Raw genomic sequence first — 121,741 nt, 5'->3', positions numbered from 1 at the left:
ATAAATAATTAAAGAAGCCATTACATGAAAAAAAGTTATATTTCTGAAAATTTATTATCAGTAGGTCATAATTCTTCAAAAAAGGAGTAAATAGTGTAAGAGATTATTGAATGGTTGCCAAGGAAACAGGGATACCCACATTTTCTCCTTTTGCACCCTGGTCCAAAATTTCATTAATTTTGGTTTAAAGCCTTTAACCAGCAATAAAACCAAAATAAATTCTGAAAGGTAAAGGGTTTAGGAAGATATTCAGCATCTTACACATTACTACTTCTAATATATTAGTGAAAAAAAAATATGTTTAAGATGATGGACATGTGACATATGGAAAATGGGACAAAAAGTTTATGTTTTTCAAAGTAAATGACATCTAATACACAGTAAAAAGAATTGAATCAGTATAAAGTTGCATGTGTTGCCAATATTTACTTTTTACTAGTTTAATTTGTGCCAGATTCTTGAAAGAAAACATGTTTTGAATTAAGGCTGTTGCTAATGTGACGGAGACAAAAAAGAGTAATGTTAGCGACATTTGGACATGTAACATTGGCAACAACATCTTTAAAAGTTGAAATGTATGCACACAGTGGTGCTTTATAAATGCTTTGAGTAATTAAATTGTACAGTCTGGTTTAGAATTTCTAAATATACAGAATGTCATTGGCAGGTGTTCTTTGTATCAAATGAATACACAAGAAACCAATTTGTAATAGTAACATTAGCAACATCTTCTTCAGTAATACATTAAGAAAATTTGCTATCTAGATCGGTCACACTAAATGTGGCCAAAATTGTTACAGGAGGTGAAAAATAAGATTCATGATATCTTTATCGAAAATTTTTTAAGATGTAACTGAATGATTCTTCTAGATCTGTTCATATCTTTAGAGTCGTGAACTGAGATGTTGATATGATATGAGTACCAAATGCAATAAGAACTGTTCTTTGTACCAGACTGACACACCAGATTTTATGGATGAATGGATTAATTATTGTTTAACGTCCAGTGTCAACCTAGTACGTGCACATCAGGGCGAGAACAAGTTGATGTAATATGATCTCTGCTTTGTACTAGACTGACACGCTCAACAGGATTTTCCACAAAGACACATTATAAAGACTCTGTTGCCTCTGTAAGCTGACCTTTGCTTTTACTCCTAAATGCTGTCGGCTTGGATGAGAAGCAGCAAAGACCAATTTTAATGTCTTATTTTATCTGGCTGGGGATTGAACCTGCAACCTTTGGCACTCAAAACAGAAAGGGGGATATGGATTATTTATGAAGCACAAGCCAAAATGCCCGTGTAATGTCTGGCAAGAAACATCAAACAACAGAAGAATGAACAATTTCAAATCAATTCGCAGTGAAGATGGAAATACCATAGTGACCAATGCCTCAATGACTTTCATCATGGATTGTAGTATAGAAAGTCTTATGTAGTCTTCAGAGCACCTTAATTGCTTTGCCCATTTAATTCATGATGCATTTGCATTCAAAAGTCTAAAATACTGCCTAGAAGCTTAAAAATATTTTAATGTTTGAAAAATGTATCGTCTCTGTTAGTTCTGGAGGTGTTAGTTCTGAAGGACTTCATCTGAAAGAAAATAAATTAAAAATATTACTAATATATTTAAAATGTATTGTACTGCCTTCAAACTTACTTCAATCAAGACATAGTTTTTTGCCGAATGCTTTCAGTATATATGGTAATTAAAGATATGTTGTCATCATTAATTGTAGCTAGAACAGTTCAAGTTACCATCTTCTTTTAATGATTACCCGAGATTATGCTAAGATACCCCTGAAAATCAAATGTATGTTTACCATTTGGTAATTTTGTCTCTGAGCAATGACTTTTATGCCAATTTGAGAACTGGATTAATTTTGGCAATTAATGAACTAAGTTGTTATTATAAAAATAGAAGATGTGGTATGAAGCTCTTCGAAAAGGAAAAAGAATATTACCTTCAAATATATATAGTAATGAGTGCCCCTTCATTACTATATTAGGCGGTTTTAATTTTCTTATAACATCACTGACTGCTATGGTATACTTCAATGTGCCCTCCTTCCATCCTCTGTTGTAACTTCTATAGTAAATAATCCATGGCCATTTAGACACCTGAAACAAAATTTTGCAAATTATGACAAGTGACTTCTCAATAGATAAAATCAAAACTGAACGCTGTTAAAAAAGTTTTGTTTTAAATCATTTTTAATTGTACCATGATAAATTAGATCACAGAATAAATTGTGTCATGAGGTATAATTAACTAGGTTTCAGTGCATGAAACAATTACATAACTATCTTAATTTAAAAATGCCTGACCACAAAGAAGTATTGATAAAAACTGTTGATACAAATGTATGTATATCTTGACCTAGCAGTAAAGTTAAAAAAACCTTTAAGGAATAAAGATGGTCAAGCACCTAAAAGACCAAACATTGTCCTAACCACAAAACTTAACAACTGTCAATGCTGACTCCGGCAATAACACAAAACCAAACATAACCTGACCTAGACTTCAAAATAATAGTCTGTTTTTTAGATAAAAATGATGACTGGAAAATCTTAAAAGAGTTTTGAAATACTAAGTCTTTCCAAATTAGAACCACGTTAAGACACTGAAACTTTGAAAATTGAAAAGCATTTAAAGATTTTCCAAGTATCTTATTTTTTTAATGAGAGTAAGAACTAAATTTCTTAAGTTAATACCATACCGGTAACCCAATTTCTAGATTCTAACAGGAAAACAATCGAAAAAGTTAAATAACTTAATATTTGTTTGCCAAAAGTTACTAAAAAAACTGTAACAATGGTTTTCACATTTTTTCAGAGAAATCTAAGTCTGGTTAAATAAAGTTTGAAAAATCTGGAAAGAAAAAAATAACATCAATATAAACAATTTGATGAACTTGGTAACTTACAACTGCTGGATATACATCATTTCCAAAACTGACAGCCAGGTAATTACCAGTTTTAAAAGGTCTGTTTTAAATAGCATTAATAAATCATAAATCATAAAACTCTATAGTCTTTCCCTTTTTAGATAAGAAATAAATTACTGAAATAATGTAATATATATAAATTAGCTGTTATAAATTTTTCCCTTATCCAAAGCTCTGGATTTGGCTATATTTTTTTAGATTTGAAGTTAAAACTTTGAACTACAAGTAATTAATGTAAATCTTTACACATTTTATTTTAAAACAAGACTCTTGTAGATCATAATCTTTAAGGTTACAAAAGTATCCCTTAATTTTATCATTGTTATTTCGCCTAGTAGTTATAACAAAAACACTTTGACTAGAACATTTACAATTCAAGTACCTTGATTTCTCTGTTACACTGGACTCGAATGGTGGCTGCTCCATACAATAAGACTTGACTTCTGACCCTTCTGTAACATCAGACTTGACTTCTGACTGGCCAATACCATCGGACTTTACTTCTAACTGCCTCATACCATCTGACTTGACTTCTGACTGCTCCATACCACCAGACTGAACTTCTGACTTTTCTATAACATCAGAATTGACTTCTGACTGCCCCATACCATCAGACTTGACTTCTGACTGCTCAATACCATTAGACTTTACTTCTGACTGCTCCATACCCTCCTTAGACTGGACTTCTGACTGCTCAATACCATTAGACTTTACTTCTGACTGCTCCTTACCATAAGACTTGACTTCTGACTGCTCCATACCATTAGACTGGACTTCTGACTGCTCAATACCATTAGACTTTACTTCTGACTGCTCCATACCATTAGACTGGACTTCTGACTGCTCAATACCATTAGACTTTACTTCTGACTGCTCCATACCATCAGACTTAACTTCTGACTGCTCAATACCATTAGACTTGACTTCCGACTGCTCCATCCCATCAGTCTTGACTTCTGACCGTTCTATAACACCAGACTGGACTTCTGACTGCTCCATACCATAAGACTTGACTTCTGACTGCTCCATACCAACAGACTTGACTTCTGACTGCTGCATAATATTTGACTTGATTGCTGACTGCTCCAACTCATGAGACTTGATATCTGACTGTTCTATAGCACCAGACTTGACTTCTGACTGCTCCATAACATGTGACCTGACTTGTGATTGTTCCATAACCCCTGTGTTTACCACTTCAAACTCCAATACAGAGTGCTCTTCATAATAAGGGACTTCTGATAGTTCTGCAACAGACTGCATTTCTGACTGCTCTGGGTCATAATGGATCTCTACATTAATCTCATCAGAGATGACTTCTGTTACACCAGGGTTTACATCATACTTTCCATCAGCTATGTCTGCTTGGTCACATAAAACTTCAGACATGACATCAATATCACTCTTATTAATGTTCATAAATATTTCATTTTCAAGAAAAGTTTTTATAAAGCTGTCATCTTCATTAAAACTTGTATCAGAATCCTCAAAGCTCATTAAGAGTTCTGGACTGAGTGATTCGGGTTCTCGTCTATGTAGAGGTAAAAGTGGCACAAAATGGTTGATGAATCCATCATGTCTTGTTGATGACCACATAACAGCAGCTGAGGCAGAACATATACCATGCTGTTCTTTCAGTGGAAGAATCCGCCTGTGGAGTACAGTTTGAGGAACAACATCAGTTTGTACGTCTGGATAAACTGACAGTAACTCACAATTTAAAACCGATGACACTGCAAGGAGTTCCCAAATTCCCATCCATGAACCATTTTTACAGGAGTTCATCACTTCTTCTTCATAAAGTCTTCTGATTACATTTCGAGTGAGTCTATCTCCAGGTGTATATTGCTCTAAAAACATTATATATGTATTCAGTAGACAAGAGGCATCCTTGTTGGGGAAACTATTTCCCTGAAGCAGAGTTTCATTTTTCAAATATAATTCTGCATTAATGCACATCTCAACAGTTATTCTAGTTCTCACTTCCATATAATGGTCTTCATTTCCGAAGATTAGTGTGCTTATACTACGAGGGAGACAATTGCCATCCCCATATACCACCACTGGCAAATAATTCACGAACTTTGTTTGCTGTAGTCTTTTTTTTGGGAACAAATTCGATGCATCCTTGTCAACTACTAAGTTATTTGACACTATGTTGATATCTTCATTTATTAATATTTTTATTTGTTTGAATTCTTCATTCAAATGTGTGCAAAATGCTTGTAAGCTTTCATAGTCTTTACATCTTTGCAGCTCATGAAGCTTTAAACTAAAGTATTGTTTTCTGTCTAATACTGTGTGCTCAGTTGTTGGTTTTTCATTTAATTGTTGTTCTGCTGCCATCGGCTTCGTTTTCTCCTTTTTGCACTGTTCTACTACAGGTACCTTGGGCTTTGAGGATACTGTTTTCTTATTTTTTCTAATTGCAGTTTTCTTTTCTTGTGCATGTTGTGGACCAACTTTCTTATGAAGATTCTCAATCTTATCTTTTGCATTTTCTTTTTTTTCATTGTTCTTAGTTCCCTGCATAATTGTCTTCCTCTTTGATTCTCTGACTTCATTTCGGATCTTTATTGATTGAATATCAGTATAATCAGAATTTAGACATCTTGTATAGTCTCTGTCTATACAGTATTCACAGAAACAGGACACTGTTTTTTTATATAGTTCACCTAGTTTCTGAGGAACATTATTAACCTGATGAATTTGTCTTATTCCTTTAACTGGATCAACAGTTTCTGCTTTTTTAGAATGGTCAATAATGTTTTTTCAATAAGAAAAAAATCTCTCTTTGATCCTGGTTCATCCAAAACAATATGCTCACAGCACCAACGATACATGTCTGTAGCATTTGTTATTATTGCTTGTCTTCCTATTACAGCTGAGTCCACAGATTTATTTACAGAGGCAACCTCTCCATCGCATTCACTTTTTCCATGTTCACTTCCAAAGAAATGACGCTGTATTACAACATTTGATTGTGCTAATTCTGCAAAGGTGTGTCTACTTTTATATTGTCCGGCACAACCATCAGAAAAAATGATAAATTCTTTGTAGGGAACAGACTTTTTTTCTAAAAATTCTAGAGATTTGGTTTTAAAATACTCCACTGCATTTGAATCGTGTGTAATATCATCACTAAGAAACACTAATGAATGTCTTACAATCAATTCTGGTACATATCTTGAATGATAAAATAAAACTATGGGATGTAGTGTTATCTGAGCGGCAGCAAAATATGCTGATTTGATTTCATCTTGATATCTCACCAGCCTATTTTTTCCGAAGTCCATTACCATTAACACGTTATCTTTAGGAAGATTTTCTTTTATTTTGTTAAACTGGAACTGTTGCCAATCAGCAATAAAAACATGTTTAACAAGGGATGTACCTTGTGTTGGTTTGTCGACATCTTCCTGCAATTCCTCTAGACATTGTTGTACATTTCCTTCTTTTTTTACCAAACACTTTCTTATCTTACCATCAAATCCCATTTTTCTCTCCCAGTGGTTCCAGGACAGATTTCTTAACTGACCTTGACTTAAGACATGATAATGTTGCACAATTGTTTTCCCGTGTGAACTACACTTTTCACAAATACCATATACACAGTTACTGTGGTGGAATCTCATCGCATCTGGTTTTCTACACATTAAAAATTTGACAAGCTCTTTTTCATTTCTTGGACTTTTGTTATTAGGAAAAGCTCTGTTTAGACATGACAGCTTGTATTTGATATTAAAGCATGTTGGACAAACACAAACATTCCATTGAGTTTTGTTTAATAGTCTCACACATTTTGGCTTTAATGAAACAAATTTTGAAAATCCCAAATTAATAGTAGGGTTTTCTTCTTTAAAAAGTTTAAAAGCAGCTGTCATTTGAAGAGAATATCCTGGCCCATATTTTGTTGCATATCGCTTTTGTGGGAGAACTCTGGCTGTTCTAAGGTAGAATGACGATACTAAGTTTTCTACTGTCTTGGGTACTTTATCTCTTCTTATTTTCCTGGGTTTTATTTTCAGGTTCTTCAATGCTTTTCTGGCAATGTTTTTTCTATCATAACTTTTCAAAGATTTGAGTGTATTTCTATCTAAGATGTCTTTAGCAAATGCTTTATTTCGACGAATAAATATGCTTGCATATTTTTTTTCTTTAAGAATCCTCAGTTCTTCGTAAATGGCATCTTTCTTTCTTGGTGTTGTGTTTTTAATGATATGTGTTATAACATCCGCAAACTTTCTTGGTGTAGTTGGCAGTTTTTGTCGCACTGAGGATGCCTTATTCCACAAGGACTGCTTTGTTTTATATGTTTTCCCACTGCTTTTGGTTATTTGTATGTTTTCAGGCGATTGCTTATTTTTCTTTTGATAGTTTTTCTCTTCATCATTCGTTTGTTTTTTACGACTTTTATCTTTTTCCTTAATCCATCTTCTTTTATAGTTAGATATGTTTGCCCTATATTTAGCCTTTGCCATTCTCCATTTCTCTCTCTTCGTCTTAACATTTTTTCTGGTTGCTGGTTTTTTTTGTGTAGGATGAGCATTTTTGTTTTGTCCAATCTTCACTTTTATTGGTGATGTTGGGTTAGCTTCCTTCTTTCTTTGTCTGTGTTTAGCTTGCCTTAATCTTTGGTTTTCCAAGTAATTTTTGTTCATTTGCTCTTCTTCTGGTGTTCTGTTCCTATTCATTCTAATTGATTTCAGTTTTTGTCTATTAATTTTTGAATATTCTTTTTGCCTTTCTAAATATTCTTTGTATTTCTGTGGGTTATTTTGTTTGAGTTCTTGCCTTCATATAGTGCAGCGATGCTTCTGGAAGGAATTGAAAAAAAAATATATAAAAAAGAGGGAAGCCAGTTAAAACATCAAAAATAAAAATAATAAAATGTTCCGCTGGGCGCAGCTTGATACGACCACATAGGTCGAACCCTGAACAGTTGGGGCAAGTATGGACACAACATTAAAGCTTGATACAGCTCTGAATTTGGATTGTGATTAAATATTTGACACAGCATAGGTTTCTGACACAAAATGAATGTGGTCTAAGAACTTAATTTTTTTTTATTTACCTATTATGGTCCAATATTCAAAATCTAAATACATGGTTAGATTCAGCATATCAAAGAATCCAAAGAATTCAATTTTTGATGAAATCAAACAAAGTTTAATTTTGGACCCTTTTGACCTCAATATGAACCAATTTGATAGCGTGGCCAACAAATAAAAAATCTAAATACATGGTTAGATTCAGCATATCAAAGAACCCCATATATTCAATTTTTGTTGAAATCAAACAAAGTTTAAGTTTGGACCCCAATTTGGACCAACTTGAAACCTGGGCCCATAATCAAAAATCTAAACACATGTTTAGATTCAGCATATCAAAGAACCTCAAATACTCAATTTTTGTTAAAATCAAACAAAGTTAAATTTTGGACCCTTTGGACCATAATGTAGACCAATTTAAAAAACAGGACCCAATATTAAAAATCTAAGTACACAGTAAGATTTGGCATATCAAAGAACCCTAATAATTCAATTTTTGATGAAATCAAACAAACTTTAATTTTGGACCCTTTTGACCTCAATATGAACCAATTTGATAGCGTGGCAAACAAATAAAAAATCTAAATACATGGTTAGATTCAGCATATCAAAGAACCCCATATATTCAATTTTTGTTGAAATCAAACAAAGTTTAAGTTTGGACCCCAATTTGGACCAACTTGAAAGCTGGGCCCAAAATCAGAAATCTAAATACATGTTTAGATTCAGCATATCAAAGAACCCCAAGAATTTAACTAAGTTTAATTTTGGACAGAAAAAAAATCCCCCCCCCTCAAATTTTCTGAACCCCCTTATGATTCATCACCCCCAAACTCAATCCCAGCCTTCCCTTTGTGGTAGGGTACCTTGCAGTACAATTTCAGAGAGATCCATACCATTGAACACAAGTTATTGTCTGGAAACTAGAAAAATGCTTGTTTTTTGTCCCTTTTTGGCCCCTAATTCCTAAAATTTTGAGATAATTACCCCCGAAATCAATCCCAGCCTTCCCTTTGTGGTATGGTACCCTGAGGTATAATGTCAGAGAGATCCATACACTAACACACAAGTTATTGTCTGGAAGTTACAAAAATGCTTATTTTTGGCCCCTAATTCCTTAACTGTTGGTACCATAACCCCCAAAATCAATCCCAACCTTCCTTTTGTGGTATTGAACCTTATGGTAAAATTTCATAGAGATCCATTCACTTAAAGTTATTGTGCGAAAACCAATGTGTCTTCGGACGACAACGACAACGTGATACCAATATAAGATCTCAAAAATTGTTTGCGGTCGTATAAAAATTATCAGTATGTTGATTTGTTTTTTCGATGTTGTAAATTGACTTAATTGTGTCTGTGTCTTCAAGGATAATTGCATGCTAATTAGATATAAGAAGATGTGGTATGAGTGCCAATGAGACAATTCTCCATCCAAGTCAATTATTATAAAAGTAACCCTTGTTCCTCAATATTTATTATATAATTTTAATTACATGTCTATGAGGGTGGTAAAGGTTTATTTTTGTGCAACTTATTCGCTGTCTGTACTTTATTATTTGATGTTCAGTTGTGCAAGACAGGTACATGTTCAAGGTGTTCTGCTTATAAATTTAATTTTACTTACATTGTAATTTTTAAGTGCTTATTTTACGTGCTTGGTATTTTTCAAACAAATTGAAGACTAGCTTGACAGATATTCCCAAGGCCATCCTTAAAAAAATGTTTGTTTCCCCACTCCCCTACCCACATTTTTCAAAGTGGGTAGGTAGGTAGGTTTTTTTTTTTGGGGGGGGGGGGGGGATGTCGCCTTTCAGCAGTTTTTGTTAGACTTGAAAGTGTACTGTTCTGACAACAGCCCTGCAAGACTGTTCTTTTTGGTTCTCTTGTTATCATTTCTTATTAATTTGTGTATACATATGTATAAACATATTCATCCTCGTTCAGAAGGTACATTTTGTAAGTCAAATATATAAATAAAGATGAAAACAATATATTTAGGTGTGTTAGATGGTAACCCCCTTCATTGAGTGTACATTCCAACGTGAGGTTTATATAAACTAAAATTCAAAAGAGGTGAGGGACAGAATCGTACAGATAAAATGATACCAGAATTTTAAGTTCTGACAAAGAATTTGGCCAGTTCCCCTTATCCTAAAGGAACATATTCTTTGCAGAAAAAAATATATGTCTCAAATTTTATTCAACATGTTCAATGTGACAAATGTTTTTTTAAAGATTATACCATTAAATCTGCAACGACTGTTTTGCCAGACAAGCTGTGGCCATGGAATGTCAGACTCAGAGCTCACCCATATTAAAATATGGATCCAATGCCGTCAGTCAACTCAAGAAGCAACGAAGCAGTGCATCCATTTTGGCCGGGCAAATGTCCACTTTTTGATATGGGACAAGCTCTGCAAGCTAGGTCATGTCAGAAATTACGTCTTATTTCACATTTTTTTCTGTGTATGTATCCCCCTACCCCCTTTTCATCCTCATAAATGCATGGCTTAATACAATGGTAGGGATTAATCCAAGCCATGGACCATTTGATTATTTTTCAGGTAGGGAATCCCTGATTATCAAACTGTCAGTGCCAAACACTAAATTTTAGTCTCATTTGTAGCATTAGCAACTCCAAAACATGTCTTGTCATAACGTTAGCAACACAGCATGTTTTTTCAATCTCTTGTCAAAATTAATGCAAAATCATGGGTTTAAATAAAAAAGAATACTAAATAAACAAACATTAGTAGTTTGTTTAACTGTTCCTCACAAACATGTTTGTAAAATTAATTTGGAAATTTATTAAATTGTTGGCGTATTTTTTGTCCAACTGATGACGTTAGCAACATTATTTATTTTCTTAACTGTCTTCAAGTGACGTTCGCAACAACTGTGCACGTCTCCAATGAACGTTCGCGACGATCAGGCATGTCTCAGTAGACACAGATCGACAATCGCAACGCTCAATTACTGTCCCAAAGTAACGATAGCTACATAACAATCTGTCCATATTATACCGTTCGCATCAAATTATTAAAAGAAATGTATTTTGATGAACTAGAAGATTTAACTGTACGTAAAATATGGTCAAATCTCGTTGGGAGATGAAAAACCGCAACAAAAGTTTCTTAATGTGACATTTAAATGACATTACTTGATTCAACGTTTTGTTGCGAATGTCTTTTTGATGGACGGAATACAATAAAGGACCTCGTGTAACGATATAACAGACAACTTACCTTCTTTGCTTTCCCATTATGTGAGGGAACCGGCTCCGCATCCATTTCTGCAAAGGGCGATATCGTAACTCCTATACAGGAGAGTTACAGATGTAAATATACATTGCTCACGTGACATTGATTTGGACGGAAACGTAGAGCAGTAACGTTCGCAAAAAATAAAACAGCCTATGATATTGATCCCGAAAGTCCTTTGACCCCCTTTCGTCATCAAAATTTAATGTGATTGCTATTTATATCAATTATTTATAAAACCCGAGTTAAAAATAACAATGGGCCGTCTGAGAACCAACACGAAAATTGCGACCGTAACATACCACAATGGACAAAAAAGATGTAACGTTCGCAATAATATTATTAAATTACCTTTTTTAGCCTTTACCAATAAAAATATGCCTTAAAATAATAATTAAAACACAAAAGAAGACTTTTCATTAAAATATAAGTCCATGTTATTAGGCTCCACTTATAAATAATACTTTAAAATTCCACTCCAAAAAAGCTAGATGTCAGTCAAGTAGGTCACAATGTAGAAAATGGTGGATTAAACCTGGTTTTATAGCTAACTAAACCTCTCACTTGTATGACAGTCGCATAAAATTATATTATATTGACAATGATGTGTGTCGATACCTGTATCTTGGCATTGCATAAGGTCATGTTTTTCTCTGTTTATGACGTCTTTACACTAAATCCATTGGATGTTGGATGTGTACTGATTGATAATTTAGTCTTAGATGCATGATTTTTTTTATTATAGTTGTTATTGGCTTTGAACTAGCTGTCAGTAACTGCGAGTACTCTCAGATCTGTACTTAGTGTCTATTGTTCTTGGGATGTAAAAGTACCCGGCCACGTCAACTCAGTGTTTTTGTTGGATGTATTTCTATTTGTATCCATCTGATGAACAAAGCCTTTTTCAACTGATTTTTATAGTTCGTTCTTATGTTGACTGTTACACCACTGTCCCAGGTTAGGGGGAGGGTTGGGATCCTGCTAACATTTTTAATCCCGCCATATTCTGTATGTGTGTGCCTGTCCCAAGTCAGGAGCCTGTAATTCAGTGGTTGTCGTTTGTTGCTGTGTTACATATTTGTTTTTACTTCATTTTTTTGTACATTAATTAGGCCGTTTGTTTTCTCGTTTGAATTATTTAACATTTGTCATTTGGTCCGAGTACACAGTTATTTTCCCCTATCTGTCTATTATAACATAATGATAAATAAAAAAAATCCCACCTGCGCTTTTCTAACAAGATTTGGTGTACATAAAGTTTGGCATTAACCACAAAACATATCAAAAAATTAGAAAACTTCATCGGCTCATTTTCTCTTGGCAACACAAAACACAAGGACACCAGTATGGGTTAAGCCAGAGAGCTTCCGAAAAGAGGAAATTACACCTATGTTTACCCAACCAAATCACTCATTTCTGCTCAAAATATCAAAAAGAAATTTTACAGAAATTATCTTAGATGACTTTACATTCACATAAAAGCAAAAAAAGGGGAAAAAATTCAAAGGAAAGGCAAAAAAAAAAATGAAGAAAAAATATACTGAAATTAAAGGACTATATTTGTGGACAACGAAAATTGAGGGAAGATAACTGTGTACCCGGACCTAATAGACCCTTTTTAGTTATCCAAATGAAATAAAATTTTATATTTATTAACTTTAATATATATCAAGACTGCATACCAAATTTCAGACCAATCGGACAATACTTGCACCAGCAATGACATTTCTTAAACACCTACCCTCATACCCAAATTTCAACAGTTTTCCTAGCATGAATTTGTCATTTTCCTAAAGACACCCACTTTATCAAAAGATTCATAACTTTTTTATTAGTGCAAGTTTTTAAAAAAATTAAAGTGATTCTGAAAGGTAAATCATTACACAAATTTAATCTAAGATAAAAATTCCCAAAATCAGAATGGTTCATGGTGCAATTAAAGTTAATTTTTCATTTTTTGTTGTAAATCAGTGAAATCCCAACTTAGAATACTTTTAAAATTCAATTAAAATTTCAAAACTCATCCCTAAATTGTGAGAATTGCATTAAAAAATTCCAAATTCATTCTAGAATAAACAAAATGAAACTTTATGGGGGTCTTGAATAACCTTTAGGCTAAATTACCTGTATATTCAACACCCCCTTTACATCATCTGCCCAAGGCTAAATATGAATGAAATAAAAAAAATTAAAATGATATAAAATCCTTATTTCTTTGAATATTGAGATGAAATAAAGTGTTTTGGAAAGGTTAAGAAGTGAGGAAATAATTGCAATTGAAAAATTTAATAAATAGTACAGTTTTTTTTTCATTTGTTTTTTTTCTTAATTTGAAAAAAAAATCAACAAAAAAATTCAACAAAAATTCTCAAAATCACATTTTCTGAACAAAACAACTTTTAAAATTTGCCTAAATTAATGTTTTTTGAAATCTAAACAAGGAAAACAAAATATTTCCCATTAAAAAGGCCAAACAAAGGCATTTTCTTTGAAGCAGACCAAACCCTTTGAAGTTAAAAATCACTTTCTTTAATCCCACAGCTAAAAATAGATCAAAACAATAAACAAAAATGATTGACAGCATCATTAAGCCAATTAAAAATCAGCATCAAAGTTACACAATGCAAAAAAGTATAAAAACTAACAATTTTGAGGTCTGTCATCAAAGTTTCATTCGACGCTTTACACTGCACCAGAATATTCTATTTATCATCAAAATGTTTCCAAAGGGTTCCCCTCCATTCAACAAGGGCCTTATTGGACTGCAGAGAGGGAGAGTTGCACCTGGTTACAAGTTCAAGCATAACAGTACGCCATGGAATAAAGTCCCTGTCTTACAGCTGTCCACATCACCAGATCCAGAAGAAAACCATGCTCCTGCTGTTGAAATGAATGTTGAACAGAATGCTATCCTTGACGAATCCCCATGCACTTCTTCTACTTCACCTGCAGACAATGACAGCAAAAGGACTCGTTCCCACCTACTGGTTCCATCAGCTGACCTGAAAACAGAAAAAGAGTGGTGTTCAATATCTGGTATGAGGTTCGTCGACCATGAAGAGATGATGAAGATGCTCAACACAGTTATAAATGTCCATACAAAGAAGTTTAGGCACTGTAAAAATCCTGAAATACTAGCACACAGACAGGAAAAATGGGGAGTCTGCTGGAAATATACACTTAGATGCAAGAACTGTACCTAGATGAGTCCAGTTATGAAGCTGTATAAGGAGATTGTTACAAATAAACCTGGTACCAACCCTGGAGCACCCAATGTAGCAGTAGCAGCAGCAATACAAGACTGTCCAATGGGGAGTACTAAACTCCATGAGTTACTTGCCAGAATGGACTGTCCTCCTCCTTCAAGAACCAGCATGCACAGAATGACCCACAATGTTGGAAAAGAACTGGTACAACTTAATAATAGAGATATGGCAGAAAAACTAGAGATTGTAAAGGCAAAAAATCAAGAAAGGGGACTTGCAGAGAATGAAATCAATGTCACAGTCGACGGAAGGTACAACAGTCAGACAATAAACAGTCAAAAGAAACCTGGACTAAATGCTACCCAAGGTTTTGCACTTGCCATGGAGACAACAACAGAAAAGAAATATATTGTGGCATCATTTGCCCAGAATCAGATGTGCTGGAAAGGGGCCTGGTTGAGAGGAAAAGGATTTAAAGTGGAATGTCCCAATGGTCATGAAGACTGCACCGCAAACCTACACAGAGCAGCTCCATTGTCTGAGTATGAGATGGGAAAGGAAATTGGTATACAGCTTGCTCTTCAAGACATCCTGGTGAAGAACGCCACAACTGATGGAGACGGACGGGCAGCTAAAGGAATAGACAATGCAACTAGAGCCCTACATCCTATGTGGAAAGTGGAACGACTAGCCGACTATGTACACCTTGGACAGTCACAGGTTCGGGCATCACTGAGAGCTAAGTTCAGTGAATCCATGTTCTATGGGCGTACGAAAGAGATAAGGATGGAAATGAAGAAAGCGTTCAGCCAAGATGTGAAGTGCAGGAGCTCAATGATCATTGGACAGCTAATGGAGAAGCACAACAAAGTAACAGAAGATGTGTGTAAAGATTTACCCAAAGTCCTGGAGGCTACACTCAGATGTTATGATGGTGACTGCTCCATGTGTAAACAGTACTCTGTAGTTTGTACCGGCGATGAGGGTTATAACTGGTGGACTCGGTCCAAGTATCTAGGATGCTACAATATCACTGTCCTGCAAATGGATGAAAAAGACAAATTATTACTACAAGAAATATTGAAGATGAAGCTAAGTGAGCAGGCATTAAACAGCATGAAGTTATATGACACCACCAATAAGAATGAAGGTGTTCATAGAGCCCTCAGTGTCAACTTACCGAAGAATGTTATTCATTCAAGAGGCATGCAAGCAAGATTGGCATCAGGAATACACCATAACAACAACAAGCCAGGAACATCAGCCAAAATGAAGTGTGAACACCTTGGGATTAATTTGTCGGAGAGCAGTATACAGTTTTTGAGCAAAATGGACAGCGACTACACTTACAAACAAGAATATGAAAAAAAACCTGAAGTTAAACATAGACGGCTAACTCGGAGTGGTGAAAAAATATTGGAACACAGAGAAGCTAAGCAAAGCCGAAAGAAGTGTGATGTTTACAGAAAAGGACAGTTAGACCCGGTTCCTGCATTGCTAAGCCATAGTAAAAACTGTAAAAGGCCACTTCCACCTGCACCTTAGATGACAGCCAGCCAGCCAGCCATCCAGCAGCACATAATATTAACCAAAGGTCCTTTTAAGGACCAACCATATCTTTCAAAAAGAAGTTTGAAATTGTTGTCTAAATCAATAAAATAATTAAAAGATAGAAAAATAAATAAATAAATAAATAGACCTTAAAAGATAAATAATATAAATAATACCAATATTATTGTTTGCCATCTTCAAGTGTACCATGCAAGGTGGCAAAGGGTCTGGGTGCCCAAGACAATGACCACACGAAATGCAGGTTTTTCTACTGTTGTTGAAGCCGTGTGGCTCTAACACAAGATGATCAGCATTTATACATTTTGTGTTGTGGCACAGGTGTGAGACATCAAAATTAGGTAGTTGGAAATTAAGATGCCTTATCATGAACGCAAGTCTGTGTACATGCATTTGTTTCCACCCGCCGGCATTGGGAAGCTTGCAATTTATCACCCCATATTTTCCATTTGGTGTACAAGCCCCAGTCCAAATCAGACAATGTCCATTTTGGCCAGGGGCTGAATTTTCTGACAATTTTCTTGAATATTTTTGTATTATTCCCTCCATTAAACTTTAAAGAACTTTTTTTACATTTGTATGTGTAGTAATTTGCCCCAAAAAGAGAAAAATTATGAACCCCTGTTAGCAAAATTGAATCAAAAGTGTCAACAAGTAAAAACATTTTAACCAGAAGGTCAAAAATTGTTTTTTTTTGCAATTTAAAATTTTTTGTTCATATTTTCTATAAATAAACAATAAATTATCTGTTAATTTCAATTTTGAGGCAAATTGAGCAAATCAGGGGGCCACAAAGTCGATTTTTAGATAAAGTGGGTTCTGCCTCTTAGGTCCGAGTACACAGTTATTTTCCCCTATCTGTCTATTATAACATAATGATAAATAAAAAAAATCCCACCTGCGCTTTTCTAACAAGATTTGGTGTACATAAAGTTTGGCATTAACCACAAAACATATCAAAAAATTAGAAAACTTCATCGGCTCATTTTCTCTTGGCAACACAAAACACAAGGACACCAGTATGGGTTAAGCCAGAGAGCTTCCGAAAAGAGGAAATTACACCTATGTTTACCCAACCAAATCACTCATTTCTGCTCAAAATATCAAAAAGAAATTTTACAGAAATTATCTTAGATGACTTTACATTCACATAAAAGCAAAAATAGGGGAAAAAATTCAAAGGAAAGGCAAAAAAAAAAATTAAGAAAAAATATACTGAAATTAAAGGGAACTATATTTGTGGACAACGAAAATTGAGGGAAGATAACTGTGTACCCGGACCATTTCGGGGCCTTTTATATAGACCTTCTAAAATTCAAACTGACCACACACACGATACACGCACGCACGATACACGCACGCACGGTGAATGCACGATACACGCACGATGAGTGATGAGCTTTACACGTAGGATTAATGAAAAATGAATGATGAATGATGAACGCACGATACACACACGATGCACGATGAATGATGAACACACGATACAGGCACGGTGAATGAACGATAAGCGCTTAATACACGGTTTTCAAAGCCATTTTATTTGGAATTGCATTTAAAATTGATGTATGATAATGAAAATCTATAATGGTATACAAATTTTAGATATCTCGCTTTCTGTGTTGATTGGTCGACAGTTTTACTAAACACTCCATGTATTAAATAAATTAATTGTAGTATAGTATTTCCAATATCAATAAGTGTTGTCAAATTATAAAACTCATCGATTTTATAATTCTACTTAATATAAATAATTTATAAATTGCTACGTTTTAAAGAGTGGTGATTCCAGCCATTTTTAAAAAGAGGGTTCTCAACCCAGGATAAAAGGGGTGGTTTTAACCATATGTTCCTATTCAAATGCATTGACCCTCCCCCCAGAAAATCTGATTCGTACAAATTAATTAGAAATAGCTAAGAAAATGAAATTTACCAAATAATGAGAAAATTTAAACATTTGTAATACCAAATACTTCATAATATACTTCTGAAACGACTTTTCGTCCTGAATATGCATGAAATTTTTGCCACTGGACGTTTAAACAACCACTGAATAATCAATCAATCAAATTTTGCTCTCAGTAAAAATGAATTAAACAATATAAGCCACAATTGTATCCATCACTTTGTGTCTGATGTTTGTTTGTACAGTAAACATACTGAATCTTTTTATGTTCCTTATACAATTTCAAGTATGTAATAAAATTCATACATATTTTTAAAAACATCCTGGCACTTCAAATTTCTAGGATGTGAGATTCTCAGGGTTTTACCTGAAACTCTTTGGGAAATGCAATTTTTAATTCCAATTCCAATTCCAAACTGTAAAAGATATCCCAAGGTTTTTTAAAATGCATTTCTAATTTGATAAGGAGATTTGAAAAAAAACGATCTCAATGGTAGTTGAAATTATTCAGTGCAATCATTTTGTGTCCGCCGTTGTCTTTCATACATATCAATTGGTGTATCCACTGTTTGCTGTTCGTTATCTGTTGTTTATGGCAGTCAGACCTCGCGATCGGTCTCCAAATTTAAGCCCCCACTTAGGTAAATTAATGATCATTTATAGGGGGGGGCTTTTTTCTCGGGACAAACATTATTTTCCTTCCTTAAAAACAACAACAATTTTCTATATTTTTCATTTAATCATAAACCGATGAATATTAAATGACTTTTAAAAAATTTAAAAAATATTTTTATTCTAATATATCTAAATATCTGGGTTATTTTCTTATCCAAATAATTATTTTTTCATTTTTTTAAGGAAAAAGTGTTATCAGTTATGGCCCCCTCATTTTAGACATGACATTTTGCTTGATACTGTGTGAAGATTATTCGTTGCAACTTTTATGAAGAAATTACCGACTTTTTTCTAACTAGATAAATATACAACAAAAATACCGTTTTTTCTTCTTGTATCAATTTCTTTTCACAAAAATTAAATATTAACAAAGAATTGTTACACAAATGTAGAGCCCAATTTTATAACGAAGATATTCCTAATCTCTTTACTGAAATCCGCATACCTTTATCTTTTGAAACAAAAAAGTTAAGGATGTCTGTTCAAAGGACAAAAATGTCCAAGAAACCGAAATGTTATAAGTAAATGTCGAATAATTCAAACCCATTTGTCTTTTAAATTTAGCACATAGTATAATTTTTATTACATATACAAATTGATTTTGTAAAAATTAGCTTATATATGTGAACTTTTGTAAAAAAAAAATCACTGTGGTTCTAAAACTTTATCACATGCCCATAATTGTCCTAAAGGTAAATGTCATCGTCAGATTATGAGGGTCTGAATAGGGATTCATTATTTCTGTATTCTATCATTTTAGGCAATTTTTTCTAATCGTTATACCTTTTGTCGATCATTCTTTATTCCATATATTCTAGTACCTCATTATTTTCTTTTCTATATATTTGTCTGGTTATTTTTTGTATTCTTTATTTTTTGGTCAATAATTTTCTATTCTATAAACCCCCATCCACACCCTCATGTATAATGGAAGACGATAAACATTTTAGTATACATACCACCCGTTGTCACTTTCACCTGACATACAAACCATTTTGTTATTTTTACCTGGACACGGGACTTATATAATTACGTAATAATAACGGATATAGTAAATTCAGTAGAATATAACCTGTATCAATGCACTGGCTTGTTAAATGAATATTGATCTGACAACTGTTTACTAGTATCATATTTTTAGTTATTTTAAAATTGAGAATGGAAATGATGAATATGTCAAAGAAACAACAACCCGAAAAGAGCAGATGACAGCCGAAGGCCACCATATTTGATAAGGTTTTAGTTTCTAATGAGACAGTAACCATCGTATTTTCAGAAAATCTCTAAACGGATAATGAGAGTTTAGCGACCTTGACTGGCTATACAGCCCAAGCACGGTCGGTCTCTAAAAGTTGCCGAATAGAGCCTATATCAAGAGATAGGCTTTACCTAGCTTTAAGTGTTTAAAAAATATCCATTTAAGAACCAAATGTGGCTTCTTTATATTTATACCAAAATTGAGTTCAAGGCAGTATTTTGTCGAAGAGAACAATTACACAAAGTGCAACATGCGAGAAGAGGTTTCATTTCCCTTATTTATTATACCCCACGCAATGAGTTGCGGAGGGTATAATGTTTTTGACCCAACCGTCTGTCCATCCGTCTGTCTGTCCGTCCGTCAGTCCGTCAGTCCTGTTTCTTGTCATCGCAACTCCTCTCAAACCACACAACAGAATTTCACCAAACCTTTTTAGATAATAAGGACATACTATGTAGTTGTGCATATCGACAGGAAATTACGATTTAATTTTTTTTCTAGGAGTTACGCCCTTTGACCTTTGAACTTATTTACTTTAATGTACTACTGCAACAGTTTGTCATCTCAACTCCTCTGAAACCACACAACAAAATTTCATGAAACTTTGTAGATAATAAGGACATACTACGTAGATGTGCATATCGACAGGAAATTACGATTCAATTTTTTTTCTAGGAGTTACGCCCCTTTGAACTTATTTGCCCAATATACTACTGCAACCTTTTGTCATCGCAACTCCTCTCAAACCACACAATAGAATTTCATGAAACCTTTTCAGATAATAAGGACATACTACGTAGATGTGCATATCTACAGGAAATTACGATTCAATTTTTTTTCTAGGAGTTACGCCCCTTTGAACTTATTTGCTTCAATAAACCTCTGCAACAGTTTGTCATCGCAACTCCTCTGAAACCACACAACAGAATTTCATGAAACTTTGTAGATAATAAGGACATACTACGTAGATGTGCATATCGACAGGAAATTATGATTCAATTTTTTTTCTAGGAGTTACGCCCCTTTGAACTTATTTACTTTAATGTACTACTGCAACAGTTTGTCATCTCAACTCCTCTGAAACCACACAACAAAATTTCATGAAACTTTGTAGATAATAAGGACATACTACGTAGATGTGCATATCGACAGGAAATTACTATTCAATTTTTTTCCCAGGAGTTACGCCCCATTGAACTTATTTGCCCAATATACTACTGCAACCTTTTGTCATCGCAACTCCTCTCAAACCACACAATAGAATTTCATGAAACCTTTTCAGATAATAAGGACATACTACGTAGATGTGCATATCGACAGGAAATTACGATTCAATTTTTTTTCTAGGAGTTACGCCCCTTTGAATTTATTTGCTTCAATATACCTCTGCAACAGTTTGTCATCGCAACTCGTCTGAAACCACACAACAGAATTTCATGAAACTTTGTAGATAATAAGGACATACTATGTAGATGTGCATATCGACAGGAAATTATGATTCAATTTTTTTTTTCTTATACAATTTTTTTTTCTTAGTTATTTTATTTCTCCAGTGACAATGTGGGGACGTGGGGTATGTGAGCGTGCTCACTAAGGTTCTTTAATTTTTTATTGAAGTGAGTATTCTTTTGAGATTACTTCACGGAAATATATTTTAAATGAAAAGGTGCAACTGGATGCATCCCTAAAAAACAAATTTAAATATATATATATTACCTGAAGATCTGTGAAAGCAGTGAAAGCGCTAGTAAAAGTGATGAATTGAAACCGTTATTATCTTTTATTATACCCCACGCAACGAGTTGCGGAGGGAATAATGTTTTTGACCCGTCTGTCCGTCCGTCTGTCTGTCCGTCCGTCAGTCCTGTTTCTTGTCATCGCAACTCCTCTCAAACCACACAACAGAATTTAACGAAACCTTTTTAGATAATAAGGACATACTATGTAGTTGTGCATATCGATAGGAAATTACGATTCAATTTTTTTTCTAGGAGTTACGCCCCTTTGAACTTATTTACTTTAATGTACTACTGCAAGAGTTTGTCATCTCAACTCCTCTGAAACCACACAACAAAATTTCATAAAACTTTGTAGATAATAAGGACATACTACGTAGATGTGCATATCGACAGGAAATTACGATTCAATTTTTTTTCCAGGAGTTACGCCCCTTTGAACTTATTTGCCCAATATACTACTGCAACCTTTTGTCATCGCAACTCCTCTCAAACCACACAATAGAACTTCATGAAACCTTTTCAGATAATAAGGACATACTACGTAGATGTGCATATCGACAGGAAATTACGATTCAATTTTTTTTCTAGGAGTTACGCCCCTTTGAACTTATTTGCTTCAATATACCTCTGCAACAGTTTGTCATCCCAACTCCTCTGAACCCACACAACAGAATTTCATGAAACTTTGTAGATAATAAGGACATACTATGTAGATGTGCATATCGACAGGAAATTATGATTCAATTTTTTTTTCTTATACAATTTTTTTTTCTTACAGTTATTTTATTTCTCCAGTGACAATGTGGGGACGTGGGGTATGTGAGCGCGCTCACTAAGGTTCTTTAATTAATTTTCTTATATGTTACCAGCATACAGATTCTACTTAACTTTTCTTTATATATATATATATATATATATATATATATAATTTAAATTTGTTTGTTATATATATATATATAAAATGACGGATATTCGTCAATCAGACAGCAATCCAACATAAACACGAGTAAGTTACCTGACATCTAGAATTAGAGGTTTAAGCATACCCCACGCTGGTCAACTTTCTGAGTTGTGGGTAAAATTCAATATACATGTAGGACTGTGAAACGGGAAATATACGAAAGATTTGTTTTTACGTACGATGAAGTGTCATTCCCTCAATACATACAGGTCCACCGTGAAACTATTCTTATGATTATATAACGGTAAATGATGATCTCATTAGAGGAACAAATTAAGTAAAGATACATGTTGAAGCAAAAATAATTTCCACATGCAAAACATCAAATAGGAGGATCTCTAAATTAGTACGCAGCAACTTTAACTATTACATTCATAGACAATAACACTAGTAAATGCTTTATATACTGACATTGAAACAAATGTACTGCTCATAATAATTGCACATCTGTAGACTTTAATCTAGGTATCCCACGTTATATAAACCATCGCAAACCATCGAACAGCTCATCGCACTTCGGCGCAGACTAGCGCACTTCACGTGTGGCCATCAAACTTTATTATCTCCATTGCACCTCCGAGTCATACACACATATATATTCCGATTTTCTAATAATGGTTTTTATACGACCGCAAAAAAATTTTTGTGGTCGTATATTGGTATGACGTTGGCGTCGTCGTCGTAGTCGTCCGAAGACACATTGGTTTTTCGCACTCTAACTTTAGTTTAAGTGAATGGATCTCTATGAAATTTTACCACAAGGTTCAATACCACAAAAGGAAGGTTGGGATTGATTTTGGGGGTTATGGTACCAACAGTAAAGGAATTAGGGGCCAAAAATAAGCATTTTTGTAACTTCCAGACATAACTTGTGTGTTAGTGTATGGATCTCTCTGACATTGTACCACAAGGTTCCAGATCACAAAGGGAATGCTGGGATTGATTTTGGGGGTAATTCCCTTAAAATTTTAGGAATTAGGGGCCAAAAAAGGGGCAAAAAACAAGCATTTTTCTAGTTTCATGACAATAACTTGTGTGTAAGTGTATGGATCTTTCTGAAATTATACTACAAGGTTCCATATCACAAAGGGAAAGCTGGAATTGAGTTTGGGGGTAATTGTCGAAACGTTTAGGAATTGGGGGCCAAAAAGGGGCCAAAAATAAGCATTTTTCTAGTTTCCAGACAATAACTTGTGTTCAAGTGTATGGATCTCTTTGAAATTGTACTGCAAGGTACCATACCACAAAGGGAAGGCTGGGATTGATGATGGGGGTAATTGCCTCAATATTTTAGGAATTAGGGGCCAAAAAGGGGCAAAAAACAAGCATTTTTCTAGTTTCAGGACAATAACTTGTGTGTAAGTGTATGGATCTTTCTGAAATTGTACTACAAGGTTCCATATCACAAAGGGAAAGCTGGGTTTGAGTTTGGGGGGGATGAATCATAAGGGGGTTCAAAAAATTTGGGGGGGGATTTTTTTTTTTTCCTTTTTTTTCTTTTTTTCCTTTTTTTTTTTCTTTTAAAATTTTCCATTTTAAGTTGGTTATTTCTGATTTATATTTAAAAGCAAATAATAATGATATGGTAGGAGATACACACCAAACAGGATGTGTAAATTATTATATTATAAGTATTGTGCAATAGCAAGAAATTTTCAATTGCACAGTATTGCACAATAGCAAGAAATCTTCAATTGCACAGTATTGCGCAATAGCAAGAAATCTTCAATTGCACAGTATTGCGCAATAGCAAGAAATATCCAATAGCACAATATTGCGCAATAGCAAGAAATTGTCAATTATACAGTATTGCGCAATAGCAAGAAATATTTAATTGCACAGTATTGTGCAAAAGAAGATACTTCGTATAAATTGCTTATTTCTTGACCAATTTCAATGGGGTTTTATTCTTGAATTCTTGGGGTTTTTTAATATGCTGAATCATACCGTGTATTAAGTTTTTGGATTTTGGGCCCTGTTTTTAAATTGGTCCACATTGAGGTCCAAAGGTCCAAAATTAAACTTTGTTTGATTTCATCAAAAATTGAATTATTGGGGTTCTTTGATATGCCGAATCAAACCGTGTATTTAGATTCTTAATTTTTGGTTCCGTTTTCAAATTGGTCTACATTAAGGTCCAAAGGGTCCAAAATTAAACTTAGTTTGATTTTAACAAAAATTTAATTCTTAGGGTTCTTTGATATGCTGGATCTAAACATGTATTTAGATTTTTGATTATGGGCCCAGTTTTCAAGTTGGTCCAAATCGGGGTCCAAAATTAAACTTTGTTTGATTTCAACAAAAATTGAATATATGGGGTTCTTTGATATGCTGAATCTAACCATGTATTTAGATTTTTGATTTTTGGGCCCCGTTATCAACTTTGTCCACATTGAGGTCAAAAGGGTCCAAAATTAAACTTTGTTTGATTTCAACAAAAATTGAATTCTTGGGGTTCTTTGATATGCTGAATCTAACCATGTATTTAGATTTTGGATATTGGACCATAATAGGTGAATGTCCAATTTAAAATTTTTAAGTTCTTAGACCACATTCATTCTGTGTAGAAACCTATGCTGTGTCAAATATTTAATCACAATCCAAATGCAAAGCTGTATCAAGCTTGAATAATGTGTCCATACTTGCCCCGACTGTTCAGGGTTCAACCTCTGCGGTTGTATCAAGCTGCGCCCTGCAGAGCATTTTATTATAATTTTAATTCCCGTAGGTATTGCCCAAAGAAATAGGGTTTATTTAAGGGTTTACACATCTTCATAGCTAAAATATTTTGATACTTATATCACGAGCAGATATCTATGACAAACATTTTTTAAATTGTCAGTATATAAATTTAGATTTTTTTTTTTAAGAAACGTAGGTTTCAGCTACAGCAGACTAAATTGGCTTTTGATGGATTGAAGGCTTATGTAAAAATAAGAAAATGTGGTATAATTGCTAGTGAGTCAACTATTCAAGAAAGTTCAAATCAAGAGGAATGCTAGCAGTTATATCTATATGACCTTCAGTAATGAAAAAATACGGGAACTGTAAAGTCGGTTATTAAAGGCCCCGCCCTGACATGAAAAAAATATGAAACAATTCAATTGAGCAAACTAACGGCCTTCTTTATTTCAAAGCTACATGTATCTCTCCACAAAAAAAAGCCCAAATGCATGTATATTACAGAATTGATGTTACGAAAACCACTGAACTACGTGCTTTTGACTTTGGACAGACACATAAATACACAGAATGTTGTGAATGTGTATAGGCCCTTTATTGGTCATATAGCTCTACACTCCTATCTATTTTATACATTCTTTGGCTTTCAAATATTTAGCATTGAGCGTTCCTAGTGAAAGTAAATCCAGAAAAGCGTTATAGATGCATGAAATTTATAAAGTGTTGTTTTGTGAGGGGATCAAAACGTAGGGATCGATGTTAATGTCTGTTTTATATGTGCAATTATATCGGCCTTCTAACTTTAGTGAAACTCTGCAGTTGTTCAGTGACGGATCCAGGGGGAGGTTTCAGGGGGTTGGAACCCCCTTTTTTTGGACGATCAATGCATTTGAATGGGGACATATAGTTGGAACCCCCCCCCCCTTTTGCCCTGGGTTGGGAACCCCCCTTTTTAAAATGGCTGGATCCGCCCCTGTTGTTTCATGTATTTGATATGCAAATTATCACAAAACTAAAAGGATAAGATGGATGAATTAATAGTTGATCGTTTAACGTCCAGTGGCATATATTATAGATTCATTATTAGGGGGAGTACAATAATTATGATATAATAATGAACATTGGCAATCATACCACAACTTCTTTTTTATAAGAACGTACATGTGTAGATTTTCGTCTTTTACTGTAAACGACAGTGTCCCCGGGAATCAAAGCCGAAATAAAACTTGTGTAAATTTCTGAAACATACATTTCATTATTTAACCCAATGTAAAGCAAAACAAATAATACCGTTTTGAGCTATAAAACCAAGGCAACCCTTTATACTAGTCAAAAGTTGCTGGATCGTGATAGATGCATACAAAACTTCAATTAATTGTTTGTATTTTTCAATCTTTTATATCTGATAAAGATGAACACAAAATCTATCAAATAAAAACTACCGATTTTTCTATAAGATAAAATTTATCCTTATTGGAGTCAAATTTGTCATATGGATTCATAAAGGACAAAAAAATGTCCTCAGTAACAGAAAACAAAAAATACCCCCATGGTAAAATAATCTGTCATTCTTTAATACAAAGTACTATTGTGAATTATTTTTTCGGATATTAATCTTTTAGACATACATTAAAAACGGTGTCCTTGATATGCAACCATGAACACAATGAAAAGTGAATCTGTGAAAGTGTTCCATGTTTATTCCATTTAAATAAAGACTTGTTATGATAATACAATATATATTTAACTATTTTATCAAAAAGTTTAAATAAAAAGAATATCTTAAACTCGTAAACACAATTTCAAGTTTAAAAAGTTCCTCAATTTAAAATCCTTCTTAAGTAATACGGGATATATTTGCGTGATCTTATACTTGTTTAATTAAAAAAATGCCTTCAAATGCATATATATGTTTATTTGTATTCAATTTTCCACAAAACATATTTAGCTTATTTTAAATGAAAATAAAGAACAGAGAATAAAAACACTGTTGAAGAGAAAATACATATTCGTGTTAAATTCGCCTCAGTTTAATTTGTTAATTCAAGTTTGACATCTAAAATCTTAATCCGCAATCCACATTTACCCGACAATCTTGTATATTGTATTTTCTCAATGGAATAAACTTACGTGCACGTGACCATCAGAAACGAAAACAAAAATTATATTTGTAATGGTATTTATCAAAATTTAAATGTTTGAATATTTAGTAGAATATGAATTTGCCAAATAAGCGAAGAATTATAATCTTGCATTGTTCAACATTGGAGAAATGACTCAAGTTGAACATTAATCATGTTAATACTGATTCAATATTTTATTATAGTCTCACCACATACAAACATAAAATGAGAATCACAGAAATAAACATAAAACATTAAAACATTTGCATTGTATGTACCAATCTTAAAAAGAATAATGAGAGACTTTTAAGACACAATATATTTACTCATTTACATTTCAAATTTACAGTGTCCACCTGTACTATATGAAAATAAAACATTTTTTCTTTGAGAACTAGGAAATAAAATGCCGTTTCTTTTCAATGAAATATTGTTGATGTTTTTGGCAACTATAGCAGCAACATTGCCGTTATTAAATAAAAATATTTCGCTATCTGATAATTAAAGGTTAAAATGTTCATTAAAATGTTTAGCTTAATGTATCATAATTTGTCTTAAATCTACATATAATGGGCATTTTAAAATGACATGAAGTTCATCTTCAATAGAAGAGCTACAACACATGTCATCTCGTGGACTTCTTTTCTTTCATACTTTCCAGTTTCTATTTTTAGTGGAGCTATCCCACATCTAAATTTTGCAAAAGCACTGTTGTTTTTAATTGGCGGAATATTTTTTAACAAATAACAGTTAGCCAACAGTATATTTTTAAGCCCATTTCGCTCAGTTGAATAGAAATTCCAATTTTAACTGTTCTGTCGTAGAAATGTCATCATGTTATTGTTTGTATGTAGAACATGTATCATTATATTAAAATGTGTCATTCCCAGCCAAGATTCACTGAATAACCACGAAATGTTTACAGATGATAAATAAATTTTACACAAAAATTCATGAATCTGTATGAACGTTATGTACGATGAAGTTAATTAAGTGTTCACAAGAAAGTAAGTATGATTGTAAATTTTATTTAAAGTCGGAACATATATATATACACTTTAACCGTGAGATAAAATATAAGCTTTGATGAGCTCTATAACCGTCTATCATATAAAAACCGCAATGAATGAATGTTACCCGATTAGAGATGAACGTTTGACAAATGCACGTTATCTGATGTACACAGTTATACACGATTGACGAACGCACGATACACGGTTAAGAATGAATGATTGATGAACACACGATACACACACGATACAGGCACCATACACGATTAAGAATACATGATGCACGCATGTTACACGGAAAATACACGGAACGATGAATGATGAGAGCACGATTGGTACACGCATGATACACGCACGCACGATACACGATGAACGCACGGAATAATGGTCAGTTTGAATTTTGGAAGGTCTGTAGCTGACTATGCAGTATTGGCTTTGCTCATTGTTGAAGGCTGTACAGTGACCTATAGTTGTTTATTTCTGTGTCATTTGGTCTTTTGTGACGAGTTGTCTCATTGGCAATCATACTACATCTTCTATTTTATATAAACAGACATAATAGGTAAAAATGTCAAAAATAGGGGTACAGCAATCAACATGGTATTATAATATTAATCACTGAAATAGTCTCATTAGGTACAATAGTAACATTCAAATTAGAACTAGAGCAAAATACTTATGTACAGTAAAAAAACACACAACTATCAGATAACTTCAGAACATAGTAGATCTTACTTATGCAATATAAATCACATAACTACATATTTCTTCAAAATATAGCGAATTGTTACAGTATAAAACACAACTAGATGTTACTTCAAAATACAGCAAGTTGTTATAGAATGAAATACAATTGCATATTACTTCAAAACCTGACAGTTGAACATTAACAATATATAACACACACTTTAAATAACTTAAACATGGCTGTTTAACAATAAAGTAGATTGTTGCAGTATAAAATCACAACTACAAGTTACTTCAAAACAAGGCAGGTTGTACATATAAAGTATAAAACACACAACTAATATCCCTAAATGTGAAACATACCTGTAATCAAAGTACAACACAGAATGTGAAACATACCTGTAATCAGAGCACATCACTGAATGTAAAACATTCCTGTAATCAAAGCACATCACTTAATGTGAAACCTACCTGTAATCAAAGCACATTACTGAATGTGAAACACTGTAATCAGAGCACATCACTGAATGTAAAACATTCCTGTAATCAAAGCGCAACACTGAATGTGAAACCTACCTGTAATCAAAGTACAACATAGAATGTGAAACATACCTGTAATCAAAGCACAACACTGATTGTGAAACATACCTGTAATCAAAGCACAACGCAGAATGTGAAACATACCTGTAATCTGAAAAACACTGAATGTGAAACCTACCTGTAATCTAAGTACAACACAATGTGAAACATACCTGTAATCTAAAAAACACTGAATGTGAAACATGCCTGTAATCAAAGTACAACACTGAATGTGAAACCTACATGTTATCACAGTACATCACTGAATGTGAAACACTGATATCAAAGTACAACACTGCATGTGAAACCTACCTGTTATCACAGTACAACACTAAATGTGAAACCTACCTGTTATCACAGTACAACACTGAATGTGAAACCTACCTGTTATCACAGTACAACACTGAATGTGAAACCTACCTGTTATCACAGTACAACACTGAATGAGAAACCTACCTGTTATCACAGTACAACACTGAATGTGAAACCTACCTGTGATCAAAGTACAACGGCGTAATCTACTTCCTATAATCCAACATTATTAAAAATAACACTCAAAATGAGTTTGATTTTCTTGAAAACGTTATAATTTTGATAATTCATAAATATGTATTAACAGGAATTGCCTAAAATATAGGATACAACAGATCACAACAAACACAAACACCTTACTACTACTCAGAGTAAATAGACAAACAAATAACTAACAATTCATGGCCTGGGTTGTCTTATCTGGTACCATCACTAAATGGGGAGGGGTTAAACCATATTTGCTATGCACAATCCACCTATCTAGACCATTGGTAATAAGAGTAAAAATCTAAACAAAAGCCTGCAAAGTTCAACTACCATAGGTCTGTATAGAAACTGATAATTATATCATTATACTGAATCAACAATAAATCAAAATTCTGTTATTAATCAGACAGTTTTATTGGGAAAATATGCATGAAGTGATTCTCTTTAAAATATTTATCTTTTTGTTCTGAATCATAGATGGTAAAGTTCTTATTTTGCTGCTTAACAAGAAACATTTTTTTACACTAAGGTTTTACTTGGATTTGTTAACTACTTTAGTTAGATAGTTATATTTATAAAGATCTAATGTAGAAACATCTTATAAAAATTATAATTAGTCAGTAAATTCATATTAAATGTAATTCCATTGTTCTCATAATATTGTTCTGAATCAGAAAATATAACTTTTTTTCATTTTTCTTTAAAAAACATATTTTATATATCAATAAAATTAATGATTATCATGATTATACTGAATCTGCACTAAATCATGTTGTTAATCAGACAGTTTTAATGAACAAATATTCGTAATAACTATATCAAGTGGGGTCTCATTTTACTTGTATTATTGTTCTGAATCAGAAAATATAACTTTTTTTCATGTTTCTTTAAAAAAATTATTTTATTAAAATGAATGATTATACTGAATCTACACTAAATCCTGTTGTTAATTAGACAGTTTTAATGAACAAATATTTGTAAGAATCATATAAAGTGGGGTCTCATTTTACTTGTTTTGTTCTACTGAATCCATTGATATAATTATTTTACACATTTCTTGAAAAAATTTTTTTTTTTTAAGATATCAGGTTTAATGGAAGTTTTGACATTTCACAACAAAACATGTTTATTTGTTGTTTATATAGAACATAAATACAAGTGTGACTGGTCATTTTATTCAGTTTTGACCACTGATTCATGTGATATATATTTTGTTTATATTTATTACACAACATTGTCCAGTTTATCAGATGTCAGTTGTATTATTCCAGGGTAGAGGATGGACAGCATTAATGTGGGCTGCCAGGGAAGGACAGCTGGAGGTCTGTAGACTTCTCATTGATACAGGATGTAAGATCGACACCACAGATGTATGTTATCTACTTAGTCTGATCACATTACTATTAATCAACACAAAATCATGTTGTTAATCAGACAGGTTTAATGAATAAATATTTGTAATAATTATATCAAGTGGGGTCTCATTTTACTTGTATTATTGTTCTGAATCAAAAAATATAACCTTCTTTTATATTTCTTTAAAAAAATTATTTTATTAAAATGAATGATGATACTGAATCTACACTAAATCCTGTTGTTAATTAGACAGGTTTAATGAACAAATATTTGTAAGAATCATATAAAGTGGGGTCTCATTTTGTTTGTTTTGTTCTACTGAATCCATTGATATAATTATTTTACACATTTCTTGAAAAATTTTTTTTTTGAAGATATCAGGTTTGATGGAAGTTTTGACATTTCACAACAAAACATGTTTATTTGTTGTTTATATAGAATCTAAATACAAGTGTGACTGGTCATTTTATTCAGTTTTGACCACTGATTCATGTGATATATATTTTGTTTATATTTATTACACAACATTGTCCAGTTTATCAGACAAGTTTTGATGTCAGTTGTATTATTCCAGGAGTATGGATGGACAGCATTAATGTGGGCTGCCAGTAGAGGACACCTGGAGGTCTGTAGACTTCTCATTGATACAGGATGTAAGATCGACACCACAACAGTATGTTATCTACTTAGTCTGATCACATTACTATTAATCAACACAAAATCATGTTGTTAATTAGACAGGTTTAATGAACAAATATTTGTAATAATTATATCAAGTGGGGTCTCATTTTACTTGTATTATTGTTCTGAATCAGAAAATATTACTTTTTTTATGTTTCTTTAAAAAAAATATTTTATTAAAATGAATAATTATACTGAATCTACACTAAATCCTGTGGTTAATTAGACAGTTTTAATGAACAAATATGTGTAAGAATCATATAAAGTGGGGTCTCATTTTACTTGTTTTGTTTTACTGAATCCATTGATATAATTATTTTACACATTTCTTAAAAAAAATTTTTTTTTAAGATATCAGGTTTAATGGAAGTTTTGACATTTCACAACAAAACATGTTTATTTATTGTTTATATAGAATATAAATACAAGTGTGACTGGTCATTTTATTCAGTTTTGACCACTGATTCATGTGATATATATTTTGTTTATATTTATAACACAACATTGTCCAGTTTATCAGACAAGTTTTGATGTCAGTTGTATTATTCCAGGAGTATGGATGGACAGCATTAATGTTTGCTGCCTGGAGAGGACACCTGGAGGTCTGTAGACTTCTCATTGATACAGGATGTAAGATCGACACCACAGATGTATGTTATCTACTTAGTCTGATCACATTACTATTAATCAACACAAAATCATGTTGTTAATTAGACAGGTTTAATGAACAAATATTTGTAATAATTATATCAAGTGGGGTCTCATTTTACTCGTATTATTGTTCTGAATCAGAAATATAAATTTTTTTTTATGTTTCTTTAAAAAAATTATTTTATTAAAATGAATGATTATACTGAATCTACACTAAATCCTGTTGTTAATTAGACAGTTTTAATGAACAAATATTTGTAAGAATCATATAAAGTGGGGTCTCATTTTACTTGTTTTGTTCTACTGAATCCATTGATATAATTATTTTACACATTTCTTGAATTTTTTTTTTTTTTAAGATATCAGGTTTAATGGAAGTTTTGACATTTCACAACAAAACATGTTTATTTATTGTTTATATAGAATATAAATACAAGTGTGAGTGGTCATTTTATTCAGTTTTGACCACTGATTCATGTGATATATATTTTGTTTTTATTTCTTACACAACATTGTCCAGTTTATCAGTTTTAATGTCAGTTGTAGGATATGTTGTATATTATTGATATTGATAACAAAGTATTGTCCATAATATTTACATGTTATTTGGTTATATTATAGATCAATGGATACACAGCTTTACATCTGGCTGCTGAGGAGGGACATCTACAGGTCACAAGATATCTTGTAGAACAAAGAGGTATCAGTCCCTTGGTTACAACACATGAGGTAATATTTTATAGTATATGCCCAGTGTTCAATTAATTTATGGATCACTTAGATGATGTGTAAAATCTGTTTGGTACAAAGTTTTTATTGTTATAAATGTTAACCAAGATACAACACTTAAGTGATATTTCTGGCAAATTTAAGTTAAGATATTATGGACCTGTCTAGATACATTACTTTAAATTCAGAAATTATTGCATGTATTATTGCGATTTTTCAGGAATGGACAAAAATGCGAGTTGAATTATTGCGATTGCCAAAAAATCTGCATACAGGTCTTTGTTTCAGTTATCAGAATACGAGTTCATATTATTGCGATACTCACCCATTCGCATTATTTGCATTAATAAAAACTCGCAATAATTTCTGAATTTACAGTATAACATTGCTGTTTGTATAGAATTAAGTCACTGGTGAGCACAGGTGTGTAAATAACAATAAACTACATGGTTGATCTGATGATAGCCAGCTGTTTCCTAACAGTGTTTATGAGTTTATTCCCAACCAGGTTTCACACGACAAATTCATGTTCTGTGTTCATCATTTAGGGAAGAAAGCTTAGACTCGGGCTCAGAGTCAGAATTATATATCCGAGCATGATGACATTGATTCTTGTAAACTGGGGCTATTTGAGCTAGCTCGCTTGAGTTAACATGTCAGTCGAATACAAAGTCGAGAATAATGGTGGTACTGTAACATTTACAATCCTTAATATGCATTTAATATTTGCCGCTGGACGATACGCAGCAATCAACACAGAGACACTAATTTACATGAATATAAAATGTTTGTCACTTTTTTTTTCTCAGCAACTGCAATTTTTAGCTTGTTGAAATATGTAACTAAGTTCAAGAAGTAATGATCAGAGCTGAGGGTCACAAAATAAAATAAAATTTCACTCAGCTGTTACTGGTATGAAGTGATGATTAGAGTTGAGGGGGTCACGAAATGAAATAAAATACAACCCAGCTTTTACTGGTATGCAGCGATGACCAGACCTGAGGGGTCACGAAATGAAATAAAATACTACCCAGCTTTTACTGGTATGAAGTGATGATTAGAGTTGAGGGGGTCACGAAATGAAATAAAATACTACCCAGCTTTTACTGGTATGAAGTGATGATCGGAGCTGAGGGGTCACAACATGAAATAAAATAGCACTCAGCTGTTTTATTGGCAAATAGATGTTGCAAAATAGATCGGTTTGATAAATATAAATATATATTAATATTTTTCACTGATTTCAGGGTAAAACTCCATATGATCTTGCAGCAGCAAATCTGAAGTTTAATAAAAGTAACAAAGAAGTAATGAAATACTTGCAGGTATGTATATTACAAGTTCTTACTTTTAAACAGAATAACCTGAAATCAATATTTATTGATGCACCATACATAAAATAAGAAGATGTTGTATGATTGCCAATGAGACAACTCTCCACAAGAGACCAAATGACACAGAAATTAACAACTATAGATCACTGTACAACCTTCAACAATGAGCAAACCCATGCCACATAGTCAGGATATGGACATTTAAAACAACAATATCACTTAGTGCATTCACAATAAAATTTTCAAAATATCAAAGTGTAAAGAGTTATAACACTAAATAAAGCCAAAAGGAGGACACTGAAAGCAATTGTTTTTCATTATTTAGTCCTGTTTATTTCTCAAATTAAAAGTAAACTCAGACAGTTGAGAAGGATTTGCTGCAATGTTCAAGGTATTCATGGGGACTAGTACCCAACTGAAAGTGTCCAGTCAAACTGAAGAAGTAAACAAAATAACGGCATACTGATATCAAACCTGTCTTTAATATTTTCTTCTTGGCTTTCCTGAAAAACACTAAACATTGTCTACTGGATAAATGGGTTTTCTTACGAGTCGTGGTACTAAACACTGTCTACTGGATAAATGGGTTTTTTTACGGGCAGTGGTACTAAACACTGTCTTCTTGATAAATGGGTTTTCTTACGGGCAGTGGTACTAAACACTGTCTACTGGATAAATGGGTTTCTTACGGGCAGTGGTACTTAACACTGTCTACTGGATAAATAGGTTTGCCTACGGGCAGTGGTACTAACCACTGTCTACTGGATACATGGGTTTGCCTACGGGCAGTGGTACTAAACACTGTCTACTGGATAAATGGGTTCGCTTACGGGCAGTGGTACTAAACACTTGTCTACTGGATAAATGGGTTTTCTTAAGGGCAGTGGTACTAAACACTGTCTACTGGATAAATGGGTTTTCTTTAGGGCAGTTGTTCTAAACACTGTTCTTACGGGCAGTGGTATTTAACACTGCCTACTGGATAAATGGGTTTGCCTAAGGGCAGTGGTACTAAACACTGTCTACTGGATACATGGGTTTTCTTACAGGCAGTGGTACTAAACACTGTCTACTAGATACACAGGTCTTCTTACAGGCAGTGGTTCTAAACACTGTCTACTGGATACATTGGTTTTCTTATGGGCAGTGGTACTAAACACTGTCTACTGGATACATGGGTTTGCCTACAGGCAGTGGTACTAAACACTGTCTACTGGATAAATGGGTTTTCTTAAGGGCAGTGGTACTAAACACTGTCTACTGGATAAATGGGTTTTCTTTAGGGCAGTTGTTCTAAACACTGTTCTTACGGTCAGTGGTATTTAACACTGTCTACTGGATAAATGGGTTTGCCTAAGGGCAGTGGTACTAAACACTGTCTACTGGATAAATGGGTTTGCCTAAGGGCAGTGGTACTAAACACTGTCTACAGAATCAATGGGTTTGCTTACAGGCAGTGGTACTAAACACTGTCTACTGGATAATTGGGTTTGCCTACGGACAGTGGTACTAAACACTGTCTACTGGATAAATGGGTTTGCCTAAGGGCAGTGGTACTAAACACTGTCTACTGGATAAATGGGTTTTCTTATGGGCAGGGGTTCTAAACACTGTTCTTACGGGCAGTGGTACTAAACACTGTCTACTGGGTAAATGGGTTTGCCTAAGGGCAGTGCTACTAAACACTGTCTACTGGGTAGATGATACACTTTTGGTACTAAACAGTGCCTACATTTGGTTAACCTTACCGGCAGTGGTTCTAAACAATTATCTTCTGAATGGGAATAACCAGTGTGTACTGGGTAGAGTGTAAACATGGATACCCATACTTGCAGTGGTACCTAACAGCATCTACTGGGTAGACAGGTTCCCTTTCTTGCAGTGGTACTGAACACTGTCTACTTGGAAGATGGTACATTTGGTAACCCTTACAGCAATTGTGCTTCTACTGGGAAGAAGTGTACCCTTACCAGCATAGTACCACTGCTAGTATGGGTATCAAAGTTTACACTCTACCTAGTACACGCTTGTTATTGCCACTGAGAAGACAATTGTTTATACCACTGCTTGTTATAGTAACCAAATGTAGCCATTGTTAAGTACCACTGCTGTTTTAAAGTGTATCATCTACCCAGTAAATAGCATTAAGCACCACTGATGGTAAGGATACCCTTACCACAGCTGTAATGACCTCTTGAACATGGTTTTTCTTACGGGCAGTGGTACTAAACACTGTCTACTGGATAAATGGGTTTTCTTACAGGCAGTGGTTCTAAACACTGTTTTTACGGGCAGTGGTACTAAACACTGTCTACTGGATAAATGGGTTTTCTTACAGGCAGTGGTTCTAAACACTGTTCATACAGGCAGTGGTATTAAACACTGTCTACTGGATAAATGGGTTTTCTTACAGGCAGTGGTTCTAAACACTGTTCATACAGGCAGTGGTACTAAACACTGTCTACTGGATAAATGGGTTTGCTTACAGGCAGTGGTACTATACACTAGCTAATGAGTAGATGGTATACACTAGCTAATGAGTAGATGGTACTCTTGAGTACCTTAACCACAGTGGGAATAAACACTGTCTCTTTGGTAGATTATACTTTAAAGTACCCTAACAAGTAGTAGTACTGAACCTTGTCCACTGGGCAGAGTTGTACCCTTTGCAGCAGTGGTACTAAACACTGTCTACTGGATAAATGGGTTCACTTATGGGCAGTGGTACTAAACACTGTCTACTGGATAAATGGGTTTCTTACGGGCAGTGGTACTAAACACTGTCTACTGGATAAATGGGTCTTCTTTAGGGCAGTTGTTCTAAACACTGTTCTTACGGGCAGTGGTACTTAAAAATGTCTACTGGATAAATGGGTTTGCCTAAGGGCAGTGGTACTAAACACTTGTCTACTGGATAAATGGGCTTGCCTATGGACAGTGGTACTAAACACTGTCTACTGGATAATTGGGTTTGCCTACGGACAGTGGTACTAAACACTGTCTACTGGATAAATGGGTTTGCCTAAGGGCAGTGGTACTAAACACTGTCTACAGAATCAATGGGTTTGCTTACAGGCAGTGGTACTAAACACTGTCTACTGGATAAATGGGTTTGCCTATGGACAGTGGTACTAAACACTGTCTACTGGATAAATGGGTTTGCCTAAGGGCAGTGGTACTAAACACTGTCTACTGGATAAATGGGTTTTCTTACGGGCAGTGGTTCTAAACACTGTTCTTACAGGCAGTGGTACTAAACACTGTCTACTGGATAAATGGGTTTGGCTAAGGGCAGTGCTACTTAACACTCTACTGGGTAGATGATACACTTTTGGTATTAAACAGTGCCTACATTTGGTTAACCTAACCGGCAGTGGTTCCAAACAATTATCTTCTGAATGGGAATAACCAGTGTGTACTGGGTAGAGTGTAAACATGGATACCCATACTGGCAGTGGTACCTAACAGCGTCTACTGAGTAGACAGGTTCCCTTTCTTGCAGTGGTACTGAACACTGTCTACTTGGTAGATGGTACATTTGGTTACCCTTACAGCAATTGTGCTTCTACTGGGAAGAAGAGTACCCTTACCAGCATAGTACCACTGCCAGTATGGGTATCCAAGTTTACACTCTACCTAGTACACGCTGGTTATTGCCACTGAGAAGACAATTGTTTATACCACTGCTGGTTATAGTAACAAAATGTAGCCATTGTTAAGTACCACTGCTGTTTTAAAGTGTATCATCTACCCAGTAAATAGCATTAAGCACCACTGATGGTAAGGATACCCTTACCACAGCTGTAATGACCTCTTGAACATGGGTTTTCTTACGGGCAGTGGTACTAAACGCTGTCTACTGGATAAATGGGTTTTCTTACAGGCAGTGGTTCTAAACACTGTTTTTACAGGCAGTGGTACTAAACACTGTCTACTGGATAAATGGGTTTTCTTACAGGCAGTGGTTCTAAAACTGTTCTTACGGGCAGTGGTACTAAACACTGTCTACTGGATAAATGGGTTTGCCTACGGGCAGTGGTACTAAACACTGTCTACTGGATAAATGGGTTTTCTTACGGTCAGTGGTTCTAAACACTGTCTACTGTCTACTTGGGTTTTCTTAAGGGCAGTGGTACTAAACACTGTCTACTGGATAAATGGTTTTGCTTATGAACAGATGTTCTAAACACTGTCTACTGTATAAATGGGTTTTCTTAAGGGCAGTGGTACTAAACAATGTCTACTGGATAAATTGGTTTGCCTACGGGCGTTGGTTCTAAACACTGTCTACTGGATAAATGGGTTTGCCTACGGGCAGTGGTACTAACCACTTTCTACTGGTTACATGGGTTTTCTTACGGGCAATGGTACTAAACACTGTCTACTGGATAAATGGGTTTGCCTACGAGCAGTGGTACTAAACACTGTCGATTAGATAAATGGGTTTTCTTACAGGCAGTGGTAATAAACTCTGTCTACTGGATAAATGGGTTTTCTTACGGGCAGTGTTACTCAACACTGTCTACTGGATAAATGGTTTTGCTTATGAACAGTGGTTCTAAACACTGTCTACTGGATAAATGGGTTTTCTTACGGGCAGTGGTACTAAACACTGTCTACTGGATAAATGGGTTTTCTTACGGGCAGTGGTTCTAAACTCTGTCTACTGGATAAATGGGTTTTCTTACGGGCAGTGGTACTAAACTATGTCTACTGGATAAATGGGTTTCTTACGGGCAGTGGTACTTAACACTGTCTACTGGATAAATAGGTTTGCCTACGGGCAGTGGTACTAACCACTGTCTACTGGATACATGGGTTTTCTTATAGCCAGTGATACTAAACACTGTCTACTGGATACATGGGTTTTCTTTCGGGCAGTGGTACTAAACACTGTCTACTGGATACATGGGTTTTCTTATGGGCAGTGGTACTAAACACTGTCTACTGGATACATGGGTTTTCTAACGGGCAGTGGTACTAAACACTGTCTACTGGATACATGGGTTTTCTTACGGGCAGTGGTACTAAACACTGTCTACTGGATACATGGGTTTTCTTACGGGCAGTGGTAATAAACACTGTCTGCTGGATACATGGGTTTTCTTACGAGCCTTGGTATTAACACTGTCTACTGGATACATGGGTTTTCTTACGGGCAGTGGTACTAAACACTGTCTACTGGATACATGGGTTTTCTTATGGGCAGTGGTACTAAACACTGTCTACTGGATACATGGGTTTGCTTACGGGAAGTGGTACTAAACACTGTCTACTGGATAAATGGGTTTGCTTACGGGCAGTGGTACTAAACGCTGTCTACTGGATATATGTGTTTTCTTACGGGCAGTGGTACTAAACACTGTCTACTGGATAAATGGGTTTTCTTTAGGGCAGTTGTTCTAAACACTTTTCCTACGGGCAGTGGTACTTAACACTGTCTACTGGATAAATGGGTTTTTCCTAAGGGCAGTGGTACTAAACACTGTCTACTGGATAAATGGGTTTGCCTAAGGGCAGTGGTACTAAACACTGCCTACTGGATAAATGAGTTTTTTTACGGGCAGTGGTTCTAAACACTGTTCTTACGGGCAGTGGTACTAAACACTGTCTACTGGATAAATGAGTTTGCCTAAGGGCAGTGGTACTAAACACTGTCTACTGGATAATTGGGTTTTCTTAAGGGCAGTGGTACTTAACACTGTCTACTGGAATAAATGGGTTTTCTTACAGGCAGTGGTAATAAACTCTGTCTACTGGATAAATGGGTTTTCTTACAGGCAGTGTAACTAAACACTGTTAACTGGATAAATGGTTTTGCTTATGAACAGTGGTTCTAAACACTGTCTACTGGATAAATGGGTTTTCTTACGGGCAGTGGTACTAAACACTGTCTACTGGATAAATTGGTTTGCTGACGGGCAGTGGTACTATACACTAGCTAATGAGTAGATGTTACACTCTAGCTAATGAGTAGATGGTACTCTTGGGTACCTTAACCACAGTGGGAATAAACTCTGTCTACTTGGTAGATTATACATTAAAGTATCCTAACAAGCAGTAGTACTGAACCTTGTCCACTGGGCAGAGTTGTACCCTTCACAGCAGTGGTACTAAACACTGTCTACTGTGTAGGTGGTAGACTTGGATACCCTTACCGGCAATGCTACTAACACTGTCCACTGGGTAGATGATACACTTTTAACCTGTAGTGGTACTAAACAGTGCCTACATTTGGTTAACCTTACTGGCAGTGGTTCCAAACAATTATCTTCTGAATGTGAATAACTAACGTGTACTGGGTAGAATGTAAACATGGATACCCATACTGGCAGTGGTACTTAATAGCATCTACTGGGTAGACAGGTTCCCTTTCTTGCAGTGGTACTGAACACTGTCTACTTTGTAGATTGTACATTTGGTTACCCTTACAGCAATTGTGCTTCTACTGGGAAGAAGAGTGCCCTTACAACATAGTACCACTGCCAGTATGTGTATCCAAGTTTACACTCTACCCAGTACACGCTAGTTATTGCCACTAAGAAGACAATTGTGTATACCACTGCTGGTTATAGTAACCAAATGTAGCCATTGTTAAGTACCACTGCTGTTTTAAAGTGTATCATCTACCCAGTAAATAGTGTTAAGCACTACTGATGGTAAGGATACCCTTACCACAGCTGTAATGACCTCTTGTCTACTGGGTGCATGATACACTATGATACCTTTTAAAGCAGTGGTACAAAATACTGTAACGGATAGATGAAGCCCTTACCAGCAGTGGTACTAACCACCGTCTACTGGATAGATGATACACTTACAGGCTTTGGTACTAACCACCGTCTACTGGTTATATGATACACTTGGATACCAGTACCAGCAGTGGTACTAACCACCATCTTTTGGGTAGATGATACACTTGAATACAAGTACCAGCAGTGGTACTAAACACTTTACTGTGTAGAATGTATACTTTATACCTGCAGTGATACTTAACACTGTCTGTTAGGTAGAATGTATCCATACCAGCAGTGGTATATGATACACTTCACAGAAGTGGTACTTAATACTCTACTGGGTATATGATCAACTTAGGTACCCTTGCAAACAATGGTACTTTATACTCTACTGGGTATATGATCAATCAACTAAGGTACCCGTGCAAACAATGGTACTTACATTGTCTACTGTGAAGATGATATAGTGGGATACTATTGGGTAGATGGTTCACTTGGATACACTTAGCAGTAGTGGTAATAAACACTGTCTACCGGGTATGTGATACACTTGGATACCCTTACAAGCTGTGGTACTAAAATTTCTACCAGAAATATGATACACTTCCATACCCTTACCAGCAGTGGAACTAACACTGTCTACTGGGTAGATGCTACACCTGGATACCCTTATCAGCAGTGGCACTTAACACTATCTGCCTTGTATATGATACACTTGGATATCCTTATCAGCAGTGGTACTAAACACTATCTACTGGGTCGATGATATACTTGGATACCCTTACCAGCAGTAGTACTGAACCTTGTCCACTGGGCAGAGTTGTACCCTTCACAGCAGTGGTACTAAACACTGTCTACTGTGTAGGTGGTAGACTTGGATACCCTTACCGGCAATGCTACTAACACTGTCCACTGGGTAGATGATACACTTTTAACCTGTAGTGGTACTAAACAGTGCCTACATTTGGTTAACCTTACTGGCAGTGGTTCCAAACAATTATCTTCTGAATGTGAATAACTAACGTGTACTGGGTAGAATGTAAACATGGATACCCATACTGGCAGTGGTACTTAATAGCATCTACTGGGTAGACAGGTTCCCTTTCTTGCAGTGGTACTGAACACTTGTCTACTTTGTAGATTGTACATTTGGTTACCCTTACAGCAATTGTGCTTCTACTGGGAAGAAGAGTGCCCTTACAACATAGTACCACTGCCAGTATGTGTATCCAAGTTTACACTCTACCCAGTACACGCTAGTTATTGCCACTAAGAAGACAATTGTGTATACCACTGCTGGTTATAGTAACCAAATGTAGCCATTGTTAAGTACCACTGCTGTTTTAAAGTGTATCATCTACCCAGTAAATAGTGTTAAGCACTACTGATGGTAAGGATACCCTTACCACAGCTGTAATGACCTCTTGTCTACTGGGTGCATGATACACTATGATACCTTTTAAAGCAGTGGTACAAAATACTGTAACGGATAGATGAAGCCCTTACCAGCAGTGGTACTAACCACCGTCTACTGGATAGATGATACACTTACAGGCTTTGGTACTAACCACCGTCTACTGGTTATATGATACACTTGGATACCAGTACCAGCAGTGGTACTAACCACCATCTTTTGGGTAGATGATACACTTGAATACAAGTACCAGCAGTGGTACTAAACACTTTACTGTGTAGAATGTATACTTTATACCTGCAGTGATACTTAACACTGTCTGTTAGGTAGAATGTATCCATACCAGCAGTGGTATATGATACACTTCACAGAAGTGGTACTTAATACTCTACTGGGTATATGATCAACTTAGGTACCCTTGCAAACAATGGTACTTTATACTCTACTGGGTATATGATCAATCAACTAAGGTACCCGTGCAAACAATGGTACTTACATTGTCTACTGTGAAGATGATATAGTGGGATACTATTGGGTAGATGGTTCACTTGGATACACTTAGCAGTAGTGGTAATAAACACTGTCTACCGGGTATGTGATACACTTGGATACCCTTACAAGCTGTGGTACTAAAATTTCTACCAGAAATATGATACACTTCCATACCCTTACCAGCAGTGGAACTAACACTGTCTACTGGGTAGATGCTACACCTGGATACCCTTATCAGCAGTGGCACTTAACACTATCTGCCTTGTATATGATACACTTGGATATCCTTATCAGCAGTGGTACTAAACACTATCTACTGGGTCGATGATATACTTGGATACCCTTACCAGCAGTGGTACTGAAAACTGTCTACGGTACTAGGTAGATGATACAGTGTATACCTTTAATACCTTTACCAGCGGTGGTATTTAAACTATCTCCTCGGTAGATGGTAAGGGTAGTGAAGTCTATGATTAATCCAGTAGACAGTGTTTAGTATCACTGCTTGTAAGGGTACATTCCCTCATTGTATCATTTACCCAATAGACAGAGGTCATCTCGGTACCAGCAGTGGTATTCTTGAATACTCTTACCAGCAGTGGTTTAAAACACTGTCTACTGGGTATATTATACATTTATATACCCTTACCAGCAGTCGCTATTATTTATATTCCCCTGTCTCTAAGGGAAGAGGCCATTTAGTGTTACCCTTTTCCGTCTGTCCTTAAGTTCTCTCCTCCATCCCATTTTTGTTTCCGCACTGTTACTGAAGTTTTTATCATCTGAATTTTATGAAATTAAACCACAATGCTAAGAACCAAAACTTCCAGACAGAGTGTAAATTTGTGCAGTTAGTCATTGATTGTAGAGTTATGCCCGTTTATAACTTGGAAAATTCCAATTTTTTTTATTTCCCCATTCTAACGTTTATCCAAATTTTATAAAACTCATTCACAATATTAAAAACCAAAACTCCCAGACAGAGTTTGATTTAGGCAGTGAGTTACTTACCGTTTTAGAGTTATGCCCCTTTATAACTTGCAAAATTGCAAATTTGTTCATTTAATCAGCATTCTAACTTAAGTTTTCTGGATCCAAATTTTATGAAACTCATACACAATGTTAAGAACCAAAACTTGCAGACATAGTTCAAATTTGGGCAGTGAGTCACTTGTCGTTCTAGAGTTACACCCTTTTATAACTTAGCAAAATTGCAATTTTTATTAAACTCATACACAATGATAAAGAACCAGTGTCCTTGGACACATTCTTCTTTTACTTTTGTTTAAAGTTTCTACCTATCTGTTATAGTTAATGAGATAATGGTCAAACACTTGAAAAATTAGTCAAATATCATTATTTCAGTGAAATAATTACTATAAGATGTCTTCCAAATTTTTTGTCTATATAAACTTTTTTGAAGATCTTGTATATTTAGTCTTTTTTGCTGTTTACAATTTTTATCTTTTTATTGTTGTTTTGAGATTATATGCAAAAACCCTAAAATTAGACAAAAATCAGCATGCAAGGTAAAAAAAATACATCACAGTGCATATTTCTCTGTTTTCAGACAGTCATGTCAGAGAAATCCTCAAGTGTTACTGCTGGACCAAGGATTGAAGGTATTTTCTTAAACATTATTTCATTATAGAATTAACAAATGATAATATAATGAGAGGGAGGTCCCTATTTATTTTAAGGTCACCAGGTCAAATGACAAGGTCAAAATTACTTTAAATAGACTGAAATCAGTTCAGAAAAGGGGTGTCCAAATGCAGGGGTTCAAATTTACTTTAGGCAATTGAAGGTCCAGTACCTTTGACCAAACAATACTAAAAGGTCCTCCTTTATTCTTAGAACAGTATAATTTTAATTGAAAATTCAGTTAAGAAAAAAACAGAATATGCTTACCCTTCAACCCTATTATATCCTACTACATCAACCTCATTTTTTCTGAATTTCTAAAATAAATTCAGTCAGAAAAAGGGCTTCACTCTTTTCCATTCCAACACTATACACTGTGTTTAATAACACTTTGTACTTTTTTAGCTCACCTTTCCAAAGGAAATGTGAGCTTTTGCCATCACTTGGCGTCTGTTGTAGTCTGTCCGGTGTAAACTATTTCAAAGATCCTCTTCTCTGAAACTACTGAACCAATTACAATCAAACTTTAGCTGAATGATCCTTGGGGTATTTAGAATAAAGATCTTGTTTTATTTTCTGTTTCGTCAAAAAACATGGCCGCCATGGCTAAAAATAGAACATAGGGATAAAATGCAGTTTTTTGTCTCGCTTGACGGAGTCAAAAAGCAAGACATAGGTATGCTGTTAACGGCGGCGGCGTCAACAATGCATTAGTTTGTGATTAGGTCTAGTTTATGGTGAACCACTAGTGGTAAGTCAAAGATATTTGGTATGCAGTTGTATTAGTATTGGCACATCTCATTACCATGGAGATTATTTGGCCCCGCTCCCTCAGTCATGGTCTATTGACTTTGAAACTTTTGCTTAGTTTTCATGTATTAGTTTGTGATTAGGTCGGTTTATGGTGAACCACTAGTGGTAGGTCAATGATATTTGGTATGCAGTTGTATTAGCATTGGCACATCTCATTACCATGGAGATTGTTTGACCCCGCCCCCTCAGTCATGGTTTATTGACTTTGAGTTTTTGCTTAGTTTACATGTATTAGTTTGTGTTTAGGTTTGTTTAAAGGGAACTGCTTATGATAAGTCAACAGTATTTGGTATGCAGTTGTATCAGCATTGGCACATCTCATTTCCATTGAGATTGTTTAGCCATGTACCTTCAGTCATGGTTCATTGACTTTGAATATTTGCAAAACTTACATGTTAAAGTGTTGTTAGTTTAATTTCAACATTTGCATTATCGAAATTACAAAAAAGTGAGACATATCTCTGTGATAATAGTTTATGATTTATATCAAAAACTTTTTGAGCAAATCAGACAAGAAGTTAAAGTATTCATTAGGTCAAGTGCAAATCTGACAGGGGGTAAAAATGTTCATTAGGTCAAGTTCTATCAGCCCTGAAATTTTCAGATGAATCCAAAAACACATTGTTGGGTTGCTGCCACTAAATTGGTAATTTTAAGGAAATTTGGCAGTTTTTTGTCGAGCCTGCAACTTTTGTCGCAGAAAGCTCGACATAGGGATAGTGATCCGGCGGCGGAGGCGTTAGCTAACTTCTTAAAAGCTTTATATTTTAGAAGATGGAAGACATGGATGCTTCATGTTACGAAGTTTCCGTCAGTCACATGTCCAATGTCCTTGACCTCATTTTCATGGTTCAGTGAATACTTGAAAAAAAAGTTAAGATTTTTTGTAATGTTAAATTCTCTCTTATTATAAGTAATAGGATAACTATATTTGGTATGTGCGTACCTTGCAAGGTCCTCATGCCCGTCAGACAGTTTTCACTTGACCTCGACCTCACTTCATGGATCAGTGAACAAGGTTAAGTTTTCATGGTCAAGTCCATATCTCAGATACTATAAGCAATAGGTCTAGTATATTCGGTGTATGGAAGGACTGTAAGGTGTACATGTCCAACTGGCAGGTGTCATCTGACCTTGACCTCATTTTCATGGTTCAGTGGTTATAGTTAAGTTTTCGTGTTTTGGTCTGTTTTTCTTATACTGTATGCAATAGGTCTACTATATTTGGTGTATGGAATGATTGTAAGGTGTACATGTCTAGCTGGCAGGTGTCATCTGACCTTGACCTCATTTTCATGGTTCAGTGGTTATAGTTAAGTTTTTGAGTTTTGGTCTTTTTTTCTAATACTATATGCAATAGTTCAACTATATTTGGTGTATGGAAATATTTTATAATCTATATGTCAGTCACGCAGGTTTTGTTTGACCTTGACCTCATTTTCAAGGTTCATTGCTCAGTGTTAAGTTTTTGTGTTTTCGTCTGTTTTTCTTAAACTATAAGCAATAGGTCAACTATATTTGTTGTATGGAAGAATTGTTAGCTGTACATGCCTGCCTAGCATGGTTCATCTGACCTTGACCTCATTTTCATGGTTCATTGGTCAATGTTTAGTTTACTTGGTTAATGTTAAGTTTATGTGACAGTTGTAATAAAGCTTTATATTTAGGACTATCAACATAATATCAATGATTAGTAAAGAAGGCGAGACATTTCAGCGTATGCACTCTTGTTGTTATTACCTTGAATATTGTTATAGATAAAGATAAACTATAAACTGCAAAAACGTTCAGTGAAGTAAGATCTACAAATAACAAAATTGTCAATTGACCTTTTAAGGAGTTATTGCCCTTGAAAGACAATTTTACACAATTTGCTTATCATGTTTTCTAACTTTAAAAAATCTTCTCCTGAAATTTCTGAACAAAATTAAACCAAACTTAAGCTGAATGATTCTTAGGTTAGCTAGAGTAAAGTTTGTGTTTTAATTTCTGTTTCCTTAGAGAACATGGCTGCCTTAGCTTTAAATAGAACATAGGGTAAAATGCAGATTTTATACGACAGCAAAATTTTTTTGGGGTTCGTATAATGCTATGATGTCGTCGTCGTCTTCCGAAGACACATTTGGTTTCCGGACAATAACTTTAGTTAAAGTGAATGGATCTCTATGAAATTTTTAAAGAAGGTTCAATACCACAAAAGGAAGGTTGGGGTTGATGGTCCCAACCCTTTAGGAAAAAGGGGCCCAAAACAAGCATTTTTCTAGTTTCAGGATAATGACTTGTGTAAAAGTATTTGTACCGCAATGTTAAATACCACAAGTAGAAGGTTGGGATTCATTTTGTGGGTTATGGTGCCAACAGTTAAGGAATTAAGGGTCACAAAGGGCCAAAAACAAGCATTTTTGTAGTTTCCGGACAATAACTTGTGTGTAAGTGTATGGATCTCTCTGACATTGTACCACAAGGTTCCATATCACAAAGGGAAGGCTGGGATTGAGTTTGGGGGTAATTGCTCCAAGGGGGGATTAAAAAAGTTTGGGGGGGGATTTTTTTCCAATTTTTTTAAGGGGTTCAAATTTTTGAAAAGATTCAAGAAGAAATCTTCAATTGCACAGTATTGCACTATAGATTTGTAAGATCTTTGACCACATTTATTTTGTGTCGGAAACCTATATTATGTCAAAAATTTTATCACAATCCAAATTCAGACAGTATCAAGCTTGAATATTGTGTCCAAATTTGCCCCAACTGTTCAGGGTTCCACCTCTGCTGCCATATCAGGCTGCGCTCTGTAAAGCATTTTATTGATTTATATCTCAAAAACTAAAGCATAGTGAGCAAATCAGACAAGAAGTTAAAGTATTCATTAGGTCAAGGTCTACCTGCCCTGAAATTATCATCCAAATCTGGTATATTTTTTTTTAGGTTATTGCCCCTGAATTGATGATTTTAAGGAATTTTGCAGTTTTTGGTTATTATCTTGAATATTAATATAGATAACGATGAACTGTAAACAGCAAATATGTTTAGCAATTTTGAAAGTAAGATCTGTAATAAGTTTGTATGACCAAAATTGTCAATTGACCCTTTAAGGAGTTATTGCCCCTTAAGGACAATTTTTCACAATTTGTTCATCTTAAGTTTGCTTACTTTAAAAATCTTCTCCTTTGAAACTGCTGAATCAATTTCAGCCAAACTTGGGCTGAATGAGTTTCAGAGTATCTTTTATAAATTTTGTATTTTATTTCCATGTACGTCAAGAAACATAGCCACTATTGCTAAAATGGAATATAGGGGTAAAATGCACTTTTTTTGCTTTTGAAGAAAATATGACAGATACAACGAACATTTAAATGGCATTTTTAAGCCACTCATTAATATATTATTCTTATTTGATTTGCATATGAGGGGATACGTTATATGATTGGTCAAGAGGGCTTCCGGTAGTGCCTCTTGACGTTATTTATTTTTCGATAGACGACGTTGACAGAACTACTTTTTGTAACCAATGTAATCAAGATGGCGGCAACGTTCAAAATATTTATTTTCACTTCAACTTAATCGTTAAATCAAATAATACACCCAAAACATTTATTTGAATGATATATTAAGATAATTTTGTGGTGTATTTTTTATCAGATAGCAACTTTCATGACTTGTTTCCTTCGGACTTTTATTTGTTTGTGAGTGACTTGGTCGAATTTATACACCAATAAATTTCTTAAAATAGGCGTTTAATCCTATAATATTGAAAAGCAAAAATAATCATCGATGAAGATTTAAGCCAAAAATTTCAGGTGAGCGATTCAGGCTCTTGAGAGCCTCTTGTTAATTGTTCTGGTTTCAACTGCTGCTTGAGAAGACACTGGCCTAACTTGTCAGATAACAGCTGGACTTTCTTTTCAATATTCTTTTAGGTATTTTCATGATTTTTTATTGGGTCAAGTTTTAAGTTTTGTGTCAAACAAACCAGGGCACTTTGCCTTAAACTGTGTGTTGGATTAACCAGTTTAATCATCGAAATTCATCCAAGGAGGATTAACCGTCTAATGGGGCAAAAATTTTCGTTCTCACTTTTCCCCGTCATAATTTTGGTCTTTAGCTGTCAGAACCTGTCTTTCAGGCTGTTTCAATAATCAGTCATACTGTATCACCTGTTTCTTCAGATTTTCTTTATGTTCAAGTTTCCCAGTATCGTGTATGACTATCGGTCACATGACTGCACTTCAAATCAATATTTTGAAGAATTTAGGCAAATACATAAGTTCCCTTTCAGTAAACTTACATATTGAATATTTTTATACTAGGTTCTTATATTTTTAGTTAGCTCACCTGGCCTAAAAGGCCAAGTGAGCTTTTCTCATCACTGAAACTACTGCTCAAAATTTAACCAAACTTGGCCACAATCATGCTTAGGGTATCTAGTTTAAAAAATGTGTCTGATATGACCCCCGCCTGCCAACCTACATGGCCGACATGGCTAAAAATAGAACATAGGAGTAAAATGCAGATTTTGGCTTATATCTCTTAAACTAAAACATTTAGAGCAAATTTGACAAGGTAAAAATGTTCATCAGGTTAAGATCTATGAGCCCTGAAATTTTCAGACAAATCAGACAACCCGTAGTTTGGTTGCTGCCCTGAATTAGAAATTTTAAGGAAATTTTGCAGTTTTTGGTTATATTTAATATTATTATAGATAGAGATAAACTGTAAACAGGAATAATGTTCAGCAAGGTAAGATCTACAAATTAGTCAACATGACCAAAATGGTCAATTGACCCCTTAAGGAGTTATTGCTCTTTATAGTCAATTTTTAACAATTTTTTGTAAATTTTTGTAATCTTTTACAAAAATCTTCTCCTCTTAAACTACTGAGACAAATTTAACCAAACTTGGCCACAATCATCCTTAGGGTATCTAGTTTAAAAAAATTTGTCCGATGACCCCGCCTACCAACCAACATGGCCGACATGGCAAAAAATAGAACATAGGGGTAAAATGCAAGTTTTGTCTATTATTTTTTGAACCGTTATAAATAGAGAAAATCTGAAAGGAGCAAAAATGTTCAGAATAATGAGCTCTACCAATTGTCCATATACATCAAAATTGTTAGACAAATTCTTATAGGAGTTATTGCCCATAAATGACAAATTTTACCATTTTTTTCATTTTTGCTTATTATCATGAAAACTATGATATTTAGAGAGAAACATTTTTTTTCCGCTATGCCTTATATGATTTAAATTATCATAGATATATAGACACTTTAAATCACAAAAATGATCAGCAAGGCAAGATCTATTAAAAAGTCAAATTTGGCCGATATAGTTAGTAGACTGTCACTCTTCATAGGAGTGATTGACCTTAAATGAGGATCTTTTTTTACCCTCTTTTGTGTTTTGAGCAAAAACTAAAGAAGATAGAGAGAAACTAAACAGACTAAAAGATCAGTAATACAAGATCAACAAAATAGAGATTTTTGTCATGAAGTCTATTCTCGTCTACAATGTTGGAGAGTGTCCTTTGTTTGATATGCCCATGGATTTTTCTAGCATTCCACAGGGTCCGGTATTCGGACCCATTCCCAACGGCAAAAACCCTACTTTTTCCCCAATTTTGGGAGCAAAATTCCCAAACGATCACAAAATTCATTTTCATCTTTATTATTCATTACAGAGATGTTTATTTTGTTCAACCGCTAGCTTTAGGCCGAAAATCATCAACAAGTAATGTGTAAATCTGAGTAAAAACATAATTGACTGACAAAACAACGTTGACAATCAATGGCTGCCATAAACAGGAAGTGAAGAAAAATTTCAAAACCGGATCAGATTCCGGAAACGGATAAGGCTAATTCCGGGTTTGCCGATCAAATTCACTATATAAATTAAAAAAAAAAAATCCAGGTTTTGACAACTATGAAATAGCAACACTAAAATTGAAAACTAAAAGTTATATGAAAAAAAAGAAAGAAACAGAAAATATTTTATTCAGAAACTCAAAATTATTTTAGTTCACAAATTCAAAATCAAATAAAATGTGACAATACTTTTCTTTATCACTTAAAATTGTTGATATTAGATGTTTTTATGAGGAAAACAAATAACTAAAGATCTAAGAGGTAATTTCTTCTAAATTTTGAAGGGCCAGTAAAAATCTGGAAGAGCAAGTAGATTTAAAAAAATTTTTTATTATTATATTAACCATGTTTAGTGTTACTGTCTTTGAAGATGAAAAAAGGGGGTAAATATGTATCACATGTGTGCTTTAAGAACTCATTGTTTTGATACTAAAATAAATGTGAGTGCCTTGTTGTTAAATTGAAAAACAAAAAGGAACAGAAAAATGAATTACTAATAGCATTCATATAGTTACTTACTTTATTTTCACCAAAAAAGAAAATTTTTAATGAACTAAACACACTAAAACTAACATCTGGTATAGTGGTTGTTTTTCCCAATTTCATTGAAAATCACGTTAAAAAATTCCCAAAACTGACCAGGGTCCTTTTTCCCAAAATACCCAGATAAACCCCTGTATGCACATAGATCAAGGTGAGCGACACAGGCTCTTTAGAGCCTCTAGTTTAAAATGCTTTTGTAATATTTCAACCTGCAACAATATAAAAGTCCGTCGGGTGTAATTAACTACCGAGGGGAAGGTCCAACCTGTAAATGGAAGGTCACGACTTGGGACCACTGCTTATTTGCACCCTAGAGATGCCAAATCAAGTACTCCATAGGGGATTATGGGGATGGTGGTTATTTTAAGCTCACCTGGCCCAAAGGGCCAAGTGAGCTTTTCTCATGACTTGGCGTCCGTCGTCCGTCATCCGTTAACTTTTACAATAATCTTCTCCTCTGAAACTACTTGGCCAAATTTAACCAAACTTGGCCACAATCATCATTGGGGTATCTAGTTTAAAAAATGTGTCTGGTGACCAGTCCAACCAACCAAGATGGCCGCCATGGCTAAAAATAGAACATAGGGGTAAAATGTAGATTTTGGCTTATATCTCTGAAACCAAAGCATTTAGAGCAAATCTGACAGGGGGTAAAATTGTTTATCAGGTCAACATTTATCTGCCCTGAAATTTTCAGATGAATCAGACAACCAGTTGTTGGGGTGCTGCCCCTGAATTGGTAATTTTAAGGAAATTTTGCCGTTTTTGGTTATTATCTTGAATATAATTATAGATAGAGATAAACTGTAAACAGCAATAATGTTCAGCAAAGTAAGATCTACAAATATAATAAGTCAACTTGACCAAAATGGTCAGTTGACCCCTTAAGGAGTTATTGCCCTTTATAGTTAATTTTTAACCATTTTTCATAAATTTTTGTAATCTTTTACAAAAATCTTCTCCTCTGAAACTACTAAGACAAATTTAACCAAACTTGTCCACAATCATCATTATGGTATTTAGTTTAAAAAATGTGTCCGATGACCCTGCCCGCGAACCAAGATGGCCGACATGGCTAAAAAATAGTACATAGGGTAAAATACAATTTTTGGCTCATATCTCTGAAACCAAAGCATTTAGAGCAAATCTGACTAGGATAAAATTGTTCATTAGGTCAAGATCTATCTGCCCTGAAATTTTCAGACCAATGAGGCAACATGTTGGGTTGCCTCATCTGAATTGGTAATTTTAAGAAAATTTTGCAGCTTTTGGTTATTATCTTGAATATAATTATAGATAGAGATAAACTGTAAACAGCAATAATGTACAGCAAAGTAAGATCTACAAATAAGTCAACATGACCAAAATTGTAAATTGACCCCTTAAGGAGTTATTGCCCTTTATAGTCAATTTTTTACAATTATCATAAATTTTGTAAATTTTTGTAAATTTTTACAAAATATTTTCCACTGTAACTACTGGGCCAAGTTCATTATAGATAGAGATAATTGTAAGCAGCAAGAATGTTCAGTAAAGTAAGATCTACAAACACATCACCATCACCAAAACACAATTTTGTCATGAATCCATCTGTGTCCTTTGTTTAATATGCACATAGACCAAGGTGAGCGACACAGGCTCTTTAGAGCCTCTAGTTTTTAAGCAGTTAAGCTGCTTTATGCGAGCACCCTAGATTTGTGTTCTACCCAATAAATGCTGAAATATTTGCCATTGTTATTATCTGGCTGGCTATTATGTTATTTATAACTAATTGAACACTTTTTTCATACTTTTAATTCTTGAATACAAAAAATATGACCAGAAAAACCTGAAATGATCGTCGAACCACCCAAAAGTTTTGAAGTTGCACATAGGAAGTAGTGCTCAATAGAAATCCTTATGTAGTTTATTATCCCCTGTGCTTTTGGCCAAGTTGTCAAAGAACAATTGCATGAATTATTTCATCGCCGAAAATCTCTAATTACAAGTCGTTCACAGTTGCCAAATGGCACAAAGCGCAGGAATATTGTATAACGGCTGTGACTAATATGACACGGAGTTGAAGTCTCAGTTGGCGGTAATTTTAACTTCGTCGACAAAACGTAAATCAAGGACGTTTTAAATTTGGTGATTTCTGATAATAATCATTTTGTTCAACCGCTAGCTTTATACCGAAAATCGCCAACATGTTATGTGTAAATCCGAGTAAATCGTATCTGACTGACAAAAACAACATTGAAAAACAATGGATGCCATAAACCGGAAATGAAGACAATTATAATACCGGATCTAATTCCGGGGGCGGATAAGGGTAATTCCGGGTTTGCCGATCAAATACAATAAAAATATAATAATTCCAGGCATGAGACAAAATACATCTATCATGATGAAATATAAACTCTAGAATTGAAAACCAAAGATATATTGAAAAGAAAGAAAAAGCAGGAAATATTTTACACAGAAACTCAAAATTACTTTTAGTTCACAAATTTTCATGTCAAAAACCAATAAAATGTGACAGTATTTTCCTTATCATTAATAAATATTGATATTACATGTAGATGTTTTTATTGTTTAAACATATTACTACAATTCCATGAGGTAATTTCTTCTCAATTTTGAAGGGCCTATAAAAATCTGGAAGTTTCTTACTTTATTTTCACAGAGGAACTAGCTAATATAATATATAGTGCAACTAGATATGATACACTTAAACAGTTTTGAATTTGAACTGTTTAATATAATGGTATAATTAGTAATAAATAATCAATTGTTGAGACAACACACCCACCCACAGTGATACCCTCAGCCTCCCTCAGCCTTCCCAATACAAAAAAAAAAGATTATTTGAATTCATAAATTAATATACAAGACAATTACATTTATTATTAAACATGTTAAACGACAGTGACACTGACAATGAAACAAGCTAACTTAACACCAAAAGCACATTAAAGTATCTTACTGAGTTATGAACTATTTCAAGTAAAAGCAGGACCTGGAATTTAGGTTGTGGACCTTTCAGTTTGGAGTGTCAAAGGTCCTGGACTGTCCAGTACCAAATGTTAATTTTAACCCCTGCATTCACAGTAAAGCGATTTTGACGTGTATTGCAATTCCAAGTAGAATTTACTTTTGGACATTAAACGTTTCGAATGCGTATTAAACTAATTCAAATCAGTTAATTATGTGAATCGAATTCGAATTATGTGTGAACGCAGCATTGATATATCTAAGAAATGAAGAATATTAAAAAAAGATGGACAAAATATTTGTATTAAATTTGTTGCAATTTTTGTTTTGCCTTGACAGAGTCAAAAAGTGAGACATATATATATATATATATAGGCATGCTGTTTTGGCGGAATCAACAATGTATTAGTTTGTGATTTTGTGATAAGGTCTGGTTTCTGGTAGGTCAATGACATTTTGTAAGTAGTTGTGTTAGCATAGGCACATCTCATTACCATAGAGAATATTTGGCCCCACCCCCTTAGTCATGGTCTATTGACTTTGAAACTTTGCATAGTTTACATGTATATGTTTGTGATTAGGTCAGTTTAGGGGGAACCACTAGTGGTAGGTCAATGATATTTGGTGTGCAGTTGTATAAACTTTTTCATTTCTAATTTCCATTGAGATTATTTGGCCCCGCCCCCTCAATCATGCTCTTTTTAACTTATGTTACTTTGAAATTTCATTTATTAGTTTTCGATTAGGTTAGTATTAGGGAAACCAATAGTGGTAGGTCAATGATAATTGGCATGTAGGTGTAGAAGCATTAGTACGTCTCATTTCCATAGAGGATATTTGGTCCTCACCCCTCAGTCATATGCATGATCTATTGACTTTGAAACTTTTACTTAGTTTACATGAATGAGTTTGTGATTATTATGATTATGTCAGTTTAAAATTACCAGTAATCTTAAGTCAAAGCTATTTGGTATGCGAACGTATTGGTATTCAAAAGTTTCATTTCCATGGATATTATATAACCCCTCCCCCTCATTATGGTTCATTGACTTAGAAATTGAATTTGTGTTAAGGTTTGTTTAAAGGGAACGACTTATGAAAAGTCAATGGTATTTGGTTTGCAGTTGAACAAGCATTGGCACCTTTCATTTCCATAGAGATTGTTTAGCCTTGTACCTTCAGTCATGGTTCATTGACTTATCACTTACATGTTAAAGTATTACTATTTTAAGTGTAACATTTGCATTATCAAAATAACAAATAGGCAAAACATTACGTTGTGTTAATAGCTTATTATAGATTAGACATGTGTAATTATTTTAAAAATAAGGAGATGTGGTATGATTGCCAATGAGACAACTATCCACCAAAATTCAAATGAAGTGGATGTAAGCAATTACAGGCAACCGTACAGCCTTCAAAAATATATGTTGCATCATTGCTAGGCCATTATAACAACATCAGCATTTCTTGTAATACTAGTATACAAGAAAATTACACCATTTCAGATAGTTTCAGGTATGATTTGATAATTGTGCATAGTGGCACCAGCTGATCCAACTAAAAGCGCTAATATGGCATATTCAAACTCTAGTACATAGTGGAATTAAACCATACACCACTGTTGGACACCATAATTGAAATTATTATTCTGAAAAGAATATTCCTCCATGCAGCCTGCAACAATTAGCAAAATCTATACTGCATAGTAAGATATAAACGACCACGAAATGACAAATGTAAAACAATAAAACTAAAGCAGCCTGATTTATGTACAAAACAATTATGAAAAATAGATATGATATACAGCAACAATCAACAATCACCAAATTACTGGGTCCTCACTATGGACAGGTACATACAGAATGTGGTGGGTTAAACATGTAAACTGGCACAAAACTCTCCCCTAACATGGGACAGTGTATGTGCATAATCTCAGACATTAAATCTTTAAAAAATAAATTGGAAATAACTTTTGAAAGTGGTAGGATTGGATAGCAGAAACATTACGGTACAAACATTATTTGATACTTGAGAAATAGCTGAGATATATAGATTTTACCACTGCATCGAGTGTGATACGATATTTATCCACTCGAGACAGTTAAATTTTCAAATTTAAAACGCGAGGCTCGCCGAGCGTTTTAAATATTTAAAATTTAACTGTCGAGAGTGGATAAATATCGTATTACACGAGATTTGGTGGTGGAATCTGTTTCTCTAATGATTTTCAAACAATATGCAGGCAAACTTATTCCGTCTGTAAAAAGATGTGTTCTTTCTATGTGACGTCATCAGGCATGGTCGCCTTTTTTCATGCCGTCACAATAGGAAATTCAGAGGAAAGCAAGTAAATTCGACGTCATAATTGGATTTTAACCAATGAAGAACTGAGATCAAACGAACCACACGTTGATTAAATTTTTTTTATACAATGGGTGCAGAAAGGGATAAATTGACGAAGAATTAGAGAAAAATATTTTCATCCATTCTTCCACTATATTCATCTTAACTTCTGCCAAGTTTACCTTTGATTTTTTTAATTAACTGCCTATAGCGCCTTTGGTGCTTTGATTAATTAAATAACCTGACAATTGAATAATAAAAAAAAATCATTTTTAGTCACCTGGTCTGAAAGGCTATGTGAGCTTTTGCCATCAATTGGTAGCCATTGTCCTTGTCTGTCCATCTGTTTTCAGATAAAAAAAAATTTAAAAAACATCTATGGAACTACTGGGCCAAATGTTACTGAACATAAGTTTCTGTTGTTTGGTCGGGTTGTTGTCTCTTTGACACATTCCCCATTTCCTTTCTCAATTTTATTAAGTGATCCAGCCTGAAATCTTTTGTCTTTTTTCCTCAAATCTATTTCCGTTTTATATGATTGTTTAGGGGACGTATAATGGTACACTGTTGTCCAACTGTCTATCCTTCCGTCATCAACATGTCGAACAAAAATTCAAAAACGCTTTGAGCAGTTTTCATGAAACTTTGGTGACTGGTTTATATCTATTAAAATAACCTCCCATTTTTGTCGAGTCTTCGACTTTTGGCGCAGAAAGTTCGACATAGGGATAGTGATCCGGCAGCGGCGTTAACTAACTTCTTAAAAGCTTTATATTTTAGAAGGTGGAAGAAATGGATGCTTCATACTTTGTATATAGATGCCTTATGTTACAAAGTTTCCGTCTGTCACATGTCCATTGTCCTTGACCTCATTTTCATGGTTCAGTGACTACTTGAAAAAAAAGTTAAGATTTTTTGTAATGTTAATTTCTCTCTTATTATGAGTAATAGGATAGCTATATTTGGTATGTGCGTATTTTGCAAGGTCCTCATGCCCGTCAGATAGTTTTCACTTGACCTCAACCTCATTTCATGGATCAGTGAACAAGAATAAGTTTTCGTGGTCAAGTCCATATCTCAGATACTATAAGCAATAGGTCTAGTATATTTGGTGTAGGGAAGGATTGTAAGGTGTACATGTCCAACTGGCAGGTGTCATCTGACCTTGACATCATTTTCATGGTTCAGTGGTTATAGTTAGGTTTTTGTGTTTTGGTCTGTTTTTCTTATACTGTATGCAATAGGTCTACTATATCTGGTGTATGGAATGATTGTAAGGTGTACATGTCCAACTGGCAGATGTCATCTGCCCTTGACCTCATTTTCATGGTTCAGTGGTCAAAGTTAAGTTTTTGAGTTTTGGTCTTTTTTTCTAATACTATATGCAATAGGTCAACTTAGTTGTAGTATGGAAATATTTTTTGAAGTACATGTCAGTCTCGCAGGTTTTATTTGACCTTGACCTCATTTTCATTGGTTCATTGGTCAATGTGAAGTTTTCATGGTTAAGTTTGTTTCTTAGATACTATAAGCAATAGGTCAACTATATTTAATGCATAGATTGATTGTAAGGTGTACATGTCTGCCTGGCATGGTTCATCTGACCTTGACCTCGTTTTCATGGTTCATTTGTCAATGTTTAGTTTTCTTGGTTAAGTCTGTTTCTTAGAAACTATAAACAATAGGTCAACTATATTTAGTGTATTGAATGATTGTAAGGTGTACATGTATTTGTTGTTTGGTTTATCTTACCTCGACCTCATTTTCTTGGATCATGTTAAGTTTATGTGATAGTTGTAGTAAAGCTTTATATTTAGGACTATCAAGATAATATCAATGGTTAGTAAAGAAGACGAGACATTTCAGCGTGTGCACTGTTGTTTTTTTTTTTTTATTTTTGATATGACATTGAGGAGTTATGGTATTCTATTCTTTGAAAAAGCAGCGGGCGTATCATGCGCTCTTGGCGCAGCTCTTTATTTATATTTGGTTAACAAAGCAGTGTTTTAATTAAAATCTAAAATATTGGTTACTTATACTTTAAGCTTGAATATGTTCTCTGGAAGAATTAAAGGGAGATACAATTAGTATTTCCAAAATTGGGGATTAATTATCTACCATGGAAACATGTTGACAAGAGAGGCGAAAGATTCCAGAGGGACATTCAAACTCATAAGTCATAAATAAACTGACAACGCCATGGCTAAGAATGAAAAAGACCAAAAGACAAACAATAGTACACAAAACACAACATAGAAAACTAAAGACTGAGCAACATGAACCCCACTATAAACTGGGATGATGATCTCAGGTGCTCCGGAAGGGTAAGTAGATCCTGCTCCACATCTGGCTCCCATTGTGTTGCTTATGTAAGTACAAACCCAGAAATAAGTCTTATTCGGTAGGTCACATTCGGGAAAAGGGGATGGGATTGTGGTTACGACATTAGGAACATATCCGCTATCATCTGTGAAACGGATATTCCATAATGGTCTGTCTGTGATGGCGTCCGTAAAACTTACGAAAGGATGTAATTATATTGTACATTTATATATATCTAACTGAATATTACATATTTGAGTTGAAAATGATGTTTGAATATGCTGATTTTTGTCGAGCCTTCGACTTTAGTCGAAAAAGCGAGACATAGCGATCCTACATTCCGTCGGCGTCGTCGTCAGCGGCGTCCACAAATATTCACTCTGTGGTTAAAGTTTTTGAAATTTTAATAACTTTCTTAAACTATTCTGGATTTCTACCAAACTTGGACAGAAGCTTGTTTATGATCATAAGATAGTATCCAGAAGTAAATTTTGTAAAAATAAAATTCCATTTTTTCTGTATTTTACTTATAAATGGACTTAGTTTTCTGCCGGGAAATATTACATTCACTCTGTGGTTAAAGTTTCTAAAATTTTAATAACTTTCCTATACTATTTTGGATTTGTACCAAACTTGGACAGAAGCTTGTTTATGATCAAAAGCTAGTATCTAGAAGGAAATTTTGTAAAAAAATAAATCCATTTTTTCCATATTTTACTTTTAAATGGACTTAGATTTTCTGCCAGGAAACAACATATTCACTCTGTGGTTAAAGTTTTTAAAATTTTAATAACTTTCTTATACTATTTTGGATTTGTACCAAACTTGGACAGAAGCTTGTTTATGATCAAATGCTAGTATCTAGAAGGAAATTTTGTTTTTTCCAGTTAACATTACATTCAGTCTGCAGTTAAAGTTTTTAAACATTTATTAGATTCATAAACTATCCTGGATTTTTACCAAACTTGGACAGAAGCTTCTTTCAATCAAAAGATAGTATCAAGAGGAATATTTTTATTGATTAACTTCCTCATTTTTGTTGAGCCTGCGATTAACAGAAAAAGTAGGCGAGACACTGGGTTCCGCCGAACCCTTACGAATTTTTATAAATAAAGAAGACGTTTTGTAAAAGAATAGTATACAAATTTTGCCATTTTATACAATATTTTAATACATTAAATGTAGGTATAGAAATTTTAGGCAATACTTTGATAGCAACAATATTGGTGAACAAATCTTATTGGATTGTAAGTATGCTTTAAATCTGACAGTCAAAAAGTTAAAATTCATAATAAGTTTATCAGAATTGTCAAAAAATTGGAATTATTTCCATGTAGCTAGCAACAGTTTAACTAAAATGTAGGATAAAAATAAGAATATCCATGAATGCTGAGGAATGATACTATTTAGTCACTATTTATAAGGTGTAAGCACAGATTTCTTGAGACATCATCAGCAATACATCAATAATTGACCATTTGGAAAAAAATATTTCCAGATTTCGACCGACCTGCCATGTTGAACAAATTGCTTGGCAGTGGAAGCTATGAATCATTTGACATGCGCTGCATGGTGACCGGGCAATTCGCAGTTGGGAAATCAAGTCTGGTCAAGCTTTTAGTGGGGGATAATGTTCCAGAAGGGAGACGTCCCACTGATGGCATTTCCCTCGTAGAAGGTCGCTGTGGACTTGATATTGAGACCAGAAATTGGATCATGATTGATCCAGGTAAGAATACACTAATACACACATAGATTTATATCTGAGGAAGATTCAGTGTTTGCCCAATGACAATGTGGGGGAGTGGTGTTTGTGGATGTGCTCACGAAGGTTCTGTCATTTTATATACTAGAAAAAAACCCACGCGAGTGCGGCTTGAAGACTACTTGAAATGTTTATGGTGATACACAGCTTGGGTTCGTGTTTCTCAAATTGTTTTTATGCACTGATGCATTATGTTGATAGTTTTTATTAGTTTGTCAGTTTTTCTTCCATAGGAGTTTGAATGTCCAATTAGTTAGATTCTGTATCGGTGTTACACAGGTGCTCCTAGAACGGAGGAAATTACTCAGAGAAGAAGACAACCTAGAACACTGATGATTAAAACATTTCTCAGTGGTGCTAGTTTGTAGTATTTCTTTCTTTTTTTTTTCGAAAAGGTGCGAATCACTTTCTGTGTGATACGGGTGCTCCAAGAACGGAGGAAATAACTCAGAGAAGAAGAAGACAATCTAGAACTCTCTGATGATTTAAATCATTTCCTCAGTGGTGCAAGTTTGTAGTATTTTTTTTTTTTCGAGTGGTGCGAGTTCTGTGTCTGTGTGACACGGGTGTTCCGAGAAAGGAGGAATTTACTAAGACAAGAAAACAATCTAATGATTAAACACATTTCTTCGTGTTTGTTAATATATTTCTTTTTTTTGAGTGGTGCGAGTTGGTCGTGGGCCGAGTTGTTGGGCAGTACATCGACTGAGCATGCGAGAAAGCATATAAGACATGGATCAATAATGGTCTCCGAATTTGGATATTTTCTCAAAAATTGGCGTTTTCTGTGGAAAAAAGATTGTTTCAAAGACAAATTTAGGAAGTACAAAACATTACATTTATACGTCATATCACAAATATTTCCGACTTTGTATGGTTTCAGAGGAGTTGTGGCTCAATGAAATTTGTCTCTTCCTTTAGTAGTATAGATTTATTGTCAGTCTAACATGGTTTGAATCAATTTACATTATGAAATTTCTTTTTTCCATACATTTTGATTGGTAAATATTTAGAAACTAAATTTACACCTGGCAGATACTGAAAATAATAGACATTAACAAACTGAATATCAATTCATATGACATACTTTAGTTCTTCTTATTTTCCAGTTGAATGGCAAACGCCTGAATCTGACAGATAAAGGTCAATCTGTCAACACAAAAACTACCTGTATGTAAAATGTTTACGCCCACAAACAGCGACACCTATAATTTTTTCTACGACGTCTTTCAGAACGATGTTCCGTTCTGTAGGAAATTAAAACATTAAATTAACTAAAACATAGAATAGAAAGTGTAGAAAACAAATTAAAAGATATATTTTCACATGACTGGTTATGCATGATATGCTGGCAATGTACGCACTGTCCTTTAATACAAGATTGAAAATTAGTTTGTTTCCTACGTCAAAATGGCAGATTCCAATGTTTACATTTTTCCATCAAAACAATTTTTCCATCAAAACAAAACAAGCAATCTTGTGTCCGCTCATGAATATGCAAATTATTTATTGTGTAGGGTAGCTTATCCAATGGCATTTACTGTTATGTAAGTGGCTATACGTTACCATCCATTGTTACAAAAGTGGGATGTGTTTTGTGTGTATACCTCTGGAATGTTGTGTATTCAATTTTTTATGGTAAAAATCAATGTTATCTTCATTATATTTCCATGCATACACAAGTCATAACAACAAATACATTTTTTATAAAACTTGTAATAAAAACAAGCATGTTTAACTGTGGTTTAGCAAAAATTCGTGTAAATAAAGCTGATGGGTCGTTTTATATTCAAGCACAGTAGACAAACACGTGGTCGTTCATTGATGTTTGTTTACTTAAATTTCACGTTGTTGTTACTGAATACTTAGAAATAACCACTATTGTGTTATTATTGTTTAACCGTAGATATAATTAATTTTACAATTGCATTTTAATGTTTTCAAGAGTTATATAATACACCTTGCTTAAGAAATAGGTCTAGCTAGGTCCAGGGACTTCCTATTCTAGGTCCTTATAAAAAATTGAGGGTGTAATGATGTAAATTACCATATTTACATTACAGCATTTGTTTTGCATTTGACATTTTTCATATATGTACATAGAGAACAATAGAGTATATGTACATACATGGGTTTAATTCTCACCCTAGGCATTAATTTTAATAGGTTGGAGCAAATAGGGCAGATTGGCCAAAATGGAGTATCTCCGCATCTACTCTGTTGTTCCTAAGTCACAAAATGCTGTTAGCTGTGGATAAGTCCCCAACATCTTTCTTTTCTAAGTATACAGCAGCTCCTCTAAGGATTAGTAAGGGAGCACTTTATATATAGTCCAGTGGCTAAGTCCTGACTTTTTTGTTTCTCTTATTTTCTTATTTATATTATTATATTTCTTTTATTTTCTTGTATAAAGCCAAAAAGCTGCAATTCCTCTTTTTCCTATGCTGCATGAAAACAATGAAAGTTTTTATTCATTGTTGATGTCTGTAAAGTGACTTATAACTGCTAACAGACATTATATGGACTCTGATGAATAGTTTTCAGACTGTCATCTCATTGGCAATCCTACCACATCTCTTTATCTTAGTACAGATTAATTATTTGAAGTAAATGACTAACAAACAATAAATCCTTAAAAAAAAAATTCTGCAATGATTTCAGTTTATATATATCAACAATAAAATTTGGTTGTATAAATGATGTCACTATGTTTATAATGACTCCTGTAATTGTGAACTGCCATGACTGTCTTGTGCAAAACATTCATTTTGATAAGTTCTGTTATGAATAGTATTCAGATGTATAAATAAACAAATGTATGTACTGGTATATTTTGGGCTATCAAAAATAAACTATCAATTCAAAAGTAATTGATGTTTTTTTGATTAATTGAATACAATGTAATAACTTTTTGAAATAATACAAACTAGCATTCTGATATGACATGTGATACATATATAACTGTATGCAGCTTTTTCTGAAATAGTAATAATCCAGTTATGTCATAAAAAAGAGGTTTTTTGGTAAAAGTTAGCAAAATTGTCAGTATTTCAACCACATTTGGGCCTAGGAAACTTAAATTTTTTAGCGCAGAGGTCGACAAGCTAAGTACTGTAAATTCAGAAATTATCATGAGGTTTTTATTATTTAGTAAATAATGCGATTTAATTGATTATCGCAATAATAAGAACTCTCATTCTGATTTGATACTATGAAGATTTTTTCTGATATCAGAAAAATAAATATCTCATTTTTGTCCCATTCTTGAATATACTGTGTTCAAGTCAGTTTTGTTTTTGTCTGAGACTACTATTAACACAGGAAGTGACCAATCTCTGTGTTATAGTAGTCTCAGGTTTTTGTTTTGTATTTCAATTGTCTATGCATTTTAGAGCGGTTAAATATGAATTTGGTTTAAATTTGAAGTTGATTCAGTATAGTTTATGACATAATAACACTCTTTTATTTAAAACAAGCGTTTTCTTTATTTACTGATCAGCTTAACTAATCATTCATTATTCAATCAATAATTTAATTACAGGACTCAACAGTCATGACAGTTATTTGTAGGACTTTTGAATTCAAATTTAAGAGAAAAAAAATTCAAAAACTTGTAATACATGTAATAATAGGAATAATGTGAACTGCATGATATCATATTGCAATACAGCTTTTTGTTCAGTTTTCTTTGTGTTGATTATAATGTTTTAAATCCCTTTCTGGCTTTTTGGATATTCAGATTTTTTCTCTTGATTTAGAGCGAGCAACAGAACTTGTACATCTTACCTACAATCCCCTTCCCTTTTCATGAATGTGACCTACCGAATTAGACTATTTACCGGATTTGTAATAACATAAGCAACACGACGGATGCCACATGTGGAGCAGGATCTGCTTACCCTTCCCGAGCACCTGAGATCATCCCCAGTTTTTGGTGGGGTTCGTGTTGCTTAGTCTTTAGTTTTCTATGTTGTGTCTTCTGTACTATTATTTGTCTGTTTGTCTTTTTATTTTTAGCCATGGTGTTGTCAGTTTATTTTCAGTCTATGAGTTTGACTGTCCCTCTGGTATCTTTCGTCCCTCTTTTATATAGTTTCTTATCTTAAAGCAGGTATAATAAGAAAATTTATAATTCTGTCCAATGCAAATTGTCTTTTTTTTCATTAAATGTCAATGTTCATAATTTTAAAGCATATATTGTCTACATTTTCTTTTTCCATATTGTATTTTAATGTAATGCAAAGTTAAATTCTATTGTAAAACAAGTTCTGCTGATGAACCCCTCTTGTATATAATTTTTTGGCATGAAATCAAATATGTTTTTTCTGTTATATGGAATAATTCCCCCTCTCTTTATAAACAACCTGGATCTGCTGAAAGGTTCTTGCTTTTCTCAGAATTTGCCATTGTTACATCAGGAAAAAAGGCTACCAATAATCATGCCTGAAGATCATTGATGTCACACAAAAAGAACACATCTCTGCAGGTCATAGTAGAAAAACAAAGATAGTAACATAAATGTATTGTTTAAAAATATCAAGAGAAACATTCCCATACAGAATATCTGTCAATAACTTATTTCTCTACTCTTGACAGTGAAATCTTAAATGTGTATATTGATTGGCAAGCCTCGCATCTTGAAAACTAAAATTTCTAGAGGAGAGAACTATTGTTTCACAATTGATGCGGGGTTAGAATGTATAATATCACTCTTTTTTCCCATATGATCAGCATACAAAGTGACAAAGAATCTATAAGTTCTTCAGTCTAAATAACTTTGTTAAATCTCATTTCTGATGCAACATTTTCGGTGCACCAGAGTAAAAAATTTCTATTTTAGATACTTTTTTATATATATAAACAAGTGTGGACACAGATCAGTGTGGATAGTATGTTTGGATGTTTGACAGTGTTTTCTGACAAAAAGAGTTCTCTGGTTTTCCCCATAGGGTTCTATGTTGAACTGTTGTGCCCAGTGACAGTCAACCTGTACCAAACACTGAAAATAGCAGTCTTATATATATTCAATATTGCGTTTTACTGTTCAATATATATATATATATATAAGAAGATGTGTTACGAGTGCCAATGAGACAACTCTACATCCAAGTCACACGTTGTAAAAGTAAACCATTATCAGGTCAACCAAGACTGTCATGTAGGAGACACTACATTAAATCAGTGCTGACCGATCATAGATTTTATTTAGCTAGACATTGCTTTTAATATCAAATCTACATATTGGCCAATGTGCTATGATTGCTTCCTGTATATTATATGTACATTCCTGTAAATAAATTTTGTGCATGTGCAAGTTACATTGGAGGATTTCCTTTCAACATTTTAACTTTGAAATAACTTCTATGTGAATACATTAACATTTTTATAAATGATCCGTTAAGGGAACACAGCTAGCGGAGTGTGCTCCGATTCTGGAGAGATTTACGTAAAGAAGCAAAAGATTTGGAAGGATTGCCAAATTATTCCAATAAAATAAGTTTAAAAATTTGATTTGGGATGGCAGCAAAAACTTAAAAATAGAGGAGGACCACATTAGGTGCATTTCTGCATGATGTGATTGTAGTATGCATGTAATATTTGTATGGTTGTATTTCATTTATTTATGTTCCTTTGAGGAGGTCATTTCTTACTTGGGTTTCTCCACAAAAAAAACTAAAAATTTGTTAAGGATCTTCCCAGTATCATTAGTAAAAGTTTTTGTTTAAATGTGGAAATTAAAGATATATTATTATGGTTTGATAGTAATGATAATATACCAGATATGGCAGATTCCAATACAGATGCTCATAACTCCTACAAACTGATTAAAATTCTTTTAGATACATGTATGAACAGGATTGAAGGACAAAAGGATAAAAAATATAATTTATACTTAGGAACATTACCGGTATGTATAAGTGAAAGATCTTTTACACTCAGGACTCATCAGCAGGCATCACAGATGTTAAAAAAGGTGTTACAAAACCACCTACATGTAGCATCATATTTTTAGTAGGAGGAGTATCATTGTTTGGTAAATTTGTGCTTTTTTTATTTGGCTTATGGACAAAAAAATGTTTGGCTCAAGTGCAAATAAAATGATTTAATCTCCCCATAAATGGGAACATTGAATGGATGGTACAACTCCTTTAGCTGACAGTTTTAATCATATTACCTTGCAGCAGATCATGTGCAGATGTGAGTTGTCTGTCAAATCTTCATTTCACAAAGAATGCATTTGCATAACAATGAACTGAGCTCAAAGCAAAGCACTTTAATAATACACTTGGACAAAAAGCTCAATCCAGTGATATACTTTGTAATAGAGGACTGTCATGAACATTCACCCTTCCAATAATCACCAACGTGCCAAACATGGATCAGAAGTCCTGAAAAAGACATGTTTTTTTTTATATTATATGTACATATACATATCCCAGTTGAAACATACAAAGTTGTGGTAAAAACATTCAGTTTCTAGCAAGTAGTTCATGCACTAGTATAATAATATTTGCAGAGCTGCCCTCTTTTTGAAATAAGATCATATTTCCACATAATCATTGTAAATAGCTATAGGTGACCAAACATTAAACTATAAAAAGTTATCAGACTTATCTATCAGTGTCTATTTACCATCACAACTGAATCAATATAATTCAGGGTTTGAAATTAGCAGGGGCCCACTCGCCAATGGCCCCTAAAATTTCTCACGTGTTTAAAACGGGGTCCAAGATCTCCTTTGTTTCTTTTTCACTTGTTTCAAGAGACCCTATCCAAAGTGTTTAATCAATCAACCCACCCACCCACCAACCAACCAATCAATCAATTGTTACATGCATGTTTCCGTCTCATGTGTTTAATACGGGGTCCAAGGTCTCATTTGTTTCTTTTTCGCCTGTGTCAAGAGACCCTATCCAACGTGTTTAATCGATCAATCAATCAATCAATCAATCAACAGTGCTCCAGATAAGCTGCGTATTTGCGTGATCACGCAATAAAAATAATTAAAAATCCAATGCAATTGCCCATTGCAGGGTTCAACAACCCAATTAATTCAAAGGAAAACCCAATTATATGCCAAAAACATGGGTTCTTAACGCTTTTATTCGCTATCGTTTGCGTTATTTACCCTTACTTGATTACAGTCGTCGCGTAAATCTATTTTTATAATATTTATGATTGGAAATATCATTTCGTTCTAAAAATAGAGCCCTGCATCAAGTAGCTGTAATGGGTCCCTGTTGGAATTTTCCGTTGCTCAAAAGGTACACGTGTTTATAAAAACATTTCGATCTTCTCGGCGTTTATCCAATTAGCGTGTGACATGCTGTCTAGCCTGGCATCCTGACCCAATCTAATACTTCGTCTTCTGTCAAGCAGTTGGCCAGGATCCAGTCTACTGTCAAGCAGTTGACCAGGATCCAGTCTACTGTCAAGCAGTTGGCCAGGATCCAGTCTATTGTCAAGCAGTTGGCCAGGATCCAGTCTACTGTCAAGCAGTTGACCAGGATCCAGTCTACTGTCAAGCAGTTGGCCAGGATCCAGTCTATTGTCAAGCAGTTGGCCAGGATCCCAGGCTACATGCGTGTTTGCGTACCATAACGAGAACATTGCTAGAGCGATAATCACGGGGTTCCATCAAAAACGAAATCAGTTGGAAAAAGGCCAAATCAATTTAAGGAGCTACGGGTGGGGGGTGGGGGGGGGGATGGCTAGGATGAAATTTGAAAAAAATAGGCAGGACAGGAGTTTTGAGTAAAAAAAAAGGCAGGATGAGCAACTTTGCAAAAAAAAAAGGCAGGATGACAATTTATGTAAAAAAAGTCAGGATAAACTAATAAAAAAAAAAGGCAGGACCGATTAGAGTGAAAAATAAAAAGGCAGGACAGAGATTACAACTAAAAAAAAATGCAGGACAAAATTTTTCATCCTAGCCCCCCCCCCCCATAAAAATCAAATGGTAGCTCCCTTATATGACATGATATGTAGTTTGAAAGCATCGGAAACCAAAAGTTCTGATAAGGGACAACTTAACCCAGATTTATGTAAATTGAATGAAAGGAAAACAGTTTATATATTACTTTTTTCATTTTAGTTGATGAGTGAATACACATATCCGTTTTTTACGTCAATGCAGCTTGACACTTTCTTTGTTTTGGTCTAATTGTTCTAGATGCTTAAGATAGTTGTCTTATTGGCAAGTGCAGTATAACATTGTCATTTATTTACTTGATGTTGCAGAATTATTTGTAAATTTAAGTTGAATGTGGTCTCCGTCATTATAAACCACCCTATAAACCTCAAGGTTTTGGGGGTATATCTGAAATCTGGAAACTACTTTTTATTTTTATTAAAAAGTAGATCTGGCAAATAGGTGAAAGGACTGGCAAAACTTTCTTACAGCACCTAAATTTCACATATATTACACAAAAATCTAAACACTTAGCCACACCTACCCCAACTATAATTAAACTGTAGGGTGATCATATGGGATCTAGAAAGGCAATTAGTTCCTGTCCAACTAGTGACACCAGCTGCAGTTTACATAAGTTTTGAGAAAATACAAAACTGACAGAACGTTTAAAACGGGACACAAATTAAATGTACAATTGCTCGTCAGTGAATAAACCAAATGAAACGGCTAGCACATATTCTACAAAGAAAGAAACACATCTGGGGTTGATATAATGTGATTATAACATGCCTAAATATTCAATATTGTGTTGATGAAAAAACCCAATACATTAAGGAGCTTGGTGGTGAAAAACCCAATTTGATATTTGCTTGAGGGGTGAATTGGAATTGATAATGCAATTAAAAAACTTTATCACCCAATTACATAAAAAAATGGTGGGTAAAAACCCCAATTTGTGAATTCTTATCTGGAGCTCTGAATCAATCATTGCATGCATGTTTCTGTCTCGTGTGTTTAATACGGGGTCCAAGATCTCATTTGTTTCTTTTTCGCTTGTTTCAATAGACCCTTTCCCACGTGTTTAATTAATCAACAAACCAATCAACCAACCAATTAATAAACCAATCAACCAACCAACTAATCAATCAATCAATCAATAAACAAATTAAACATGTTTCGGAGGGGAAAGACCTCTCAATTATTCAAGAAGAATTGAATTTCAATTATATGCATTTTTTGTCATGTGTATATAATAAATGCTGCAGCTCATACCTTTGCCATCTTGAGCTTCTGAAAAGTTGTACGATTTGAGGTTATTGCCAACATCTCTTCTGAGTGAAGCCATCATTAATGTGTTTTTATAGCATCCTGCATTGTCTGAATAAATGTGGATTTCTTGAATATCTGGTATCAAGGTATGAAGATCAGCAACAGTATCTTTGATCAAAGATGATGTTATAGGGGAATCTTGAGATATCTGAATAACCAAAAGTTAACTAAATAAGACAAATAGCTAGTTTTACAAGTATTTCTAAACTTAAATTTGAAACAAAAAATATGCGAAAAATGTTGGTTTTCATACTTTTTTTCTGTTTTTCTTTGCAACACTTGTGCACATACATGTAAATTCTTTCTACTTCCTGACAATTATTTCCTACAAATTTCTCTTGTCATTGTTGTAGCACAATTGCCCTGTAATTGACAAAAGAGTTTGTAAACATATCTTATTAGTTATTCTGTAATTTGTCAATAGCCCTGCATCTGTGAGTAAAAAAGGCATAGATGTAGAGCTACTGTTTGCTGTTGGTGCTTTCTTTTTGTTTCTTTTTGTTGAAGGCCTCAAGGTTAAAACCTGATCCAGAAAAAAAATAAAAGTGCTGTTGCATTGCATTTTTTTGTTCTTGTTTCACTGTATGTGAGTTTACGTGTTGTTTTATGCACATTTACTACATAGTTTGATATATGCAGTGACAACATGTTCTTATCACAATATATCTTAAAGTAACATAAATAATTGATGAGTGAATAAAATGTTATTCAAGCAAGTCGAAATATAGAATTCATACCTGAGCTGAAAATATATGCACATGTGTGAAGTTTTTGATGCATCCCTGTTCTTTAAAAACTGACACGGAAATGTGCCAGTTCATGCCTCTCTTTGCAAACCAGTCGGTTTGGCCCTCCCTATATTTTCTTGGCAACATCTTCATTGCCCAATCACAGGTCATTAATACTTGTCCATCTTTCAATTCTCGTACACGATCTAACATTGCATCCTCTTGGTTTCTTGATCTCATTATATGGGCTTTCCAGTCTGTAATGCTATCAACAGCTGACTCAACCTATTAGAAGCATATTCCACTTGTAATCAAATATCAATTTAAACAAGCATTCTTTGAGTATTGCATGGCAATACATAGTCCCCTACCGGTTAAAAATTGATTGTAAATTAAATTGTAATGGAATGAAATTCTAACTTGATCATCTATAACTTGTCAAGGTGTAAACTACATAAAATAACAAACAAACCTACCACTAAATTCTTCAACATTGTTCAAACAATTTACTAAAAAAAAAAAAAAAAAAATCCAAAATGTCATTTATCTTAATACAATGTCTATTACAATTCTTTTTAAAAATTAGTTATTTCCCTTTAAACAGAAATCTTGTAATTAATAAGTATTTCATAAAAAATTTAATTCTAGGTAAAGTTAAAAAATGAGTTATTTCCCTTTGAACAGAAATCTAGTAATAAATAAGTATTTCATCAAAAATTTATTTCTAGGGAAAGGGCTTAAACTGAACAAGGAGAAAAGCTAAAATCGTGAAAATTGAACTTGACCTGTAACTTGTCATGATAAAACAATACACCAAATATCAAATCAATATCTTGAAGCATGAAGAAAAAAGTCTGGAAAACTGATTTGCCAGACTGACGGATGGACAGACGGACGGACAGACATACGGACAGAGTGCAAACCTAAAGTCCCCTTCGACTTCGTCAGTAGGGGACTAAAAAAAATGATTATAAACACAGATATTGCATTCATCAGACAAAAATATTTAAAAAAAGGAAAACCTCTCTCAATGAAATGGCATAATGATAACCTACTTGACTAATGGTCAAAAAGGGAGTTGAATCCTGGATACATGTACTAAGAACATGCCTCAAGAACATTCTAAATCATAAATACATAATGATGCAATCATGTTATAATTCTTTTATAGTAGAAAAAAACATGTATAGTACCTGAAAAAGTACTGCATCTTTGTTCTCCCAGTTGACATTCTGAACAATTGTGGAAATTTCATTCATGATTTCATCCAGATTTCTGCATTGCAGACAAATTTCTGTATGACTGTGACCATACTGCACTTCACCTTCACTCAATGCAAAAAGTCTGCAATGATCTGCTATATTTGATTCAGCCTCTATATGAACCTATCAAAATAATTTGTTCTTGTAATTAAAGTCAATATTTGACAATTTTTGAAGGTAAAACATATATCATGTATATTAACAAACATTATTTGAATGCTAGTGTCCTATGTTACATTTGTGTTTGATGGCTGATGGCATAAAATTAATACTTGATCTTGTAAAGATTATTTATGTTTGGTTGCTACTTTTGAACATATTTCCTCTAAAGCTCTATTTTATTGTTGGATGGTTAATTTTCTTAATATCTTACAAATTACATGAGATATCTAATAAACTATCCCTAAGAGATAGCTTATAAACTATATAAGATATGCTACATAAAAAATATTAATAAGTTTTCTTATATAAAAAGTATTTAGAAGATATCTTGATATCTTATAAAGTATATATGATATATTTTATAAAGTTAGTACAATATATCTCATAAAAACTATAATAATTGAAATATATAAATGTTATATGAGATATCTTATAAATCATATGAGATATCTTACATATTATATGAGATATCTTACATATTATATGATATATCTTACATATCATATGATATATCTTAAAGTTAGAATAAAAAGTACAATGGCTTGCCATAAATAAATCTTATTTTAATATGAAGTTATGAGGAACATATTGCCCATGTTTGGATTTATTAGCCATTCAAGGTTTTTTTATTTTAACAAATTTCCAATATCATTGTTCAAAATATTCTGGTTTATATCTGCATACTCTATATATATTACCTTAAAGTCTGACTTTAGATAGCTTTTACCACTAAGAAGACATGAAATCATCTCTTTCTTTCTCTCATCAGTGATCTCTAATTTTTCTATAATGTTTTCCAGGTCTAGGAAAGATCTTCCCCCTTCAGCCACATAGTAGTCTAATCCCTCAATACATTTTCGTACAGATGCAAAACAATCATTTAAAATCTTGTATAATGTTGAGGTACCTGTAATATGAAGTGTAAATTTTGAATCTTTAAGATCCAATTTTAAGTGGGAGGAAGATAAAATTAATGTTCATGTGGTTATTATATATAGGTACAACTTAATTCAGATCTTGCGTCTTTATATCTCTGATTAGTAAAATTGAAACATTTGCAAATTTCAAAGAAAAATATGCAAACTCTAAATTATTAAATTTTCAGGGGTAATCACCATGCATGATTCTCTCTTCATATTGTCTTGCATTCATTTGAAGAGGTATACACCTAGTATTACATTACAGCCACAATATATTTTTTTTACATGTAGAAGTTCAAATAATAATTTTTACCAGGTGAGCTAAGACCAATTGTAACAGTTAATATTCTATTATACCTAATGGTTCGATATCTTCTGTTTCACAATATTGTATGTACTGGCTAATCAGTGAGGATGGTGCTAAGCTTCTTATGAGGTTTGGGACTTCAACAATCTCTCCTGAAGAAAGTTTCATGGTCTTTGTACCATAAGGCAAATCCTTTACAATGTTAGATGACAGTATGTAATCAATAAAATGTTCCAGTTTTTCATTATCTACCCTGTTCCTAGATTTTTTCTCCTGTACAACTGGCATACCACATCCAACATCATTCGTATGGTGCTTGGCCTTATTGAACTTCCAGGCTGACACATTAGTCATTAGGTAATAACTGAAAAAAGTGATAAAATAAAATAAACTATCTCTTTAGAAATTTTATAAAATGTCCTGAAACATAAAGTAAACATAAAAAATAGTGTTCAGATTAATATTGTGTCTGTGGTCTGCCACTCACACACTCCTTATTAATTTTTACACTGAAGAGTTCTGCAAGGGGAAATAACTCTTGTTTAAAATGAGGAAAAAAGGGGGAGTTCAATAGGCTAATGTTTCTAAATAAGCATAAACCCCACCAATTTTTGTTTTGAAATATGTAGTTTTATATTTTTTCTTCAAAATGGGTAAAAGAATTAATTCTTCTGATTTTGACAAAATTATTTTTTTTGTGTTCAAAAACAGGTGAGCTGGACCGAATCCAGGCCATATTACTAAGTTTGATGGGACAGCAAACTTATTTTTATCTACATAAAGTTATCTTTCTTCTAATTTTTTAATTATTTGAATATCACTCTGTTGTATGGAAACAGTAATGGAGATTTATTTTGCAGGGAAAGCATCATAATACGTCTTTGTATATTTTTGCTATATTTTCATAAGAAATGTGGAGTATGGAAAATGTGCATGCCGTTTCCATGGTAACCAAAGCATTTTAATAAATCAAAGTTATGTTTTTCAATATATATTAGGAGGTCCTTCAAATTTATGTCTAAATTTAAAAAATCCGTAACCATGCATTTCCAGCTAATTTTGGTCTTTACAGATAATTGCTTTTAAATTTCTGCTTTTCTTGTATAGGACTATATATGTGGGCTACAAAATTAAAGCTGTGGGCTACCATGCCAAAATTTTAACTTCAATCCCTGTTATATACATATATAAGACTCTGATTGACATCCAGTCTTTAACCAACCCCCATTCCTGAAGTCGACATTCAAATCTGACATCACAATAAAAATAAAATTTCAAATCTACATGTTATTGTATGACCAATTATATATCCCTAAAATATACATCTTTTTTGTTGTTCTCAAATTAATGTCACAATAGTATTGGCTTTTGTAATTGTCAGATGTTTTTTTAGACTATATATATAGCTAGCCACAATGAAATCCAAGTTTTATAAAATGTTAGGTTGAACCCAAAAAAAGTTGTGAACAATATAATATTTTAAGTCTTGCAAATACATGTAATAATACATTTCAGCAATCGGCTGTACTTTTAGTTTTGTATTTTGTCTATTGCTTGAGATTGTGTATTGACCTCTAGAATTGTTTTACATGTAAATTAATAATAATCCTGTGGCATTTATTTAAATGAAGGATGAAATTCTTACACAAGAATATTAATAGGCCTTATTGTTATTTTCTGAGGTTTGGCCTTTTAATTTTAAGCTGTAACATGCCAATAGATCATGGCAACCATGACTAAGGTGGTTGACCAACTAATCCCCATTGATGAGATATTGTTATTCTGATACATGTACAACACACCACATATTATTGATTTACCAGTACTGGTTCCCCACAAACTGAACTAATCAGATTTAGCATATATAACAGAGCAAGAATTCACAAATTGGGGTTTTTACCAATTAAAGTTTTTTTCAATTGCATTATTAACTCCAATTCACCCTTCAAGCAAATATCAAATTGGGTTTTTCACCACCAAACTCTTTAATGTATTGAGTTTTTTCATCATCAATATATTGAATTTAGGCATGTTACAAAAAATGTATAATGAAGTTATATCAAACCAAGATGTCAATCCATGATTCAAATATGTTTCTTTCTATATATATATACCGGTATATGTATATGTGATAGCTGTTTTATTTGGTTTATACCTTGATGAGCAACTGTTCTTTTAATTTGAGTCTCGTTTGTTTTAACTGATCAGCCAGTTTTGTATTTTCTCTCAAAAGTTTTTAGATTTTAAAGTAGTACTTGTGAACATTGGATCCTGTAAGACAGTTTTGCCAGTCCTTTCAATTTTTAGCCAGACCTACTTTAAAAAAATAAATGTAGAATGTGTCCCCATGGACACAGATGATGCCCCCGCTGCATACAACATTATAAAGGAACATAACTTCAGAACGATAAAAGTGACGCTACCCAAATTTGTACATGTCAGATCTAAGTTTTGTGGTTATAAGTATTGTATAAAGGTTTCATAATGTTTGGGGCAATCTTAAGTTACAGAACTAAAACTAAAAATTTTGCATTTTCTTTCCATTTATAAAGGGGCATAACTCGAGAATGGTTACAGTGACTCCACCAAAATTCCAACATGATCTGTATTTTGTGGAAATAAGCATTATGTATAAGTTTGATAACATTTGGTTGAGGCTAACTTAGGTTAGAGAACAGAAACTAAAAATTTTGCAATTTTTCCATTTATAAAGGGGCAGAACTCTAGATCAGTTAAAGTGACGCCATCAAAATTAAAACTTGATCTGTGTTTTGTGGTAATAAGCATTGTGTATAAGTTTGATAACATTTGGTTTAGGATAACTTAAGTTAGAGGACGGAAACTAAAAATTTGTAATTTTTCCATTTATAAAGGGACATAACTCTAGAACGGATAGAGTGATGCTACCAAAATTCTAAATTGATCTGTATTTTGTGGTAATAAGCATTGTGTAAAGTTTGATAACATTTGTATGAGGCAAGCTCAGTTAGAGAATGGAACCTAAAAATTTTGCAATTTTTCCATTTATAAAGGGGCAGCACTTGATCAGTTAAAGTGACGCAATCAAAATTAAAACTTGGTCTGTGTTTTGTGGTAATAAGCATTGTGTATAAGTTTGATAACATTAGGTTGAGGCAAACTAATGTTAGAGAACGGAAACAAAAAATTTAGCAATTTTTCAATTTGTAAAGGGGCATAAGTCTAGAACGGTAAAAGTGACGCCACCAAAATTCAAACTTGATCTGTGTTTTGTGGTAATAAGCATTGTGTATATTAAAGTTTGATAATATTTTGGTTGAGGCAAACTTAAGTTAAGTTAGAGAACAGAAACCAGTTTTTGGGACGTACATACATGTGCGTACAGACAGACAAGGGTAAAACTTAATGCCCCCTCTGCTATGGCAGGGGCATAAAAAAGCTTTATTACACGAATCATTTTGGTGAATTAAATTCTAATAATTGATAATCAGCACTTCTGTCATTAGAGAAATGTTATTAAGAACCTTTTAGAACAAACATTATTTCTAGTTTATCTTGATGATCACAAAGACACTTGATGATTTTAATAGTGCAGTGATACAGGCGGTCCCCTCTATCCAGTAAATGACTTCATAAAGGCGTCTAAATTTTCCAGCATACTCTAAAGAGGCCTATTTATATATAAGGAAAGGGTTTCTCACCTACACTTGCAGCTGTCACTATTAATGTGTAATGGTGACTGCCAAAAAATAAGTCAATTCGTTAGTGAATTTACAAATCACAATTTAAAACAGTGGACATGACTAAGCATTCATAAAACTAAAAAGCAAGACATTTTGGCTTCATATGGAGCATTTTAGTATTCATAATTATAAAAAGGACAGGTTTGGGGGATCAACATCTCGTTTCTGAGTGTTAAAAACATATTACTCCTTACTTTGGACCACACCATGTGCATTTTAAAAATACATGTAGTTTATAGTATACATACTGTCATACATGTACATTGGCTGTTTTGCCAGACAAGCTTGGGCAGTGGCCTGGGAAGTAAGAGTAATCTCCGACTAGTACATTTTGTATTACTAATATGAAGGGAAAAAGCATTACAGAAATTATATGCAACCATATATATGTATTTTAACCAAAAAATTTCACTGCATGTATTTTTTTTTTCAAGTATTGAACATGTTTGTTGAAATCATATTTTCAATTTGTTGCTTCTTGCAGACTATAGTATAGCTATTTTACGTACATGTATATATATGGATGATGATAATGTATTGTCTATTGAATAAGTTTCATGGGCATTTTAGTTCAAGAAAAAAATTTGGTTAGACAAATAGGTGGAATCCAGTATATTTTGCAAAATCTGTAAAAATAATCCAAAATTTAGAATGATATCGAAATTACCGACATGTGTTTGTTTCGACATTTGTTTACAAATAATAATGTATCGTGTTAGATTATACAATGATATAAAGATTCATTCCGCCATCTTTATGTGAGCATACAAATTCTTCATCATCATCATAAGGGAGCTACCATTTGATATTTATGGGGGGGGGGGCAAGAATGAAATTTGAAAAAAAAGGCAGGACAGGAGTTTTAAGTAAAAGAAAAAGGCAGGATGAGTAACTTGGCAAAAAAAAAAGCAGGATGACAATTTATGTAAAAAGAGTCAGGATAAACTAATGAAAAAAAGGCAGGACCGAATAGAGTGAAAAATAAAAAGGAAGGACAGAGATTACAACTAAAATAAAATGCAGGACAAAATTTTTCATCCTAGCCCCTCCCCCCCCCCCTAAAAATTAAATGGTTGCTCCCTAAATAGCAATTTATTGTGTATTAACTTGAACAAATTGAAGATCTGTTCATGATTACACATGAAATACAAAGATATTGCAAATACAGATAATTCAGATATTAAAATCAGAGAAAAATGTCAGTGACCCATATCGTCATGGTTCACATGTGTGTCCATTGTCTACATTTCTAAGAACCGGGATTGTTACTAACCGCTCTCAAAGACAAAGGTCAACATGTATAGCACCTAAATACAATACAAATTGTAATGCTCAACGGAAATTTCTGAAAACAAAAAGATTATATTCTCTGTTTTCAAAGGCAAAGAAGTTTCATATAAAATGAAATCACAGCTACGTGTACATGTATTTAACTATTAAACAGGGTTGCATTCAACTTAGTAGCAGCTGCTACATATATTTTTTACTACTAAGCCTAGCTGCTATCATGACTTTATCTATTTAGCAGCTAGACTAGCTACACTAGCTACACGTTCAGTAGTCAAAAATCTACGTAGCCCTATGAAGCTGCTACGATATCAGTTGCGGATACAGAAATTTTCATCATGCTTCAGTGATTCCCTATATAATCAAACCCCTGCCCCCCCCCCCCCCTAAATCCAACTCTGGATATAGAATGCAACCCTGGAACACTAACACTAGTATCATACTATGAATCTATGACTTCTGTTCTGAATCACCTACTAAAACTCACAGAAATATCATCAAATAGTGAAATATAAGATTGATTGCACCTTGTATGGATAATTCCGACATGTGTTACATCGCGGGCCCGTTTGTTTCCAAATAATAATATCACGTGATCACGCACTGCACTGACGACACAAACTACACTGAAATTACACAATTAACACATACATAACCCATTTACCTTGCAGACATGCAAAGGGTTTGTTAACAAAAATATTGCATGTACAGTTAATGAAGAAATTATTTCATCAAATACTAGTAGATCAGATTTTCACCCATGACACAAATCGACTGGGTTGACATTTCTGTCAAAAAAAAGTGACATCGGGAATAATTGATAAATGGGATTAAATTGACCGTCAAGAAGATCAAGAGAGCCAGATCTGGAGAACCTTAACAATAATAAGTAATACTTACCACAATTGCTGATACCAAAGGCTTTTTTCTATTGGAAATGTCAAAAACATGATAAAATAGTTTAATATTGCAGGTTATTCTCTTGTTTTGGCACGAAATATTCTTACTCCTATTGCTAGACGTAACAAAATTTGTATAGCATTAAATTTAACTATAGCTCAGAGGAAATAAAAGTTAATATACAAAAGCATGACAAAATATTAATGATAAAATGTGTATATATTTCTGTAAAAGATTAGAATTTTACTTTACCAATATACTTCACTTAGAATTACATTTGAGCGCAAGAACATCTCTGTTTGTGAATTGGTTGAATCCAGCGGTCGAAGTTCAACATATTAACGGAAATTTTTGTGTATTAACGGAAAATTTGTGTGTACTTTGCATCGAGGCTTGCGTTGCTTTACATCGAGGCCACAGCAGTTCAACCAATCGGGGAATGTTAAGTTGGGACATACCTCTATTTCTACTGCAGGTTTTGGCATATTTAAAACGGAATTATAGAAATGTGAAATGTTGTTAGTAGATACAAAACAGAAAATGATAAACACTTTTAGCAAAAGATGAATTGGATCGGGGTTCTGTGTATTCATATTATTTGACAAACTCTCCTTACTTTTGGGAAGCGTGTTCTTTGCATCGAGGCTTGCGTTGCTTTACATCGAGGCCACAGTAGTTCAACCAATCAGAGGGGAATGTTTATTTGGGGCAAGTGACCTATTTTAACTGCAGGTTTTAGAATATTTTAATCAAAATTATAGAAAAATAGAATGTTGTTAGTACATAGAAAACAGAAAATGATGAATAATTTTAGCAAAAGATAAATTGGATCGGGGTTCTGTGTATTAGTTCACATTATTTGTACAACTCTCCTTACTGATGCCATATTTTGGAATTTCCGTGACCTAAATGGTTCGCGAAAATTAATATTTTTATATATAGTATAGTAACTAAATTAAATTAATTGAAGTCTAATTTAAGAGTGAAATTTATATTTAAAAACTGTTCTATAATCAATAATCAATAGAGATGTACACAATTACAAATCTATATACACAAGCATGAAAACAGACTGTTAGAACTAGCATGGCAAGAATGTCCTAAGAAAAAAAAAAAGTTTGTGTACTCATTTTGTTTTGTGAAAAAAAGATTAGCACATTTCACCTTAAAGCTTTCTATATATGACTTGAATCCTTTATATCATTTGGCAAACTATTCCAAATAATTAGACCAGAATATTGAAAAGTCTTTTTGAAGTATTCAGACTTTGGCCTTGGTAAATGAAGATGTCCAGATGTTGTTGACCTAAGAGAATAACTATATAGATCACTGCACGCAGTAAATTTACTAGTAAGATAATCTGGCGCTAGTCCATTCATACATTTAAACATTAAAATGGCTTGAAAATATTTTATCCGTGTAAAAATGGTCATCCAATAAAGTTCTTTAAACATTGATATTGATGGATAATCAAAAGGTTTATTCAAAATTAATCTTGCTGTGCGCTTTTACAGCTTATGAATCCGCTCAATGTTGCAGTTTGTGGTAAAACCCCATATGGTGCAACAATAATCAATTATTGGTAATACATTTATATAACTGTTGTAAAAAAGGATAAGACCTTTGCGAGGCAAGTATCGTTTTAATCTATTTAGCAGGTATAATCTGCTTGAAAAAATCTCACATACTTTATCTATATGAATTGACCATGATAGATTTTTATCAATATGGATACCAAGATGTTTTTCTACTTCCACATTGTCAAATGAAGTCTGATTTTGCGATAATACACACAAGACATCATTACAATTCTCAAGTTTTCTCTCAGATCCTACATGTACAAATATTGAGTTTATTTTCATATATGCTTTCTAAGAATATTGATACAAAGAAAGTAAAACAAAGACTTTTATCATTCCATCTATCAAAAGGGTGTTTGGGAGCAATTTATAAGTCCAAGTTTCAGAGAAAAGTCAGTTATCTATAATTTTCTTCTTTGGAAGTTTTCAAAAACCTGTAATTACTTGAAAAAATGCCATATTCAACCATTCTATGACTATTTTAATGTTACAAGAGTAAAGGAACATGAAATATGGAATAGTTATTCAAGAAAGTGTCAAAATATAACTACAATCGTTAATTTTACTTGAATTTACTGTTGTGAACTTGCAATTTCCTATGATGCGTGTATGGAGTTATCTCCCTTTGATCTCCACTTCAAAACGAATAAGCTGACACAATTTCGTATCCAGTAAATTTAGGATCGATTATAAATAAAATCTAATGTAAAAAATGGTTTTGCTTCATATATTATACCCCTTAACACGTTACCATACCTATTTAAGGAATAATTAGGGATTTTCCGTGGACCTACGCAAATTTTCAGAAATTTTTTTTCACTTCACTCGTCAATTTAGAATACTTTAACAACACTTTTTAGTTATAATTATAAAGATTGATGAAGCTTATTCACTCAAGATTTAAACACTTTGATTTTTATTAATGTACGAGTACAAATAAGACGATACGAGTCAAAAAACCACGAGGCATGTACATTTACCAAAAAACCGTAAACTCTGACTTTTTGTCACGTGACCAATGTCTTGATCTTAGAAGCCATTAAAATCGTTTGCCGTCTAACTGTTCATGCATTTTTGTTTAGCATTTTGAAGCCTTACTTAGTAGTGTGCTTTGCAGGGATTTTTTTTTGTCTAGATTTGTTGAATTATTCATTTCAGAGAAATAGGTTGCCTATTTAGCAACTAATTTAGTAGAAAATTATTTGACAACTAAAATTGATTATGTTTTTTTTATTTTGGACAAACCCTAGAAGGTGAATAGTGATAAGGTTAATAATGGGGCTTTATTTAATAAGTAGGTAATTTAGTGTCAGTCTTATTGTTTTGGTCATGCTAGTCGTTATTTCTACAAAAGATATGAAAAGAAACTGCAAGCAGCATTTATTTTGTTCCAGAGTGAACAATAATATTGACATATTGTAATGTTGTAGACTTAGTCATCCCTGTATTGATTAAATTTAAATTGTGTATCATTTTAATATAAAAAATAAGGCTTAGGAGATGAGGTATGATTGCCAATGAGACAACTATCCACAGTGTTCGGGGAGAGTTCAAAAGTTCAAATAAAGTGGATGTCCATATTAACTTAGCTATTCATACCAAAGTTTATCTATTTTGCATAAATATTTATATATATATAATAGATAACATCAGTTATTTGTTGTTTATTTATACAGCAACTTACAATGCCTTGGATGTTGTATACAATAAAGTGTTAATGACCTCCGTAGAAGAAGATGAAAGTAAACAAACAAAAACACCAGGAAAACATGAATCTGATGCCAAACCTGTTGATAGTCAAAATAAAGAAGATACTCATTCTCAGAAGTCAGAAGCTACCAAGTCAACAGCTTCCCCTGTGAACCTCTCGGGTGAACCCTCTACACAGCCACCAGCAGCCCAATCTTTGTCACCACAGATGTCCTCTGGTGAGTCTAAAAAACAGCAAATGAAGAAGAAAATGACAACCAAAATGACCAAAAAGGAAATAAGAAAGAGAATGGAGAAAGTCCTCAAAAGTGGGAAATATAAGATGAAAGTTGGAAGACTCATCTTCTGGGACTTTGGTGGACAGTATGTCTATTACACAACACACCAGACATTCATGACTTTCAGAGCTTTGTTTCTAGTAGTTTTTGATGGAAGTAAAAGATTGAATGAAGAAGTCCCTGATGTACTGTGTTTTCCAGGGCAGCACATGACACCAACCCCAGCAGGTAATTTATGTTAATTAAAATTGTAACATCTATATTACTGAACTTTGTCATGTTTGTCCATACATATGAAAATGCTTTAAAATATCATATTACTTGAAGGCAGACTACAGTATTTTTAATGTTTTCACTTTTTACGGAGATTGTTAGCAGTTTAAAAAATACGAATCTACATGTACTTCACATCTTTGTTCATTTACATGAGACATATCAATGTAATAAGAAAAAGGATTGGTGCCAATATCTGGACATGCTAACCATCCACACAGGAGAACACAAGTCCACACCCTGTTTTAGTGGTAATCTTGTTAATCTATAATTTTCTGTGAAGTGCTTGTTGACTGCTGGTTTGTCTTGTTGTTCTTTTTTATTTTGGAACATGGTGTTTGTATTCTATTATTGAACTTCTAGTTTTTGATTGCTTCTGTTTTTTCAAAACTGATCAAATCTTACAAATAAAACCATTTACGTTATTAGGTAACAGGAATTAAAATATGATTGAGATGCATTACAACTCATATCACAAGTTATATTTTAGTTTTATTCTACTTTCAGTCTTCTTACTGCACTGGGTAAACTCAATCCTAACCTATTGTAAAGTGGTGTATGCTGGCATCCCTAAGATCTTGTTTGTTGCAACCCATAAAGACAAGGTACCAGTGGTAAGTGTAAAATATCTAGATAGGTCTTTTAAACAGGCATCCCTAAGATCTTGTTTGTTGCATCCCATAAGGACAAGGTACCAGTGGTAAGTGTAAAATATCTAGATAGGTCTTTTAAACAGGCATCCCTAAGATCTTGTTTGTTGCATCCCATAAGGACAAGGTACCAGTGGTAAGTGAAAATAAAATAAATAAATTGGACTTTTATACAGGCATTCCTAAGATCTTGTTTGTTACCACACATAAGTACAAGGTACCAGTGGTAAGTAAAAAAGATATAAACAGGTGTTTTATACAGGGCATTCCTTAGGAGATCTAGATATTTATCAATAGTATAAAGTAATTTGCATATGTCAAAAGGGGTGGTAGACTTCTTTACATCTGTCCATGTTTCCATTTGTTCCATGAAATTTTGATTTGGTATTAAGCTTCATGTTAATGATCTCCTTTGAATTTTTACGCATTTTTATGTTGGGGGGGGGGGAGGTTTTTATATCCGCCTATACTCTATGGGTTTTTCTTACGGTTGTATGCCGTACTTACATCTCCTTATTTTAATATAAAGCAATTCTTTTGAACAGATAACTCATATCAACCTTACCATTATTTCGCTTAATGACATTATGTATCTTATGAATTTATTGCTTTTGAAATTATTTAAAAAAAAATGTATCCCTATATTTTGAGTAGACAAAATCTCACAATCAGAGACTCAGAGACTATCACCACAAGAAATACATGATAACTATATACAATATTTGTCCCGACACGTTGTGGGGGACATGGAAATAGCGGCGTCTGTTATTCTTGTTAGTGCTCTGACATGTACAAGTCTTGCCATAATTTTGTCTCGTCTGCGAAATTTAGCGAGACAGCGATCCTAGATTCTGTTGGCGGTGGTGTCAACATTTAGGTTCAGTCTGTGGTTAAATGTTTTTTTTTTTTTTTTAAATTTCAGGTTATACACTGTCTTCACTTTGGACTCTATAGACAACGAAAATCAAAGGACGATAACTGTGTCCTCGGACCTAACATGTATCAAAAACAAAGTTTTATATTGTTTCATATTTTTTTTTATAAAGTAGGGGGTTTTCCCATTTTTAAAAAGCGGTTTGGCTGCTTATGATTACTTACATCCGCTTCATATGAACTTTGGTGGATGTTTGTCTCATTGGCAATCATACCTCATCATTATAATTAAGAGGAAGATGTCCTGATTATATAAGGTATCAACGGTCTTATATAAGCACTTACAATAGTGAATGATAATTGTATTATTTGTTGTTTCGTATTCATTTAAAAAGAAATAAAAAAAGTATGATGTCCACCATTTTTTTAACAACAACCTGTCGCGTTTCAAAAACTGAATACTAAAAAGTATATTGTAGTCATACATATATATATATATACATTAAATGGACATCATTCGTAAATATAGCTCAACATGCACACTTCTTATACGTTCAGGTATTTCAAATCCAATTTTTTATGGAAATATTCTTTATAAAGCACAAAAATGTCAGTATTCACCTCTGAAGCTAACAAAACCTTTAAATAGACTTATTAAGAAGGGATATAGTTACGATACTGTTGTCAGGTCATTAAAGATTGCATATTTTGGCGTTAATATTGATTCACTTATAGGGTCTTTGCATCGGCACTAAACACATTTATTTATAAACCAGTTGTTGGCATGACACGGGTTATGTTCTTCTCATATATGTTATGATGGTATGATACTAAACCCCTAACGGGAAGGATTGTGCCTGATATTCATATGATGAAGACATAATCTTTCAATCAGTTTAATTGAAGTCTGGAACTGGCATGTCAGTTAACTGCTAGTAGTCTGTTGTTATTTATGTATTATTGTCATTTTGTTTATTTTCTTTGGTTACATCTTCTGATTTCAGACTCGGACTTCTCTTTAATTGAATTTTAATGTGCGTATTGTTATGCGTTTACTTTTCTACATTAGCTAGAGGTATAGGGGGAGGGTTGAGATCTCATAAACATGTTTAACCCCGCCGCATTTTTGCGCCTGTCCCAAGTCAGGAGCCTCTAGCCTTTGTTAGTCTTGTATTATTTTTAATTTTAGTTTCTTGTGTACAATTTGGAGTTTAGTATGGCGTTCATTATCACTGAACTAGTATATATATTTGTTTAGGGGCCAGCTGAACAACGGCTCCGGGTGCGGGAATTTCTCGCTGCATTGAAGACCTGTTGGTGACCTTCTGCTGTTGTCTGTTCTATGGTCGGGTTGTTGTCTCTTTGACACATTCCCCATTTCCATTCTCAATTTTATTCACACGTGATTGTTCATGTTATTCCAATTTTACCTACAGATACTCTATGTTTTTACTTAAATATAATTTACAATATAACAAGTTTAATGTTAAAGCTTTGCTTACCAAATACAACAATGACTGTGTTAATGAAACAAAGTGGTAAGATAGGTAACATAGGTCATGATTAAAATAAGAAGACTAAAAATAAAGTTTAAGAAGGGAAAAAATCGTCTTATATAAAAAAAATAAGAGCTTTAGTAGCTCAGTATTTATGTCTGTAGTCATGGTAAGCTGTACTCAGAATGAACTAACTGAATTTGGATGAGAATTATGGTGTGCCATTCCATGCAATGATTATTTCGTCATTTTAACATTTAGTTTGTTTTTTTGCAGGAGGATGTGGAAACCAGACGTGCACTACTGTACAGTGAAGTAGAGGACTTGTTTAAGGACCATGAGGGACGAAATCATCTTGTTCTTGACAAACAAATATTTGTCAATGCAACTGATAAAGATGATCTAGAAATTGAAGCCCTGAAGAAAGCCATCACAGAGCTTACTTTCGATCATCCGTGTTGGGGGGAAAAGATGCCAAACGCTTGTGTCCCCCTTGAACTGGAGATAGCAGAGTTGGTTGCTGCAGGAAAAGAAATCCTGTCATTGGAAGAAGTTGAAGAATTGAATGCAATCAGCAAGGTGTCAGTTCTGGATTTAGAACAACTTCATGATTTCCTTCATTTCCAGCACTCGCTGGGGAAGATCATGTACTTTGATACCCAGCAGCTCAGAGATTATGTCATAATCAACCCACTACTCATGGTGGAGGTTATGAGATCCTTTGTGACAGGTATTTATGTTAATACTTATTATGGAGGTTATGAGGTCCTTTGTGACAGGTATTTATGTTAATACTTATTATGGAGGTTATGAGATCCTTTGTGACAGGTATTTATATCAATACTTATTATGGAGGTTATGAGATCCTTTGTGACATGTATTTATGTCCATACTTATTATGGAGGTTATGAAATCCTTTGTGACCGGTATTTATGTCAATACTTATTATGGAGGTTATGAGATCGTTTGTGACATGTACTTAATAATGGAAAAATTATGTAACAATCCTATTTGGCAAGATGTCATTAATTTTTATCATTGTTGTCATTTGTGACATCATAAATGTAAAAAGAGAGAAGTCCAATAAAAATTATACTTTGCATAATGCCAGCATATGTGAAATCTTTTAAATGATATATTAAATCATGAAACAGTTTTTGTTGAGATAAAACATTTCGATTTAAGCAAAGAGTCCTTAAATTGTCATGTTTGCAAGTCCTTTTCCATTTCTATATTGAAATGACTTAAAAGATATTCCATTATATGGTCAAATGAAATTTGAAATTTCCAAAAATTGGATAATTTGATCGCTTTTTTCTCAGAATTACAATTTTTAGCCATTAGCCACATAATCCTGATTGCAATGTTGTTTCTGTCGTAGAATTGCGGCTTAGCATGGTTTGACATTAACGGCTGTCTTATTTGCCGGGACAAGTGGAAAACAGGTTATTTGGTAGTTTGTTCTATTGCTGTCAAATTTAAAGATTAATTTTATAGATATCAATCTGAATTTAGTCCAAACTGAAAATTTTAGCTTTTTTTTACCTATTAATTTAATCCTTTAAGTTCACAGCAATACACCAAACTACCAAACAACCTGGCTTCCTGTAAGATCAATATATAATTGAGATATCTGTAGATTTTGATGAAAATTCAAGTTGATTTGCAAAAGTTATACAAATGTTTATAGGTGACTATCTGAATTTAGTACGAACTGAAAATTCCAGCTTTTTGTCGAGCTTGCGACTTTTGTCTCAGAAAGCTCGACATAGTGATAGTAATCCAGCGGCGGCAGCGGCGTTAACTAACTTCTTAAAAGCTTTATATTTTAGAAGGTGGAAGACCTGGATGCTTCATACTTTGCATAAAGATGCCTTATGTTACGAAGTTTCCATCTGTCACATGTCCATTGTCCTTGATCTCATTTTCATGGTTCAGTGACTACCAGAGTTCTCGATAAGTGGTGGTCCTAGGGATTTGACCACCACATTTTTGGGAAGGACCAACACAATTTTGGTAATTTGCAATAGAAATGATAGTGAGGACCTGCATATTTTCTTCAAGGACCACCAGGCAAAAAAAGATGTCGAGAACTCTGGACTACTTGAAAAAAGTTAAGATTTTTTGTAATGTTAATTTCTCTCTTATTATGAGTAAAAGGATAACTATATTTGGTATGTGCATACCTTGCAAGGTCTTCATGCCCGTCAGATAGTTTTCACTTGAACTCGTCCTCATTTGATGGATCAGTGAACAAGGTTAAGTTTTCATGGTCAAGTCCATATCTCAGATACTATAAGCAATAGGTCTAGTATATTTGGTGTATGGAAGGATTGTAAGGTGTACATGTCCAACTGGCAAGTGTCATTTGACCTTGACCTCATTTTCATGGTTCAGTGGTTATAGTTAAGTTTTTGTGTTTTGGTCTGTTTTTCTTATACTGTATGCAATAGGTCTATTTTATTTGGTGTATGGAATGATTGTAAGGTGTACATGTCCAGCTGGCAGGTGTCATCTGACCTTGACCTCATTTCCATGGTTCAGTGGTCAAAGTTCAGTTTTTGAGTTTTTGTCTTTTTTTCTAATACTATATGCAATAGGTCCACTATATTTGGTGTATGGAAATATTTTATGATGCACATGTCAGTCTATCGGGTTTGATTTGACCTTGATCTCATTTTCACAGTTCATTGCTCAGTGTTAAGTTTTTGTGTTTTGGTCTGTTTTTCTTAAACTATAAGCAATAGGTCAACTATATTTTTTGTATAGAAGGATTGTAAGCTGTATATATGTCTGTCTGGCAGGTATCATCTGACCTTGACCTCATTTTGTTGGTTCATTTGTCAATGTTAAGTTTTCATTTGTTTCTTAGATACTATAAGCAATAGGTCAACTATATTTAATGCATAGGTTGATTGTAATGTGTACATATTTGCCTGGCATGGTTCATATGACCTTGACCTCATTTTTATGCGTGTGCACTCGTTTTAATTTGAGGTGGATGACATACACATTCTATGAGCCTGTATTGTGTGTTGCCGTCATATATTAAACTCAACGGAAACACATTGTCAATGTAATAGACAAGGCGATATATGGTTAAAGATTGTATATGTAAATGAATATACAATCAATGCAATTTGACTGCCTAAATAGCACATTTGCAGTATATAAAGTAGTTATTTATAGTTCATGTGCTTAAACTTATTTTGTGAACAGGATGCAGGTAGTATTATTATTTGTAAGTCCAGTAGAATTATGTATCACTTGAAACAATCAGTAATGAAAATGGAAAAAAAAATTCATGTTAATATCCCCAGAAAGTATTTTACCTCTGTCTATTATCTTTTTCAGACAAATTATTTTGGCCAAAGAAAAGAAGAATGCAGGAAATTTTCAGGAGAATGTCAGACAGTGGGATAATATGCAGAGGAGACCTGTACAACATTTGGGAACAAAAGGACTTCCGGGCAATCCTTCCATACAGGGAGTTTATATTCAACATCCTCATTCATTTAGACATTCTTGCAGAGCAACGTAGGTATGATACAGCGACAGGAAGTCGGTTACCAGTAGATAACTTCTTTGTTCCCTGTATGGTCACAGAAAGAAATACCACCAGCTTCATGGACAAAGAATGTACACCAGAGAGAGCTATATGTTTAGCGTTTGTTTTTAAAGGGACTGTCATACCACCAGCTTTGCCCAATCGTCTGATCAGTGCATGTCTGAGCATGTGGACTTTAAAGCAGTATGAAGGGAGAAAGCTCCTCTTTTCAGGATTTATTGTAGTATCATTTGACAAGGCACATGATATTGTAGTATGCGTTGAAGGCAACAAGATTACTCTATATGTAGTCCATAAAACCTCTGCTGGACTTATAATACCAGATATAGCCACTGGAGTTAAGGAATGCTTGGTTATTACAATGGAAAGAATTTCAGACTTTTATCAGTCCACGATCCATGAAAAACGCAGCCAACAATTACCTTTCCATATTGAATATTCATGTTCCAAGTTAAAATGCTTCATCAGTGAAGAAGAAGCTTTGCAGACAAATGAATGGGTTTGTGACGAGCATAACCTAACACATAGAGCAGGAAACTACACTGTTTGGAACCAAGATAAGGTATATAATATGATATGGTATAGTCAGAAGGCAAATTACACATCAAGAGATAAAACGAAATAGAACAATGCAGATGCCATATGTTCCAAAATTTCTGTTAGTTATATGTCTATTGTCCTTGAGGTTTTCATGGTTCAGGTACTGCTTGATAAAAATGTTTAGTTTTCGTCATATGACATTTTCACTTTAAGGGATTTAAAGGATAACTATATTTAGTATATGGGATCCTTGCAGAGTTCTTATATCCGTCATACAGGCTTCTTTCTACGTCAACCTCATTTAATGGGTCAGTGATCAAGGTTAAGTTCTCATGGTGATATTGGTATCTCAGTTACTATAAACAATAGATCAACTAAATTTGGTGTATGGAATAAGTGTAAGGTGAAGATGTCTGACTGGTAGGTTTTTGTTTGACCTTGACCTCATGTTTATGGTTCAATCATTGGTTAATGTTAAGTTATTGTGGTTTGGTCTATTTATCAGATACAATAAGTAATGGGGCCACTATATTTAATGTATGAAATAATTGTAAGGTATATGTCATTTTTCAATTTACTGATAGATGGACTTTTTGACATGTTTAATTTGTAAATGTTCTTGAACTGTTATGAAACTTGAACAGAAGCTAATCTGTAAGCTTGCAAAATAGCATATAGAAAAGTTTTTTTTTTTTAAATTATAAACATGATAAAGATAAAAGGATTCACTTTGAATGTCCCTCTGGTATCTTTCGCCCCTTTTTTTAACAGTCAACATTACACTTAACACTAAAAGCAGCCGAGACAAAGGAAAAAAAAGTTTGTGGAAAGACCTTCAATTGCTCTGTAGACTAATGTTTTTTAATTTTTATATATTTTATTTCTACAGAAGAAGGAACAGTGTGAGGAGAATTGTCCAGGTAAGTTTTCTATGGGTTTTAAGGTATAGAACCACTAATTCAGGCCTGGTCGGAAAGAACATACAAGAAAGTAGTACATATTTTAAACAAAATAGTTCCTATGCATAGCTGTATCTTTGTCAATAGTTGAAATATTTGGGTTGTTTTAGTATCAAATGAAAGCTTGGGGACTTGGGATTACTGTAGAACCCTTGTTGAAAGTTTTATTTGAATAATAAAGAAGTATAAGAAATTTTAATAGGAGGGCTCATTTGGTCTGTTGTTCAGATCAGAAGTTCCTGTTTTTGCACTATCAAACTTCTGGGAACCAGAACGCTCTAATATGCAATTAAAGGTATGTTGATTTTTTCAGCACAAGTCAGGATAAGGTACAGGTTTGACATGAAATAACTGCCACTTTATTTGAACTTAAGATAAAGTAGCCATTAATGCTTGAAATTGCAGAATTTAACATAGAAAGCAATGGGGCTATGAATTAGTGGTTTTATACCTATTACTGACAGGCATGTGAAATACTATTTTAGAAATCATACCCTTTACAGTGAAAATTGGTCACATTTGTTGTCAGAAATCATGTAACATTAATTTGTTTATGTAACAATTATGTTAGTGTCAAATTACAGCCCTCAAATTGCTACAATAAGGTATTTTAGCCTTTTTTGGTCATTTAGCATGCACACAGTTAAGATTTTGCCTGAAATTTTAATTTTTGGATTATCTAACACTGAAACCAATGAAACTTGTATATTATGACTAGTTTATAGTATAAATATTGTTTTTGGTCAAATTATCTAGTGAGTGTTCATGTTTTATTGTGTTTCTTAGTGAATTATTTATTTCAAGGAAAACTGGTGTATACTTATATAGGAATTCCAAAATCTCACTTGAAATGCATTTTAAAACCATTTTAGCAAGTTGTCTAGCTTGGATATACATAAATTGCTCTTGTTGATCCATGTTTATACATAAAAGTATGGTTTTTTACCAAATCTCTCTCCTTTTCCAACATGTAGAAAAAAGGGGGGACAAAATTCTCAATTATATTTTATGTTTGGACCACTGTATTTATATTCAAGGAAGAATCTCTGATAAAAATAAGACATATAGGTAAGAACACTGTTATTTGAGTAGATATTAACAAATCAGAACTGGTAAAAATTGAAAAAGTGTCATATCTGTCACTATAGGTATCCACATGTAGTTTTCTTTGTTTAAGGCATATATATATGTTACTACAAGTTCAATTTGAGCTTAAATTCAGTGATATATATAGTGTTTTGACAAAAGCTTTATGTGTTTTTCTATGCTAGAAATAGATCATAGAAGGAAATTAAGTCAAGCAGAAGTCAATATAACAAGTTTGGTGCTGTTATAGGTATAGAACCACTAATTCAGGCCCGGTCAGAAAGAACATACAAGAAAGTAGTACATATTTTAAACAAAATAGTTCCTACGCATAGCTGTATCTTTGTCAATAGTTGGAATATTTGGGTTGTTTTAGTATCAAATGAAAGCTTGGGGACTTGGGATCACTGTGGAACCCTTGTTGAAAGTTTTATTTGAATAATAAAGAAGTATAAGAAATTTTAATAGGGCTCATTTGGTCTGTTGTTCAGATCAGAAGTTCCTGTTTTTGTACTATCAAACTTCCGGGAACCAGAACGCTCTAATATGCAATTAAAGGTATGTTGATTTTTTCAGCACAAGTCAGGATAAGGTACAGGTTTGACATGAAATAACTGCCACTTTATTTGAACTTAAGATAAAGTAGCTATTAATGCTTGAAATTGCAGAATTTAACATAGAAAGCAATGGGGCTATGAATTAGTGGTTTTATACCTTAAACTATCAAAGGCTAAAGTGTATGTTTTTGTAAAATTTGTAAATATTTTATTCTCTGTTGAAACGTTTGTCTAAGAGAAAGTGTACCTCGTTTGTCTGTCATCAACACTTCAGACAATAACTAAAAAATGCTTTGAGCAATTTTCATGAAACTTTGGTGAATTGGTCATATATATGGACATAAGTTCTCTTTCAATTTTTAAAAAGTTCTGATTTGACTTTTTGGAGTATTGAGGGCCCCATGTGAGCTTATGCCATCACTTGGCGTCCGTCGTCTGTCGTCGTAAACTATTTCATAAAATCTTCTCCTCTGAAACTACTGGGCCAATTACCTTCAAACTTTAACTAAATGTTCCTTAGGGTATCTTGTTTATAAATTGTATCCGAAGTTTGTATCCATCGACAAACATGGCCGCCATGGCTAAAAATAGAACATAAGGGTCAAATGCAGTTTTTGGCTTATATCTCAAAAACTAAATCTTTTAGAGCAAATGTGACATGGTGTAAAATTGTTTAATTGGTCAAGATCTATCGGCCCTGAAATTTTCAGATGAATCGAACAACCCATTGTTGGGTTGCTGCCACGAAATTGGTAGTTTTAACAAAATTTTGCAGTTTCTTGTTATTATTTTTGAATATTTTTATAGATATATATAAACTGTAAGCAGCAATAATGTTCAGCAAAGTAAGATCTACAAAAAAGTTAATATAACCAAAATTGTCAATTGACCCCTTAAGGAGTTATTGCCCTTTAAAGACAATTTTACACAATTTGTTCATCAAGTTTGCTAACATTTAAAAATCTTCTCCTCTGAAATACAGGTGAGCGATTCAGGCTCTTGAGAGACTCTTGTTTTGTAAATTTCTGAAATGATATTGCAGAGTTATGGAACTTTATTTTTTAAAGAATCGTCAAAAACTGTCCATTATTCACACTTTGGACAGTTGTTGAATTTTATTCGTTCAAAAATCATGGCCACAAACTTAGACACAAATTTGAGATAGACTAATAAGTGCCAAATTATTCATATATTTTTTTGTCAATAGGACAAATGTGTGTGCATGTCTTTTTTTTTGGCGGGGGGTCTATTTGAGCAGTGCTCACAATATTTCTAGTTGATCATATAGATTCATTTAAAGCATAAAGACAATCTAAAAGAGAGACGGGCATTTCATGCGCTCATTGCACAGCTCTTTTTTGGGTCTGTTAGACACTTAATTTATGTCTTCTAATACTTTGAATTACAAGTGGGGGTATGCTAAGCACAACAATTATGTGTGCATTCTTATTGTGAATTGTATGTAACTGTGCAACCAAGGACTACCAATCCAATATTTCTGTAAAAAAGTTACTGCATTTTTTTTTTTTTTTCAAATTATCTCAAATTGACTTCTTTTAAAATATAAGTTTTTTACTTCGTTTACCTTCTCCTTAGCAATATTTAAGTAAGATGGTTCAAGATTGTTTTTCAGAAGTAACATAGAAACGCACAGGTAAGATGGGGACAGGGAACCCTTATACAATTTTTATATGCCCGTTTACAGGACATATTATGGTATACCGTTGTCTGTCCGTCCGTCGTCAACATGTCGGACATTAACTCAAAAATAAAAACTTTAAATAATATGCATGAAACTTTGGTGAATTGTTTATATCTATTGACGTGAGCTCCCTTTCGTTTTTTATAAATTTCAGATTTACCGTTTCTGAGTTTTGGGGTTTTATTCATCAAAAAAGGGGGGATTTTCCAGTTTTCCGACAATAACTCAAGAATGCTTTCACCAACTTGCAAGAAATTTTGGTGAATTGTTTATATCTATTGACATGAGCACCCTTTCGATTTTTATAAATTTTAGATTTTACGTTTATGGGTTACAGGGTTTTATTCATAAAAAAGGGGGATTTTCCAGTTTTTGGACAATAACTCAAGTCAGCGTTCAGCAGTTCTCATGAAACTTTGGTGATAAATAAACTCATCATAGATACCAGGATTGAAATTTTATATTTACGCCAGACGCGCGTTTCATCTACAAAAGACTCATCAGTGACGCTCGAATCAAAAAATGTTAAAAAGGCCAAATAAAGTACGAAGTTGAAGAGCATTGAGGACCAAAAATTCCTAAAAGTGTTGCCAAATACAGCTAAGATAATCTATTCCTGAGGTAGAAAAGCCTTAGTATTTCAAAAATTCAAAGTTTTGTTAACAGTTAATTTATAATTATGAACATATCAATGATAACTCAAGTCAACTCAGAAGTGCTGACTACTGGACTGGTGATACCCTCGGGGAAATAAATCTCCACCAGCAGTGGCATCGACCCAGTGGTTGTAAATAAACTCATCATAGATACCAGGATTGAAATTTTATATTTACGCCAGACGCGCGTTTCATCTACAAAAGACTCATCAGTGACGCTCGAATCAAAAAATATTAAAAAGGCCAAATAAAGTACGAAGTTGAAGAGCATTGAGGACCAAAAATTCCTAAAAGTGTTGCCAAATACAGCTAAGGTAATCTATTCCTGAGGTAGAAAAGCCTTAGTATTTCAAAAATTCAAAGTTTTGTTAACAGCTAATTTATAATTGTTTATATCTGTTGATGTAAGCTCCCTTTAGAATTTTATAAATTTTAGATTTTACATTTCTGAGTTATGGGGTTTTATTCATTAAAAAAGGGGGGATTTTCCAGTTTTTGGACAATAACTAAAAAATGCTTTAAGCAGTTCGCATATAACCAATTTCAAGTTCTTTGACTACATTTATTCAGAAACCTATTATATGTCAAATATTTAATTACAATCCAAATTCAGACCTGTATCAAGCTTGAATATTGTGTCAATTTTTGCCCCAACTGTTCAGGGTTGGACCTCTGCGGGCGTAACCAGCTGCACTCAGCGAAGCAGTTTATTTTATTTTCTAAGCATTTATTTATATGATTCCCATGTGAGATGGTCCATGTAGACTTGCATCTTTTTGTTCTTTATTCTCAAAACAAAAAAAGAATGAACGTTATGAAATTTAAAAAAAACAAAGCTGTTTTGGTTTTTCTTTTTTGATATCTTAAAGGCGAAATATCTCAGCATGTGCAATCTTGTTGAAATAATGAACAAATATAATATTGAACATAGACAAGAAGCTGATATATTATTATATGTAACTTTATGAATAAATGTTTTCGTAAGTCAATCAATTCCATTTGTGGCTTAATACCAAAAAAAACTTGTAACGCCTTTATGTTAAAGAATATGTCAAAATAACTTTATAGTGTTTTCTTTTTGATTAAACCTGTATGCAATAACTCATTTTCATCTAGGTCATAAGTCATAAGACCTGAAATATTGTAGCTAGACAAATTATGCCACTAAATTAAATACACAAAACATTTGATAAACAAAACTAATTCTAATGCAACATCGTTTGTAACATTGATTTTGATTGGATAACGTCACAAATTTTCATGGCATCAATTAACAATTGATGCTATGAAAACATACACGCAAGCTCAGGCGACGTATGACAGATTTTAAATGTATGTTTTAACATTGTTTTCTGTCAGCTTCATTAGAATTATGGAGATAACAATATTGTATTTTAAGCTCCGACGGCATCAATTGGTGACTTGATGGTTGCAAATACCTGTTTACTGGCTCACCTTACGCGTCACCAGTAAACTTAATTTGCAACCATCAAATCACCAATTGATGCCGTCAGAGCTTAAAATACAATACAGTTATCTCCTAATTTTATACTGTGGATTCATTATTATTCTTTGGATACCAATGTTCGTGGATTTCTTGGTTAAAGGTTAACCACGAAATTAAATGTTCAACGAATGGCAAAGGAGTAGGTCCGGTAAGGGCCGATTTTGGCCCCAAATATTAGGTTCATCTGATGAAAGATTTTGGACACTTTTTAAACACTTAAGTGTCTAACTTAGTAGCTTCAATTAGTTTATGTGAAAGATTTGAACTGATTTTGTCATTAAAGACGCTCATATTCAAGCTTAAATGTTATACATCTCTCAAATATGCCATAATATGTCACTTTTCAGATGGTTTTTGTCAAAAATGAAAGTGGCCGCATCCGTGTTCATCCTCAACCTTTATATATGTTATGTATTATCATCAAATACAACTTACATGTAAATATTAAGAATGAACACAAATGCGGCCACATCCATTTAAGACGGAAACCGTCTAAAAATTAACTCAAATGCTAAAATTATGAAGATTTCAGTAATTTAGCATGACTTAATGATGCTAGTACCCGATACATATGCATTGTATTGTCAAAAACAACCCATATGTATGTAACAGAAGTATTCTACTTTCCAATAAAAAGCTATAAGTTTACATTTTAACAATTTTGTAAAACTGCTATATTTTGGGGCCAAAAACGGGTCTTACTGAACCTACTCCTTTACTATAGGCTTGTATGCAGACATTGTCAAAAACCACGAAATTAAATATCCACGAACATGTAAGTTTTTCTTAATCCACAAAAATTGGTACCCATGGAAACAAATGAATCCACAGTATACTTTCAATTCTTTTATAGGACTAACTAAAACAATGTATTAAATGTTTTATGTCTGGCAATGTTTTTTCCAAACTTAACACAATCAGTCCAAATTTGGGACTCTTGGAAAGGTTCTTTTTGGATTCGGCTTCCTGTAATGAAAATAAAATAAACATAATAACAATTTTTCATTTTCAGGTCTTAGTGATAATGCTTTGAACAAGAGACCAAGTGATATTGAATTGTTGCGTTTTTCAAACAACTGTTCTCCAAGCCAAATGGATGAATTAGTAGTACATCTAGATATGTTTGAGAAATCAGAAAAGATAAAAAAAAATTATCCAACAGATACAGAGGTTGCAAGTTTTTTGGTATTAGCAAAATGGAAAGAGATAAAACATGAGTGCAATTTCAAAGCCTTGGCAGAAGCACTGAGCAAAATGGATGTATCAACACATGTTTTGTGTCAAGTAAGATTGCCAAATATTTTATAAAGATAAAAGGATTAGTTTTACTTTTAGAAAATGTTGTAGGTTACAAAATCATTTTTTATATGCCCCCACCATAGGCAACGGGTGCATTTAGTGTCACCCTTGACCTTCCTTCAGTCCATAATTCCATCTGGTTTTCTTTCTATCCTTCCCATTTTTGTTTCTGCACTTGAAGTTTGCCTCATGCAAATTTTATGAAACTCATACATAATGCTAAGAACCAAAACTCACAGACATAGTTTGAATTTGCATGGGAACTTATCGTTCTAAATTTATGAACCCTTATATCTTGGAAAATTGTAATTTTTTGGTTTCGCACTCCAACTTAAGTTTTACTCATCCAAATTTGGTTTTGAAACTCATACACAATGCTTAGAACAACAACTTTTAGACAGAGTTAAAATTTGGGCATTGTGTTACTTACCAATCGAAAGTTATGTCCCTTTATAAATTAGAAAATTGCAAAACATTTTGTTTCCGCACTCTTAACTTAAGTTTCTCTCATCCAAATTTTATGAACCTCATACACAATGCTTAGAACCAAAACTAGCAGACATAGTTCGAATTTGGGTTGTGAGTCATTTACTGTTCTAGAGTTATGCCTCTTTTTAACTTGTAAAATTGTAAAGCTTGAGCTGGGGCATTCTTGTCCTCAGACATTTTCATCTTTTTTTTAGTTGTGTAATCATGGTTATGGAAACATTATTTCGGCTTGTTTAATAATCCAAAAATCAAAAAACATTTTCTAACTTACAGGGGTTCAAATTAGCGGTGGTCCGAGGTCCGTGACCTTCCACTGTTGCAATTGGACTTTCGTTTTGGTTACTAGCTACGCCCGACGGACCTTCGATCTTAAAGGAAATAAAAATGATTTTTGCTGACCTTTTTAACCATCTGTATCGTCATTTTTAAGCCATATTATTATTGAAATTGAAATAAAAAAATGTTTCATCCCTGACCTTGCCGACGATAGAGTTATTTTTAACCTTGTATTTCTTGGAAACACAAGGTTATAAATAGTTGCGAGAAGTCACGTGACAAATCATTTAATCATTTAGACATTTTCGAACAAAATGAGGACGTTTCACTTTGGTGTCACGTCTTCCAAGAGAAAGCCTGAAGATTATGAAGATTATGAACGGTCTTCAACCACAGGCACTTGTTTCTATCCATGGGAAGGTCGACTATCCATAAATATAGAAGGATATTCAACCTTTCCATGGATAGAAACAAGACTTGAAGTGCCTGTGTCTTCAACGTCTTCAAAAGAAATCAAATGAAGATCTCACTAAAGACCAAAAATGCGATCGTGAAAAACAGGAACGGACATTTAAGCCCCACAGGAAAATCGATCGACCGTGGCTATATTTTGATGAATCAACTGGTCTAATGTCATGCACATACTGCCAGAAGTTCCCCTGCCATTCAGAAAAAGAAAGTGCACTTGTAAGGGGAACACAAAATCTTAAGGTTCATCTATACACTTTAACAAAAATGGCTGTGTTTACACCATGAAATTTTCTCTGAGTAAAGACAAAACTGTGTAATGTAAAAAGTTTGAATGCCTGGCAGCACCTAGATAAATTAATGTTACATCCAATTTATGTTCTAAAAAGTTAAAACACTTTATGGATTTTGATGAACATTTTCTTTCCTTGCCACAGAAGATGGTGAAATAAACAAACACCTGCGTTTTCTTTGATACAGTCCACTCATTTACACTATTTAAATCACCTTTGTTGTGAGTAGATTTCTATTGTCCCTCTATTGTCCATATCAATCAATATGATACAATACAATCATTACCCGAGGGGGACAATCTTAAAGATTTCACATGACTTTGTTTATTTTTACACCACCTGTGGCAAGGAAAGAAAATGTTTAGCAAAATGCACAAAAGTATTTTTCTTTTTAAAACACAAAATGAATACAACTTGTATATATCTAGGTGCTGCCAGGATTTAAAACTATTAGAATTACACAGTTTTGTCTGCATTCAGAGAAAATTTCATGGTGTAAACACAGCCATTTTTGTTGAAGTGTATAGATGAACCTTAAAATAGACCCAAAAAAAATATACTAAGTGACACCCCAGCATTTATCTTGTTTAGAGCAGTGGATCCATGAAAGTGACCCAAATTTTATGTCTAATTATGACTAAGGGGACGACCATTTGATATTCTGGGAGGGGGGGGGGGGGGGGGGGGCAGGAGGATTTTGAAAATAAATAACTCAGCCTTGATAATAACAAAAATGAATGGTTTGTTCTGTGGTAGTTTGAAAATAAATTGACCTGACCTACAATGTATTGAAAATAAATAACTTGGCAGGTCTTTTAAGCCATTTTATAAATGCTATTCTAAAGTATGAAATGGCACCAGATTCTTCCAAAATTCATCTTTTTACATATTTTTTTCGGGAAAAACTTCCCAAATCTTTTATAATACAATGTATAAATATTAATGTACTTGAAATGTCTGAAAATGGGTTTCAATTAACTAGAGGTATATTAACTCAGGAACATTTACCTCACTTTCATAAGAGGGCTGTAACTAAATCGAGGCAAATGCCTCAGGTAAGAAATTTCAAAAACAAAAGCTTGTCTTCATATTAAATTGTTTTTACTTCGAATGCCTTGCAAGAAACAAAAAGAGAAAAAAAACACATAATTGACAGGTATATTAAAAAGATTTTCTGCAAGCCAAAACACTTAAAAAAAAAGCAGCCACATACTTAAGTTTGTGAATTACACTTTTTGCTTTATCCTACATATTGGTCTTTTGATGTTGTCCCTAAAAACTAAAAGTCTTACACTGCATCTATATATTTTGCTTTGAGACCAAAATATTGTCGAAAAAATAATTAACCCCAGAACTTGCATTTCAGATTAAGAAAGGATCTGGGAAACGCGCAGAATGCATGATTTTGCATCATTTTTCTATATCTTCTTGGGGCCTTCAGCGGCCCCCAAAGCCTTAGACGATTTTTTTTTATTCGCTCCGCTCGGCAAATATGTTTGACATTACTTTTAAAAGAGGCTTAGTTACAGCCCAACTTTAATACCTTGTACGTATGCAATAAATGCAGTTGGGAATTCAGAAAATTCACTTCCACAGGATGATGATTAATTCTGATTAAATGGTACATAATGGTTTGACTATACATTTATTATCTATTTAGGAATAAAAAAAAAAATTAAAAATTGTGGGTTTTCAAATATTATAAATATAATTGTGAAAATAAATAATCAGTTCCTTGTTTTAATGAAAATAAAAAATCATGCTTCAACAGTGCAGAAAATAGATAAAAAATAAATAACCAATCTAAAACAAATCCTCCTGGCCCCTACCAGAATATCAAATGGTCGTCCCCTAAAGATTAATTGTCAGACACTAAACTTGGACAATGTATTCTCAAGCAGAATGTTAGCCTGATCAGTTAAATAGATATAAGGTTCTTTTCAACACTGCATACAGTATTGCAAAAAAGGGAAACTCTTCAGTGACTATGAATTTATTCTTGAAATCCAGTGCAAAAATGGTGTTGATGTGTAAGCAGTACTTCAATATTGTAGGTTGTAAACTGTTTATTCGCTGGATAGCCCATTTAGGCATTATATGAGAAACGAAACATCACATGCAGTTCAAATATGATGAAACAAACTAACCTCACTCCAAAAGCTCATTAATTTTGTATCTTATTGCGTTATGAAATTTTTCCTGTAAAAGTAGGACCTGGGATTTAGGTTGTGGACCTTTCAGTTTGGATTGTCAAAGGTCCTGGACCTTCCAGTACCAAATGTTAATTTGAACCCCTGAACTTAGAACTAATTGACTTGAATACTATATAGATGTCTGTCAGTTTTGTAAAAATTTGTCTTAAGATTTCCTTGTTTTCTTTTTTGTCTCACTTTATACAAATGTCGCAGAATGAAAGGCATAGTGATGCCTTTCCAGTGAAGTGAGCATCAGCTCTTTCAATGAGGCGGTATGTATAAGAAGGTATAAGACCTGGATACTTCATATCCTGCATACACATGCCTAATGTTCTGAAGTTTCTGTCTGGAATATGTCTTCTTGTCCTTTACCTTATTTTCATTTTAAAAACTCCATAGTTTTTTGTGGAGTAACTTTTTTACTCTCATCTAAGACTGCACATATTTGGTATATTGAAGTCTGCTAGTCCGTCCATTTGTGCATTTGTATGTCGACACATAGTAAAATAGGTCAAATTTGCTTTAACTTATTCTGATGAAATTTTAGCACAACATTTAATTTGACGTAAGAAAGCTCCTTTTGATTTTGACAGTTTCATGATTTTATTTTCCCACAGTAAATCTGACCTTCGTCTTATTTTTATGGTACTATAACCAGTATATTCTAGATGCCAGCATGTTAAAATGTGGAATTCTAATGATTCTAATACTTCAGTATAAGTTAAAGATATTTAGCATCTAAAATATACTGGTTATACCCTTCCCCTCGTCGCCAATATTGCTCCTGCAATCTTCAGTTAAAATACAAAATGTATCATGAAAAAAAAAATCCAAAATATTATACACATATCATGAGGCAACAATTAAAATACTGATTTCTGTCAATAAAACATTACAATCTATTGTGAAAACAATTGAATAACTGATTCCTGTAAATAAAACATTACTATATATACATGTTCTTTTGGAATGGTCAAGTTTAGATTGTCCATATCAGGAAGTTCTCAGAAGTTCACTGATATTGACAAGTCCAACTTTCATATAGTCAATGAGCTCATTGACATACTTTATGAAGTATTTCTTGGTGCATAAAGGGGTATAAAAATAGCAATATATATCTGAAATATAAGAATAATATATTATCCCTATTGGTCATCAGCTGCAAGTTAAAAACATTGGTTATCATATCATACATTATTCATAAAAATGGAATTACTTTATACCTAATACATTGGTATATAATTAGGGCCCCGCCGAATGGCAGATGCCCTATAGTGATCAGTCTGTCCGTCTGTCCTTAACAAACCGCTCTATATCTGGAGAACCGTTATGATTTCAAAGTTTATACTTGACATGTATACTAACCAACACCAGAGGGTGTCTCATAATGTATGTACAACTTCCTAGGTCAAAGGTCAAGGTCAAAAACTTTGGTTTTAGTTGACAACCCCATGTCCTATGGTAAAGATTGTGTCCGCTCTATATCTTTAGAACCGTTATGATTTCAAAGTTTATACTTGACATGTATATTAACCAACACCAGAGTGTGTGTCATAATGTATGTACAACTTCCTAGGTCAAAGGTCAAGGTCAAAAACTTTGGTTTTAGTTGACAACCCCATGTCCTATGGTAAAGATCGTGTCCGCTCTATATCTTGAGAACCGTTATGATTTCAAAGTTTATACTTGACATCTATATTAACAAACACCAGAGGGTGTGTCATAATGGATGTACAGCTTCCTATGTCAAAGGTCAAGGTCAAAAACTTTGGTTTTAGTTGACAACCCCATGTCCTATAGTAAAGATAGTGTCTGCTCTATATCTTGAGAACCGTTATGATTTCAAAGTTTATACTTGACATGTATATTAACCAACACCAGAGGGTGTGTCATAATTTATGTACAACTTCCTATGTCAAAGGTCAAGGTAAAAAACTTTGGTTTTAGTTGACAACCCCATGTCCTATTGTAAAGATCTTGAAAACCACTTTAGAAAAAGAAAATCTGACTGAACAAAAAATTAAGAATATTTAATTTCTACTTTCTATTTACACCAAAACTGTCAGAAGTCTCTGTGTAGGAGGTATTGAATTTGAATTACTAATTCTTTTTATTTTTAACCGGATTTGCGAAGGAAAAATCGGTTATTAATTTGGGGATGTACGGCAGGCGGTTGAGCGGTCATCCGTACTGGGCTGCCAAACAGTATCATTGCATTTACGGTTCATCCAAAGCTTTTCAAATTTTAATGTTGTTACTGATGACACAATGGAGGTCAAGATCAATATTGACGATTTTCACTTTCACCGTTCAGGAGTTAAGGTTCTTGAAAGATTGAAAAATGTGTTTCCAGTTGTGTCCGTGCTGTAATTCATGAACCGTTCTACCAAACCTTTCAAATTTTAATATATTGTTACTGATGACAAAATGGAGGTCAACTTCGATATTGACGATTTTCACTTTCACAGTTCAGGAGTTATGGTTCTTGAAAGATGAAAAATGGTGTATCCAGTTATGTCCGTGCTTTCACTCATGAACCGTTCAACCAAAGCTTTTCAAATTTTAATATGTTGTTACTGATGTTACAAAATGGAGGTCAAGTGCACTATTGGTGATTTTCACTTTTACTGTTCAGGAGTTATGGTCCTTGGGATATTGAAAAATGCCAGGACAAAAATCAATGTTAAATATCCACGTTGCTGTCACTCTGACAGTATTTTGTTGCATTTTATCTTGAAAACCATAAAAAATAGAGAGAAATTTCGAATGGGCAAGACAAGATCTACATAAACGTCAAGATGATCGAAATTTTCATTTGTCTCCTGATAGTAGACTAGTTATGACCCAATAATAACTATTTTTATCAGTTGTTGACATGTTTGCTTCTCATCTTGAAAACAAATTATAGGTAACTTCAGATAGCAAACATATCCATCAGGAATAGATCTACAAATAAGACAAACATATCCAGCAGGAATAATCATCTACAAATAAGACAATAAGTCCACTTTGTATAAAAGTTATTGCCATTGAATAAGATTTATTTTGTATTTTGGGCAACAACTCTAGTAGATAGCTATAGGGTTAAACTGAAAACAGAAGAAATGATCATCTAAAATTAAAAAAAAAAAGAAATCTAAGTGATAAATTATTTAGTCTAGTCTTGCAGAGTGGGCATGGTTGAAAATACACATGGATCCAGGTGAACGACTCAGTCTGTATTGTTTTTTGGTGGTTAGTTTTTTTTTGTTTTTTTTTTCATTGAGAACTTGACTATACAAAACTATCTTTGTAATTAATAAGTAGTGAAATAAACTTCAATGTTAATTTTGTTACTTTCTGAGAGAGTACCCTAGGACAAAAACTTATCTTAACCTGTGTTCTATTGAAGGTTAAGGTTATTTTCATTTCCCTCAATGGATGTGGGAAAAGGGGAATATATGTATTCCACTGTAATTTTTAGTCCCCTACCGACAAAGTTGAAGGGGACTTTAGGTTTGCACTCCGTCCATCCATCAGTCAGGCAGATCAGTTTTTCAAACTTTTTTTCTTCATGCTTGAAGATATTGATTTGATATTTGGTATATAGTTTTATCATGACCAGTTACAGATAAAGTTTGAATTTTGTTTTGGTCTGATGATTTTGTGCAGAGTTATGGTCCTTGGACTTCAAAAATTTTTGCAAGTAATCAGTTTTCCGCACTTTTTAGCTCACCTGGCCCAAAGGGCCAAGTGAGCTTTTCTCATCACTTGGCGTTCGTCATCCATCGTCGTCCGTCGTTATCGTCATTAACTTTTTACATTTTGAACTTCTTCTATAGAACCACTGAATGGAATGAAACCAAACATGGCATGGGTGTTGCTTATGAGGTGCTAACCAAGTGTTGTTACTTTGTAGCCGATCCATCATCCAAGATGGCCGCCAGCAGAGGGCCTTAGTTTAACATAGGAGGACCCTATGGGAAATACATACAAATGTCTTCTTTCAGAGAACCACTGAATGGAAAGAATAAAACATGGCATGAATGTTCCTTATGAAGTGCTGACCAAGTGTTGTTACTTTGCAGTTGGTCCATCATCCAAGATGGCCGCCAGCGGGGGACCTAGTTTAACATAGGACCCTATGGGAAATACATACAAATGTCTTCTTTTAGAGAACCACTGAATGGAATGAAACCAAACATGGCATGAATGTTCCTTATGAGGTGTTGACCAAGTGTTGATACTTTGCAGCCAATCCATCACCCAAGAATGCCACAAATGGGTGACTTAGTTTAACATAGGACCCTATGGGAAATACATACAAATGTCTTCTTTTAGAGTACCACTGAATGGAATGGAACCAAACATGGCATGAATGTTCCTTATGAGGTGCTGACCAAATGTTGTTACTTTGTAGCCGATCCATTATCCAAGATTACCGCCAGCGGGGGACTTAGTTTAACATAGGACCCTATGGGAAATACATACAAATGTCTTCTTTTAGAGAACCACTGAATGGAATGGAACCAATCATGGCATGAATGTTCCTTATGAGGTGTTGACCAAGTGTTGTTACTTTGCAGCCAATCCATCATAAAAAATGGCCCCCAGCGGGGCTCTAAGTTTAACATAGGACCCAATTGGAAATACATACAAATGTCTTCTTTTAGAGAACCACTTAATGGAATGAAACCAAACATGGCATGAATGTTCCTTATGAGGTGCTGACCAAGTGTTGCTACTTTGTTGCCGATTTACTGTTTAAGATGGCCACCAGGATATTTTATTAAATAACGGGACCAATATTAAACCAAATTTGTCCTCAATCATTATTTGGGTATCTGTTATGATTTTTATTTACTGTGGATTCATTTTTATTCGTGGTATACCAATTTTCGTGGGTCACAGCGAACCACGAATTTAAGAATTCAACGAAGAATAATCCCGAGAAATGTGTATGGAGTTGGATGTTTATTTTTCCGCTTATGTTTACAGTTCTAGTATAGTGTTGACTAGCGATAAACATTGTAACATAACACATGTTTTTATTGAAAGAAGATACAAGTATTTTGATTAAATTAATAATAAATATATCGAATATCAGTGATAATTTACTTTTTAAAATTGATTAAAACTGTTCATGGAAAATAACTGCAAGTTTTTAATTACCGTGTCATAGTTTGGTTTACTGGTGATTAAAAATCAATAGGATTAAGTACGGGGATATTGCCCGTAGGTAATACTGTTGATGACAGGAACATTTATTTTCACACCTTTTACTTATATGACTGTTTATAAGACGTGTTAGGAAAGGGATTTAAATACTGCGCTGATGTTAAATACCAATACCGATAGAAGATTTAAGTGGACTTTCTCAAAATGCAATTGCATTGAAAAGTATCCCGGCGTAGTATAGTTTAGCTTTGTGGTGTGTTTGATACAATATGAAGCGAACGGTTAACGTCGACTCCAAATTTTAAGATGTGCATTGGCCTCTCGTAGATCTTCATACATTCATTTGTATTTGTTTGATTTAGGAGTGCAAAACAAAACTTTAAAAAAACATATGTAAGCTAAAGGGTCAAGAATGGGAATGACAGATTTTTACGGCCACAAGTCGAAATATATACATTAAATGATATGAGTAGAATATGTTTAAAAGTGATATAACTCAGTTTGCCTCTCCACAAGTCCAGCACAAAATTCAACAATTTAACTTGATTCGTGTCTTGGATGTCTCCACAAAGTTCCGACAACCCTAAATGTTTTTAAACATTCAACATAAACTTGACATTCTGAAATTCTTCTGTTTAGTTTTTTGCATTTTCTTTTTTCCTTTTTCGGTTTTGTCTTATTTTGTGTCTCCTATATGGCGACACAATTGGTGGAAGGTTCGCATAAATCTTATCACATAAATTAACACAGTTTGGAGGGAAATCCAATTCCAAGTTGTTGCCAATTCTTGGAAGAAGGTTGTCTTGCTGCGCATCGTTTCAATGTTCAACAAAACCACTTTTCATGAGCCATATGTGATTCGTATTGTCTATTACTATCTGGGTTTGAAGCAATGAATGAACAGATAGACAAAAGAACGGACGGATGGACCCATTTGGACCAATTCACCCAGCACTATATACTGTCCAATTTAGATAGCAGAGTGTATAGTGATGATAGTTTATGATGGTCCCCACTATAGCCTGTAGTGGTATTGGTATTTAACATCAGCGTCAAAATCGTATTGACTTTCCTAACACTTCTAGTATATCGTCAAAAAGAAATCCAAGAATTACGTATCTGATTTTTTTTTTTTTGGTAATCAGCGATCCACGAATTTACGTATACCACGAAACGTCTTTTTTTCTCTATCCACGAAAATTGATACCCACGAAAATAAATGAATCCACAGTATCTTTAAATGATTTCTAAAACCAAAGTAGAGTCAGGTGAGCGACACAGGCTCTTGAGAGCCTCTAGTTTTCTCTTATGCTTGAAGATATTGATTTGATATTTGGTATATAGTTTTAATCATTATAAGTTACAAATCAAGGTTCAATTTTGTTCGGTTCAGATGATTATTTTGCAGAGTTATGGTCCTTGGACTTTGAAAATTCGTGCAAATAATCAGTTTTCCACAATTTTTTCCGTCATACTTGAAGATATTGATTTGTTATTTTATATAAAGTTTACATCATGACAAGTTATAGATCAAGTTAGCATTTTGTTTCAGTACAATGAATTTTTAACCGGTAGGGGACTATATATTGCCATGCAATACTCTCAGAATGCTTGTTATAAGTTAAATAGGTATTTGTGAATTTTATGTTGACAGGCAGGCCATATCTCTGTGTAAAAAGTTTATTATTAATTAAATAGGTGTTTTAGGAAAATGCCTTCTTTATAAACTTAATGTGACCAAAACCTGAGTACATGTTTTGTAGAGCAGGATAACATGACCCCTACTTTAACTGTCCTGATGCACTTTTGATCTCACTCAGTATTAATTATTTTTGCAGGTAAGAAGAGTCAAAATAGCAGAAACAGGTATGTACTAGGTAATTGGGATGTGCTGAATGGTTACCAGGTATGTATTGGGTAATTAGGATCTGTTGAATGGTAAACAGGTAAGTACTTGGTAATTAGGATCTGTTGAATGGTAAACAGGTAAGTACTGGGTATTTGGGGTCTGTTGAATGGTAAACAGGTTTGTAATGGGTAATTAGTATCTGTTGAACCTAAACAGGTATGTACTGGGTTATTAGGATTTGTTGAATGGAAAACAGGTATGAACTGGGTAATTAGCATTGTTAATTAGGATCTGCTGTATGGTAAACAGGATTGTACTGCGTAATTAGGATCTGTTGAATGGTAAATGTGTATGTACTGGGTTATTAGGATCTGTTGAAATGTTAACAGGTATGTACACTGTTTGACGTGAGCCAAGGCTCTGTAGTGAAGGCCGTACTTTGACCTATAATTGTTAACTTTTTACAAATTGAGAATTGTATCACTGGAAATTTAGCATTTGTTGAGTGGTAAACAGGTATGTACAGGGTAATTAGGATCTGTTGAGTGGTAAACAGGTATGTACAGGGTAATTAGGATTTGTTGCATGATGAATAGGTATGTACTGGGTAATTAGCATCTGTTGAATGGTAAACAGGTATGTACAGGGTAATTAGGATCTGTTTAATGGTAAACAGGTATGTACTGGGTAATTAGGATCTGTTGAATGGTAAACAGGTATGTACTGGGTAATTAGGATTTGTTGCATGATGATTAGGTATGTACTGGGTAATTAGCATCTGTTGAATGGTAAACAAGTATGTACTGGGTAACCAATATGGCTGACATAGCTATAAATAAAACATAGGGGTTAAAGGCAAGTTTTGTCTATTTTTATGCCCCCGCTGTAGCGATAGGGGCATTAAGTTTTACCCTTGTCCGTCTGTACGTATATCTGTACGTCCCAAAATTGGTTTCTGTTCTCTAACTTGAGTTTGTCTAAACCAAATGTTATGAAACTTATACACAATGCTTATTACCACAAAATACAGATCAAGTTTGAATTTTGGTGGTGTCACTTTAATCATTCTAGAGTTATGCCCCTTTATTAATGGAAAAATTCCAAAATTTTTAGTTTCCGTTCTCTAAAGTTTTCCTCAACCAAATGTTATGAAACTTATACACAATGCTCATTACCACAGATCAAGTTTAAATTTTGGTAGCGTCACTAACCGTTCTAGAGTCATGCCCTTTTATAAATGAAAAAATTACAAAATTTTCATTTTCCGTTCTCAAACTTAAGTTTGCCTCTACCAAATGTTATGAAACTTGTACACAATGCTTATTACGACAAAACACAGATCAATTTTGAATTTTGGTGGGGTCACTTTAACCATTCTCAAGTTATGCCCTTTTATAAATGGAAAAAAAAAGGCAAAATTTTTAGATTCCATTCTGTAACTTAAGTTAGCCCCAACTAAACATTATGAAACCTATACACAATACTTATTATCACAAAACTCAGATCTAGTACAAATTTGGGTAGCGTCACTTTTATTGTTTTTGAGTTATGTCCCTTTATAATGTTGTATTCACGTGGGGGCATCATCTGTGTCCATGGGGACACATTTTCCATTTATTTGAAAACTGTTATAATAATAGAAAATCTGAAAGGAATAGAAAGGTTCAGAATGTTGAGTTACCAATTCAGGCAATTGTACATGTACTCAAAACTGTCAGGCGAATCTTATAGGAGTTATTGCCCTTAATGATAAATTTTACCATTTTCTTTTCATTTTTAGGTCACCTGGCCCATAGCCCATAGGGCCAGGTAAGCTTATTTCATTACTAGGCCTCCGTCGTCTTTGTCGTCTGTTTACTTTTACTAAAATCTTCTCTGAAACTACTGGGCCAAATTTAACCAAACTTAGCCACAATCATCATTAGGGTATCTAGTTTCAAAAATGTGTCCGATGACTTATCCTGAAAACTATAATAGAAAAAGGGAAACTTTTAAAAGCAGAAATGATCAGCAAGACAAGTTCTACAAATAAGTCTACAGGGTCGAAATCATCAGTCGACTCCTTATAAGAGTTATTGCCCTTTGATAACGATTTTTACCATTTTTTTGCATTTTGCCTTATTTCTTAAAAATTATAATTATATAGAAACAAACGTAAATAATCAGAAAGACAAGATCTACAAGTACAAAAATATGGAGGAAATTATCCAACGATTCCTTATTGGATAATTGTCCTTTAATGATGATTTTTACCATTTTTTTTATGCGTTTTGGATTATGATACAAACTATATTAGATAAATAGACACTTTAAAACACAAAAATGATTAGCAAAGCAAGATCTACTAACAAGTCAAAATGACCAGTATATTTAGTAGACTGTCACTCTTGATAGGAGTGATTGCCCTTAAATGAGGATTTTTTTTATCCTCTATTATGTTTTGAGCAAACACAAAAGAAGATAGAGAGAAACTAAACAGACTAAATGATCAGCAATATAAGATCAACAAAACAGAGATTTTTGTCATGAATTATGTTCTCATCTACAATGTTGGAGAGTGTCCTTTGTTGAATAATGCACATAGACCAAGGTGAGCGACACAGGCTCTTTAGAGCCGCTAGTTGCCTATTACATGTATCGTGAAAGCTATAATAGATAGAGAGAAATTTTAAATAACAAAAATGACCAGCAAGACAAGTTCTACTAATAACTCTACATTGTTGAAATTGTCAGTCGACTCGTTATTAAAGTTATTGCCCTTTGGAGATTTTTACCAATTGTTTGCTTTTTTGCCTTATTTCTTCAAAAATGTAATAAATAGATAGAAACTTAAATAAGCAAAAATGATCAGCAAAACAAGATCTACAGTTAAGTCTTTAAATATTGAGGAAATTGTCAGACTACTCCTTTTCGGAGTGTTTTTACTTCTAATTTTTTTATGACAGGAGTCGCTGATCTCTTTAATGGTCAAATATGATTGGAATCAAAATATCAACTCGCTATAAGAGATATCCCCAGTTTCATCTTTGTTGCTACTATTTTGAAATATAAAAGTATATATTTGAAACAATTAACAGAAAGAGTTGAAACTTTGTCGTAATCGTTTAGATTTTAAGGTGAACAATGCAGGTTTTTCGTAGCCTCATGTTTTCAAAATGTATCCGACAGACAATATTTCAAAACTACTTTTTTTATTAATTCTTATTTTCCAGACATTCCTTTGGAATATCTAGATTGTATTCCAACAGATGAGGTTTTAGATGCATTATCATCAAGAATTGGTCAGGTATACTTTCAACTTGGTACTGAAGTTGGACTCTCAATTGCAGACCTAGAAAATATTCAGACCAATATTCCAAGAGACTTAGAAGCTCAGAATAGGGAAGTCTTGATCAAATGGAGAGAAGACCGAACAGTAAAACCTACAATAAGGGTCCTTGTACAGGCACTAGTAAACATTGGGAGAGGAGCATATTGTTTACAGGAAATTCTTGATAATGTAGATCTCAATACCCTTAGATGCTTTGAAGAAGAGAGAGATAAAGATAAAGGAGCAATTAGCAAGAAATCTAAGAAAAAAACAGAACATCACAGTCAGCAAAAGATGTCAAAAAAATGTCCAATATCTTGAAATAGGCACCATTTATAATTAAATATATTTAGAACAACTATGTAATCTGATGAAAAAGTAAAAGATAGACAATAACCGAGGTGAAAAATATCAAGTTGAATCAAGACTCATTATTTTAAGATGTATATTAACTCTAAAGATTTTGAACTTTAATCACACATCTTATATCACACTTGGTAGGGACAATTTCTTTGCAGTGTAGTAATTTTTTGTGGTTCTTTTAGATAAGAACAATACATCTTGGCCAATGTAACATTAACTACTTTTAAATTCAATTTTTTTTTCAATCATATCCGGTGTTTTTGTCTTGCCTCTCCCTTAGTCCATAGTCCAGTGACTTTGAATTAATTAGCAATTTTCAATGTTAAGTTTTCTGTTTAAGTTAGTTTGATAGGAACTTCTTGTGATAGATCAATGATACTCCCTTTATAGTTGCATTACTATCAGTTTGACGACTATTTTGATGCCCTGCCCCCTACGTCATGGTCAAATGACTTTGAATTAATTAGCAATTTTCAATGTTAAGTTGTCTGCTTAAGTCAGTTTGATAGGAACTACTTTTGATAGATCAATGATACTCCCTTTATAGTTGCATTACTATCAGTTTGACGACTATTTTGATGCCCTGCCCCCTACGTCATGGTCAAATGACTTTGAATTAATTAGCAATTTTCAATGTTAAGTTGTCTGCTTAAGTTAGTTTGATAGGAACTACTTTTGATAGATCAATGATACTCCCTTTATAGTTGCATTACTATCAGTTTGACGACTATTTTGATGCCCTGCCCCCTACGTCATGGTCAAATGACTTTGAATTAATTAGCAATTTTCAATGTTAAGTTGTCTGCTTAAGTCAGTTTGATAGGAACTACTTTTGATAGATCAATGATATTTTCTATAAAGTTGCATTATTATCAGTACATATCAGTTTGATGACTTTTTCGTCTCCCTGCTTCTGTATGTCATGGTTCTGTGACTTTCAATTATTATCAATTTCCAATGCTAAGTTTTCTGCTTCAGCTAGTTTGATAGGAACTACTTACAATATTTTCTATAAAGTTACACCACTGTCTGTACATCTCAGTTTGTTGACCATTTCAAGGCTCTGTCCACTAGTTCATGGTCCAGCTACTTTTAATTAATAAGCGATGACGCTGTCCATCAGATTATCTCTTTCAGAATGTTATGCCGACAGGTGAGACATATCTCTGTGCCAACAGTTTATCTTTTATATATTCAACTCTATTACACTATATTAATCTTTTTAGCTCACCTGGCCCAGCTTTTCTCATCACTTTTCAACTTCTTCTAGAGAACCACTGAATGGAATGAAACCAAACATGGCATGAATGTTCCTTATGAGGTGCTGAGCAAGTGTTGTTACTTTGCAGTCGGTCCATCATCCAAGATGGCCGCCAGTGGGGGACTTAAACTAGTTTAACATAGGACCATATTGGAAATACATACAAATGTCTTCTGCAAGAGTGCCACTGAATGGAATGAAACCAAACATGGCATGAATGTTCCTTATGAGGTGCTGACTAAGTGTTGCTACTTTGTTGCTGATTTACGGTTCAAGATGGCCACCAGGATATTTGATTAAATAACGGGACCAATATTAAACCAAATTTAGCCTCAATTATTATTTGGGTATCTGTTATGATTTTTATCTATCTTTACATGATTTCTAAAACCAAAGTAAAGTCAGGTGAACGACACAGGCTCTTGAGAGCCTCTAGTTGTTTTTGTTTTTAATTTTGTTGAAAGTTCAATAAGATATCCATTGTTAGAGAGCCAGCTAGCATGGTTATTGTTACTTTTAACACACAATCGGTGAACTGATTCATTAACTTATAAATCTGTCACTCTAGAAAAATTTGATAATTTTGTGGGTATTTATTTCTATGTTGAATATTATATGAGCTGCGTCCGATAGAAATCTACCTCATGCAAATGAATATCATATTTCGGGTTGAAAAAAATATATATGTAAAGTGTGTAACTCTTTGAAAATTGAGTTGTTATGATAACCCTACAAAACAGAACAAAATTAATTTTTGATTTCGTATTTGAATGTTCCAAAATCAATCAAAGTCTTTATGTGCACTTACATAAGGTCAATTTCTATCTGACGCAGCTCATATTTATTCAGCATCAATTACCAATCTGATCTTCATTTATGTTCAAAGGGTATAAGGGTTCATAACCCCATCAAGGTAACCAATCAAATTGCATGATTAGCTGGGATATTAGATAATTTGTTATACAGGATCTTCAGAATGTTTAAAGTAGAAATTCGTTCTGTATATTTGTAAATGTAGGTAAATGTATTGTAGTCTTTTAGTCTATGTACCTTCACATGATAATGGATCATCAAAAGGCTCTGAATTTGGATTTTTTTCACATAATTTGCATATGTTTCCAATTTTGAGAATATTGTTGTATCTTCAGTACAGTTTGTTCAGATCCTTTGTCTCTAACATATAATTTTTAATTACAACTAAAAACAGATTATGCAACTCTATTGTCATTGTCTTTTGCACTGCAATAATAGTTGAATAAAGTTCTAATTTCCTCTTCCTAATCAAAAGATTATTTACTCAATGCCTTGGCAATGGCTTAATTCAATATTTGAAAAGAAATGATATGTGTAATTTTTTTCATATTTATTTTAAATAGCCAGATAGATGTGGTGTGATTGTTAATTTAGAAAACTATTCACTGAGATCAAATAACATGGCTTGAAGTAAATATATAGGTCACCGTATGGAACCCGATATTATATTGTGAGCTATAAATGGGAAACAATTCAAAAGACAATAGCATCTGCCTGCTTTATGCTTAAATTTAAAAAAATAAATATGACTGATATAAAGCAATGACTTTCCTTTTAGTTTAGTTTTGAGATATTTTTATTTATTCTAAAGATTCAAATTTAAAAGGTTTGTGCTGTATGCTCAGATTTAGATAAAGATAATTACTTGTTTAAAGGTCTCCCCTCATATAGGACACCATCAAAAATGTAAATTACATATTATCACCATTATATTAAAGAACATATTATCATTGAGGTTCTCAAACAAGTTATTTTTTTCATAGTATAATTGTTATTGTATATTTGTCATGTATAGTATTACACATTTTATAATGAGTTTTGTAATAAAAATTATCAACGTGTGAACATTTTTCCTTTACCTAGATATCATTAATGCACCTTTGTTGCATAACAAAAAACCCACAGCTGCTTGATATGACCCTTTTAAATATACGGCCTGATTGAAGCTTATAACAAAACATAGATATAAGGGAGAGAACTCAATAATAATGTCAAGACTAGATTACACTACATACAGGTTTCTTATGTTTTCTAAATCTCGAATGGCAAATATTTTATGCATATGCAATATGATAATAAATAAGAAATACATACATAAGATCTGTTCATATATAAAGGATAGAGAAGATACTAATGGGTCAATAACACAACCATAAGTCATAAAAAGTACCATGGCTAAAAAGAAAAATGATAAAAAGACAGTACCATGGCCAAAAAGAAAAATGATAAAAAGACAGTGCAATGGCTAAAAAGGAAACTGATAAAAAAGACAACTGTCCACAAAACAATACACAAAAACCGAAGATTGATCCCTGGAAGTTAATAATAATCGATTTCATATCACATATTGTGACTATTGTCAGTCATGACAAGTAAGTTAATATGTGTATTCGGTGATGTCACTTTGACTATAACATGTAAACTGTAGTATGACATGTACTTGAAAGCAAGACATGTTACAAAATTACTGAAATCCAAGGTCAATCCAAAAGATTGGGAAGTCCATTAAAACTGAAAACCTTACACTCGACTTTATCAACCAACAAACCGACTAGAACAGTTTCACATTTGTAATATTCCTAAACTCGGTTCAGGCGTTTTATGAAGAAAATGGTGCGTTAAACCTGGTTTATGAAGGTCAGGTAGGGGGGTTTTTCTCTGTAAATTTTGCCTATTCTCTATTATTTATATTTTAGAACCCCATTAATCTCTATTCTTTATTGTTTTGGCCCATTTTCTTTAACCTTTATGTCCTTTGGCTTTTATTCTTTATCCTGTAAACCCCATCCAGACCATCATTTATAGTCTGCACTTTTGTGTTGGTATAACATATCATTGATATGTCCTTTTTCTTTAAATTTACTGTTTATGAAATGTTGAATTACTCACAATTTTAAGGTTTTTTCTCCCCCGAGATATAAATTGCTTTGGCCATATTTGGCATACCTTTTCTGAATTTTCAGTTTCTAGTGCTTTTCAACTTGGTATTAAATTTGGCCTTCAAACTGTTTTAATTCGAGGGCCACTGATTAGTCTTGTGTAGAAGAAATGCGCACCTGGTGTATCAAATTTATAAGCCTGGTATATTTGATCAGTTTTCCTTTATAGCTAGCTGAACCTGAACAGGCCTCCAGAAAGAGATGTTGCAAGGATTTTTTTTCTCAAAGGCAAAGAGGTTGGCGTTCTTACACATCATTGATTGATTGATGATTGCTAATTATAAACTCGCAAAAAAGGCTACATCACAAGTTATTATAATACGGCCTAGGGTCCGAAAGGACATGGCAGCGTACATATTTATATATCCATAACTGGACAACAAAATGATACCCTTTTTTTTCATCTGCTCTTAAACGTTTGTATTAGGTTTTGGACATTTTTTTGTAGTAATGCGCATCTGATAATAGCAAATTTGAATAAAACAATATCCAAATTGTCATGCCAGTACCGAGTAAGCTGAGAATGAGTAAAAAAGTGCACAATTTTAAATGACGTAATACAACTTTCAATGGGATTATAAAAGCTTTCCATTGAAGAAATTGAAGTTGGGAGTTATTTTACTTGGCTGATATGTTCGAGGGAAATCTGGTTGATTTTCATATTAACAAAACAAATCTAATTTATGTTGTACATCGTGTAGAAGCAAGTATGATACACGATCCTTAAAAGATTGTGGTTTAAATAACATTACTGTTACCAATGTTTCTGCACCAGAGAAATGATTCAGAAGTAGTGATCAGTATTTATCATAAGAATGTTGAATCTGATTGAAGTATGATTGAATTTTGTTGATATTGTCCTACAATATTGCCACAAAGGGAAATAACTCTATGTCAACAGAAAATGACTTTTACAAAGGAGAGAAATTGAGATAATCACTGCATTATCCAGTTTGTATCCTGATTTATAACATGAGAAAACTTGAAATGGTCAACATCATGAACTGGTTGACAAATGCGATGTGTCAGTGTCTCAACTCACTAGCGACATGTTTTCACTGTCTTAGATCTTCAGATTCCAGTATAGTTATCCGATTTGTAAATTTACTGATTGGGACATTTTGACTTTGTGTGAATTTGCATAGAGGGTGATGCATGCATAGCAAGAGGCAATTATCCTTTCAACTTACCAGGTCTCACTCATTTTGGTGTTCATTGGATTCCCTCAGTTTTTGTTTGTTAAGTTGATTTGTCTTTTCCAAATCAATTTACAAGATTTGATAAAATAGAGAATGGAAACGGGGAATGTGTCAAAGAGACAACAACCCAACCAAAGAGCAGAAAACAGCCAAAGGCCATCCATGGGTCTTCAACACAGCAAGAAAATCCCGCACCCAGAGGTGGGCTTCAGCTGGCCCTTAAAAAATGTATAATAGTTCAGTGAAAATGGACGTCAACGTGACTAAACTCCCAAACATAAATGAACAGGCATTTGACTTATTTGTAGATCTTACTTTGCTGAACAATTTTGTCATTTACACTTTCTCTCTCTTTCTATAATAATATTAATAATACATAACCAAAAACTGTAAAATGTCCTAAAAATTAACTATTTCTGGACAGTAACCAAACAAGAAGTTGTCCTTTGGGTCTGAAGATTACTTGACAGGTAGATCTTAACCTGTTTAACACTTTCACCTATGTCAGTTTTGCTCTTACTGCTTTAGTTTTTGAGATGAAAGCCAAAAACTTCATTTGACCCCTATGTTCTATTTTTAGAAACTGCCGTCATGTTTTTGAATGGATCAAACCCCTGAATAAAATCTATAAACTAGATACCCTAAGGAACATTCAATTAAAGTTTTTAAGTATTTGGCCAAGTAGTTTTAGAGAAGAAGATTTTTGAAAAAGTAATTCGACTTTCACAAAAAATGTAAAAAAAAAACCGTTTTAAGGGCAATTACTCCTTAACGGGTCAATTGACTAATTTGATCATGTTGACTTATTTGTAGATCTTATTTAGCGGAACATTTATTGCCATTTATACTTTCTCTCTATCAATTATAATATTAAAGAAAATAACCAAAAACAGTAAATTTAATAAAAATAAACTCTTTCCAATAGTAACCCAACAATAGGTTGTCGAACTTGTCTGAAAATTTCATAACAGATAGATCATTACCAATTTATCACTATTACTCCCTCTCACTTTTGCACTAACTGCTGTAGTTTTAGAGATATAAGCCAAAAACTGCTTTTGTCCCATATGTTCTATTTTTAGCCATGGCGGCCATGTTTGTTGATGGATCAAAACTTCGGATACAATTTATAAACTAAATACCCTAAGGAACATTCAGTTAAATTTTGAAGGTATTTGGCCCAGTAGTTTCAGAGGAGAAGATTCTTGAAATAGTTTACGAAGACAACAGACGACGGATGCCAAATGATGGCATAAGCTCACATGGGGCCCTTTGGGCCCGGTGAGCTAAAAAGCATTACACTTGTTTAAGAAATGAATAAGTAAAAAGAGACAAACATGACAAAGGTAAACATCTATAAGAACTCAATAAAGTAAAATAAAAAATAATACATCTAGATATCAATACAACATGTCAAGAAATACTCCTGAACTAGTACAATTTGTTCAGGAATTCAACTTACAAATGTTAATTACTGGTTTGTGTTTTTGTTAGTTGTTTTTCTGCTTTGTATCGATCTGATGAGTAAAGCCCTTTTTAGCTGATTTTTATAGTTTATTCTTATGATGTACTGTTACACCACTGTCCTGGGTTAGAGGGAGGGTTCGATGCCAGCAAAAATGTTTAACCCCACCACATTCTGTATGTACCTGTCCCAAGTCATGAGCCTGTAATTCAGTGGTTGTCATTTGTTGCTGTATATCATATTTGTTTTTCGTTTATTGTTTTGTACATAAATCATGCAGTTAGTTTTCTCGTTTGTCCTTTGGGGCCTTTTATAGCTTACTATGTGGTATGGGTTTTGCTCATTGTTGAAGGCCGTACAGTGACTTACAGTTGTCTACTTGTACTTCATTTGGTCTCTAGTTGAAGAGTTGTCTCATTGGCAATCATACCACTGTGGGACATCTTCTTATTTTCATATTAACAGTAATCTGCTATCTAAATGATTTATCTTTGCAAGTTTCTGTTCAATTCAAGAGAAGAAAAAAAAAAAGAATTATCTGCCACTCCTATTTTTAAATCAAAATTATGAGACAATTGCTTGACAATTATATAAAGATTCTGGCTTGAAAACTGTAGGAGGAATTAGTCTGACAAACCATGTAGCCTACTTGTATACTATGATATCCAAAAATGACAAAGGTCAAGATCCTGTCACTTGTGTGAAATTAAAAAAAAAGAAGCAAAATCCTGATAACATGCACACATGTAGTATTTAATAACCAAAGCACTTCCTTTGTTTAAAAGATCTAGCGGAGTTCACAAGATAAGTCATGTAATATTTGTAAGCAGGATGGATAGACAGAGAGGATTAGGGTAAACAATATTTCCCTTACAATGTTTTTTTTTATTCTATTTCCTGAAATTAAATAATAAGACACATAAGACAAGTGCCTGACACATTTTATGTAAATTTCAATCTTTTCTATTCTTTTTTTCCCTATTGTAATTTTTTTAAATTTGGAGAATATTCAGTGGCAGATGGATCGTCATTTTTAAATTGGGAATCCCATTGCAAAACGCCGAGCTAGAATAATAAAATGTACTTGAAAATTTTTTTTTTTAATTTTTTTTTTTCATACAAGGGAGTAAGTGGGATGTGGGACACGGGCACCCTATATTAAATTAATACAAAAAAGTATTCAGTATAATGAAGATAACTATACCTCCATTAAGGCATGTAAGGTGTAATCATATACTACATGAGAAAACATCGTTATCCTGATAAATTATTGACATGATCTTGATTATTGACCTTGACTGCAATAACTGCATTTTAACCATTAAATTATTTACAAC

General features: G+C 33.6%; 3 protein-coding genes and 2 long non-coding RNA genes across 8 annotated transcripts; 2 read left to right on the top strand and 3 right to left on the bottom strand.

Annotated features, from left to right (window-relative positions):
* Window positions 1-1,981: 1,981 nt before the first annotated feature.
* On the bottom strand, window positions 1,982-6,612 carry LOC127732148 (uncharacterized). Its single transcript, XM_052241220.1, has 2 exons — window positions 3,333-6,612; window positions 1,982-2,123 (listed from the first exon to the last, which is right to left on the bottom strand). Exons 1-2 carry the CDS (start codon window positions 5,480-5,482, stop codon window positions 2,057-2,059), a joined length of 2,217 nt encoding a protein of 738 aa, XP_052097180.1. The 5' UTR covers window positions 5,483-6,612; the 3' UTR covers window positions 1,982-2,056.
* A 7,165-nt stretch (window positions 6,613-13,777) lies between these two features.
* Window positions 13,778-17,731, bottom strand: LOC127732153 (uncharacterized). The gene is made up of 3 exons (XR_007996084.1): window positions 16,938-17,731; window positions 15,369-15,508; window positions 13,778-14,266 (listed from the first exon to the last, which is right to left on the bottom strand). It is a non-coding gene; the product is annotated as an uncharacterized LOC127732153 (long non-coding RNA).
* A 13,729-nt stretch (window positions 17,732-31,460) lies between these two features.
* LOC127732147 (uncharacterized) lies at window positions 31,461-116,642 on the top strand. Of its 4 annotated transcripts, none has more exons than XM_052241219.1 (14): window positions 31,461-31,548; window positions 33,488-33,595; window positions 34,843-34,920; window positions 45,143-45,194; window positions 61,575-61,805; window positions 83,630-84,169; window positions 84,722-84,828; window positions 87,510-87,941; window positions 87,991-88,012; window positions 90,588-91,363; window positions 92,231-92,261; window positions 98,821-99,092; window positions 109,824-109,851; window positions 113,047-116,642. In XM_052241219.1, the coding sequence occupies exons 1-14, from the start codon at window positions 31,471-31,473 to the stop codon at window positions 113,463-113,465; spliced, it is 3,174 nt and encodes a 1,057-aa protein (XP_052097179.1). In that variant the 5' UTR covers window positions 31,461-31,470; the 3' UTR covers window positions 113,466-116,642. The 4 variants fall into 4 exon arrangements, with proteins under 4 accessions (XP_052097179.1, XP_052097178.1, XP_052097176.1 ...); XM_052241218.1 differs by lacking the exon at window positions 31,461-31,548 and adding an exon at window positions 31,993-32,207; XM_052241216.1 differs by lacking the exon at window positions 31,461-31,548 and adding an exon at window positions 32,718-32,865.
* Window positions 71,034-74,758, bottom strand: LOC127732151 (uncharacterized). The gene is made up of 5 exons (XM_052241225.1): window positions 74,515-74,758; window positions 73,936-74,144; window positions 73,007-73,198; window positions 71,823-72,098; window positions 71,034-71,160 (listed from the first exon to the last, which is right to left on the bottom strand). The coding sequence occupies exons 1-5, from the start codon at window positions 74,750-74,752 to the stop codon at window positions 71,104-71,106; spliced, it is 972 nt and encodes a 323-aa protein (XP_052097185.1). The 5' UTR covers window positions 74,753-74,758; the 3' UTR covers window positions 71,034-71,103.
* LOC127732154 (uncharacterized) lies at window positions 109,923-110,584 on the top strand. The gene is made up of 3 exons (XR_007996085.1): window positions 109,923-109,971; window positions 110,431-110,470; window positions 110,511-110,584. It is a non-coding gene; the product is annotated as an uncharacterized LOC127732154 (long non-coding RNA).
* Window positions 116,643-121,741: the final 5,099 nt, after the last annotated feature.

This window comes from Mytilus californianus, unplaced genomic scaffold, assembly GCF_021869535.1.
Source record: "Mytilus californianus isolate M0D057914Y unplaced genomic scaffold, xbMytCali1.0.p SCAF_22, whole genome shotgun sequence".
Taxonomy (NCBI): Eukaryota; Metazoa; Mollusca; class Bivalvia; order Mytilida; family Mytilidae; genus Mytilus; species Mytilus californianus.
This window is presented reverse-complemented; position numbering and strand designations above follow the sequence as displayed.

What these genes read in the sequence shown, in the direction of transcription:
- LOC127732148 (XM_052241220.1), bottom strand. Translation starts at nt 5,482, where the DNA reads ATGCAGGGAACTAAGAACAATGAAAAAAAAGAAAATGCAAAAGATAAG. An exon ending in AGTGTAACAGAGAAATCAAG is followed by an intron (nt 2,124 to 3,332) that starts GTACTTGAATTG and finishes ATTTTGTTTCAG; the next exon opens with GTGTCTAAATGGCCATGGAT.
- LOC127732147 (XM_052241218.1), top strand. Translation starts at nt 32,088, where the DNA reads ATGTCAGTTGTATTATTCCAGGAGTATGGATGGACAGCATTAATGTGG. An exon ending in CATGACACCAACCCCAGCAG is followed by an intron (nt 84,170 to 84,721) that starts GTAATTTATGTT and finishes TTCTACTTTCAG; the next exon opens with TCTTCTTACTGCACTGGGTA. An exon ending in TATGAGGTCCTTTGTGACAG is followed by an intron (nt 88,013 to 90,587) that starts GTATTTATGTTA and finishes TATCTTTTTCAG; the next exon opens with ACAAATTATTTTGGCCAAAG.
- LOC127732151 (XM_052241225.1), bottom strand. Translation starts at nt 74,752, where the DNA reads ATGCCAGTTGTACAGGAGAAAAAATCTAGGAACAGGGTAGATAATGAA. An exon ending in AGAAGATATCGAACCATTAG is followed by an intron (nt 74,145 to 74,514) that starts GTATAATAGAAT and finishes TTCATATTACAG; the next exon opens with GTACCTCAACATTATACAAG. An exon ending in AAGATGCAGTACTTTTTCAG is followed by an intron (nt 72,099 to 73,006) that starts GTACTATACATG and finishes TGCTTCTAATAG; the next exon opens with GTTGAGTCAGCTGTTGATAG.